This window comes from Poecilia reticulata, chromosome 16 (assembly GCF_904066995.2).
Source record: "Poecilia reticulata chromosome 16, P_reticulata-male-v2, whole genome shotgun sequence".
In the NCBI taxonomy this organism is placed as follows: Eukaryota; Metazoa; Chordata; class Actinopteri; order Cyprinodontiformes; family Poeciliidae; genus Poecilia; species Poecilia reticulata.
This window is the reverse complement of record NC_088845.1, coordinates 7405745-7543396: the sequence shown is the minus strand read 5'-3', so window position 1 is coordinate 7543396 and position 137652 is coordinate 7405745. Positions and strand designations below refer to the sequence as shown.

Sequence of the window (137652 nt, the reverse complement as noted above, 5' to 3'; positions counted from 1 at the left end):
TGCTTTTCTGTGTGTTTAGTTACAGAAATTTCAAAAATAATTCTTACTTCTTGTTAAATCCTTAGCTAGTTCTAATGTTGGAAATGTATCAATAATGCTTTTACCACTACTAAAACTACAGGCAGACTACTTTTTTAAAACAGTGCAGACAAACGACATCATCGTTCACAACTTCTTCAGTTTGCCTGGTGGAAATTCTACAGGAAGAATCCAAGAGAATGGGAGAAAGCCCAGATTGAGCACCAAAGGGAGATGAGAATCAAGAGGAATTGATAGTTTACCGTCCGTTGTTAGAACTTCCCCATCATAGTCATTTTTGATGCCTTGAAATTGGCCTCCGTCTCTTTAAAAACCTCCCACTCTTTCCGACACTTTGCCTTCTGCACATCATCAAAACAATGCTCTACATGTTGTCAAGTGATGCCATTTGCAGTCTCTCTTAGGACTGAGCAAAACATTCTTGAGCAAAAGCAAATTCTTCTTTAAAAACAGAAATAGTACTTCAGTGTAGAGAGAGGACAGAAAGCTACCAGTTAGCGGTTAGCTAGTGGTGCTATTCGCAGGATGCTTCTTCTCTTGCCTGTCACTTTATCGGCCCTAAAAACAACTGAATCGAACACTTGGGGTTAGCAAATTTCACTGACACAAAGATAACAGGACTAACAAACTAAAGTCACTTCCCTTCACATCCACGGTTTCCAATATTCACTTAAACTTCCTCCACCAGCCAAAACAGCATAATGGAAGCTGGAAGTGCTTAGAAAGACAAAGTTCACTTTCACAAGAAATATCGTGGCATGAGACATCGTCACATCTGTAAGGGCATTTAAACAGTTTGTGTCGAACCGTTTTAGCTTCATGTTTTTAAGAACAACTTTATTAAGTTGTTCTTAAATTAGCTTCCAAATCTGAGGAAAATATTGAACGTGACAAGGTGTAAATCTTGATAATGTGGATTTTTTAATATAAAATGAAGCGCAATGTCTGTAATACGTGATGGTTTGTAGATGGAGAAGTTTCATTGTCATTTTCTTTTCATGATCACAGAGGAGTTGCACAGCACCAAACATTTACGTTTGGTTTTGCTCCATTTGTTGCATTTTGGACCTCATATGTTTGTATTCGTCTGAGTATTTAAGGTTGTGCATAAATGGGCCTTTACTGGCTAATATGTTGTTCAAAAGTCTAATTCTACTGACTGAAGTTGACCAGAAATGCAAGTTTATGCAACAACCTAATTATCTGAGAGCTTCAGAGAAAACTATTTGTGATTCGAATCATGATTCTAAAAATCAGAATCGAATCACCAGACAGATGAAAGATTAGCATCTCTAGTGGACACACAAAACACGGCCCTACTGAGTGTGTCCTACAGGCATCAGGGTATCTTTAGTTGTTTTTGTGTAAGGTGCTTTAAACACACACAAAACACAAACACACACTCCTGTTGGTACAACGTGTTTACACATCCATCATCTCGCGCAAACAGAAGAACTCCGTTTCCATCTCGTTAAACTTCAACTGCAGCCAAATCAGGAATGTTCGCAGATTGTCCCACAATTCCAGATGACAGACACACACTCTGCACATGCAGTGAAAATCACCCACTCTTTCAGCTGTGTGTGTGCGTGTGTGTGTTTAAAAGGTAGAAATATGCTGGTGTTTTGTGGACATGGGAAGCAGGCTGATGGGTGCATAAATAAGGCATGTTGGAACATCTGGTCTTTGTTGTGCGTTCAGCTTTTTAATGTCTTCAAAGAGCAACTCTGACGCATCGCTGACTACCGCTCCTTGCTCCTGCTTCATTTTAGCATGGAATAATAAACCATCTTTGGGGAATTGAGTCCCTAAGTCTCTCTCGCTCTCTTCATTTGGATATGCCGATGCGACCCTCCTCTTCCCCCACACTCCTCCTTTCTTCCCTCGCTTCCAACTCCTAGCACCCCATTTAAGACAACTTTCCTTTTTACTTAGTTGATTTTAAATTTTTTATACCTCAGGGAACACTGGTGTGTGTCACTGCAGTCACCGGCTGTGTTGCTACGAGCACAATTAAAATTCACGCACACTTTCCTCGTCCCCGTTCCCCCGGCATGCTCAGACGCTTCCTCTCCGGACGACGGCAGACATGGAAAGTTGAACATTTCTGATTATATGCAGAGTAGATTTAGTCTGGAAGGCCCTGCGCTCAACACGATTAGGCACCCAGAGCCATAAATTAAACACACGCAGGACTTCATAACTGAGTGATAATCCTGTTGACCATGAGAGCCGTGTTTAGCTTGTACTTTCATTACGAAGCACAAGTTTCGGGCCGTGTTCAACCAGGGCTGCTGCTGCTTGAAATCAACCAGCTACATGACACATTAGGAAATGTTTCCAGCGCGACACGGAAAAGCTCCAAAGACACAGCAACACGCTCTCACAGTGCGTCTCGCTGCTATTTTGAGAGAACTCATTCACTTTGCACAGGGTAATTGAAAGATGACGGCAGACTGTATTCCCTGAGAAAAAGATCATTCACATGTGGATTCAATGGGAGGAAGTGTCGAAGAACAAAGGGCATTTTCTGGGGCTTCAGCGCGCTGGTGTTGTGGCATCTGAATGCTGTGAAAATTGCCGTGCGTGTTGAGGTCAGGCCGGTTTTATTTAGTCTCATGAGTGACACATGACTCACTGGTGATATAGATTTACCGAGTTCAGCTGGAGAATTGAAATATCCGAGCAGCTGGGGACCAGCAGATTCATGACTCTTAATGTTCCCGACATGAAAATCTGCCAAAATAGTTTGAACTTTGGCTGAATTGTTGACTTTAATGAAATCTGAAAGGGTTAAAACTTCTTTTCTTAAAAGTGCTTAAAGTTATACTGAATGTTTTCTTTCTTAATTTGTCTTCTTTGGGTGTCTAACATTTAAATTGTATTGTAAATAAAAAGTTTTTCATCACGTGAATGCAAAAAAACCACTTCTAAAACACTTCGATACATATGTTTTTTTTATGAATTATTCATGTACTTATTTAGTTGTTTTATTTTAAGTCCTTTATGATTTAGTAACTGCACCACTGTAGCATCATTTGTGCATCAGTTTCACTGCAAAAACAAAATTATACCAAAGTATTTTGGTCTATTCTTTTAGTGCAAACATTTTTATACACTTGAATTAAGACAATACTAACTTACAAGTAACTTTTCTGCAAGATATGGGAACTTGGGTTAAATAATTCCTTAATATTGACAAAAAGTACTTTTTATGGCAGATTATTTCACTTATAGCATGAAAAAAATGTCATATTATAATCAATATCAAGGAGTTATTGCCAAAACCAAATTCCTATATCTACATTTAAGTTTGATTTATTTTAATTCAAATGCACTAAGATAGTTTCACTGAAACTAGGTCAAAAATACTTGGCAGGATTTTGTGTTTTTTCTCAAGGAAAAAGTTTAATTGATTTTAGCTTTTTTTGGAAGAATGGTCCAGAATGGTGAGCAATGGGAGAAGTTTGTGATCACAGTGAGCGCAGTTCTCATTACCAGCTGGCAAATTACTAAAATGGCCTTAAAATAAGGAACTATGATTAAACTCTTTCTACCATATTTTCTCTGAAAAAAAGGTAAATATTTGGCATATTCTGGGTGAAAATGTTAAGAGAATTACAAAAAAATAAAAAATCCATTTAACACCATGGGCTGAGAAGCCGCTCAGAAAGAAAGAAGCCATTATCCAAAAAAAGCTAAATTCACAACCAATAAACAGAAATACACAAGAGGCTATTACATGAAATATTTCTGCAACATGCCAAGATGTCAGCCTGGAGGTTAAAGATGCAACAGAAACGAAGCAACACTTTAATGCTTCATTTAGGGTTTGAAACCCACTTTCAAACCCTAAAGTGGGTTTGAAACTAAACCCACTTTAGTTTCAAAGTGGGTTCAGGAAAACAAAGTTGCCGTAAAAAAGCTGTGATTTTGGCACAATGGAAATTTAAAGATGGAGCTGAAAAGATTTGTGAAAGGTAAACAGGAAGCTTTAGAAATATAACTCAGTTTCACCGGTTCTGTCAGGAGGAACGGGCCGAAACACCAGCAAAAAGGATAACCTGAAACGTGTCAAACTAAAGGCCTGGGGGCCAAATCCGGCCCGCCACAACTTTTCATGTGGCCCTCTAGACTCCAGGGCCACATAAACAGAACTTCAAGGTAACTGATGTATGCTTAAATATCATTTTATCTGTGAAATCAAAGCACTTTATTACATTATTGTGAAAGGATATTACATTTAAGTAATCTTGGATTGCTGAGACAACCATTTATATTCTGTTATATATGATTAAGATGGCTTTATATCAAACAATCCCAATGACCGAGATATCAGTGACCATTTCACATGCAATTAATAATTAATCATATATTTAAATCCATATTCATTCATAAATAAATCCCAGAACCCATCTAGACAATCTTTCCTAATTTTTGAGTCTGTTTGCAGTGAAATAAACTGATCCTCTCCCATAAAGTTGAGTTTTTCTGCTCTAGCAGATGTTGATGCTCATTTCTTTGTTTAAACCAAAATGAAAGAAAAGAGGAATGACACCAGAAAATTCTACTTCTTCTCCCCAGAAATCAGCCATTAATTAACAATAAACAATTTCTCCACACCATCTAATTGGCACCACACTTGCCAAGGATAGAGTTAAAGAGACTGCTTAATTAATTAAACATGAAATAGCACCTTCGCCGAGTGTTTGAGAATACAGATGTAAAAGTGAAATTTTTCTTTCTCTGCGTACCAACACCTCAACCCCAACCTCTAAGAAAAAAAAAAATGCAGCACCAGATTTGATAAGATTTGTTCTCTTTATCACTTTAATTAGCACCTCCCTCCTGTCCCCTTTGCAAATGAGGGTTAGGTGAGGGGGTTCGGGATTTGATGACTTAAAATGCACACAGCTAACGAGTTATTCATACCCTGCACAGCTGTTAAGGCAATTTAACGGCTTCTTCTCCATTCTCTTGATGCTTACTTGTCAAGGAGGGAAAGGTGGCGAGAGGCCTCAACAACTGCTCCATTATCCTGCCAGAGATACTCTTGGATTCAAAAATGGTCACAAATTTTTATCATTCACCTGAAGCGGGAACGATTTACGGCTATTCAAAACTCAGACTCCCACCTTTCCTGGAACTTCGCTCCGTTTTTATGCAACTTTTTCCTAATTCTGAAGATGGAGGGGTTTTGTTGGGAAATCTTGCTGCTTTAAAGCCGTTTCTGTTCACAACTGGAGTATGAGCACATTTCCATGCATGAAGTACGCTTGCACTCCACCGTCGCCCATCTGTCACTCTGGATCAGAGGAAAGAAACGCACCTCCATTTCCATGCAGATAGGAACTGTTAGCATCGCAGTGATTGGAGGTTCACCAGGCACGTCTGCAAATGCTGACAGAGATGCAAATACTTTATGTAAATTCAATAAGTTAAAACAATTCAAATTGTCCACCTTTTTTTTTTTTTGAAAGATATACACCTCCAAATATATATATAATTAGTTAGAAACTTTTACTTCCAAAACTCTACTCTTGATCAATTTGTTGTTAAACTGGTTAATTTTAATAGTTGTCAAAAATTTATTGCAAGCCTTTAATCGAAAGTAATTCACAAGAGTTTCAGCTGGTTTAAGAGCCGAGTGCACAAAAACAAACCGGGAAAAGTTACTAAAATAATGTTCTTATTATTAGATAATTGAACTCATGTCTACTCCTGGAAACACAAAGCTTTGTTGGCGTAACCATCTGGCCAGTCACAAACTTTGGATGGCATTAGCTTTGTTTATATTCCACCAAGACTTGCTTTAAATCCACTGCAACAAGTTTTCACAACTGCTTGTTTTCATTAAAATAATTTGAAATACCCTTTACAATATTGACAAAGGAAAGCAGTTCATGATTTAGTTTTACTTCGTCGCTGGAGTACTGCGATTCTTTCTCTACTATTGTGATATTTAAAGAGGGAGAAAGATTACAAAGCTTTTCGCTGATTCATAATGCATAAATTTGCTAGGGTTGCTAGGTAACGGGCTGGGCTTCTCTGTGGTTGCTAGGTAACGAGCAGTGTCTGCTGATTTGTGACGTTACATTCCGGAGGTTTTTCAAATAGATAATTTTCCAGACACCAAAAAACATTAATTTATCGCCAAAAAATGTCCTTTTAAAATTTTTTTTAATTGCTTGTGCTGTTTTTAGAAGCAGTAGAAACCCAAATGTAATTACAAAAACAAGCAAAGCAGGTAGTTCATCAATCCCCTGTTTAAAAATGCTTTTCCATGTCGCCAGTCAATGTGCTATTGCTCTGATTAAAACGTCTCATCAGGCTGTGTTGCTAACGGGTTTTAACAAGCTGTTGTGCCGCTTCTTTTAAGAAAAACCTCGACCCAACTACAGAGTGGGTCCCAGTATGAACCAGGAAAACATTTTCCTGGTTCATACTGGGACCACTGCTGTTTATTTTCTACGTTTTGCTGCTGGGGTTCATGTTTAGAAAGCACAGCATAGCTTTTCATTGAGTTGCCCACGTCATTCAGGGCTATTAGCTAGTTAAGCTAAGCAGCAGCTCCGACACCTTTTATTGAACGACTCCAGTAAAGAATTAGGGTTTTATTTTGGACGGTTGTGTTAAGTTAGGTAAACAGATAAGCGCCGTTATTAAGTCAAGCTGATTCCAGCTTTGACTCATTGCTGAAACGAAGCCTGATTTCTTTAAGGTTCATCACCTCTCATCTCGACGATAGCAATTCTTTATTTTATGTCCTTCTAGATCATTTAAAAATAGTTCAAAAACATGACAGTAAACTTTATATTGGTTGTTATTGCTGATATTGGCTTTACTTAGACATGAAGGAACAATTACTAAACTCGTTTCTTTTTTTTTCAGCTGTTTATCTATTGACATGTTGTTAGCTCTTTAGTTTTGGGGAAAAAAACAAGAATACATTAAACATAATTCAGATTCATAAGTGGTGGCGAGCCACTTGGACCTGCAAACGGCCTAAAAATCTGTGACGCAACTCTCGCTGTCGAGTCTGTTTTGGTCAATGCATAAGTGGAAGCGCTGTGACAAGAGCCTCCTGGCGAGTGGTGTTGTTCATCGATGAGTTATTGTTTTTAAAATGAAAGAGGTATGGCAGGTTTGGGGAATAAAAAATGAGTTCAACTAGTACTTCATCCTGCAAGAGGCCACTTGAGCTAAAATCAGACAAAATGAACAAGAGGCTGCAGACTTGGTAAATAAACATGAGTCGATTGTTTGTGAAATTTGAGGAAAATCTACTAACTAGACTTCAAAAAATTCATCACATCTCCAAATTCTCACCTACAATAATGACAGGGAAACCCGGTTTTGCATCTTTAAACCTTCATCTGACTGAACGGACTGCAGTCTTTGACACAAACTTCGAGGAAGCTGAAGTGTTAAGTAGATCCATCTGTCCGTTTCCACACATTTCTGCTCGAGATGCTCAGATTGCAAACAGAGGTGGAAGGTCTGAGCTCTGTGGAGCCACAGCTCTGCTTGTTGTGTCTGCCTCTAAACTTCAAACAAAAGCTGCTGTGTCTGAAGCCGCAGAGCTGAAGAAAAGGGCTGCCAGAGGTGTCGGCCTCAGACGTAAATAAAAATCTAGAAATGCCGACGCCAACGGCTGAAACGAAAAGATGAAGCATGTTTACAAATGTGCCGTCATGGTCATTATTTCACTTATAACATGGGGGGAAAAGCTACGTCTTGTTAAAAGTGAAATAATCTGCCAGTGGATCTAGTACTTTTTATTTACGCAAAACAAACTCCTGTGTGTTTCTGAAAAGTTACTCGTAAGCAGAGGTGGGCAGGTAGAAAGAGTAGCACTACTTAAACATATTTCTACTCAAGTAAAAGTAAAAAGAAGTTGTCTAAAAGTTAATCAAGTAGGAGTAAAACATAACTACTGAATAAGTTATTCAGTAGTCTTTCTACCAAATACTTGATAGTAATTAAATTATCAATAATTTAATATTTCAAAAAGTCTTCATTAGATGGACCAAAATATAAAGTTAAATGGAAATTTTGGAGTTTTAAAGACAAAAATAACAAAATCGGGCAAATTATTTTCTCCAAATCAGTTTCTTTCAATAAAAAAAAAACTGATGAAACTTTAACAAAAACTGCAGGTGTGTGTCTGTTTGGTGAATTTTTGAGTGGGTAGAAAATCCAGAAGTTTTACTCAAGAAAGAATAGAGATACTTCATAATAACATTACTCAAGTGAAAGTAAAAAGCACAGTGTAGTAAAAATAACCCTAAAAATACAGTTTTATTTAAAAAAAAATTAAATATAATTTAGTGTCTTATTTTAAGTGTAAAAAAATATTCTAGATACTAGAGAGTCTGGGAAGTGCTCTGTTTCTGCAGAGCACTGCAGAGAAAACGCATACCAAAGTGACAAAGGAACATTCTTGTCTTGCTGTTGTAATAGATTTAATACAGCTAGATAACAGTGATGTTTTTTAATAAAAACAGACCAGGTAAGGAATGTGGTTGGGCTTAATTTTCCATAAATCAGAACACGGATCCAAACAGGTGTCATGCCGCTGAACTAATGCGATCAGCAGGACAGTTTCAACCTGCCGCATTGGTTCGTGTTTAATCTAGCCTCCAAAGACCTGGAAGGCAAACAGTGAGAGAGCAGAGCAGAAAGCAACTCCGTGATTAAAGTTATTAATTCCCAAAGCTTTAACCTTCCACTTCGTTGCATTCAGGAAACCAAGTGCTGTTGACTTATAATGTTCAGCAGCTCAATGTGACGGAAAGAGTCACAGATATAGGTGAGATTCGAGTTTATGTTGTGGCGTTGCCTCCGAGATTGCCATTAAAATAACTTTATTAGGCTTTCTGCTGCATTTCCTGTCTGATTTACTGCACAGTCCCAGGGGCTCGCCGGTAGGCGCAGAGGACTCGCCGTCACGAGGAGCCAGACCTGCCAATGTTCTGCCGCGGCAACCTGAGCATAACGTCCCTATTAATCTGTAGATAAACGTGGCAGAAAGACAGCAGAGACGCTGCCCAGTAAAACGGGCTGCAGACCTGTTAATGCAGCATGTGTTCATGTTGGTGTGTCCATGTTGACAGAGATAACAACCAGATGATTCCAGGAAAACAACCTGTTTAGGGACACTAATCCGGTGTGTTTGACTTGCTGTCAAATGTTCTGTAAGGTTACCAAAATCCCAGGATTACACAGAAGAAACAGTCAGGTTTTATTGCGTTGTCATCTGGAGTACTGTGCAAAAGTGATAAATGATCCTTTATTTCTTCTTACTTTCCTTCTCAGTTCCACTGAAATGCATACATCTTACACACCATTCATGAAGGTGCAAAATGTTGTATGTGTGCATATATTCATGTGTCCAAAAAGCCAATTCATTTTGAAAGAGGATAATAAGAACTACTGCGGTTACAAAAGGCCTCTGCAGCAATTTCTAATTATTCTACAGCAGCTGCATTTTCATTGACTTCATAATTGCACAAGTTGGAATTACAATACGGCTGCACAGTGGCGCAGTTGGTAGAGCCGTTGCCTTGCAGCAAGAAGGTTCTGGGTTCGATTCCCGCCCCGGTCTTTCTGCATGGAATTTACATGTTCTCCCTGTGCATGGGTGGGTTTTCTCCCGGTACTCCGGTTTCCTCCCACAGTCCAAAAACATGACTGTTAGGTTAAATGGCCTCTCCAAATTGCCCCTAGGTGTGAGTGTGTGTGTGTCCTGTCCGTCTCAGAGTTGCCTTGCGACAGACTGGCAACCTGTCCAGAGTGAATCCCACCTCTCGCCCGAAACGTTAGCTGGAGATAGACACCGGCAACCCTCCCGACCCCACTGAGGGACAAGGGTGTAAAGAAAATGGACGGATGGAATTACAATACAGCAATTTTGAAAGAAAAAAATAAAGTTTTTACACTACAAAGAGATGTGAGATGTTGGTCACAAGTCATGTGACCAACAACCAGATGTTACTACTGGAGGACAAATATGACAACAGGAAGTGGTGGGAGGAAAATATGACAACAGGAAGTGGTGGGAGGATGATGGCGTGGCATGTTTTTTAATGACTTATCATGTCAACAAACGTATTCATGTGATTTTAATTGCATTTTTTATTTAATGGAAACATCGCAATTGCAAAATGGTGGTTTTTCAACATTAGCAGAATATTGTGAAAGATCAGTCACGTGGAAAAAATGTAAAAGAGCTGATCGACAGGTTTTCCTTTATCTAAGCTTGTTGAATTTTATGATAGGACCACCAAATAAATTAAAGATTGATTGGTGAAAGGATCTTCGCTATAAAAACAATGATGGGTTTGCAAAAGTAAGCACTGTACCAATTTCACGCAAAAGTGGTGGCGAGTTAATAATTTGGGCTTGTTTGGGAAGCCGTACAAGCCCAAATTCCCATGTTCATCAGTATTCTAAGAATCAAAAACAGCCGTCAGTGAAAACTGACAATGATCCCAAACTACAAAACAAAAACACTGACAAAACATCAAAATGTTTCAATGGCCCAATCAAAGTCCGCACCTCCACCTGATTTAAATTCTGTGCAGGAATGAATGTTTGCAAACTTCAAAAGAACTGAAGCTGGAAACGTTTAAAAGAATCCCTCCACAATATTTTTGAGTGACTGATAAAGTCAGCCAAAAAAAAAAGACAAAAAGACTACTGCAAGTTATTGCTGCCAACAGTTCAACAAGCTGTTAAATCATGGGTTCCATTTAAGTGTTCACACTCAGCTTTTACATTTTAACTGCATGTTTATTTTAAAAATAATGATGGTGTGGAATCGGTTGTTCATTTTTTGCTGTTCAGTTTACACTGAGACAAGTGTAGAACCTGTAAAAAGCCGTTAGTTTTCTGTGAAACCCCAGTATTAAAAGTTTGTATTGGTTTCTTTTCATCATAACTGTAAATGCTGTTAATGTGATCCGTTATCTCCAAGCAAACTTTCTTCTTTCTACAGCCACAACAGCATATTAAAAAACTTTTTTGTTTGTTTGTTTGTAAAAAAATGGCTTGCTACAGTAATGCAACTCAACTTTGGAGTCAGATTTTATAAGCTAGAACTGCAAGAACTGTGAGGGTCAAACCTCTGCAAGCTGGACCAAGCAGGCTTAAATGAAACCTTCACAGGTGCTGTCAATTATGGCAATTAGGATGAGGTGCCATGCAGAGACCATGGCACCTCTACAGAATCTACAGTTGAGATTCTGTAGAGAGGGCTGATTGACTTACATGTTTACTTTCTTCCTGCTGCATAAGGAAATGCCCACAGCAGGTCTTGATGCTCAATTACAATTTTTTTGGTGAAATTTCTGATTATTTTGCCAATATATATATATATATATATATATATATATATATATATATATATATATATATATATATATATTTATATATATAAAAAAAAAAATTCCCTTCTCACCCTCCGCGGGTGGTCTGTTTCATCCTCTGAGCTCGGGTCCTCTACCAGAGGCCTGGGAGCTTGAGGGTTCTGCGCATTATCTTGGCTGTGCCTAGAACTGCACATTTCTGGACTGAGATGTCTGATGTTGTTCCTGGGATCTGTTTGAGCCACTGCTCCAGTTTGGGGGTGACTGCCCCGAGGGCCCCGATGACTACAGGCACCACTGTGGTCTTCACCTTCCAGGTCTTTTCCAGTTCCTCCCTGAGGCCCTGGTATTTCTCCAGTTTTTCATGCTCCTTTTTCCTGATGTTGTAGTCACTTGGTATTGCTACATCCACCACAACGGCTTTCCTCTGTTCTTTATCCACCACCACAATGTCCGGTTGGTTCGCCATTACCATCTTGTCTGTCTGGATCTGGAAGTCCCACAGGATCTTAGCTCGGTCATTCTCCACCACTTTTGGGGGTGTTCCCCACTTTGATCTTGGGGCTTCCAGTCCATATTCTGCACAGATGTTCCTGTACACTATGCCCGCCACTTGGTTATGTCGTTCCATGTATGCTTTCCCTGCCAGCATCTTGCACCCTGCTATTATGTGCTGGACTGTCTCAGGGGCCTCCTTGCACAACCTACACCTTGGGTCTTCTCTGGTGTGGTAGATCTGAGCCTCTATTGCTCTGGTGTTTAGGGCCTGTTCCTGGGCGGCCAGGATGAGAGCCTCTGTGCTGTCCTTGAGTGCAGCTTTCTCCAGCCATTGGTAGGTTTTCCTGACATCAGCCACTTCAGTTATTTGTCGGTGGTACATCCCATGTAGGGGCTTGTCCTCCCATGATGGTACTTCCAGCACCTTGTCTTCTGTTCCCCATTGCCTGAGACATTCGCTGAGCACATCGTCTGTTGAGGCTTTGTCCTTGATGTATTTATGGATCTTGGATGTTTCATCCTGGACAGTGGCTCTCACACTCACTAGTCCTCTGCCTCCTTCCTTACGGCTCGTGTACAGTCTCAGGGTGCTGGATTTGGGGTGGAATCCTCCATGCATGGTTAGTAGCTTCCTAGTCTTAACATCCGTGGCCTTCATCTCTTCCATTGGCCAGCTAATTATTCCGGCAGGGTATCTGATTACTGGTAAGGCATAGCTGTTTATTGCACGGATCTTGTTCTTGCCATTGAGCTGGCTTCTCAGGACTTGCCTTATTCGTTGGAGGTATTTGGCTGTGGCTCCTTTCCTTGTGACCTCATCGAGGTTGCCATTTGCTTGTGGTATTCCCAGGTACTTGTAGCTGTGCTCTATGTCTGCTATTGTTCCTTCTGGGAGTGAGACCCCTTCTGTGTGGGCGACCTTCCCTCTCTTTGTAACCATCCGACCACACTTCTCTAGTCCGAATGACATCCCAATGTCAGTGCTGTAGATCCTGGTGGTGTGGATCAGTGAGTCGATGTCTCGCTCGCTCTTGGCGTACAGCTTGATGTCATCCATGTAGAGGAGGTGACTATATATATATATATATATATATATATATATATATATATATATATTTTTTATTTTTATTTTTTGGTTGGTTGTTTTTACTACTAAATAAATGTGACCGCGATAAGACTTCTGTGTGAATGGTTTACGCATAGACATAATATAAGAATAGACGCCTCATGGACCGCTCTTGCCTATTGTCACCGACGAGATTTAGGGCGGCCATCTTGGAGCGGTCCACCACTCCACTCAGCATTATGTGTTTAGCAGCACAATGACGTATCAGCGCATTTAATCAATCATAACACGCTTTTTTGTTACTGGAAACCATATATGACACAAATAAATAATGATTAATACTGAATAATATATATTGGATACATGTTTATATATATATGTATGTATCTACATAGATATGTAGATACATACATACATATATGTAGATGTATGTATCTACATACATCTCTATAGATATATGTATATGTTTTTCAGCCGACGAGTTCTTGCTTCAGAGAGATTCAGCAGCTGAGATTGAGTCCAAAATCCGATGGATTTTGGATTCACTGCACCACGGATTCGGTCTCTCTTTAAACATATCTCCCTCTTCTTCCTCTCATCGTGTCTTTAGGAAACCTTCAAAACAAAAACGAAAGATTTGGGATGCATCTTACTTTTGACAGAGTGAAAGAATTACATATAAATAATAGTCTTTACCACCTGTGTAAACTTTGCTGGTGAATGTTATAACACATAATATAAGTTTTATAATATATGTTGCATCGTTTCATTTCTAATGTAGGCTTTTTTGTCAGATAATCTAAGTCAATGTTAGAGAATAATTTTATTTTTTAGATTTACGGAATCTCAGTTAGCCTTCATAGCGGGGCTGAACCCCGTATTACACCAAGCACTGTAGCTAACAATTAGCTGGCATCTCGCTGGTGGACATAAATACAGTAAAGTAATATTCTAATCACAAAACATACACAATAATATGTCCATCTTACTTGTGAAATGTTGTTTGTGGAGCCCTCACAACAATAGTCCATCGATCCGAACAACAATATTCCTCAGTGCTGAGGCATCTTCTGCTGTTTTGATTGAGCAAAGTAGGAGGGACGACCGCTCCAAGATGGCCGCCGTATTTCCTGCGCAGGAGCAGCCAATGCGGGGTCTACTCTTATATTATGTCTATGGGTTCACGTCCCCGAAGCCAACCACATGCACCGAAGTAGAACGTTGACGTCACACAGTAGCGCATTGTTTACGGAAGTAATAATGGATTGAGCTGTTTATGGGTCGATTTTAAAGTTTATTCATCAACGGGAGCCGACAGCATGTAACAAGATCATAACAAGACGAAGAAAGCTTAAAAAAAATAAAGAAAAAAATAAAGAAAGTTTGTGGAGCCTTTGTGGAGCATTGATTGCAATTTCTATTGCTATTTGGATTCGTAGTCATAAGTTCATAAACATAATTTACAACCATTGTTTACCTTGCCTGGCTTCTTCTGGTGCAGAATTATGATGCATATCGCACAACAATGACATAAAAGTCTGATCAAATGAGACATAACCGTTTAAAAACAATAACATATCTATCCATATTAAATAAATGTGACCGCAACGTTAACGTCCCCGAAGCCACCCGCATGCGCAGAAGAAGAGGAACGTCGACGTCACTAGGCAGCGGCTGTTTACGGAAGTAATAACGGATATAGCCATTTATGGATCGATTTTAAGTCTTTTCAGCAACGGTAGCAGTATCGTCACAAGATCATAGCAAAACGAAAGAAAGAAAGCTAAAAAAAATAATAATAAAAAAAGACTTCGTTCATGAGTTCATAATCATAATTTTCAACCATTTTTTGTCTAGCTTCTGGCGCAGAATCATGACGCATGTCGTGTCCCACACACATCAATGACATAAAAGTCGGATAAATTAGACCAGTTAAGACTAAAGAAAGTTTGAAAACAATTTGAATTAGTACCACATAATGGAAATGGTTGGAATTGGGAAGTTCAGAATGCCATGGAAAAGCCGACTTGGGTCGCAGAAATGCCTGAACACAGCCTTACCTCGTGTTTCTGTGAATTCTTTTAGTATTTTTTCTCTTTACCTTGTGCTGTTGATGAGCACTGTAGCGAGCCATCCCCCTGCTTTGCTTAACATCGTGACACTTCCAGAAGTCTTTGTTATGATGAAGCCAAAACTCCTGTTTCCCTTCAGTTCGTCTGTGAAGTGTTAATGCTCGCATTTGATTGACGTCTCCATGAGGACTCTGGGGGATTGTGTTCAGTGGAGCGAGCGCGCTTTGCTGCATTTAAGTACATCCACGCTGCAGATGTGCATCCTTGCAATGCAAAATCCTAATTATTGAACAAACTCACAATTTCTGGATGTTTTATTTTAATCAGTTTTTGTCCGTTTAATTTAAAGTTTTCTTTTAATTATTTGAAGTGTGTACTTTTGTAATAGTTAATGTTGAAAAACACACATGGAAAAGCAATGTTTTATAGACGATGTTTAAGAAGGCTTGAATAAATAATTTTTTTTATTACAGCCGCATAATTCTGCACTGAACATTTCTGAAAATGCCACTTTAACAATTGTAATTACTTCAGTAGTGCTTTGGCAACATAGAACTATTTTTCTAGAGATTGTACCACATTCTAAAGCAGTGCTGTCTTGTGCCAAGAGCCTATAAACATTTGAACCGATTGCGGTTAAAAAATTGGTGGATTTTTCTGTGAAAAATCGGCGGAAAATCTGCCAATTCGCAAATTATTTTGCAGAGCATTTCTAAGTTAAAAATATGAGACAAATCCACTTGACATGCTCCGGGTTGGCATTTGCAGATTATTGTTCAAAATGTTATTGTATTTCACAGACTTCATGATGCTGTGCACTTTGTTTTCCTGTGCATTTGGAAGAGAAATGGGCCCACAGCATCACCTTCACTTTAAAGGGTTTTTTGCCAGAAGGCTCAGTCTCATCTGACCAAATGACACAAATTAGAAAAATTTAGCAAACTCTTCATGTGTTTTTGACAGGATGTAGGTTAAATTTACTTAATGGCCAAACTTCGGTGTTTGACTCAATTGCTGCTTTTAACTTTTTACTATATTTCTGAATGTGCATATGGTGAAGGTCATGATGATCAACACTCTTCTGCTTTAGTTTAACGAAATGTTCTCTTGTCTTTCTGATTTTGAAGAACAGTTGAGAAACATTATGCCACAACATGTAGGAATCAGGAGGTCGTGCATTCTAATAAAAAGTTTGAAGACAATCTCATCAACTGAAAAAGTCAGATAAGAATACATTTGTTTTTAAGGAATCGTTCAGGCATTTTTTAAATACTTTGTTTTTCCCTCTGAACAAATGGACTCAAATTAAGGGTTATATTTTTACATAATTTTCAGCATAATATATGCTACTTTATTTAAAGATCAATTTAGATTTTGGTAATTTACGGTGCTAATAAGGAGTTTTGTGCACGACAAAGATGGAAAACCATGTTTTACTCATAAATTAACTCATGTTACATCCTTAAACCTGAAAATTAAAAAGTATATAAAGCTAATCTCCCAAATAATTTTCCTCACACTGCAAACATTATTTCATGTAGTGCGTCACCTATAAATACGTCTCCTCTCACCACCGTTCAAACTGTACCGTTATTATTTAACCAGTTAAAATTAAACTTTGCTCCGAGCTCCACCCAGCTCTCACCACACATGTGCGTCAGCTGGAAGCTTAATGTGGAAACTGTTTGCTGAGGATTTCTACAAATATCACAAGAAGATGCCTCTGTTTGCTTCTTTTTTACCAACTCAGAAAAGGTGGCCTGTTCCCCAGCATGATGTCTCTTTAGTTGAATTATTTAAAAGCATGTAAGCCTCCCATGACGTGCCTGAGGTAACAGCATTGATGACTCATCTGTCACCTTTATTGCCACGAATGTGATTTCTATTTTAACGTGCGGTGAAGTCTTTGAAGTGGAGAGCCAGAAATCAGCCTTACCTGTCGGAGAGTCGAACACAAACCAGAGCTTTCTGCTGCTGCTCGGGAGAGAGTATTTACTGAAGAATCAGATTTAACATCTACTTGAAGAAAGTTACACTGAGGCTGACGGCACATATTTATTTTTGACTTTATTTTGACCCTAATCTATGGTCTACTAAGAAGAAATATTCTTTGTGTTAATCTTGTGCCTGTACCTTAATATCACATTATAAAAGCTTGATCATGTTATTAAATATTAAAAAGAAAAGCAACCTCAGTTTAAGCAATTTAGTTTCTTAGGTATTTACAATTACTCCCATAACGTATAAGTTTACAATTATTTACTGACGATGTAATTTGAATTTAATGAGTTTTTAGTTTTAAATATGTTTTATTAACTTTTCGTATAAATATTTGACATTGTATTTAATATTTCTATTCAAATTTTAAACAGTGATTATTATATATTTTAAATATATTTAGATAATTTTAGCAACTTTTACATTTATTTTTGTAAGACTTAGACCATTTGGACTTTTAAATATTTTACACACAATTTGCTCTTAATGCTTTAGTTGCATTTTCTTCTATTTATCATAAAATAACCCTCAGAAAATCCAGATTTTGCAGCAAAAACAGAGACCAACGTTTCAACTAAAGACTTTACTAAAGTGGAGGAAAATATTTCAGGACAGATTTTTCAGTTTTTGGTTTTTAGACAGAAATTGTTAATTTTTTTTTTAAACTTCTTGTTGTTGTTTGCACTTGTAGGTGTTTTTAATATGCAGTACTGACCCAGTATTTACAGATGTTCTTCTCCACCGTGTCCATGTGCTTGCACAGGAAGAACAAGTACGTGAAAGTAATTAGACATGCTGGTTTGGCAACTGTATTAAATATAACTGTAAATGTACTGGACCTGTTCTGTAAAATGACTTTTGCTGTAAAAGAAACGCTATTTTCTAAAGGAGACAGTCTGGTCGTCATGAAAACGGTGATAATGACTTAATGCTGGTGTTGCTGATAGTTGTTGGCACCTCTGTCAGCGAGCGAGTGAAAAATCTGGAAAAATCAACGCTGCTTTCTTATTTCGATCTCGTTTTCACCTCTTAACGTGCTTTGTGTCCCCTCAGATCATCACCTCTGACAGCTCAGGCATTTTTTTTTTTTGTTTGCGTTTCTTCCTTCTCCCCGGAACACAAACCGCGTTACGTTTTGCAGGATAAGACAGAAAGTCGGCTGCTGGAGGACAGGCTGGCACGTTTCCCTGGGTGTGAACAGGTGAGGGGGGATTCCCTCTCAGTGAGGTCAGGACACCTGCGCCGCGTTAGATGTTAACTCCCAGGTGTTCACACCTCACGTTTTTATTTATTTCAGATTTCACAGGTGCTTCAGATACACTCAGCAGTTCGGAGGAGCCCAGGTACAGTCGCTCTGAGAGGAAGAGGCACAACAGAAAATTCAGTTCTTGTACGGTGAGCTCTTACACAAACTTCAAATATATTTACAATAATAAACAATCAATGATCCATACCATGTGATATTTACAGTTATTACAAACAGCAGGTGTTCCCAGCTGAGCGGGGCGTTTAAAAACAATTCACATTGTCTCGTGTTTTGATTCCGGAGAAGAAGACAAAATAAAAAACCCCTCCCTCTGGGGGCGAAAGAGTCTGGTCAAGTTAATGCCAAGAAATCTGTGTAACAATACAAACACTTTTAATCGTGTAATTAACAATCAATAACCACTTCTAGTTGGAACGTCTCTGCAGAGACGAACTGAGAAACACTTACAAAAACAGTCGGTTTGTAACAAAATAACCGGTGTTCTCGTTGAAATGAAGGCTTTTTAAAAAAAAGGAAACACTTTTTGTACAGGATCTTTACACAGCCGGAGCTTTCCCAAACGGATCGTTGACCATAGGAAGACGCGTCGCAGACATCGGACCTCACACAGATTGCATATGTTTTTTTCTTTTTAACTCTCTCTCTAAGCTCGCTTGCAGGTTAGTCGTTCCACCTAAGCTTATTTGCATGATAGTAAAAATTGCATACAACAATAATAGTGAAGCTTGTAGCATGATTAGCTTGACGGACAGCACTTTATAGGCAACCTTTAAAGCACGCTTCTCCGTTTAAGACGTTTAAGACACTTTTTGTTTTCACTGCCCGTTGAAGTTACACTTATAAATAGGAATACAAAGACTGGTGGAGATTATTATTTAAAAAAAAAAAAAAAAAGAAGAAAAGAGGAGGGGAAAGTGACAAAGTTTAAAATGAAAACTGTAATAATTACATCAGAAACACTGCATGAACCGCAAATAAATAACGTCAGACAACAGAACATTTTCATCCATTCACATTTCTAACCGTGTGGCATTTCACAAATTACAGTGACGAAGGTTTTGCAAAATAATCTAACATCGGCAGTGCCGTATAGTACAAGGCATTTGTTGGCATAGTTTCTTTAAGACTGTACTTTTTTTTTATTTTTACAGTTAGAATATAATGTCTATATATATTTATATTTATAATTCTTCCCTAACAGATAATAAGTACAGATTGAGCTCTTCTCAGAGATGCACCTGGGCTCTGGGTGATTGCAGTGATCCAGAATCACATTACGCTCTTTTGTAAAAGAATAACTTATCCGCCAGCAGGCTCCAGACTTGATACCTCATGATTAAGGCCTTGACAACCACTTGGTCCTTGATTTCATTTGCTTAAAAAAAACTACATACATAAACACCTATCGAACTCCTGGGAAACTTCTTTTTTTTGTTTCTTTCTTTTTTTGTTTCCTTTCGGAATATAATCAGTAGCTCAAAAAGAGAAGTCAGTGTAAAACGACGTACATCGAGTGCAGCCAGCAAATATCCACGCCAACATAATTACAATAACTTTTTTTTCTTTTTGTGCAGGTTATTAAAATGATGCTTCAGTCTTTACAGTGATTATTACAAGTTTTACAAAATCCAAAAAGTAGTTCTGGGTTTTTTTTCGGAGTCTGAAATGGGCTTTCCAGTGTTTGTGTGATCACATATTTCCACATAATCACGCCTCGCCGGTCCGGACGCCGTACAGACTGAGGTCACGGCTCCGCCTCATGCTCAGCGCGCTGCCGTCGGCACGGACGTCGGTCCTACTTGACCTCGTGCTCGGACTCGGACTGCACCTCGGCGCCGCGGCCCAGGTGCTCCTCCATCTTGATGGAGAAGATGGTGGCGGTGGTCTGCGTGCTCTCGTCCAGCTCCTTCAGCAGCTCCCCGCTCTCCCTGAAGTCCGTCAGCTCCTCCTCGAAGGCGGGGCTGCTGCGGCTGCTGCTGCTGCTGCTGGTGTTCGCCGCCGTGCTGCCGCAGTTGTTGTTGTTGTTGGCGGCGGCGGCGGTGTTGTGGTCCTTCGGCGCCTTGGCCGGGTGATTGACGTAAAAGCGTTGGTTCTGGAAGAACTTGATGATGGTGAGCTTGGGCAGGTCCAGCTGGGCGGAGAGCGTGTGGATGGCCTCTTCGTCGGGGTACAGGCCCACGTCCTGGATGAAGCTCTGCAGGATGCCCAGAGCCTCCAGGGAGATCTTTCCCCCGCCGCCACGGGACTTGATGCCGCGGCCGCCCTCGTCCTCCGTCTCGGCCGGGGAGGCGGTGGACGGCTGGCGAGGAGGCAGTCGGGGGCCGGCGTTGCACTGCTGCTGCTGCTGCAAGGGCTGCTGGGAGAGAAGAGGCTGGGAGGGGTGGAGGGACAGCGAGGGCTGGTGCTGGTGCTGCTGCTGAGACTGAGGCGGCTGAGCCTGCAGAGAGAAAAACCAGAGGAGGGCAGGAACTGAGTAACTTTTCTGAAAAAATATACTTTTAGGAGTAGTTTTACTCCTTGAGTAATTTTATTATGAAGTATTTCTACTTTAACTTGAGTAAAATTTCTGGAACAAAAACCAAACATGTTTTATCTAAAAATTCACCAAACACACTCCTGAAGGTTTTTGTTAATGTTTCATAAGTTTTTTATGGAAAGAAACTTTTCTTTTGCCTGATTTGTTAGTTTTTGTTACTTACATGAATTATTGTCATTTTTGTCCCTAAAATTTCAACATTTTCACTTAACTTTACATTTTGGTCCAACCGATTAATTCAATTTTAAGTATTGAATGATTGATAATTTGATCAGTTACTCTGTGCTTGAGTAGACTTTCCACTAAATACTTTTTTACTCCACTAGGCCTGTTGCAATAAATTAATTAATTACATGATAAATTAAAATAAACACAATAATTTCCATTTACACGATTTATCTTTTTCTCTCTTTTTCTACCAGAAACTGGATGACACCGCAGTGTTTAGTCTGGAGTTTTGGTCTCAAATAGCCCTTAAACTGAATGACAGTTTTGTTTACAGACTTCATAATTCATCTTATTTGTTGTTTCTGTCGTTTTATTTATTTTAGATATTTAAAATGTCTTCCAGTTCCAGAGTTTAATGTTCGTTACAATTTATAGATCACTGATCTTTGAGAATTTGTTCTTGCATTATTATGCCATTATTTCCATCATATTACAACAACAATATTATCGTTTATCGCAATAACTTCAGCTAAATCTGTTACCCTGACAGGCCTTATGTGTTCGCTGGTTGGCTGTTGGCTTTACTGGGAGCTGAAAAGCAGCAGCATCACCCTCAGGTACTTAAATAACTCAAGCAGCATAACACAGAGGAAACCAGTGTTTCAATTCTGTCCTCAGCAGCTCATCAGGCTCCAGTGGCAGCCAGCAATAATCATTCCTGCGCCCAGTTCACGTAGCGACGGTGCGGCTGACTCGCCGCTGTCGATGGCTTTCGCTCCGGCTTCGTTTTGGAGTCCCGTCGGTACAAACACATGACACATTACTCGCAAAATGTCTCATTGTGTGGCTGGAGAGGGAGCGAGTGGGCAACTCGTGGTCCCTGTTGACCCGGTGAAATGGCTGCTGTTGTGTTTTCATTTCTGACTCAGACGCTGTCGATAGGTGTTTCATAATCAAGTTTGCAAAACAGCACTTTGCGGGGACTCGGCTCGCCAGCTGCATAAATGCACCCAGAGATGTGATTTTACTGTACCAATATACCGAGCTCCGGTAACTCTTGTCGAGCAAATGGGAGTTAATTTGGCCGACGTGTTGCGTTAGTGAAAGACCGGCGGAAAATATTTAAACCCTGGTTTTTTTTTATGGACAGTAAGGAGCTGCACCATTAAGTCAGAAATAATCTAATTTTATCCATCTACAAGCATTTCTGTTTGCATGCAAAGTCTGCATAAAAACTCCCTCATTCCATATCTGCTGCTAAAAGAAATCCTATTACCTTATTTATATCCCGTAAATGAGAGCCTTTGTGAAACAACTGGCCGTGTATCTAAGGAACCAAAAAAACAAATCAAGCAGTCAGCTGTGGCGCGGACTTTTAATAGGAGTATTATTGTGCTTCATTAAGATGTTTCTACCGTTAACTGAGCCTTTGTGTTATTTGTTATTCATACGCCAGATGTCTCGTATAAAGCAGCTCTGTTAACTAAGTTCAGCCTAATGATATCTTTGAAAACAGCTTTCTGTGAAAAGTAGGAACTTTGAAGTGTTGCCGTGGTTCTAATTTACAAGTGTTCATTATGACTCTTAAACGTTGTTTATTTATTTTCCTGGAATATTAGCTGAAAATACATTAAATGAGAAAAAAAATGTGTTTTTCACTTGTTTTTGACTCAGACTTTCAGGATCTCATAAGCAGATTGTTGTCAAGAGAGTCTAGCTCTGCGTCTCACAAGAAGCGTTTACAAATTTATTCAGGCTGCAGAAATGATTCAGATCCAAAGGCAGTTTAATAACTGATTATTCTCTCCTATCAGATGACTCATTTAGCAACTAAATTGTCCAATAAAAGACGTAACTTCTATGAAACTAACCGTCTGGTTTAAATTGTAAGAAAATAAGCACAAGAAAGAAAAGTGTGAAACATCTATTTATAAGTGTTTGGTTTAATTTCAGCTATAGTCGTGTTAAAAAAAGTACAGAATGATAAAAAAACATGTGGTCTCTACAGGGTTTTAAATTATTTCCATCTAAACCGAAGTGCACAAAAAAACCACAGATGATTTAGCATTTTTATTGTTTGATAAAGATGAAGCGAAAACATAAAAAAGTAAGTACACCCCTACTGCCTTCTGGATTTATGAGGCAGCAGCAAAAAGATGCTCATCAGACACTGAACAGAATCAGCAGCTGCATATTGGAAACTGGAATTATTAAAATACATTTGCTTCATGGAAAAACACCAATTTAAATAAAACATATGCTTTCTTTAGGTGGTTTGTCGGCTGAAATTAGTTTTGCAAAATTCATGTATTTCGCAAAACTGCAACGGAGACACTTTTTTAACATAAATCACATGATCAGTAACTGGACGTTACTTCCAGCAGGAAAAGACAAAGAAGACGACAAAGTAGGAGGAGGATGATGATGTTTCTTCACATCTTATTGCGTGAACAAACTTTGTTTCAAAATTGTGTTTTTGGTTTTGACATTATCGGAATATAGACAAAGTTTTGCTCACATTTTTAATGGAAACGTAGCTCCTGCATGTTCCGCAAATCCGGAAAATTGTAAAAATATAGACTAATAACAACGAACCTGTTTAGTTTTTGAACCAAAATAAATGAAACACTAACCAACATTTTGATTTGTAAATGACGACGCTTGGAAAATGTAATGTTTCAATAGTTGATTTTTGTGTTTTTATGAAGTAAAGCACTTTGAACTGCCTTGTTGCTGAAATGTGCTACATAAATAAAGTTTAAATTACTGTGACTGCATGTATATAATCAAGACTTTTGTTGGTTTGCAGGGGAATATGGATGTATTTAACTCTAGAATATTTTGTTACACCTGGTAGTTCATGATCAACTCAATGTCTGCTGAATACTTTTGTTGGTGCAACATAAGCCTAAATTATTAACCCTCCCCCGCCGTGCTTGACAGTTCTGGTGGTTTTACTATAACGAAACATCTCTGCTTTGGTCTGTAATCAAATTAGTGCATTTTAGTTTTTTAAGGGAAAAGAGGCTTTTTGATGGCAACCTTTCTATGTTTGCTCAGACTCTTTCAACTGTCCTGATCTTAAACATTCAAAGGGGCTGTAATATGTACATAAAACCCTTAAATAGCATAATCAAGTCACCATGTTGCCTTTAGTTGTTAGAAAAATGCTGCATATATAAAAAATGACTTAAATGAACTTTAATACCTTGATATTGGGTCTCTGTCTCTTTAAGAAGCTTCTATTCTTTCTAACACTTCACATTTATTACGTCATCAAAACAATCCTCCATATTATTCTGTCAACAACTGAGCGTTGGACTGAGACTAAAAATTAGCTTATAACTCTTCCCAGATTGATGTTCAGGCTCACTAGTTGCTTCTTTAAAGTCATTGCTCATTTCTTTCCATCTTGGCGTTGTGTTGACATGAACCAGACTGCGTGGAAGTGAAAACTTCAGATTTTAAACACGGGGTCACTCCATGTTATATCCTACTACTGTGTGGAATCTGTTGTGTTTTCATCAATTTACGTTAAACTGGGACAATTTTTGAATCTAATAAAAAATATAAATTGTATTACATGACGTTGTAGGATATAAAAAGTGTATCTTTTGATAAGCAGACGCTACGAGCGTGGTTTTCCTCAGTTTGTTTGACTGAACGTCTTGCTCACCTGAAGCTGGTCGGTGGAAACGTGGATCAGGTGCGACGGCCGCTCGTTGTGGTGCTGCTGCCCGGCGCTGCTCTCCTGCTCGTAGATGGCGTCGCGTTCGGCCTGCGAGAGGCTCAGGAACCGACGGATCATGGACAAGTTCTCCCAGAGCGTTCGGTTCTCCGGAGACGGATCCTCTTTCCAGCGCAGCAGCTCACAGAGCCAACCCTTAAAGAAATGATTGAGGGGAAAGATCAGCAAGTTACAGACTCTCAAACACAGGAGAATCGAGCAAAGTAGAGATTTATCTTAAATAAGGTCTAGTTTATAGTGCAAATATATTAACACACTTGAATTAAGACAAAACTAACTAACAAGTAACTTTTCAGCACAATATAAGAGCTTGTTATACATCAATAACTCCTTCATATTGATGAAAACGTTCTAGTTCCACTGGCAGGTTATTTCACTCTAACATGGGAAAAATGTTTTGTTGTAAGTGAAAACTTGTGAAATGGCCACAAATGGCACAATTATACAACCATACACGTTGAAAAGCAAAAGTAGAGCCTTCTGCACAACAAACAAGAAAGCAACAAGTGGTTTCTGGATGGCAAGTCAACAACAAAACACTTGTCTTTTCTAGCAGCCATTGCACCGAGCATACAGCAGTAAAACCAGCTGAATTACTGACTTTAAAACTTTTATATCTTGCTGAAAAGTTACTTATAAGTTAGTTTTGTCTTATTTCAACTGTGCCAGGATATTTGCACTAAAAGTAGACCAAAAATACTTGGAAAGATTTTGTGTATTTGCAGTGCAGACCTGTTGTTATACAAGTTGAAAAACACAACATTTAAAATTAATTTATTAATAAAAACAAATCAGAAGAGGTATTTAACAGAAATGATTTCCAGCTCTAAAAGAAAAAACAGCACACACACAGACACACGCACACAAACTGAAGCTGCGGTGTGTCTGTCTGCTCCTCGTCTGCAGCTGAAGACGAGTGTGACTGGAGGTCAAGCGACACAGCAGGAAGGAACAATTTAATGTGACAAGAAGCACACACTCTCACACTGAGCTGCACCCTCAGGAGGAAACAAGCGACTCGTGTGTTTGAGACGCTCCAGCAGAGGGCCACGAAACACAGAGCTCAAAGACGGCGATCACAGAGAAAACCCATTTAACCGATCAAACAAAACACCATGGACTGGTTGATTTATGACTCGAGATGTTTCTTTAAAGCTTAAAGTAAATAAGAGGTTCAGTTATGCCATGAGTAAATGGTTCTGCATGTAAGAGAAAGAATTAAATGACTTTAAAGTGGAGAGTTATAAAAGCACCTAACGAAATAACCCCAAAAAACGAGTTAACTCTTAGATTAGAAGGAAAGAACATAATCCAGAAACAAACAAAACTCCTTTTTTTTATTGCAGACCAGCTTCTTTCTGCTAAAAAGTCGGGCGATTCATTTCAACCGAATAAGTCTAAACACATGGATTCAGTCGGAAAAGTTTGAACTAAAATAATTACTGAGATAACTAAAAGAAATTTGGTCAAAATTGTAATTACTTGTACATCAAAGTATCAGATGTGATGTAAAACAAACTCTCAACATAAGTTTCAGAAAAATGTTGAGCCAATGCTGAACAAAAACAAAAACGTGAGGCCTGTTCAGATATATAAAAAAAAGGAATATTGTCCAGCACCCTGCAAATAAATAAAATGAAAAGATATTTACCAGCAATAACACACACACACGCACGGGCGCACGCACGCACACGCACACACACGCACACGCACGCACACACACACACACACACCAAGCATACCGGCCCTATTTCAGCAGGAACCACAAAGAAACTCCGCATGCAGAAATGACTGAGATTTATCTTAATTGCCCAAAGCTGCAAAGAATCGGGTTGCCCTGACCCACTGCTGTCATGAATCTGAGCTGGAGAGTAGGTGTGAAGTAGGGACAGCATTAAAACTAACATTACAGCTGGAAGTAGCTGATGTTATGATGCTGGTTTCACTTCCACAAACGCGCGTCGTCACAGGATGTGCTGTGGCTGCTGGAGACTTTAAGGTGGTTTAAAGAAAAACTGGAGCTGGTGATCGTTTCAATCAACCTGACTGGGTTCACTCTGCGTTTTCTAGAAAACATGAAATAAACTGATTTAATTTTAAGGATACTTGTACAAAACAAAGAAAAGCAAAAGTTGATTTCTGCTACTACTCTGAGCTAAGTCATTGAGCTTATATATGGGGAAGAATAATTCTGAATCTGTGCCAATTTAACATTGAGACCAGAATTTAGCACAAAAATGAGGTTTTCCAACTGTTCATGTACATCATTTATTTAACTGCAATTGAAGAAATTAACTTACTGTTATCACTAAGAGTTAAATGTTTTAGTTAAACCAAATAAGAAACTTTTCAGGAAGATATAAGAGCTTGTTTTAACTCAATGATTCCCTAATTTTGATGAAAAAGTTCTAGTTCCGCTGGCAGATTAACATGGGAAATATGTCTTGTTAATTATATATTATAATTACACTTTTTGATAATTAAATGAATGGAAACATTTAGGTTTTAACTGTAAAATAAATTGATTTATCCTGTTTATATTGCATATACATATTTTTTACTCCTCTTGACGTTTTACTTCAATCAATGTTATTGTTGTTCTTTAAATATTGATTTGACCTTTATGAATGCAAATCCAGATCTATGTGCACCAAAACTCACTGCAACGAATAAAAACATTCATGTCTGAGCAAAGATGGAGTTGGCAACATCTGTAAACCTTTAAGCTCTGCTTCTATTTTCACATTCTGATGCATATAGAAGCATCTTTGAGAAACTTTACTCGGTTAAAAATTGGTTTGTGAATAAATGTGCAAAGTGAAATAAGTGAAGATTCATATTCGCAGCTGCAGAGACAGAAGGACTCTTCAGAGGCTCGGTGACGTGGTCGGACATGATGACCTCAACCAGAACAGCGTGAGTGTGTGAGTAAGAGCGAAACGGAAACACCGGACCTCTGCCCAAACTGCGGGAGAGGTGTAAAAGAACGAGGGAGGAAGACGGCGGAGGGCGGGAGGGCGGGCGGGCCTCCGGGTGTGTGAGAGCGTGTTTGTGGGCTTCTCTCTCGGCCCGGCGGTGTGTCCTGGCAGCGCGACAGAGCGGCGCTGTAATCTCCCGGCCAGTGCGCGGCAGCACCTTTCATTTCCGCGGGATTACACCGGGGCTGCTGGTCCGCGCACAAACACGGCGACACACACGGAGACACGCACGGAGGGCAGAGCCACGCCGCCACACTGCAAGCAGGAGATAACTCAGCAGTTTGGTCGTCCCCCGTTCCAACTCCTCCCATAAGCCACATCAAACCCAGGAGGGCTTCTGGAGGAAGGCGAGAGCAGGAGAGACATAAAGAGCAGAGGAGGATGGAGGAGAGAGAGAAAGGGAGAGATGGGTGGGGGGGGTGGGAGGAAGAGGAGGAAGAGGAGGGGAGCAGAGGGGGCCATAAAGCCTGCGTGCCCACCTTGTTCCTTTGCCACGTTTATTGTTGCGTTTTTAATTTGCATGCAGAGGGATTTGGATGGCGCTCTGGTTGGGCTGTCTGTGGTTTCAGCTGATTCGGTATTGAAGAACACACACACACACACACACACACACACACGCACACGCGCACACACACCACCGCACAGCATCTTGTCAAAGCCAGAGAAACAGTACCCAAGCCCAACGATGGAGTAATCCAACTCAAACACTCCCCAAACCAGCAGGATTAAACCCAAAGCAGCAGAGCCAATCAAACAAAGGCGCGACGTGAACTCCATTTCAATGCCAGGAAGTCCATTTGATTAAATAAACTACCGAGAGTTTATTAGTTCACAAGTATGAATGTTTTTTTTGTTTGTTTTCTTTTTGTATGTGTGTGTGTGTGTGCGTGTGTGTGTTTGGCTTTTTTCTCTCACTTCTCTGCCAGTTCTGGGGCGGGCGTTGAGCTTTTAAAGAAAAAAGAAATCATGTACCACGAAAAGAGAATTTACCAAACATTTCTGTTTTATGCTAAATGGATGCCAAGCAGCGGTTAACTCTGCTCCCAGCCAGCACGGAGGACAGTGGACAGTCAGCATTTTCCATGGCAGTTTCAAGAGCTTTGTTTGTGTTTGTCTAATTGCATTGCTTCCACAGGCCAGGCAGAGGCAGCGAGACGGGAAAAAGATGCACATGGAGAGCCTGAAGAGTTCGCACGTCCTCCGCTTGTCTGTAAACCAAACAAGCAAATGGAGGATTTCCTTTAAAATACACAATATAGTTAAATTAATAAGGAATCAACTAAAATACCGTTGTGCTCAATGTTTCCATGGACTCAGGTTTTTTTTTTTTTTTTTTTTTTTTTATCAAACTGTTGCTGAAGTTTGTTGAATTTTTTATTATTATTTTTGACAATTTCTGGTTGACGATGATGATCCATTGCATCTGGTAGTTTCACCTTTTTAAAGTCTAAAGAACTCCCTAAAAATCTGAAAAAATTTGTTTCCACAAGATGGAAAAGTCTTTTCGAGTCATTCTTAAAAAACTCTGCATCTAAAGATTATTTTGGTTATCAATTAATCTCTCCATTAATGGCCCATTCTGCCTTTATTGTACAATAAAAAATGCAAATAAACACAAATAATTCAATTCCTTTAAACAATAAGATGAACAATTTATTGAATTAATTTAGTGAACACTTGATCATGTGGAGCAAAAGATGCATCTGCATTGAAAAAACTCCTTCTGACATGTGAAAAGCTCAGCCTTTTCTGCTCGACTTAACATTAATGCAGTGTGGAACAATTTTGTTGATTATTTTTTGGATTAATAGATTAATAACAGGCCAGAAAAAGGGGCTTAATAAGAGACATTTTTACAGAATTAGAACCAGATGAAGCTAAAACTGGGCCACTTTAGGAGTTTTGGGTAGAACATCTTTAAAAATGGTTGTTTTTTTTATTTGTTAAATGCAAACAGTTTAAATTCTTTGTACGGTTTTCGCTTAATTACTGAAATCGTCGTTTCTTGAGTCACTATATTCCATGATTAATCTATTACTAAATCAATGTGTCATTTTAGCCTCAGCCAACACCTTTCCAAGGTCAGAAAAAAAAAACCACCCAATCTGCCTCCTTCATATGAAGGAAAACTGGTCAGGATGTTCAGGAACAAACCACGACTCAAGTCTGCATGAACTGGAAACCATCAAAGACAGTCCTGACCTGTTTGCATAAATTGGGTGGAATAAAAAAAAAAAAGAAAAGCTTCAAATTCTTCAACTTTACCTCAAATCAACAGCTAGACGGGTAAAACTTGGACACAAGCGGGGTAGGATGTTCCCAAAGACGTATTGAAATTGGATTTAAAGAGAAAAAGCAGCAGACCCACGCTGAGAATTATCCAAAGCCTCATTATCAAACTTAATGAAAATATGTGGATAATGCCTAAAGACCCAACAAATTCCAGGAAATCAACTAATTAAATTAACTCTACAAATTCTGGCGAAAAGAGATCCAGCCTAAATCATTCATCTCCATATCAGCGCCTTCCACAGCAGAAGAGCACCAAGATGTTCCTCATTCTTTGAGTTTATCATTTCTAATCAGCCCATCATAAAAACGTTTTTTGCTCATGGTACGTGTATGGAAACCACTTTAATATCTGTACATTTTAATAAACTTCAAAGCATCAACATGATTCTATGCTTAACATTCCTGCACTCTTGTGATATTACCGCCCTGTTGCAAATCTGTTTTCCCCCTTATTGTTTAATGTAATTTGCCGAGCCTCTCCACTGCAGCTGACAAGCACCGACTGCTCTTGATTGGATCACAGAACTTGCTGCCCCTGCCGCTAAAGTGTCGCAATATGTTCCAGAAAACAAAAATCTAGGGCTCTTCAATGCAGTGTACTCTGGGTTTTGTTGTAGATCATTAAGGGCTCTCTATAAATAAATAGAACAAGTAGTTCAGAACGGGCCCGGTTGTCGACTAACAGGGAAATTTATGCATCACTCAGATTTTCCCATGTTACAGTTTAATCATTCTGGTTAAAAGAACAGCACAGAGACAGGAACCAGAAGACTTAGGGAACTTGCAGTGACTGATAAGAAGAAATACTTCATGCATTCGCATGAGAAACAGAAGTAAGATGGTTACTTTTAGTAAGCAGGCTGAGAAGCCTCATGCCTCACATCAAACCGCGCTATAATAAACCACATACTTGTGTGGCTGAATTCAGAGAACAACGTCTGGGAGGAAACAAAAACCCAGAACTAAACTATTAGTGAGGTGAAGATGTCAAAGGTCTCTAACATCCAGTTTTTGTTTGATATGTATAAGGTTCATTTCATCCACAGTTTGACGCCGTTTGTATAAGACGTATTGTTCTGGGATCAGTTGGACGTGTTCATCTCCAGGAATGTGCTGCGTTATCAGATGTTTAGTGAATTACTCTGTAGGTGAGCGCAGCTACGCCACACCCAGCCGGGCATTCACACAGAGGAACGGGCGTGGCCGGCGAGCCTCCCATCAAACTCTGATTACCTCGTCTCTGGGGGCGCAGCTGCTGGCAGGTGGCTCCACTTCTTCTGAGCAAGTCATGTAATCAAGTCAAAATGTAGAAGTGGCCTGTATTTGAAACTATCTGATGAGAACGACAATGATTTGGTTGGACGAGAACTTGGCGTGTTACGCAAAGAGCAATGCATCGGGTTTAATGGGGGCTGCACTTTAGGTCTGGATAAAACGGCGACTAATCAAGAAATCACTTTGCCACAACATGACCAGTCATTGGAGCCATAGTACCTTAAAAATACACCTGGTCCTCTTGGACGGGTCCATGCCAGAGAAATGAAAGATGCAAACTCACAGTATGACTCCTACCAAACTCTGGTACTTAGTCCAAAGCGTCTTACTGACGTCCAAAGCGTCAGACATCCTTTGAGTGTCCAGGTCTTCAATTACCGTTTAGACTGTTGGTTGCTATGGTAACGACACGTAAACACCATCGAGAGCGTCATGACTGCGCCGACACCGCCTTGATATGTCTGTTGTAGGTGTGTCAGCTCCTTAGTAATTTACTTATTTATACTCAACACTGATCTATACTTAGACCAAATTACGTTCGTCAGGTCAGACTTCCTTCTGCTCAACACTTTCAAAGGGTAATTAAAAATATCAAAAGCACTTAAGTCCAGTCTAAATCTTCTTCTAGGAAAATTTGAGATCGTTACTTTATCTTACTTGAAAGATAAAGTAACGATATTTAAACCGATGTCATGCTCCAGTTCCTCAGGTTTTAAAAAGTAGGCCTGTGGTTGTTGACAGGTTTGTTCTGGTCTTAATCTTACAGGTGGTGGTGAGGTGGAAGAAAAATTTGGAGTTACTGTTTTATGACGAATTTCAGAGAGTATTTGTGTCAGTTTGGTGTCAAATCACTGATTATCCATTTGTAGACAACAAGAGCTACATTTTCTGTCAAAGTTTTGCTTCATTTTGTCGTAGTTTGGCCTTTCCAGTCTATTGCAATTCAATCATCAACTACTTTTAATAACTGGTAACCAACATTCTCTAACACAGTTTTCTTATTTAAAAAACACCATTTGGGTTTTCCTGACCAATTCCAGGTACAGGTTTATTGATTCTGTTTTGAGTAATTCTGCTTTTGTTTTGTTTTCTTAACCACTCCTACATATAAAAAGAGGAAAGTTCTGAATATTATTAGCTAGAATAAGATTTTAATTTAATAGAAAACTGAAGCACTAGAAAATTATCTACCTATTTGCATAAAGTATGTCTCTAAACAAGGTAAATGCTTTTTGTTGATGCATTTATGGACCACAAATTAAGGGAGTTAATAGTTTTGATGATTTTAATGAGTAGTGAGTACTTGAGCTACTGCACAGATCAGATTACATCAAGGTAAAATCTCTTTACTTTTTGAAAAACCGACTGATTTTAAATTATTCAAATGCTGACCAAAACTTAGAAGCTGCAACAAATGAAGATCCAATGAACTAGAGAGGAAAATCCTTTAGTCTGAGCAGAGATAGCAACCGTCGTGTTCGGGTGAAAACATTTTCCTAGGTGCACAATAGCTGAATTCATCTGCAAGATTTCCCCCAACGATGCAATGAAGTGCATCGTGTAAGTGAGTGCAGGAGTCACAAGCTGCCAATGAGAGCTCTGTCAGAAAAACCCACCCACCGAGCCATTCACCACAAAACCTCTGCTGCAAAAATCCCCAACATAAAAAAAAAAACTCTAAAAAAAGCAGGCTTTGCTGTCCAAAAACAGGGACGCTACAGAGAAGGACAGACAGAGTGGTCTGTCACACTGCCTGCACCAACACCTTCCCCCTAATCTCATTTGCTCCTTATCAGCCCCATCAAGCTGACCTCGGCCACCGCGAAAATAAATAAAATAAGCCAACAGATGTCCATCAATTTGCCATTGGAGGCTTATCCCCCTCCCCGTCGACGTATTGCTGCGCGACAACAACTGAGGCCTCATTTTTACCCACATGGAGACAGTAAAGGCTGAATTTGGAAGCAAAAAAAGGCCAAGATGATGCATCAGAAATTGAAACGGAGGGGAAAAAGAAGAGAAGTAATGATTGTGGCCATTGTTGTCACTGGCTGGTTGGAGGAGAGGATGGTTACCGGGGCAGCCAGACAAATCTCTCCTGTGTCTCAAGCTGGGGGTGAGTTAAAGTAGGGGGGGAAGACAATGCATTACTGTCTTTTTTCCTCCTCCTTGAACTTGGCAAAAGTCCAGCGCTGGCAGACAACACAGTGCAGATAAATGCAGTCGATAACACGGTGTGTTCAAACCTGTTTGTCCTCTCTGAGCGTGCCAAACCAGTAACTGCACATGCACATTCGACCTACAAAGCTGGGGTGTGCTGCGCTGTAAATGCATTACGCCACGGTGGACGCCCATCTGCTGACGACAGCAGACTACCGAGATATTCCTGATGCTCAGGCATATGTGAATCTAACGCAACAATAAGCAGTAACCGGGAGCTCGTCTCAAGACCGGAGCAAGGCTTTGTGTGCAAACAGAAAGCGATGATTTGAAACGTGTTTGGTTTTCTGTAGGGCAGGAAGGGAAAGGAAAACAGGAGTCCTGGTGTTTTTACTGTGCTGTGCAAGAAAAAGGAAAGTCACTTCAAGTACAGGTGAAGAATCAATGAACATTCAACAAAGCAAAAGAAGTCTCAAAGTGTTAAAAATAAAAATGGGTTTTAGGACGTTTTAAAATTGGCACTTCCAATGTGTAACGACAAATTGTTGCATCATTTCTACTGGTTCGTTCACATTAAGCAGATTTACACCTGAAATAGCTGTTAATTTAATGCAAAGATTTAGATTTTTCTAACATTTTAGTTGACAGCTGATTAACCAAAGCGTTCAAACAAAAATGAAGGTGATTGTGAAAATGTGGCAACATATTTTTATGTTGTTTTTTGGTTACCTTCAGGTCTGAATTGATTTACTGGAACAATATTTGGGGTTCAATGGTCAGTTTTATTTTTTCTCTGTGGATTTAAATATTTTGTTGAATAAATGTTTTTTTTCTTCTAGGTACTCTGGTTTCCTCCCATAATCTAACAGCATGAATCCGAGAATAAGGGGGATTTTAAACTGTGTGCTTGGCTGTCTCGTTTTGCTTTATTACTACAATATAGTCAGTAAAAAGACAAAAATAGGAATGAAAAATTATACAATAATAAATTCAATACCTATAAATTGGTTGCATAAAATACTCAAATAATAATCACAATAATGCTTGCAGCATTTACACATTTTAGTGAATGCAAACTTGAGTTTTTTAGTGTTTTTAAAAGCTGCAACTCATTTAAATAAACATTGTTTTTGCTGAACTGACAAACCAGTCAACAGGACTGGCCTCTCTTTTAACCTGCTGCTGAAGCTTCAACAGATGCCTCTGGTTGTGTTTTTTTATTTTCTGAAGAGGTTTTTGTGACTTTATCGCAGTTCTCTACACCGCGATGAAGTCTTTGCTAAAAGAGCTGCAACTTTACCTCAGAGGAAGAAATGCTGAATATGTTTCATTGTCATGGAGGCAAAGAAAAAAATGGCGAAATGGAGTACTTTGAAAAAAAAAAGCCATTTTCTAAAGCAGACTGAGTGATCAAAGAGTTTTATTATTCTCTGCATAATTTCTCATAACCACCATCTGATTGCAGCTCTGCTCAGCAAACTTGAGAACAAACTAATAAAGCTGACAAATGGTAACCTTGTTAAATGATGGCTAGGCCTTCTTTACAGCCACCCGAATCATTCCAAATTTTCCCCTTTAAAAATGTTTCCCATCATAAAATGACCTAAACATAACTCTGATGTCTGTTTTCAGTGCCGGCGTTCCAGATTGCGGCAGCCGGATTGTGCCACCATCCTTCTCTGTTCTTTCTGTGAGAGTCGGCCTGAATCCTTCATGCCAAACACTAAATCTCTGTTGGAGCTGCGACACGGAGAGGTCTTAGCCAGACAGTGAGCGTTTTCTGAAAGAGGTCGCGACCTCTGAGGATACAATAAGGCAACTTGTCAGCGTTAACAGATTGACGGCTAACGCGACGCGCATTGTGCGGAGGGGAGCGAGACGTGACCGCGCAGGAAACCGGGCCCCCTCTGTGTCAGAGCCAGCGCCCAGAAACAATGTGGACCGGCTCTGTGTGGCCGTTTACGTCATGGCTGCCGACTCAGTTGGGTGTTTGGGGAATTTTCGAGCAGGCAAATAGAGGCAGATGGAGCGAAGAAAGAATAACCAAAGGCAAATGACCATTCCATCTAAAACGGAGCGCATTAAACATCTGTGTGGTTTGCAAACAGATTTATTTATTTATTTCTTCCTCCACAGCTGCACTTCATGTTGTAACAATACCAAAACTTGGGAGTTCCCCAGAGTGTATTTGTGTTGCAGGACTAATATGAAACTAAACACTAGTAGCTAGAAGAAAAAAATATATCCTCTGGAGGGTGTTTTTTTTTTTTTTTTTCAAAGTTCAGATATGAGAAGGAACATTTTTAGTAAGTTTCACCTTTAATATCAGTCCGTTTAAAATCAGTTAAGGTTTTTCTGTCCCAACGCAGCACTCCAGATGGATCATGTACACAAAATGGCTGAAAAATGAGTCACCAATGGAGCTTTAGCACACGTGCCTCTTTGTTTCAGATACTAATATTGTTGAAATTGCACCATAATCCAGTTTAGCCTGGTGGTGGGCTGATATTTGGGTACGAGCACTGCCTGCGCCGCCAGTGTTTGAGTGTTCAAACACGGCTCTCCCACCGCAAATTTACCTCTTGTTTATCATCTTTTCTATTCAATACTGATGAGGCAGATGGAGGCTGAACGCGCACGCACCAGATAACAAACAAGGCGAGGATGAACAGCAGACAAACAGAAACCACAGCTCCCATCCCAAACACACACACACGCACACACACCCCCACACACACACAATCACGTAGAGCACCTACGTAGAGTCTGATTCCATCAATTATAAGAGCTTGATTGAGATTTAATTCAAAGCTGGGGTTTAATTGCTAATATCAAAGGATAATTAAGCTGATAAATCATGACTGATCTTATTGAATTAGAGATTGAAATAGCAGAGAACTTGCAAATTGTCTCTGTCAGTTGAATAAGTCATTTAATTGGTCTACAAGTTTGCCTCTGATACTAATCAAACTAAATATTCAGCCTAAAAAAAAAAGAGTTAAAATAAGTTTGTCAGTTCGATACAATTACTAACCATCATTAAAGTAATCTGCCTTGAGTTTAGAATATGCTTTTTTCACTCTGCTTCAATAATATTAAGATTTTGCAGAGTATTTCACACTCCATAAACCTGTTTACATTTTACAAACTACACACTTTAATGTTTTTATTAGGATTCTTATGCTACAAAATTATAAGTAGGAAAGAAAAACGTATGTTTTATAAATTACAAATATCCCTCACATGCTACCTTATTAGTAAATGTGTGTATTTTAATCTCAGTTCTGTGAATGAAAACCAAGGAACAGAGCAGAAACGCCTGCAGGATTAGTTTCTAAAACAACATGCTAAGCTCTGGACGTCTCACGGAAATCCAATTCATCCATAAACATAAAATACAAAGAGAAAAAAGCTCATGGTGACTCTGGAGGAGCTGCAGAGATCAACAGCTCAGGAGGGAGAATCTGTTCACTCCACAAATCAGGCTTTTATGGACAGAGAAGAAACATAATGTTGAAAGAAATGAATGCAAGATTCAATGAGTGGCAGAAAATGAACCCTGGTAATGCAATCTGCATGGTATAACATGGTGGTGGAAGCATCATGCTGTGCTCAGCAGAAGCAGGGGAAAGATTGAGAAAAAAATACTGGAAAAAATGTTTTACACCTAAAAAAAACCACAAAATATTAAGACTTATTTTTGACTAGTTTCTAGTGCAGATATCTTAGTACACCTGAAATCAGACGAAACTAACTAAAGTAACTTTTCAGCATATGTAGGAGATTGTTTTAAGTCAATAATTCCTTGATATTGATTAAAAAAAAATACTTCTTGCAATGGCAAAGTATTTCACTTAAATAATTTGTACTTCATCTGTACTTCATTTTATCACATCTCTAAATCTTAGTATCTTATATTATATTGCTGAAAAGTTGCTCTTGAGTTAGTTTTGCCTTATTTCAAGCGAACAGAGATATTTGAACTAGAAACTAGATTGGTAAGGTTTTGTGTTTTTGCAGTGTAGAGAGTATCCTAGTGAGGGTTGGATTATGACGTAAAATCCCGACACAATACAGGTAAAGAAGAGATGAGTGCAAGGCAGAAACAGTGATGTGGAGATCATGAAATACATCAGGAGGAAGAATAATGTGAGTGAAACCAAGTGCACATAAGCAGGATGAGGACTTGGATAGATCCTAATATCTCCCCATGCGATTTCACTGCACTCTATCACACACACACTTACACACACTCTCTCTCTCTCTCTCTCTCTCTCTCTCAGGCTGCATCTGCCGGAGCTGGTGGCTGTAGTTAAATTGAAATATTTCCCGGCGTGTGTCAGAAGCATGCAGAATGGTAATTATGACAGATCTGATTAGGCGGGCCGAGTCGGGCGGCTCCGGGCTGCAGGTGCGACCTTGTGCATTCCTGCGTGTGTAAATAAAATTAATTACAAGCGTAGGGGGCGCGCGGCGCGTGACATCGGCGCGCACAGGGGGGACTCCCACGGGGGGCACCCTAATGGAATATTTTCCCCGAGTCTAATAATACAGTTGGTATTGACTTGAGGTAATTAGGGGGATCATTAAAGCGCTTTTCCCGGCGTATTTGCCTGCCTGATCAGATTAGTGAGAATGGGCCTCAGAACAAGCCCTGTGTGGTCTGTCAGGAGAAAGAAGTGGAGACAGTGGGAGTGGGTTAGATAGCTCACATTTGCAGGGAAGACGAAACGAGGAAAACGCCACACCTGGCACAGGAGCGGGAGCAGATTCGGTCAGAGCCAGAGACGGCTCGAGGAATTAGTCCCGAACTAAAGCGGCCAAAAGCTGGAGAACGTTCATTAAAGACGTGAAAGGTGATGACGAAGCGTCCCGACAGATTCCCGGCTTAGGCTGGAGGGTAGGAGGTAAGCGAGGAACCGTGAGGGAGCTGTAGCGGTTGGGAGACAGATGGGGTGAGAGGTGGCATGTAAGGCGTAAGTGAGAGAGATGGAAAGAGAGACGCAAAGTGCTCTGAGCATGCTCAGTGCGGCCCGGTGCTAAACAGTCAGATAAAGGCTGCTGGGAATTCCTCTGTCCATTAAACAATAAGAGAAAGACTCATTTCAGGGGGGCGACTCACCGTTTGTGAGATAACTCATGAGCTAAATTAATTATTCAGACAGCTGGGTCTCCAGATCAAGAAATTTGTGTCCTTAATAACAGAGGCGATCTGGCCCTGCCTGTTTCCCATGGCAACCTAATAACCAAGCAGGCACAGGAGATAAATAAATAAATCAATTAATAAACAGTCACGGGCCTTTTCGACCCCCGGGGCTCCGGAGCGCCGGCTCTGATCTGCCTAATTTGAGAGACGTGCGATGTGCGGAGGAGCCACACAGGCGGGGAAGCTAAGCGCATCTTTACAGGCAACTTTAGAGTTTGTTTGGTGTCGTTTTACACCGAAAGCTTCAAACAAGGATAAAGTTTAAAGTAGGGCTGCACAAAATTTGAACAATATGCATCTGAGATATTATTGTTCAATTTGGCAATGAAGATATTTATTGTAATCAGTCCACATTTTTCTCAGCACAGTTTTTCTTTTCCATTTCCCCCTAAACGATTGCATCATGGTCAGGGAAAATCCTTGCAACTGGACAAATATAAGATACTAAGATTTAGAGATGTGATAAAATGAAGTACAAACACATCTTCTTAGGATGTTACGGATACGAACTCATGAAAAATTAGATTTTCCTCCAAAAACGAATGCAGAAGATGGCGGACGATGCGTATTATATCGGCACTAACATCGGTATCAGATATTTTTTAACATATCCGTATCGGTCTGGTAAATAAAACAACACTGATATGAACAACCACTATTTGTTTTCATCTTGTTGCCTGTTTCTGGACATGTTTAATTTTATTCAAAGCTGGTGAAACAGTCAAGAAATATATATAATATCGTCGACGTCCAATATTGACAATATTTGATATCAGATAGCCAATATTAATATCGGATCTGGATTTTGACCCAGATTTCATATCGGTGCATCTCTACTCCACATACATCAGAGAAGACTTGGGTTGCGAGATAAATCACAAACGTTTCCTCGCAACATCCTGGCGTGGAATATTTATTTTCTAAAGAACTGCTTGTGTTGCATTAGATAATTATATAAACACCATGCTACTCACTAGCCGGGGTCTGTAATCGCGAAAAAAACAAACACAAACAGACATTAACTGCAGACTTAAGCATTTCTTTATTTATTGCGAACATAGCGCATGTTTTTCGGATTTCGTGCAGCTATAAAACCGACGGTGGTAGCAAGGAAAACCCAGACAAACCTGCTTCACGCACACAACCTCTGCACGATTGAAACGTAATGGCATATTTCCTAGACCACTGATTGTACGGGATGCCAGCACTGCTAAAATTTTTGTTGTTGTGCAACAAAATCCCCTTGAATGCAGAGCACCGCATGATGTCTTCCCTTAAGTCATAAAGAAAGTGGCTTCACCTTCAAGAAAAACTGACAAGCTCTTCTCAAGCCCCAGGTCTGCATCCTAAAAGCAGCTCACTGACTTCATCATTTGCTTTTTCATTAATATTTGGATAAATTGCTATATTAAGCTGTAAATCACTGTGACGTGCCGTGAGTGTTTAGGGTTAAGGCTGATGAATTGTTTTAATTTCATTCATCTTCAATAAAGTTTTCAGCTGCCTCTTTAAATGAAATAAATGTAAATTCAGACTTTCTACTTCCCCGTACATTTTGATTTTGGAGTGATGATTGCATTTCAGTGCATTTTTCCGACTCCAGTCGTGATTTAAAGTGGCTTCTCAGTAACAGACTAACATCTGAGCAGCCACAGTCTAGAAACAGACACTGAGAAAGGTCAGCCATCTGCCTCGCTTGTTAAGCCGCCACTGGATGCAGCGGAGTGATGCATGCAATGTGTGCATGTGTGTGTCCATGCATGGGTTGTGCTGTGGTAAAAAAATAAATAAAAATAAGTAAAATTAGGAAAACCGTTTAGGGAAAACTTCCAAAACAATGACGACAACGCCGCAGACTCTTCCCGTAACTTCTGACAAGCTTCCACAGTTTTTCCGTCCAGTTCCCTTCCTCCTTTTATCAGTGTCACCACCTGCCCCCAACCCCCCCGCCACCCACCCACCTCCGCATCTCAAGACCAACATGGCACTCACTCACCCCCTCTGCCATCACCCAAACCCCCCTCCGTCGTCCACGACTCCAGGGACCGCCGTGCCAGGCGGGTGCAGGGTGACAGATGGCACACACCAACCTCCCTCCTCTCCTCGCGCTCTTCTCTCTCTCTCTTTTTCTCTCTCTCTCTCCTCTCCCACCCTCCGCCCCCCCACTGCATCAGCCCCCCTGCTCAGCCCACCTCCCTCCTCCGGTGGCGCAGCGGCGGACCAGATCAGTGCCATTCTGTCTCATTAGAGCCTGGCTAATTAGCGTAGCCTCTTCCAGGGGAGAGTGAGTGAGTGAGGGAGAGAAACGGAGAGAGGATGATGATGATGGGAAAAGGAGGGCGTTGGTGGCGCTGAAGACGATCTGCGCTCTTCTGGTCATTGAGTCGTCGGAGGGCTTTGAGCCCCGCGGTGCGCCGGGCTCCCAGGGTGCTTGTTTCGCGACAGCGGGGGCTCTGATTCCACCCACCGCATGATTCCTCTCAGGAAGTGTCGGGAATGTTTTGACACGAAAGTCAAGTCAAAGGAATGCCCCCCTTCCTGCCCCTCCAACCCCCCGAACCGCTCCACACCGCCCTGCAGCTAACCTCCCATCGCTTAGCTAAACATTAGCTGCCAGGCTAACCGGTCCCCTGTTAGCATACTGAAAAACTCTTTCACCTTTCCTGCATCAGGTAATAATTTGAATCGATGAAATGTATTTCAGACATTTCACCAAGAAAATAAACAAAAATAGTTCAGAAATCAAATCATAGCTAGCATCTTTACAGACTTATTATGCTTCCCTGAACAGGTTAAAATCCTTTAAATCCAAATAAGTCGCTGCTGGCCATGCCCCCCCCAACTCAACGTCACACTGGCATGTGAAAATGGCTGTAAACAGATGCTCAAATATATCTGTACATCTTTGAAAAGCACAAGTACAGCCTCCTGCACAACCAACAAGAATGCATGAAGTGGTTTCTGGATAGTAAGTCGACCACAAAACACTTGTCTGTTCCAACAGCCATTGCATAACGACTAAACTCGCTAGCACTTTGCTGGGGTTGCTAGGTAATGGTCAGAGCTTTGCTGGGGTTGCTAGGAAACAGGCTAGCTTTGCGGGGCTTCTAGGCGATGTTACATTCCGAAGGTTTTTGAAACGGCTCATTTTTCAGACACCAAAAACCATTAACTTATTACCAAAAAACGACTTTAAGCGCTTGGGTTGTTTTTAGAAGCAGGAGAAACCAAAATGGAAGTACAAATACATGGAAAACGTGAATTTTGCACAACAACGTCCTTTTTTAAATGAAATGTGTCTGTGCCATCACTGGATCATTGTCTCCGATTCGGACGACTCGTGGAGCTCAACGAAAATTGATTAATTCAGATTCTGATTTCCTGTCACTGCGGCGTCTCTCCTCGTTTTCCCAGATTGACTGGGTGCGAGTCGCAACCTTTAATCAGATAAAGTAACACGGCTCAGGTTAGATTCACAGCTCTATAGTTGCGTCTGAATATGTGGCAGTAAAAGAGTGATTGAAATGCAACACTGAATACGTGAGAGAGGAGGAAGAGGAGGAGGAGGAGGGGGCTGTTAGGGTCTGGCAGAGGCCTGCTGTGGTTACGAGCCCTAAGAGAGAACAGAATGGCTGTGTTCCAGATACCTCCCAAACACACTCATACAACACACACATTCAATCTGCCTGCACAGAAACCTATATCTGACGGCGGAGAAGCACACACACAGATCTATACACACACTCAGTGGAGCAGAGCGTGCACCAATCAGGTAAATGTTTACTACTCCTCCATCTTCAGAGCCACAGGATGAAAAAACGGACTGCGTTTCCTTCTGGTTTCTATCAAATACTTGTCTGTGAATAAATCAGGCGCTTCTTCTAAACATACCGCTGCTGGGAAACGCCCACCCAGCACACATGGGACTGACGCGCTGGTCAGCTGATTTTCTGTTCTGAAACACCCCCACCCTCCTAAAGCTGAGCCTGAACTGACAGGACGGTGCCAGCTTCGGCGATGAGGCCTCTCCGTCACCCTCCCCCAACGATTATTTCCCTGGACCCCATATGGGCACACTGCCAGTCGAGCCCATCCTCCATCTCCATCACCAACCCCGATGCTCGCTGCTAGCAGGAGCCTTTCATTCGGGTTATATTTTCCCTGCAAACATCTCTTGACCTCAGCGAAATGTAAATGAAGACAACTGGCTTCATACGAACCAAAAAAAAGCAATAAAGATGGCGTCGTTGATATCGCACATAATGGGGGGGGGAGAAACAAAATCCTCCAATCAGAAGGAGCGGTGATTTTACCACTAACACCTCTTTTCAAGTGAGCAAGGAGAGATGAGTTGGCAGCAGTGTGTAGCAGGGTTAAACAGACACAGAGTCGGTGCTAATTACTTACTTGTTTTGCCTTCCCTGATATGAGTTACTGAGAAAATCATGTTTTTTTGTGCATGAATGGAAGGTGGATTCTGTTCTACCTCTTTTGTATAACGAAACATTTTTATTTCAGACACCGTTAACTCTGCGGCACACTGTAAAAACACAAGCGAGCATTTTTTGATCTAGTTTCTAGTCCAAGTATCTTAGACTTGAAATAAAACAAAACTAACTTACAGGTATCTTTTCAGCACAGCTTGTTTCAAGTCAATAACTTTACAATGAATGAAAAAGTAGTAGTTCCACTGGCAAATTATTTCACTTATAACAAGACATTTTTTCTATCTTATAAATGAAATAATTAATATTTGTATCAATATTTAGTAATTATTTCCTTAAAAGAAGCTCCTATATCTTACAGAAATTTTACTAGTAAGTTAGTTTCATCTTATTTCAAGTGCACTAAGAAATTGTCTCTAGAAATTAGATAGAAAATCCTTAGTTAAATTTTATAATAATAATTTCACCAAGAACGGAAAATTTCAAAAAACCTCCAGCATAAACATTTTTCTCGAGTGTTTAAACATTAAATATCAGAATCGACAAGTCAGTCTCTTAAAAAATGAACAAAAATCTGAATCAGCCAGGAAAAGCTTGATACAAACGTCCTGTTAAGACCATTATTAATTATTATTATTATTATGTATATTTTGTTTGTTGTTGTGGTTTCCATGTTTTGCTTTTTCTCTTTCTGCAGGTTTAGAGGCAGACTTGTGTTCTCTCTACGATTCTTTCTTTCCTCTACTCTCATCTCATTTCCTTTAAAATGTTTTCCCAACCTTTCTCCCTTTCTCTTCACCTTTCTTTTTCATCTCTGTGTCCATTATATCTGAAATAAATCCAAAGAAATTCCTAATAAAGTTTTAAATACCTAAGAAGAGGAGCATCGTGGTGAAAGCAGTAATCCTCTGCTTGTGAAAGTAAATCTGTTGGGCCTCACTTTGACACTCAGACAATAATTCTTATTGCCACACAGGAAACGTTAAAAAAAAAAAGTTGATTTATGTGAAAATTAAAATAACATAATTCAAAATAAATTAATCAATTTTAAGTACAACATAAATATTTTCCTTGAGTGTTTTATTTAAAATTTAAAATCTGAATCGACGAGTCAGGACTTTAAAAAATTGGAAACCTGGATCAACAAGGAAAATCCTGATCAGTGCATCTCCAACATAACAAGATGTGACTTGAACTCGTCTATGGGGTGGATAAAAATGACCAAAAAATGTGGGACCTATTAGGAATGTGCAGTGGAAGCACTGCGTAAGCTTTGGGAGCAGGTTTGTGGTTGGAGCAGCGACTGGTCTGAAGGTTGCTGGGAGCTGTGGCGGCTGCTGAGGTAAGGGGGGAGACCAGCTGCCCGGGAAGCGCCCATTACGAGATGGAGCCAAAGATAAGTGCTCTCACAGGCCCCTTTTCAGAGGCATAATTAGCACACTTCTTATCTGCAGCTCAATTCACATTCACACCCGCCTGCCATGAATGGAACGTGAAAAAGAGGCAGAAATCGGAGGGAACGGCGGAGGCAGAGGGGCAAGACGGAGAGACGGGAGGGGAGGCGGGGAGGGCACGGTGGAAATCGGTTCCCAGACAAGCCGTCAATTTGGGGAGAAGGAGACAGGAGCGAGTTAATACTGCGACTGCCTTTTCTCTTTCTCCATCCTTCCAAGGAGTCTTTGAACTCTTTAACAAAAACAGTGGTTTGTGCATCAAACTGCAATTTGGTAAAACAAAGCTATCTGGGGCTATAATCATCCTAATCAGCAAGAAAAAAAACATAAAGCCTTTGCAGATATTCCGAGATTATTCCGCCCTTGGTGATCTATTTCCCCACCCGTCCTCCTCATCAGGCACAATTGTGGAAATCTCTCCAGCTCTGCCTGCGACACACACATTACCGCTAAGTCCTGGGTGCCGCAGCTTTAATTGCTTTTAATAAAGAGTTAAACTGCTGGTGTGTTTTCTCCTCGTCTGTTTCTCTGTTTCCAGCACACACAGGCTCGTATTGTTCGAGCTTTGTGAGAAGCTGACAGGGGCCCCTCATCATCATCTTACTGCGCCGAGCTAATATAAACAGGTTTGTTTGGTGTTGAAACAACGTCAACCGCTGAACTCCAAACCCACAATAAAGAAGACATGATGATGATGGTGATGATGATGATGATGATATCTCACCGCTGCCGTGCTCTGGAGTCAAACACGTTTCACCTAAAACTTCTAGCCAACTTCACGTGACACATTTCAATACCTGAGTGAGTTTTTATCATGGATGTTTTATAAAGAAATGTTTGCCAAGAGTTAAACTGCTACTTGTGCTGATACATAAAGATTATTTAGTTAGAAACACATCTGCTGTTTGCCAGGCTGCAAACTCGCTAACACACTTTAAGTGTAAAATAAAGTCAAATAATTATCTGTGTTTCCATTGATCATATAAAATTGTGCAAATTGGAATTTTGAAAATAAATTCACGTAAACACGCCCATTCTTTAGGGTTTTTCGGCTGTATCAAAATTTGTGTATTTTGCAAAACTGTAATGAAAACACTTTTTTCATGTGAGCAACAAATTAATGCTACTTCTGGTGAAAATGACAAAACAGATGGCAGGAAGTAGAAGGAGGATTACTTATCACATGAAAAAATTTATTCACGTTTCTTATTTAAAGGAAACACAAGAACTGAATAATTGTGGGTTTTTTTCAACATTAGTGGAGCATCGACAAAGTTCTGCACAAATCTGTAACGGAATGGCAGCTACTGGTTTTGCTGTAATTGCTCTGAACACGATTAACACCGAAAATAAAACGGCGAACACGTCAGTTCCCGTGTGTCTGGGTACCTGGCTCTTGGACGCAGCCACCTTGGCGAACAGGGCCTGGGACACTTTGGCCCGCTTCATCTCCTGCTGGATCTCGTCGTAGATGGTGGAGGTGATGTTCAAGATGCAGTTCTCGGTCTTGCCGTTCCACTCGCTCGGCAGAGGCGACGGTTTTACCTGAACAAGAAACGTAAAGCAAACCTGATGCAGACGTCTAAAAATTTTTAACTGGAAACTTTATTTTGTGGTGATAAATATAAATGTATGGACCTAAAAGCTCTATTTGTCTAGACTGATGGCACGTTAAACATGCTGACCATTAATATCTCACAAGTAACGCCTCTTGATCTTAGATGTGTTATAAACTAACACCAAGTCGTGCGTTGGTGATGTTGCTTATTTTCTAATATTACTTTGCATATGGCCCAAAAAGCTAATTTTTTATCAGATCTTCTTCTACTGCATGTTTACAGCAAAGCTTATACTTTACTTTTCATGGTTTTATCTTCATGCATTTCATTGTACCACTTGATGCACAAATATGATTATCTTTTCACTACTTCATGAATGTCAAAATCATTTTCATGTTTCAAGATCATGAATTTCCTCAAAGGCTGTAAGCAGAATGCATCAATAGAAGTAACTAATAACTAAAATATTCTAACTTTTTTCAATTAGTACTTCTAATTATTAACAGTAAGGTAAATTGGTCCTATACACTTTGATAAAATAATACATAAACACAGTGTTATCATAAAGTTCATTAAGTCTGGAGGGCCATAGAAATGATTATGGAGGGCTGGATTTGGCCTGCGAGCCTCGGGTTTGACCCGTGCACTACTTGGTGTTAATCTATCACATAAAATCCCAATAAAATATATAAAAGTTTATGTTTGTAGCGTAAAAAAAATGCAAAGAAAAAAAACTTTAAGGGACGGGAAACTGTATTCGATTTGATTTGACATGTGTAGAGCAGTGCATGAAGTCCATCAGATGTAGAGTGAAGGATGCACTGCAAAAATAAAAACTTACCAAATATCTTTAGTCCAGATTCTAATGCAAATATCACTTGAATAAAAGAAAACTAACTTACAGGTAACTTTTCAGCAAGAATTAGGAGCTTGGTTTAAGTCACTAATTCCTCGACCTTGATGAAAAACTACTTTTCCTGTTGGACAATAATTTCACTTATAACACGGGATAAATGTCTTGCTATATTATAAAATATTCTGTCAGTAGAAATAGGACTTTTATATAAAGACAAAGGACTTAAAGCCAGCTCAAATATCTTGTTGAAAAGTTACTTGTATGTTAGTTTGGTTTTATTTCAAATTTGTTGAGATATTTGCAATCTTGGTAAGATTTTGTGTTTTTGCAATTTGGAGTGTGATATGGTGTCGTATTGTGAGTTTACATGAGGCTCTGCTGATATTTTGGAACTATTAACACTGTGACAACTGAGAGTGACCCCCATCAAACTCTGACATATCCATATATTTGCTGGTGTTTCTAAATACTTTTGCTCAGTAACTGTTGTGTGCGCGCATGTGTGTGTGTGTGTGTGTGTGTGTGTGTGTGTGTGTGTGTGTGTGTGTGTGTGTGCTTTGACCGTGGGTGTAATTGTGTGTTCACATTTTGCAGTGTTGCAGTTGTCGGGGTGAGTGGGTGACGCTGTATGCTCACAGGTGAAATTCCCACTGGGATCCGGGGATTCCAGTCCTCCGGCCTCACGCTGTTGCAGTCTTCCCTCCGAGGCTGGAAATGTAGAGAGCAAAAAGAAAAAAGACACGGCCATGTTTGTTCAGGCTCACATGTGAAATAATAAAAAGAAATCGGTCTGCAGCAACACACACACACGCACACACACACACACACACACACATATTGGAGTGTAGATTACACCCACACTGAGAGCTGGATTGTTGCTTTGCTTAAAACCACTCTGATGTGTTGTATGAAATGTTAGTATTCTTATGTGGAGCTGGTGATTAAAAAGCAAATGCAAGTCAAGTGAAATCAAATCATTTTTAATCAGCGGCTTGTTGCATCTTGACAAAAATCCTTTGACAAGGTAACAAGCATCCTAATAAAAGCATTACCCAAGAATCATTAGCATATGAATCATTCCATACGAGGCTTTTGAAAGGAGACATGCACAGGGCTGGGTATGAGTGCAAGTGAATGGCATTCAAATAAATTATAATAACACCAACAGCGAACAACTCCTACCAAATAAGAGGCTGGGATCAAAAACATATATATTCAAGTATTTGTCTAGCTGCCTAATACGAGCCTGATGTGTTAACAACAATCCCAGAATCCTGAAATTTGTGGTGGAGATGGAATGTCTGGGCATCCCTGCCTCTTTTATCTTCTTTTACGACAGCTCGACGCGGAGCTCGTCAGTCTGAGCGGGACGATACTGTGTCAAACAAATTGTCGAGGCCTGGACGTGCAGCGACTGGCTGTGGGGGAGCCGAGCCGAGGCGTCAGCACACATGAGAGAAACATACCTCTGCATCTGTTTTTATGAGGCCAATAAAAAGCCTCCTCTGTCTCTGGCTCAATTGCCACCTTGGCTGATTTATGTGCGTGAATTCACACCGCATTGCTCCACCGGAGAGAGGCTGGCAGATGGCCAGGGTGCGCGGTGCGAGCGAGCGAGCGAACCTGCGTCTGCGGCCGTGCGCGAGAACTGCCTCGCGCAGGAGCGGTTCTGTATGATGAATGTCTGAGCGCTGAAGTCACGTGGGGGAAGTATACAACCCCTGGAGCGATCGGGCTGATGTGTCAACAGTATTCTGAGAGCTGTTTGAATAAGAATCACAAACCAGATGCTTTGAACTTTTTTTGTTTTTTTTTAATTCATTGTCCTGACTGTTAACACTGCAGATTTACAGCCAAGTTGCTGTTTTTGTGTTTTCGTCGAGTTTCTGGTTGGATGCGAATCGGTTTTCTTTAAACTCTGAACTTGTTTTGGTCTTTGTCTTTACTCTTACTGCAGATCTACCTCTGTTTTTACAAACCAGGGCTGGGAGATATAACTTAAAAATAATAATAAAATACCCTTCACACCAGATTAAATTACATTTTATTCTTTTTTTTCTCTCTCACTTTTCACTTTCTGAAAATATTTTCAAAAAGTGGCTTTTATCATGTCTGCTTTGAGCAGGACCTTTATCCATTGTTTAATTGCAATAAAAATAGTTGTAATATTAGCAGAATAAAAAAACTATATTACCCAAAAAACATCTTAAAATGACAAAAAAAAAAGTCCCTTTAATGAGGCACACCTCCAAATTGCCTAGCCTAGGCTGGGCTGTGTTGGTTGCTGGGAGACGGAAGAAATGCGATATGACCTAAAATCAGCATCATGATATGCAGAGCAGTTATAATTGGTATACTTTATATTCACGGTATGACTCCCCTGGATCGGTTTTTATAAATTATTTTTATCGCGAATTTAATGGACTTTAAAACTACAGCATCTAAAATAAATGAAGTAAATGTGTACTTTTAGTTGTTAAAAGTTATTTAACAAATAAGCACAACTGAACAAGTTTAGAAGCTTTTCTTGGAGGGAAGATCACGCCAACAGGAAATTTATAAGTTATGAATGATCAGACCTAAATGGTGCTTCGCCTGAGTTATTCACAGACTTTTTTTGTAGGATATGAGTTGATTTCCTCCTAATTAGCTGGACAGAATTAGTTCAAAGTTTCAAAGTGTCTTTGTCTCGACTGATGACTCTGCAGAGCTACTTCTGGTTTTTAGAAACTGGTTTCATGTGCGCAGAAAAGGCTTTGTTAGATTAGATACATAAGCAAACGATTTCCTGTATCAGATGTGAATAGTAGCAGTTTCAAATCTCAACCTTCGCTTCAGGTGCAATCATAAGAATACTTTACAGCAGACTTTTTTTGCATTTTCACTTCAATAAATTGTTGTGCAAAGATTCATTATTTGGCTCTGATGCACTGCTCTGAATTCAGACAGCTGCTCAGTGTATTAATGTGAACTGCTTGAGTGCTTTTGCTCTAAAGTCCTACTCTCTTTACTACCAAGCAGAGCACTTAAAAGGAGAGGGGGCTTGATTTTGGAGATGGAAGGGCCTTTGTCCTTCTTACTTTCCCCCCTTTCACCTGAATAAAAGCCAAATATTCTTCGCAGACAGGACAGAGGACGCCTTTGTCTGCCCCCGCCACCTCCCAGAAGCAGCTGACCGCGCATCAAATGCTCTTAAGTGGTAGAAAGTTGCCACATACGTCTCTCATAAAGGACACTGGCTCTAAGAGAGGGTACAGAGTTGTGCTGTGGTATGCAGGGATTTGGAGAGAGGCACCGACTAAACGATGTTTGATCTTTCACGGAGCTTGTCATCACTGAGGGAAACCAAATTTTTTTCTTAGCAAGCGCCGTCTAATGCACGATAAAAGGTCAAAATTAGCACAGGTTTTTTTTTACTTCCTCCATCATTTGTGCCTGATTTTCACCTGAGTGGTGAGGGCGGGGAAGATGCGGAGCTGATTTGCATGCAGAAAGAAGGTAAAGGAAAGTGAGTCATCTGAAGTTTCAGTCAAGTGTTCGATGTTAAGAAAACATCTCTGGGTGGAAACTGGATGCATACTTGCAAGAAAAACTGAGTGTGCTAATAAGCACAAAAGTAGTCAGTGTTTGTACAATAAAAATGTGCAGCCTAATGGATAACCACTTAATGCGCCAGTATTTATGGGAGAACGTTCATCGTACATGTCTGGATTTGGTTTATGATAATAAAGCAAACGGCCCCCCCACAACTCTGCATACCTTTCCTCATCACTGACTGCAAGAAGACGCCTACATTAAACAGTAATAATATATCAAAACAGACAGCTTAAAGGTTTAAATAATGCGATCTTGGGTGGAGCGTGGAGGAGGGGGACGGTGGCAGGAGCGGTAGACCATCTACTCTGAACCTGGACTAAAAGGTCTGCACAGTTTTACAGCCAGGTTGGCTCAATTTAAACCAACGCTGTCATTAACTATCAGTTAGATTTAAAAAGATAGGACAGATAGCAGATGCTTACATGCTTTTCATATCATTGTATTAAGTGTCTAACTAAACAAAACAAACCAGAAAAACATTCTATGAGTTGGAATAAATACAAAAATTCTCAGCTTAATATTACTACTATACTTGTTACTCCACGACTTTATCAATCACAGTAATTTTCTTATGTTCTGATATAAAATAACTCCTCCCTGACTTGGATTTGGCCAAAGAAGGTTTTACTGTTCATCCGTAGTTAACGTGCAGAGGCTTACTGCTGCAGCTTCCCTCCGGGCCAACATCTGGCCTTTGTTTTACATGCTGGCCTTTTTCTGGCAGCTTCCTCTGCTCACATCTCCACAGCTACAAACATTAGCTGACAAAGCCGCTGAAGCATTGATAGAAAAGGAATCCCAAAGATCTTTCATGTCAATTCTTTTCTTTTTTTTGACCACCTTTTAATGTGTAGATTAAAAAAATTCACTGTGAATTTATGGTTGGACATTATGGGCGGGCATTTATCATCTCGTTTATCGCGTATCATTTACTGTGATAAATTTCTGATCATGATTTATCGTTGTCACAATAAATAATGTTTTAGAAACACTTAAAACAAAATACTTAAAACTGCTCGTATTGTTCCCCACTGTTTGTTCAATTATTAAATGCAGATTCAATTACTTAACTAATTTAAGCTACTTGTGTCCTAAAGAAGCTCATTACAAATGGGTTTGTTTCTCAAGACGAGTATTTATGTTTGTGGGTCTATAATTGCCATAAAGTTACCTAAAAAGGAGAAGTAAATAGTTCTTATCATCACTTTTCTCGTTAACACAATAGTACCACAAAATATCGTGATACAATTTTAAACCAATCCTATTGGGCAGACATAAAATCAACTCTGGAAACAATTTTTTCTTCCAATAATCAATAAAATTCCCAACTTTACTGACTTTTCCAGACTCTGAAGGAATGCTATGTTTACGATTTCCTGTCCAAACACCACAGTCACCGGAAAATTTTCTGTATTTGGTAAAAAGTCAACTCTAGTAAATGAAGAAATCATCATCAGACGGATTAAAATATAAATTTAAGTGAAAATTTTGGTATTTTAAGGACGAAAATGAAAATAAATAATTTGAGTAGCAAAAAAATAACAAAATCAGGCAAAAGAAAATTTTTCCAAATCAGGTTCTTTCAATAAAAAAACGTATGAAACTTTAACAAAAACCGCGGGTGTGTGTGTCTGTCTGGAGGATTTAACTCGAGTAGAGATACTTCATAATAACATTCAACACAAGTAGAAGTAAAAAGTACAGGGTAGTAAAAGTATTTTTTTCAAAAAAGCTACTCAAATAAATGTAATTGAGTAAATGTAACTAGTTACTATCCAACTCTGGCTGTGATTTTTATTAGAAAAGAAAAGTGTGATGATTCGAGAAGCACTGAGTGACAGTGGGGAAGCCAGCAGGACAGAGTCCGGTACCTGAACGGGCCGGCTGGTCGGCGTGCTGATGAGGGGGGTGGAGCCCATGACGGACGCGGCCGTGAGGCTCCGCTCCCTCTCCTCCTGATAGATGCGGTCGCGCTCGGCCTCCGGAAGCTGCAGGAAGTTCTGCATGGCGCGCAGGTTGACCAGCAGCGACTGGGACGCCGTCTTGGGGTCTTCTTCCTTACGCAGGATCTCAGACAGCAAGCCCTGAAAAAAAATTTAAAATAACAAAAACCCCCACGGTTAAAAATGTATGTTTTTTATTCTTAAGAGAAACAGCAAAGTAGCTTTTTTCTGCAGACACCAGTTTTTATTCATATCAAAGAAAACCTCGATTACTTTTCAGCTTCGTCTGTCCATTTACGCACCTCAAAAACACTTCACTGGAACTCGTGTGCATAATACGTGTAATTTTGCACGTTTTTTTTTTTCAGGTTGCCTTTGATAAGAGCTCAGCTATTCGCCTTGTTCAGCGGGCAATCAGTGTATCCTCTGTTTACTTTTCAATAGTGCTCAATTCCATCATTATGAGACAGCGATGACTCCATTATCGGTGATGTGTGATTGGGCCTTTTCATCAGCTCCTGGCCACACACTGTGCAAACCGACGCTGTGCTTCTCTCACCATCAATAGGTGTGATTTGGTAATAAAACAAGGTGATGGGGAAACATACTTGTGTTTTTTTTTTTTGAGCATTTAAGTCCTCTTGGATTAACCAGAGATGTCTAACAGCTAAATAAAAAAAAAAAATCAGACGAGACACGCCTCATGTTTTCAATATTTTAGTGCGAATGCATTGATCCAGACTAGCCAATCGGTTTCCTTTCTGTTACAAAACCCCCTCTAGTCTGATGCAACACAACCTACAACCTCCTCCTTTTTCTCTGCGTTTTTTTTTTTTTTTGGAAAACCACAAACCTAATAAATTATCCTCCACAGGCGCACTATCTGGCTAATTCCTCATATCAGACACAGATAAGACTGAGAGGAAGCTTCCTGAACTGCACAAAAACACCACTGTCTTACTCTCCCATGTGACTTTTTAAAGTGAGCGCTGTAAGTTCAGCTTGATCGTTATCAGTCGACTTAATGCTCCCCGTTATATGCAACACCTTCAAAGCAAAGACAAATTGAAGGAATAGTTTGGATGATGTATTATCAACAGCAGATTATTGCCAGGAGGAGAAACTGAGCACAAGTCAAGGCAAGACGGATGATAATTTTCTAAAGTTGCCATTAAATTAAGTCACTAATGTCAGGAGACTGAAGTTGTTGAACTGTGTTTATGAAGTTGAAATCATTTGGTGGTTCTGCTTCTGTGTTTTAGAGGTTTTACTCCAGATAACAATTTATCGATTACTAAAATATTTCAATAACTGATCAAACACGATTAATCGGATTAATCATTTCAGCCCTAATGAAAACAAAAGGAAAACTGTAAAAGTTGAACCTAAATTCCTCACAAAAGTAACCAACAGGACGCATAGAAAACAGACCGACTCGCGTGATAATCTAGTAAATTCTGGGTTTTGTCCTCACCTGGGTTCTGTTGAAGGCCACCCGGGCAAAGACGGCCTGCGAGATGCCGGCCCGCTTCAGCTCGTCCCTCACCCACTGGTAGATCTCAGAGGAAACCTCCGTGTTGGAGCCCACCTGAGGCTCCATGGGCTTGGTGTGGGAGTTGCGGTTCACAGGTGGGTGGTTGAGGTACTGCTGCGACAACGACTGCTGCGCCAGCAGCCGGTTCACCGCGTACTGCTGGTTGAGGATCTGCGCCATCACGAGCTGCTGGTTCACCAGCTGGGGGCTGATGGGCGTGGACACCAACCCCGGATGGTGCAGGCCAGGGAGCTGCGGCTGCCGGCCGCCCGTTTGGCCGCCGTGCGGGGGAGCGTGCGGCAGCGGTGGCACCGGTGAAGATGGCGTCTGCTCTGCGGTGCTGCCAGGGATGGGCTGCTGCTGGGAGAAACCCAGGTGGTTGTGGTTGTGGTTGGAGCCGGGAGGGGAGAGATCCGATAGGCTGTCCATCTCCGCTGGAGAAAGAAGGGAAATAGAAAACACAAGCCAAACTCATCATTACGGCTGCAATTAAGGACTTTTTAGTAATCGATTATTCTGATGATTAATCAATTATTCTGACGACTGATTGATTAATTGGATTAAAAACCCAAAACGCCATTCCTGACATGTAAATATGAACAATGTTCTTATTTATATAAAGCGTAGTGATTAATCATGATTAATCACAGCGCCAGTGTGATTAATTTGATTAAATCTCTTGATCAATTGACAGCACTACATATCTAGCATAACTTTTTAATGTTTTCATCAATATTAAGAAATTACTGACTTAAAAGCAGCTGAAAAGTTTGTCAGTTTTATCTTATTCTGTGTAGGGTTGCAAATAACCATTATATCAGTATATGATTATTCTATCAATTATGATTATTCTATCAAACCGGCACATTCTGTTGATTTAACCATTAAGTCTTTTTATAAAATATTAGAAATACATTGAAAGATGAAAATGAACAATTTAATTCCTTTTTCAAGTAAGAAAATGAACATTTTCTTGCCTAAAATGCAGCAACATTTAATTCTTTTGGTGCAAAAGAGCTAAAATAATATTTCTAACGTCAACATGTAGAAGCTCAGCCCCTTCTGCTCGACTCATCAATGCAGTGTAGATCTATTCTTTAGATTAACTAATTAATAACTGGATAGGGAGATTTTTTCAGGAGATATTTTATCTTCACAGAATTTGAACCAGGCTACCTGAGGAGTTTTGTTTAGAACATTTTTACAAAAGCTTTTTTTTAATATAATTGCAAAATGTGTAGATTTTTGCTTTGAACTAGATGTTCTTTCAGCAAAAGGCCTTTTTTTACAGTGCATATCCCATTTAACAATTAATCGATTACTAAATTAGTTGACGATTATTTCAACAATCAATTCAAAACGATTCATATAATTATTTTGTGTTTATTTGTAAGCATGACAGGGGAAAAAAAGCTTAAACAAACTAGTTTTATGTTTTTTTTTTTTTTAAGAGAATCAGCAGGTCAAACTTTTAAAAGAAGCAAAAATCTGTATCAGTCTGTAAAATCCGGATTATTACATCTCTAACCATAACCACAGATTCTAATCCGGGGAAACAAACCAGACCTGGTCTGCGCCGGATCAAATTATTGCCTGGGATCAAAGCTTGGCTGATTGTTAACATTCTTGGTTTTGCTCTTTATGGGGAGGCAATACAATCAGGAGCTTTGAAAAGGAAATTATTAAAACTAAAATACCAACAAAAAGATACTGTAAGTCTGTGTTTTTTGTTTTTTTTTCCCCTTCAGAGGGCTCTTCATCGACGAGTGGATGTGCCACAGCTGGTTATCCGGCTTAAAAAGAAGAAGATGTAACTGCTGATAAAAGAGCCTCATTGTGTTTGACCTGTGTGTCTCATGCCTTCAGAATTAAGTTCAGAATGTGTTTGGCCTCGTGGAAAAAAAAAAAAAAAAGAGAGAGAGATTGCACACAGACAGTGGTGCATGTGTGTGTCTGGCTGGGATTTATGTTGGTGTGTAAATGCATGCTTAATTCTAAAATAAGGAACACACGCTGGCCAATGTGACAATTTTAGGGATGGATGGTGTAAATATAAATGTGAAAAACAGAGACAGAATAAACATCAGTGCATGTAGAAACCACCTCGTTTTAATGTTCTTCACCTTCCAGAGTTTAAGTGAACCGAAATTAAATGTTTTTGTTGTCATTTGAAGGCATTTTCGGAGATTTCTGTGGTGTCTCTTCTTTCGGGAATCTTTAAGTCCATAATGGCTGCTGGGGAATATTTTAAGACTTGTTTAAATGATGTGCTAAGAGGATGAAAACAATGATTTAACATTCAAAGTGCTACCCACAGAGAAGTGAATAAGCAGCTGGAATAGTTTTTAGGTTGCAGAGGATTTTTTTTTTTCCATCTTCTGTGCCGAACGAGTGAGGGGGAAGCATTCAAGGATTCATCCGCGCGGCGATGCTAACTACTCGGAAGTGGGCTGCGGCCTCCACATCATATGGGATTAATGTTAAAGATTTGGGTTCCCCCCCCCCTTTTGATAGAGCAAAATGTTTCAGCAGATGGAAGATTATCTGCATGGGCGTTTTCCAAAAAAATATTGATAATCGTGTCTATGAGGTGCTTGCTCTATAACTGTCAGGATGCAGGAAACCACCGTCCAAGACAGGTCTATTGAGCCTTTTTTTAACAAATGGTGTTGAGTGGAGGGGTGGCGAGGATAAAACAAGAACAAAACAACAAAAAAAGGTTGGTAATAATCACATCTTTTCTCATAATCCCTGGCATTCCTTGGCTCTGATGGTATGACATGCCTATTCACTCCTATATGAATGTGTGTGTGTGCATATGCTTGCACATGCAGACTGCTGGGGGGCATGCTCACAACACACAAACAGAGGCACATGGAGGTATTTCCATGCAAATTGAAAAGAGAAGGGGTGACAGAAGAGCATGGCAGGCCCTGGGAGGAAAAAAAAAAAACGGCTGCCGCAGAAGCGGGAGTCCTCATGTGGAATCCTGCCACAAAAGAGCCCCGGATTAAACGCACAATGGGAATGGGATGTGAGCTGAGGGAGAGAGCATGTGTGTGTGTGTGTGTGTGTGTGTGTGTTTGACAGAGTGAATGAAAAAGGGATTGACCCAACTCTCACTTTTACGTTGGCTTTCCTAGGGATCGGGAACTTTACTCAATAACCAGGAACTTTAACCGAAGCACAGATAAATAACTTCAATTCTCAGTTTAGCTGCGTTTTTCCAGCAGATTTCTCTCCACATGTTGCCATAGATCAACCCAATTAGATGGACTCTGCCACAAGACTGTGGTGGACTACTGACATATATGTGCTGGGGTTTTATCTGACATTTGGTTAACATGACATGTGGGTGCTAGAGTTTGTGTCTGACTGCACATCTTGAGATGTTAACACTGCAAATGTGCACCAATGTGGTTGGTTTTCTTATCGCAGCGTAAAGTTCCTGGCTGAAGGACTTTATACGCGACCGTTTTTATGAGTTGTCACGATTACGCAGAGTTTAGATCATTATTTGAGTGGAAAGGTGACTACATGTTCAGGGTTTCTCCTAAAAATCATGCAACTTGTGCGTTTATTATGAGAAGATTTGAGTTTTCTTCTTTCCTGCTTCAAAGGTTTGTGCTTTCTAACAATAAATTCAAATAGAAACAAAAACCCTCCATTAATAAGTGGAACAGCTGATTCTTTTAGGCTTTTTTTTTCCCTGTGGCAAATCTGCATGAGATCGACGCTTTAGCAAACAAAATCTTGAGTCCTGATTATTCCCAAAAGTAAAATTTTTCTTGCCTGAAAATCCAACATAGCTGCCAAATTAATAAGAAATGTATAGAATATAAATTTGATTCTTCAGCACATCTGGCTCCAGGGTAAATAAACCCATTAACGGAACAACCACCATTTTTAATTCTTCATCTGACCAATCAGAGGGAATTTGCTCTTAAAGTGACATAATCCAAATCATTCTCTGACGACAATGTGATTCAAGCAACACAGATTGTTTGTAAACTTGCTGTGTGTAATGTGTTTGGCTGATATTACTTTGCAGTCATAAATTGTGAGAATGGGTAAATTAAATGCCTAATTTTTCATTGTTCTGCCATGAGTCTCAACATATTTCAAACGATTTTTAACTGATTGACCAACAAAAGTGAAAGCATAGAGGTGAAGTGGAAAGGAAGTGCGGAGTGACTGAAAGCTTTTATCTTTTCTTTTCAAAGAGTTTCAGTCAGACCTTTTTCACAACTTAACTAAACTTTAAACTTCTTGTATTTTATCTCTGTTGCGTTTCTAAAACAAGCAGCACACTGTACTTTTCAGTTTCCTTGAAAAAAAATTAAAACGATTCCTTTTTCTTTCACATCACAAATTACCTGTTGTTTTTACAAATAATCCCAGAGGTGTGAATACTTTTACGTGTTAACAATAATATTAGTTGAGCCTCCAGATCAAATTCCCTAAAATATCACTGTCCCTCTGAAATCTACTCAAAATAAAATCAAGCATTTGAAATAGTACATTATGAGATTTCTTTTCTAAGTTAAGGTAGAATGTTTGACAAGTTTCAGCTTTCATGGAGGAAAAGAGCTCTTAAAGTGACTCATGTTTCATTTCTGCATGACTTTAAATTAGCATGAATTGCTTTTTAGAACCAGAAATAAGATTTTAATTAAAATTCTAGTTAGGAGAGTCAGAAGGTAACTATTTTAGTTTATGCATTTAGGAATAAAATGTTGCTTCTCAAATACTGAGTGGGTGACTGTTTCTTCTATTAAAGTTTGAAATGGAGATTTACAGTTAACCTTGGGAAAACAGGAGCTAAACTTGCAGGTATTGTGGTTGGGTTACAGTAAAGCTGCAGGTTATTAATGTGTGTGTTTTAAGCGTGTGTGTGTGCCCATGCTGTAACCTACCTAGCGTATTGGCACGCGGGCTCTCACGGAGGACACACGTCCCCAGGTAGCCCTCCAGCTGGGAGGGTTGGCGCATGCCTGCACGGGCGAATACACACAGAGACACACACACGCACACGCACACACACACCACGCCGTGCAGGCGTGAGGAGAGAAACACAGGGGTTAAGGCTTTCTACAGATTGTCTCTCCCACTTCCAGCTACGCAGGAATAAAAAGCATCAGCATCACTACAAAAAGGCCAGACTGGCAGCTGCAGCAGCTCCCCGTCTGAGGAACATAAAACCGGATAGAAAACAAGTGTGACAGAAAACGTGTGGGAGTGAAGCAAGAGAAAACACAAGAACAGCGGCTCTGAAGTAAATAATGTACCCGGTGTACGTTGTCACTTTAAAAGGATCAGATAAAATATGATCGCAGCACACCGTTTGCATGCAGGATGTGAAAACATTTTTGATAAAGAATCTCGTCTGTCATCGCTGTGAGGAATAGCATCCTGGCAAAAAAAAAAAAAGATTCAGCTCAACAGATTACTAAAACTAATATCTCACCATTGCCTGCTGCCCTACAGGTTCCTCAGCACAGAGCTGCTCCGCTTAATAAAACTACAGAAACGTATATCTGATAACTATCTCCAGCTTTGGTGGAACTGGCATTATATGACCCCCATTTCCTGGCAGGTCAAAGGGTATTTTTTTTAGATTATATAAAGTAATGCATTGGTAGAGAGGTAGATAAGAAATCTAATTTAATTCCAGATGAGGTAGTGGACAGTTAAAGCCATTGCTGCCTTTTATTCACAGAGTTACACAAAGCATAAAAAGAAAATGTTCAGAAATGTTTGTTGGTTGTGGTAATAATAGCTCATTTTGAGATGCAGTAACTGAGAGAAAGAAAGCACACCCTGCCCACCTTCCGTATTTTCTGCACAATAAATTGATAAAGAGTAAAAGTTACAATCAAAAAATGTGACACAAAGAGGGAAAAAACATTTATGTGCATTAGACACATTTAAGTGACATTTAGTCACATTTATTTAGACATTTTCAGCTAGCTTTCCTTGTGCTGCAGACGCTAATGTTTAATCCTTGGTTCATATCGATATTAATTAATATTTAATGCATCAGTCCAAAAATAAAAACATGTATAAGTCGCAGAACAAGACAAACTATGAAAATAAGTGTGACTTTTAGTGTGGAAAATATGGTAATTAAAAATGAAACTGACATCAAGTTTACAAAACACAAGCAAAAGTTTCCAAAATGCTGTTATTAATTACACAAAATACGAGGAGCAAAATGGAAAAGCTGATTGTGGAAAAAACTGAACAGACCCAATTAAGAGAAAATCCAACAACCGCCAAAACTCCATTCTTTGCATTTTGTGAAGAAATAAGTCGCCCTCTGTGTCTTCTTCAGAGGTTTTCACGTTGTTTCCCTCAGTAGTTCTTGGTGCAGCGTCCCCACAGGCGAGGGGGTGAACAGGTTTTTGAATTAGCTTAAATCATTTCACACAATCGAATCAGCTGAAAATTTAAGAAATGTTGCAACTTTGGTCCTCAGTTGAACCGAGTCTACCGGACTCTCAGGTGTGAAAACAGAATCCGAAGCACTTTATAAATGCAGACGTGTTGTTGTTTTCACAAACTGTCCTGACATGAACATTAACATCCACCAAGCTATCTGAGGCCTGGAGAGTCTGGGATGAAGCTGTTGGTATCATTTTAACATTTTTCAGAAGGTGAGGTTGAGTTTTTCTGGGAAAAAACTTTTCCATGAAGATTAGCAAACGACTTAAACGTTTTGCATTAATGGATGTAGAATCATGGACTTTAAATTGTTCATGAAGAGTTTCATAAGCCTTCCAGGATTGATGAGAAGCTCCTCTAAAGCTACTGCTGAGTCTTCCTAACGTGGCGTTGAGGTAACACACATCCAGACCAGCAAACAGTAAACACTCCTGCTTTTATAGAGGTCACAACCCAAAAGGGTCCACTAAGATTTTCCACAAACATATTTTCCATTCCTACCTTAATAATGCCAACAACAAAGGTTATATTTACATGTTTTTTTGACCAGATCATTTCTAATGTCCTAATAAACAACACCATGGAGCTGAGAAACGGTGTACTTTCTTATTCCAATGGTTGTAAGTCCTTTTGACCTTGAAATATTAGATAACAAGATAAAAATGTATCTGTGTAGCGTTCAACAGCAGGAAGACAAAGAGCCGTTTGGATAGGGGACATATTGTGATGATGACTGGTGCGAGTGTGTGTTAAAAAGTGTGTGTGCGTGTGTGTCTGTATGCAGAGACAAAAGTGTGAGCGCCATACTTTGCGCCCCTCCGTTTTGCTTACCCATCATATCTTTTGTCTTCTTGAAATGTTTATACCAGCGCCCAAATTCCTGACACTTTGCCGCCGACACATTTGCATAGTAAGTGCTGTTCACAATGGAGGAAATCATACTCTGAAAGAGAGAGATTGATTGAGAGAGAGCGGGAGAGACTTTTAGATTCTCACTGTGGAAAATACAGACATAATATTAGAGCTGGTGGAACATGCAGCAACACTGTCGCTTGTCAAAGCAAATAAAATACAGGGGAGGATAAAAGTGTAAGACATGCAGATGTGTACGATTCTTTCCTTCCAAACGCACAAGAAATTACATGAAACAAGGTTTAATCTGTTATTTTTATTTATTTTTTTATCAAATGCCACAGAGTTTGTCTTTTGCAGTGTGGGTATTATTAATCAAGAACAAGAATATTTACCTTCAAAAGGAACATAGCAATGTATTAAGCACCAACAGCTGTGGAGGTGTTTCATGTGAGCGAATACGAATCTTTTTATTTTTATTTGCGCAATCTGTTGGAGACAAAAAACTTCAAGCGGGTCGGGGTCCGCAGCGAGCATGTCGCTCTGTGACGCCGACTCTCCCTATACAGTTGACTCTCTGCTCTCTCAACATTTACCTCCAACCTGAGACAAACAAAAGCCCCATTTATTAAATCCCCATGCAGTTTCATTAAAACGAGCGTTTTAACACCTCGCCAGCCTCCGGGTGAATGCAGAAAGAAAAAATGTTTTTGATTGTTATAAATATTCAAAAGAACCAAACCATCTGTTTTCAAATTATAGGTATGCCATCTTTATCGTTTTCTATAATATATGCGCTCGGAGGTTTTGTGCGGGGGACCTTCTGGCAGAACGAGCACAAACCAACTGTTTCAGCATAATTCTGCTTTTCTGGCTTCAGCTTCTCCGCGCAGAACGGGGAGGAAAAAGCCAACAGCTGTGCCATCAAAAAGGTCAGAGCAACTCTGAACTCCTGACCTTTTGTATTAAAGGGATACTTCAGATTTATTTCATGTAAGGTTCTGTTAAGAGGTTTTGACTGGTAGATCTCTGCAGAAGTAGTTAGAGCAAAGTGAAGACAAATCATGTTAAAAGACCTGCAGATATAATTTTATAAATGATCTGAACACGTAATAAGGACTTTTTTATATACAGGTGGCAAAACAAACTGGATTTTCCTGCTACGAATGTAAATAAAGCTCAATATGCTTAATTTGCCAGACACATTTCACATGGGAAAGGCCCACAGCAGCACAGATCCACCACTGTACCTAACAGTGTGGATGAGGTTGAGGTTTCGTTTCAAGTCAGACTCAGCTGGACTGTTTGTTACTTTGGGTTAAAATACAAAGTCTGACCAAAACACATGGTTCAGCTGAGGTTTTCTGCTGCATTCTAGCTCAAACTTCTGACAGACTGTGGTTCATGCCTTCAAAACAACAAATTGCTTATAGTGTGTGAATAAGAAGCAACTGAGATAAGAACCAGTTCTTGTAACCCCTTTTCTGCACCAGCAGGTTCTCCATTCTTTCCCCTTTTGCAGGCTTTTTGGAAGGTTGATGTTAATCGCAGCGCAACGCCAAATTTGGTGTAAATCACCATGAACGTCTACATAAATCACCAGAACTGTTTAAAGGTACAAACCTTATTTTGCAGTTTATGTTTACAAGACTGGAGTTTTTGATGAGACAGAAATCAGCTTTCATTTTGGCCTGTCTACTGCAGGTAAAATATTAATCAGCCAACATCCCAGCAGAACCAGACTTTAAAAAGGTCTGAAATGTCCCATTAAGTTACAGATAAGACAACAATGGTTTCTTAAATAAAACCGTCGTTGACCTTTACTTCAAATTAGTACAGTCTGCCAAAAGTCTTTAATAACACGCCTTAGTTTTATCTTGCTGATGGTTAATCTAGTTTGGCAGGAAATTGTTGTTGAACTATGTAAGACAACCTTGTAAGATGGTATCAAAATGCAGTGTGAAGCTTAAACTCGTCTAAAAGAAAACACTGGACAGCAGAAAAACAGCCAGTTGTTCTCTCCATCGTCTCCTTCACTGTAAAGACACTAAAGCTTCTTTGCAGTCTCCCAAAATGTTTTTCTGTTACATTTTTCACATTCCAGAGACATTCTCTGCAACTTCCCACAAAGTATCACAAGGATCTAACCGTGAATACTGAGAACTGCATCACTTCATTTCCTTTGAATTCAATTCAGTTTATCTACAAGGAACCAATAAACCACAAATGTTAAACCAGAAATGTATATTTAAACCAATCTAAAACAGATTCCAGTCTGATCTTACTTATAATGCAATGCAATTAAAGTGCCACTACTGTTAATACGATCTGACCGCAGAGTTTTATGCTGCATTCCAGTTTTACTTGGAACTGGGAAATTCTGACTTCCTGGTCGGAAAAATCGATCAGAAACCCATTCGAAGTTGGATTTCCCTTTGGAAAACTGAAAAACTCCAAGTAGTTGGAGTTTTGGTAGTTGGTAGAGGCAATTTTTGATGTGGGCAGTTGCCCAGGATGATATCAGTAAACGGGACACCCAAGAACCAGAAAATAAAATACCGTATTTTCCGCACTATAAGGTGCACCTAAAAACCTTCAATTTAAGCCAACGGATTATAAGCCAACAGTGCACCTTATAATCCGGTGCGCCTTATATATGGACCAATATTGAGCCACAACAGGTCTCGCAACTACGGTAAGCAGCCGCCAACTTCATTTTCACCCGTAGAAGAAGCGGTGCATGCTGGGATAGTTGTCAGAACGCTGGTTTGTTAATAAAGTTTGACTGACCTATCTACCTACCGACCGTCTAGAATCAGGTCGTCTGCAGGTCATGTAGCACCACGTTCTCCACCAACATGCTGTGCGCGAACGGAGAAGGGTGACCATCGTCCGGCCACGCCCCGGCCCAGTTGCGGAAGGCTCTTCTCCCCGACCGAGGAGGGGAGCGGGGAAGAGAGACAGAGACTGTGGCGGCAGTGTGTCGTTTGGTCTGTGTTACCCAGAAAGCAGTTGGGCACAATATTGCAACACCAACACCGTGAGTGAAACAATGACTGGGGCAGCCTACTATATAAAGTACTGGGGGACCACTTCTTTATTATTGCACATACACATTTGTAGAGAATGGAACAAATTGCGTCTATTCTATGCGCCGTATAATGTGGTGCGCCTTATATATGAAAAAAAGTTTTAAAATAGGCCATTTATTGAAGGTGCGCCTAATAATCCGGTGCGCCTTATGGTGCGGAAAATACGATAAGTCTTTTTTGCTGAACTTCTTAGATTGTTAGAAAACCACTTTTCTGTTCAAACTGTAACATGTCAGATCTAAAACTTATTCCAATGATCAAATTAAAGTGGATAAGACTGTTATCTGTTGCAGTTAGGATATTGATTGCTCATGGTGTTTTAATAGAACCCCACTTGAAAGTTAATTCATTTTATAAAGCTGGAACGACACAACAAAAACTTCAGAAAGACACCGGCGGAAAGAACAATGAGAGTAGTCAGTAGAAGATCTTGATTGTGGTAGAAAACATTTAAATGTTGAGAAAATGGTTCACAACACTGTGAAAATAAAACATAACTAATCTATACTGTGTGGAGCAGATGGTGAGCACACTTTCAGAAGCTGATTTTATCTTAATATTTCTGGGAAAAATGAAGACAGCTGAGCAGAGTCACATTGGCGACTGCAGCTGGGTGTGAATCTGTGCCAAGCATGTTGTGGTGCATCATCCCGCCATGATGAAAAACAAGAGGGGGGAGACGGGGGGCAGAGAGGTCTGCAGTCGGACTTCAACAGTATAACAAAGCGGTCCTTTATAGATTTATTGAAAAGGCTTCATTCAATAAAAAAACCCTGATGGAGTTCAGGTTGGGGTTAGGAAGTCAGAATTAGCTTTTTAATGGGTCATACATTTATGTATGAAGCACTTCCTTCTTTAGAGTTTACGCAATATTGTTATTAGCAAAGAATAAATAGTAGTTCAACCTTTTGTGGTCGATTCCTTGGGAAGTGGCGAAGCCGGCCTGGTTTCCTGCCGTGTGTTTTAGCTCGGGGGGGGGGGGTAGAGATGGGAATATTCTGGATGATAAATGGCGTACCTGGCAGTGAACCATGCAATCCAGTTTAACCTGGTTCCAGCAGCCCAAATATCCACCTGAAAAGGCTAAATTTAAAGTGAATACAGTTCTCCTTTTAGTTCAGGGGGGCTGGGATAATGAACTCCTCTCCTCTAGCCTGCCATGTTTTATTTACAGTATATCTGGGCTAAGGCGGCTCCAGGCAACAAACAAGAGGCCTGCAGATCTCCCTCTCTCTCTTTCTCTCGCTCCCTCTTCCTCCGCCATCTTTGACACAGATGTTCTAATAAACGCTCCTCATTAATCAGCCCTCTCCCTCAATACATCACTCTACCTCTCACAGGGGGCCCAGCCTGTATGTGTGAGGAGAAACAACACACACACACACCTATTCTGCGTCCCCCCACTGCTCTGTCACACACACATGCAGACGCACTAAGTGAAATCAAGCAGATAACCAGCGCCTCTGCTTCCACTGAGGAGCCAGCGGGAGGGCTGAGCTTCTGTGTGTCAACAGGTAGTAACTCTGCCTCTGTGCCTGCATGTGTGTTCATGTGTTGTGTGTGTGTGTGTATGTGGACCCTTTAAATGATAGCCATCTGCAGCACAGAGCCCTTATCGGCAAGACCAGGAAGTGGCACTGGGCTACTATCGGTCCCCAACATCTACTCCACTCCCCGACATAGGAGACAGGAAGAGAGAGAGAAGTGTGTGTCTGCGTGTGTGTGTAAGTGGATCGCAGTGCAGCAACCAGGTACTGTGCACACATGCACACACACACACACACACACACACACAGATTGCGCCGGTTGCCTGAATCAATTGGGAAAAAGCGAATCCTATTTGCGACACTGCGCCTCGCCGCTCGCCAACATCTAACAGAGCTCAATTATGGCACATATTCATCTCAACTGGGATGACCCCCACCCTCCACCGCCGCCGCCACACAGAGACGCCACGCACTGGCAGCCAGGTTGCGCCTGTGGCAGCCGAGGTGGTGAAGGCCTCGCAAAGATGGCATTTTGATGACTTTGCTGCTACACGACGCAGCAGCTGGTGCATCAGGGGCAGCTCAGCGAGAGAGTGGAAGGGGGGAAATTCTCGTTTGTTGCCATAGTTTCTGCAAACCAAACGAGGGTATGGGGTTTCTAAGCTTGGTAGCATCTATACCTGAAACGATTAGTCGGATTAATCATTTTTGAAATAATTGTCAACCAATTTAGTAATCGATTAATCGCTAACTGGAGACTCAAAAACATGACATTTGCTGAAAAACAACATACTGAGAGCAGTAATTAAGCCATAAACGGTACATATATATTCTGCATTTAAGATCAGAAACGGATCATCAATAGTTCTTAAAGACCAGATTCATGTAGATCAGTTTGTCATTAATTATGAGTACGGCTGAAACGATTAATCGTTTTCAATCAAATATTGAAATAATCGTCAACTAATTTAGTAATCGATTCATTATTAATTGGAGTAAACAAGGTCAAAAAACAACACACTCAGAGCAGTAATTAAGCCAAAACTGCAGAAAAATATCGACATTTGTATGCAAGATTAAAAAGCGGTATAATTTTATCATCACCTGATTCAAATTCTGTTAAAAAATATCTTATTAAGCACCTTTTACGACCCAATTATTAATCAGTTAATCCAAAAAATAATCAATAGATTAGTCCTATAATGTTTTGATGTAAAGTCAAGCAGAAAGGGCTGAGCTTTTCACGTTTTATTATTAAATAAAAAAATCTATAGAGTGCCAATTATTTTTATCCGATTAATTGATTAATCGTCAGAATAGTCAGTAACTAAAATAATTAGCTGCAGTCCTAGCAGCTGATTGTTCGATGAGAAGTTTAATTTTGCGGATGCTTCTTCGAGTCATTACCCGTTAATGTTTAAGAGCCGCTGTGGGTCACAGCCAATTGCTTGAGGAGTGAGAACAGCGTTCAAACACACAAAGAGTGAAATTAAAGATTTGACGTCGCAGAACACAAAAGAAGAATTTCACGCAATAACAACAATAATAAAGCGTTTTCTTCTCCTCCGTCTCCTCTGAGAGCTGTTCAGAGGTGGGCTTGCTTGCTCACTCACTCGCAGCCATCCTGTCATCTGTTAACCTCGCCTTTTGCTTTGGGATTACACAGCAGAATATCAGGGAAACACTAATCCTAAAAAAGGTGCCAGTCTCCCGTTCCCTCCCACTACGCCCCTTTCTCCTCCCACAGCCCTCGCTGGCTTTGGTTGAAACCTTGCAGGGTAGGGGCCTGGGAGCCGGGGAGAGTGTTTATCAGGGAGCAAACGGCTGGGTGGGGGTAGCCGGACACATGCGGCCCCCACAGAGTAACAGATGTCAAACGCCGTCATAGCAGCCGTCTCTTAGATACAATTGGATCATCAGGACATGTTCTAACAAACCCAAGCCAGAAATTTCAAATTGATAGAGTGGTTTGCAGAATAAAATTCCGGAAAGTATTGTTGCCTCAATAAAATCAACCAACTCCCATCAAACGCCACCGAATTAGCAATCAGAATCCAATTGTATTATAAATACAGCCAATCGAAGGCCTAAGGGGTTTCTTGGACACCATCAGTCGATGTCTTTTGAGGTGGTTTTTGACTCTGCGGTGGCATCAGCCATCTTCAGTGGTCTGGAACGTTGGCACTGCAGCTTATCTGCAGCTGAGATGAAGCAGTTAGATAAGCTCAACGTTAAACGGAGGGTATAATGCATCTTCCATTTTATTGCACAACTGAGCAACTTGTTGTTATAAAAACACTGTATGTATCAAAAACAACTTAATAGATATTTTACTTTGCATGTAGCCCAATCTGATGCCTTGAAATTGGCCTGTGTCTCTTTAAGAAGCTCCTACCTTTTCTCACACTCCCCCTTCAGCACATAGTCACACCAATGCGTCTCCTTTATGCTGTTCTTGGCAGCATTGGAGTGAGAAGCACTTCCTATAATGAGCTCAGCAGACGCGCAGTTCCACCAGGTGTTTGCCAATTGCTGCTGCTGCCACTAGTCTGGAGGAGCAGAGGGGGAGAGGAGCAGGGTAGAGGTGCTCCAAGGTGGAGCTTTGGGAAAATAGGTGGGACTTCTCACACATGCATGAATTTCATAGGGAATGGCATCATAACAGGATATAAAGCTCCAAAAAGTCGATATTGCATCATAACACCACCTATGTTGTAGGACGCCCATCAACCCAGTGCAGGTGGACGATGTCTCCCACCCCATGCATGAAGCTGCTGCTGAACAGAAACTCTTACAGTGACAGATTGCTGAATCCTCGATGCACAAAGGTGCATAACAGAAGATCCTTAAACATCACTGCTCCCAAAAAACTGAATAAGTGTTTCGATCCTTGCTGGTATTTGCAGTTTTCTGTTTGTTGTAAATAATTTGTTGTTTTTGTGCACAAACATGCATGAATGTTTTGCTTAATTGTACATTTCTTTTAATCTGAACATGCTTCCATCTGCCTGTTACTTGAATTTACCTTATTCTTTTCTATTCTATTCTATTCTAACAGCATGATGAAGACTGACGGACACAGGGTGCGTTATTAAATGATAATCTAAACTTTGAACATCTCCCATGGCTTTGCTCAGCACATCATCTGAAAATGGTAAGAGGTTAACCTCCAACCTTCCCAAAACTTTCCTGTCTAAGTGAAAAACAGGATAAGGAAGGTAATTAATAAAAGAAGAGGTTAAGAAACCAATGGCAAGAAACTGGAGAGCCACAAATCTGAATCTGTCGACAGGATAACTATTTGTCAAACCCGCAGAGGAAAGACGTCCTGTTTGAAGTTTGTGAAAAGGCGTGAGCCAGAGGAACAGCAAACAAGAGGAAAGTAGAGGAAATTTTTAATTATTGGCTTCCTTACAAAATGCTAAGTTTGGTAAAGTTGGCCTCTACATTAGTATAAACACATATTTCCACACTAAAGCTCAGTATCATGTGGTAAAGATGCCTTCTTTCAGTTGGGAAAGGTCAAATTTGAAGGAAAATTAGAGCAAAAGAGGAGGCAATGCAGGCTCACCTTCCAATGGACGGTTTGGGCAGAGCTATGTTTGAGTTAAAAAGAGGCCAGTCAAAATCCAGACCTACATGTAATTGACAATGACTGTGTCAAGATTTGTAAATTGCTGTTTACAGATGCTCAAGGTATCTGGCGAATAAGAACGGATGTAAATTTAAGCTTCGAGACGGACAGAGCTGGCAGAGAAATGGAGGAAAAGACCTGCAGCTCAAGAGAGTCCAGAAATAAATCATGTTCCTTCACTAGGATGCTCTTCTATCACATTAAAATCCCAATAAAACTCCTAGAATTGTGTTGCTGTAGCAAAATGTAGGAACCTCCACAGGGTAAGCTTGTGTAAGCTCATTGCTGTTGTGTATATATATCTGAGATAGCTTCGGTTTTACATAACAGAGCATTTAGGGTTGATTTATAGCATTTAAACTGGTAAGTGGGAGCAAAAGACATTGGCTTGAAAGGGAAAAAACAAAAAACAAAAGCAATCTGATAATTTAATCTGAAACTTGTGTGTGTGTCAGTCTTGCGAATTTGTGTCTGAGACAGACTGAATGTGCTTTGTGTGTTAAATCCTCGGAGCTAGTGTGCGCTCTCCTCTGAGCCGTCTTCACATATGGACCGTAAACAGGGTGATTACCAGACCGGGCTGGGCTCCGCCTGAACGCCACCCAGGGACTCTTTACATCATCATGCCCAGCTAAACACACACACACACACCCACGCACACACACACATGCACCGAAAGCAGCTTCTTGCGCATACGCACGGCACAAACCCGGGTCTCCAGGTGACCATCCGGTGGACTGGGAGGAGAGCTGGCTGCTCGCTAAAAACCTCAAAGAGCGCAGATACAGTCTGAATATTTCACCAACAAATCCAGGAAAACACACACAAGCCCTGCTGAACAGTAGCTAACACACAAACACAACACACACACACGCACACCCCCCCACACACACACTTCGAGATATGCAGCCTTTTCTTTCCATTCACTGCCTCCATGATATACCGACTGCATTGCCTTTTAATACAATATCAGTGCAAGCGCGCTCTATTGAACCTCTCGGCACGCAGCGTGACACCTAACATGTGAATGTGTAATTCTCCAGCCCAGTGCAGTGATACGAAATGAACTAAAAAGACAAAATAAAAATAAAAAAGAGAGCAAAAAAAAAACCCAATCCGGATCGTTCTGGGATTGGTCCAGTGTTTATCTAACAATAACCATATGTTCAATAACACCTCTGGTTTTTTGGCTGCCGCTGCACGCACGTCTCTTGGTGTGTGTGTGTGTGTGTGTTTTGTAGGCGGCAAAAAAAGGGAAAAAAAATATTCAGACGACAATGGCCATTGATTTGGATTTTCTATGCCAATTCTCTTTCCCAGTGGATCAAACTCAGGGCATTTGATAAGTGAAAGATAAGAGACGGAGGTGATGGAGATAGGGGTGTTTGTTTTGTTGTGTGGTATGGTAGCGGAAGGAGGGGAGGTGGGTGAGGTTGAGATATTTTTCTGCTTTCTTTTGCTCTTTTTTTGGGGGGTGGGGGGAATTTTGAATAAGCGGATTGGGCTTCAGCACCTGTGATAAAGGGCATTCTTTAGCCAGAGAGCTCTGATTCATGTCTTTGAGTAACTCCTTGAGGGCGTTTCTTACTGTAGAGTGGCTCCATTGCTCGGGCGGCAGGTCCTCCAGCTTAGGACAACTGTTAGGAAACAAAAAAACACACAGGAGACGGAGGGGAGAGGAGGGATGGAGAAGGACAAGGGGTAGAGAGAGAGGATCATGAAAAAAAGCACACAAAAAAACCACTGAAAAATATGAATTTATCTGCAGATTTACCCCTTTAGGAGCTCAAGTCAGTTTAAAAAAGCTGAATTTACTTGGCTTGCACTTTAAATCACTTAAATTTGCTGAGCGATTGTCTAAAAAATTATTGCGATAAACGATAATATTGTTTCAAGACCTTCTGACACTGATCTCATGGAAATGACTAATAATGCATGCGATTTCCTGCCATAGATATACACTTTATTTTCAATAGAACACATAACGCTGGAATTGATAAATTAAATAAACAAAACAACCAAAAATAAAATGGATTCTCAGTCTCCATTAACAAAAAACCCACATAGAGAAGACACTACACGATTTTTTTGCCCCCATCTTCCCTTATGACAATCTTAGATCGTTGGCCGATCTAAGATTGTCGCTGGTGATTTCGTAACCGATCATCCTGTAGTGTGTGGTGGGTTACGGTAGATTGTCGTGGCCGCTCTGATCTAAATCGGGGTTTTTCCCCGACTGGGAGCTTAACGCAGCCTGTTAAATGTGGCAGGTAGCCAATCAGAAAGCGCAGATTCTCCTCCGTGCTTTCTAAGGGGAAATTATGGAGGGGAATCCCAAACAGCTGACACGGCGCAACCTGAAGTCCAGTGGACATTGAAGATGATATGTGGAAACAACATCAATATTTATTCATCATTTCGTGCAAAGAATATAGAAATGACAAGGGGAGGAGTTGGAGCCAAATTGCTACCGCAGTTGATGAACCCGGTAGGTTTTCAGCTATTCTTCATTAACGTGACATAAATAGGTTATAATGATTTTCATTCAGTCAGGACTTTACGCTGGCACTAGCCACGTTCATCACAGGAAGATTCAAGTAAAACATTGATTAATGCCCGATTTTAAAATTAGTTAACTGGACGTGTAGCCATTATTTTGTGCCCATTGTTGGACATTGCACGGCACGATCGAACCCGATCGAACAATTATACCTAGGATTTCTGTCAACTAATGTGTCTTTCAGGTTTTGAAAAAGGGGCCGACAACTCGTGTAGTGTGTGCTGGACATTACAGTAAGGAAATGAGGAAGGGACGGTCAGTAGAGAGGACCAGAGCCGAGCATTTTTTCATTCAGTGTCATCAACAGAAAGAAAAAAAAAGGCAGAAAGAGACGATAACGACGATAATTAAAATGAGGTTGATAGGTTTAATTTATCGTGCGATTAATTGATTTATCGTTTATCGCGACAGGCCTATCATCAGCAAAAGAGTCTGAAAAACAATGATAAAACCTAAACTATGATTTCATAAAAATGGTAAAACATGTTTTTTAAATCATTGTGACCCATTTAGTTTTTGAACAGACTTTGTAAGAGGAAGCAGTTTGCTTTTTAAGATCAAAGTTTTTACAGATTTTTCCATTTAAAAAAATACAAACGAAACAAAAACTAAATTTTTTTGTTGTATTATGGTTTTTATATTTAAATAATTGCAGTAGGATTAATTTATAGAGAGTGTATTCTTTTCAGCAGCAAAATACGGGACTATTAGGGCTTCAACAGAAATGTGAATACAGTGACAAAACCTCTGAGATATTAAACGTATCAAGTAATTGATTCTGGATTATAAACCAGGTCAAATCTGGATGACATGAAAGAAAAGAAACATAATTTACAATACGCTGTCAAACAATTATTACAAACCTGCTCAATTATTTCCGTCATACAACGGACTGTTTGAAATGCAAGACTTGATCAATTATTATGAACCTGAAAGATGCTGCTAGCTGTTCTGATATCAACTGATATGTAAAAATGTGAGTTTTCATTAATAAAGTAAAGCGACTAAATATGAATGATGCAGGGCTGACATGTCATATTGCTGAATTTGGTTGGAAAGAATTTTAGGCGTTTAATTGTTTCTGCCACAAACAAAAGGTGAAAATCTGAGGATAGTTTATAAATGTCAACATTTTTGTCACAAAAATGGAAAAGAACTCGGCTCATTACCAGAACTGGATGATTGATCAGCTGTTCCAAAATGTTAAAATCCAATATTATTCAGATGAGTAAATACATCTTAAAGCACAGAATAACAACCCTCTTCAGTGTGGACGCTGTTACTGACTGAAGAAGAGTCTGAATTAACTACTTCGGTACTAGTGAAATGCTTAAAAATGAAATCTGGTGTAACAAAGAAATGCAAATGGCTTCATTGAGTCTACGAAAGAGCAGAAAAGAGTGAGACTTAAAACAGGTAACAGGAAGGTTTAACGCATTTTTCTTCTCAGCTTTTAGTTGTAATTTATCATGAAATGTACTGGATTTGGAAACGTTTGCAGCTTTTTCTCAGAATTAGGAATATTCTCTAGGGAATACAGACAAACAGCTGTTCTGGTAACGCAGCCTCACTAAGGCTAAACACAGTTTAAAATGTCAAACCAATAATAATTTAGACTCGGTTTTGAAATAGTAATACACTATGTTAAGCACTATGTTAAAGCATACACACAGTGTGAAATCCCCTCTGCTCCTAATATGAATGAATAATGGTGCTCGGGGCAGGAAGACGAGAAAAACACACATTTAATTCTTATAACTGGATAACGAGAAATCGGAATTGATATCTGTAGTACAAATTCTAGGACTGAAAAATCGTCCACAAAATTCAGATCCGGCCACAAACATTTGATCATTTCCCCAGAAAGCAAATATGTGAAATCTGTTTCAGTTAGTCCAAACCCGTTTGAAGTCCATGTGCTGCTGAACTGAAGACACATCAGAAAGGCAGAGCAGAGAGGAAACCAGAGAGAGCCGAACACACGGGCCTCTGCTCGTTTCTCCTGCTGCAAGCGTCCCTCCAAGACAGACAGATTTCATTTGGCGCATCAAGCAGATGCATCTGGAGATTGCTCTGTCTCGTTCTCTCTCTTTCTCTCTGCCTTCCTCCTCTCTCTTTCATATTCTCCCTCTTTCTCTCTCTCCTGATTGTTCTGATTAGTTAATTACTTTATACAACACATCTGCTGGATTGATGCATGAATTATACATCAGCTGCATGTGGCGACTATTATTCTGTGTTACTCGTACCTTCCTGGCTTGTTGTATTCGCCGAGACAATTTAAGGTCTAACTGGGTAGATTTCTGCAGTCAGAACGCAATATTACTGAAAATATTCAGCACAACAATACGGTTACAGGAGCAACAGTCTGACGTTGAATTTAGTTGGGAGAGTCATCAGCTGCAGACATTCATCTCTACCTGGAAAAACACTCCTGGGTTTTGAAAATGAGAAACATATTTAGATGGAGGGTGTGGGCAGCCGAACTGGGCTCCAGTGGTTTCACCAAGTCTGGATGTGCAAGACATATGTTTGATGCTTTGCTGTACACTAAAATTAGCACACACACAAAAAAAAAAAAAGATCTGATAACTCCACAAAAATAGGAGAGAATGTTTGGAGAAAACTCAGTCCTTTAGTTTGTTGGAAATGTTCTGGAGAATGGAAAAGACAAGGATGCGTGCAGCGGTCGACGCCAACATCTGCTAGTGAGAAAACACACAGCCTTGCACGTGCACGCACTCCATCAAGCCGACAATGGATTTTCCAGAACACCTTAAACTGCTCCAGCAGCTAGAGAGCCTCTGGGGAGATGGAAGCGAACAAGAGGAGGGAAAGAGCGAGCAAAGCGGGAGGAGGGAGCAGGGAAAGACAGCAATCCGCGCATTCAGAGGCTGGCAGGCCGGAAATAAACACAACCTTCTGTATTCTGGCTGGTGGACGTGCTCGCATCAGTCAGTGCATGTGTGAGTGCTCGGCTGGAGAAGGTGGGAGGAGGTGGGGGAGACAGAAGGGGAAGAGGCAGAGCAGGAACAGCTCTCCAGAGAGTTGCAGAACACTAGGTTAGCGTGCAGCTGGCACGAGCCTCCACATCATTGCCAGCTGACTGTTTGCGCGCGCACGCCTTTGTGTCCATGAGCACATGCGAGCCCGTTTGGGTCCAAAAATATAAACGTGTGTGTGCTTGCTGTGTAATAATACAACAAAGGCTCTCACACCTACAGAGGAGAATTTAGCATCCAATGTGATGAGAAGACAGTTAACAGCGTTCAAGCTAAGGCTTGAGCTGGTTGGTTTTTCTTCCCTGCAGCATCGCTTAGGATTCGGGTTTTATGTTCTGGTGCTAACCGACCACTCAAGTTAGCAGTGGAATACAACCTCAGACATGTAAAACTTTATTTTGTTCAACCAATATTTGAAAAAGTTTGTAGAATAACCAAAGGGTGCAAAAAACTTCAGTAATTGTCTTCTGGATGTTTGCATCTGTGCTTTACATTACTGTTTATGAAATTTGCAACATCTTCCTGTGACCGTATTTTAGGGTGCATTCACACCAGCTCTGTTAATCCACTTTAATCAAAGTTTAGTTCATTTGGCAAGAAAGTCCAGTTGGTTTGGGGAAGTGTGAACACGTAACAGAACTCTGATGCAGACCAAAGAGGTGATCTATAATCCCCCTAATAACCGAGGTCTAGGTTCTATTGAAGTGAACTCTGACGTGGTTAGAATGCATAATGTGAATGCAAATGGATCGGGAATCACTCCAAAAGCAGGAAGTGAACTATAATGCACAGCATTCTGGGTGAATCCAATCTAAACAAATCCAAGAGCCTAACGCTAGTGGAGGAAATGGCTCATGAACTTTTGCCAAAGATAAACATAAATCCCTATACCTGCTAAAATCTGACGCCACTCCATTTTTGTTTATATTTTGTGAAAAAGGAAGTTGTGCTCAGTGTCTTCTTCAGACGTTCTATGTGGTTCCCTTCAGGAGTTCTTGGTGCAGCGCCACCAGAGGCGAGGAGGGGAACAGGTTTTTCAAAAGTTTTGGATCGTTTGACAGAGTGCACCGTGAAAGTAAACCTTAACAACTGAAAATACAAAAAAAATGCTGTAATTTTGGTCCCAAATCGAACCACCAGATAGTCTGTTGGACTATCTGGTGTGAAAACATCCTCAATTTATTCATTTCATTGGTTCTGGCAAACCACAGAATTTCAGTCATGATGTCTAAACTTTGACTGGGCCAATACAACTGGGTCAATGTGCTGTTGATGTCCCAGTTTGGACCGTCTGACCGGCAGATGGCTTCACATTTGACTCCAGAATAATTTGGTACACCAAGGAGTTCATGGTCAACTTAAAGAGCGCAAAGTGGCCAGATATCCATTTTTAGGCTTCACAGTTTTCCAGATGAGTTTTGTTTAGTTTTCTCCAGAAATTGTGCCATGCAATTTCCAATTTCTTTTTTCTTTTTTTCCACTCTCCCCCAACGTTTTCCTTTTTTTAATTTTTACAAAATGACCCAGTAAAACTTGAGGAATTGTTTCTGTGAGGTTGTTGCTGTTATTTTTCTTTCTTGGCACTGTTTAACACATGCTGCATGTAAACTGCCAAAACTCCTGATTACTGATAAACAATGCATTTGATTAGCAGAATCTGGACGTCACTATTATGGAAGCAGCATGAATTAACTTATTCTATGAATATTTTCTTATTTTTTATAAATACTTCCTCATACTTTTATAGGTGTGTGAACATTTAAGCATTTGTGAATGTGAATGGATGATTGACAGGGAGTTAAAAGTGTATTGCCCATCTGGGGTTGAAATTTCAACCTTAAAAGTACAGAACAGATGATTTTATGCATAAAACTTTAAAATCAAATTAATGTTTGTGGTCTGGATTCAAAAGAAATATTTAACATCTTGGGATTTTTGTAGCCATTTCTGGTTCAAAAAAGAAACAAAAAACAAAAGAACGTTTGGATTAATCTGCTGGCATCTCCTTTTATTTGCGGCGCTTGATTCAATACTTGCAGCTTTATCATTATATTACATTTTATCTTCCTTCAGCCATTTACAAAACAAAATGCTAATCAGTTAGCAGCACTTACCAGTTAAATTTAGATCAGCCAGTGGCGCTAAATCCACTCGATTGCTTTTAAATAAACTGTGAACAGAGTCTTGGATTATGCTTTCGCTCTCTGTGTTTCCGACTCTTAACAGATAAAGTGACTAACTATACAACAAGTGTGTGTTTTTGGCACCCAGTAGGTGTGGAGGTTTTCCTCTGATATCTGTGCCTGTTTCCTGGGAGAGGTCAGGCGGCTGTTCCTGTGACTAATAATGCTATTCTGGGTATGAAAGCAGCAGATTGGCACCTGCCAAGGAGAAAATGCTACGTGCTCATTGTGTTAACGCTGCAATCAGGGATTAATGCGACTCTACAGTAAACCCTCACATGATATTAATGTATTCTGCAGGTGTTGGCGAGGATGTGTGAAGATAATAATAATAAGAGGTGCCAGGCTCTTACCTGTGCAGCTGGATCTTAAGCGTGACCACGTGGTAGACGTCCTGCAGCATGTCGGCCACTGTGGCGTCCGGCGCGTCTGTCACGTACGACAGCGGGACGGGGTTCCACTTCCCCACCTGAATCATACCTGAGTGGATCACAGACACGCGACGTGGGTGAACAACAGATGTGGACAAGACAGCAAGCGCATCTAAGCATCTGAGCTAATTTAAAAAACAGTAACACGTGTGAAAAGTGCGAATAGCACCATGTGTAGGCACCCAAGAAGCATCTTGGTGCCATAATCACTCTCCGCTCCTCTTTATTTATTAGTGAAATCACAACAAGCATGTGCGAATTTCTCTTGACGCCGTCTTCAAACCTGCAGCAGCCCACACAGCAGGACGCGAAGAGGAGGAAGGCTCGCGGGAGAGCTGGATAAGGATGTGTGTGTGTGTGTATGTGTGTGTGCGTGTGTGTGTGTGAGATGGACAGGTTATAATAAAAGAGCATGCAAAGAGGCACCTTGAAACAGCCAGCCTAGGTCTGCATGTGCTCCAGTGCAATTAGTGGACCCTTTCCTCCACCTGCCTTCACCACCTACACTCGCTGTTTGTGTGTATAAATATACGCACTGGAAGTGTGTGCAGAGCATGCATGTGAAAACAGGCAGTGCGCCTGACCCACTGGAGACGTTAGCATCTCCTGTCTGGGATCAGTGTCAGGATGAAGCTGCACTGCAAAGACACAAAATCTTCCCAAGTACTTTTGTCTAGTTTCTAGTGCAAATACATTAATACACTTGAAATAGGACAAAACTAACTTACAAGTAACTTAGGAGCTTGTTTTTAGTCATTGATTCCTAAATATTGATGAAAAAGTATTAGTTCCACTGGTGGATTATTTTACTTATGTCTAGTATTTTCATCAATATTAAAATAAACTTGATTAAAAGTCACTTGTAAGTTAGTTTTGTCTTATTACAAGTAGGGCTGCTCCTAACAATTACATTAGTAATTGATTGTTCTATTGATTATTTGACGATTAATAGATTAGTCAGATAAAAATGGCACATTTTGCAAATTTTTTATTTAACCACTTAAGCTTTTTTTTTTTACACGATATTTGAAAAACATTAAAAGCATTTTTTCAATAAGAGAACAAATATCTTATTACCTAAAATGCAGTAAAATAGCATTAATTTGATTATTTGCAGAAAAGGATGCATCTGCAGCAAAAAACTATATTTCTAATATCAACATGTGAACAGCTCAGCCCTTTCTGCTTGACTTTACATTAATACAGATAATCTGTTTATATTTCGGATTAATAAATGGACAGCAAAAGGTGCTTAATAGATTTTTACAGAATTTGAAGCAGGTGAAACTAAAACTGACACTTCAGTTCTGGTAGAACACATTTACAGACAAAGACGATTTTTAATTTTAAATGCAAAATATGTGTATTTGTCCAGTTTTGTTTTAATTGCTGCCCTCAATAGGTTGTTCTTTCAACAAATGGCCATTTTTAATGATTAATAAACTACTAAATTAGTTGACGATTATTTCATTAATCGATTAATCACGATTAACCGTTTGCACTAGAAGCCAGATTTTGTGAGATTTTGCATTTTTTTTCCAGTGTACTGTAGCTTCAGACCTGCTATAGCAATGTTATCATGGTTACACGGTGTGTGAGCGTACAGCAGGAGCGTGTCAGGGTGACGGAGCGACCTCGGCGGCTACCTTTGGCCTGAGCTGCGGAGCTGTGGGAGTAGCCCAGCGACAGCAGGGCCATCTCGATGAGCTGGTTGAAGAGCATGTCCTTGCGCACCAGGACGAACTCGGCGTGTTCCTCCTTGCTGTCGAAGTCCATGGGGTTCTCGTAGTGCTCCACCACGCAGAACACGGGCAGCATGTTGCCTGACGACACACAAGCACAGGCGGGAAAGTGAGTGGGTTCCACGCTTCTCCACATGCAAACGCTGACCTTCAGCGTTCCGTCGGCAGGCTGAGATTCAGTGCCGATGATTAAGTTACAGTAAGTGTCGAGGGACTCGGCGGGAATGACTCGGCTGCCGCAGAACAGAAATGAACGTAAAGATGAAGGCATCGCTCATGTTTGAGGGAACAGCTTCTAATCAGAGGCACACACTTTTACCCTTTATTTCCTCCTGGTGGCATAGACATTGTTAACCTTTACAAGTACATGAGATGTAAATGTAAATCTGCAACTGTATCAAGTAGCTGCTCATAGCTGTGTTTGGAAGTCATCATCATCTGTACATCTGCAGCCTCTCCTGTTTTTTTAAGGTCTCCCATCTGGGGTGGGGTGTTGTTTTTGTGCGTTTTTGTGGTTTTCACAAACAGTTGCTCTCAAAAGTGTACACACCCCTATAAAATAGCAGGGATTGTGTTTTAAAAAGGTCTGACCAAGACAAATCTCTCAGTTTTTCCACACATTAAGGTGTATGCTACATAATTTAACCAAAAATACTTATTTTAGTTAGAAAGAATGAAAAAAAAACATCCTTAAACTAATACTGAATCTGATTATGCTTTAGTTAAAGCTATATATTACTCATATGTTGCAAAGGTATCAGTCAGGAGAAGGTTACAGAGAAATTCCACAGCTTTATAGGGACACTATGGCGCAGAGAAGGCTGATATCAACAATTATGGAACAAGACAGAAGTGACAAAAGGGAAATGTTTCTTCAAAATAAAGAAAAAAATGACAAAAACTCCAAACATTTCAGTTCATAACAACAATGACTGCACCTTAAGAAAATTTAAGATTAGTTTTTCAACTGAAATTCTCAGAAAAATGTAAACTTTTATAAAATGTGTTCTCATGCTCCATTCTCTTTGATGGCTTTCTTCTTCTATTCCATATCAAACCAAAAATAAATCTGAAAATAACTTTACGACGAGGCATATTATTTAGAGAAGTCATACTGGTTGTCAAAGGAAGCACAAAATGACTTATGGACAGCAATGAATTCATCCACAGAAAGTTTAGAAACGGATGAAACTCAACAGAAAAGAAGGAATTTTGTTGAAGCATTTAGAAACAAAAAACAGTTTTGTCAAGAGATCTACTGGAGAATCAGCAGTTCTAAACCTTTTATTTTATTTTATTTTGGATTAAATGCAACATTCTTTTCAAGAGAGGAAAAACAGAAATCATCTTTTAAACAGAATTAGCTGATTAGCAGTTTAGCTAGGTCAAAAAAATCTGAGCTGTTTCTGAGGGAACATGAATCAAAAGTTAGCTATTATCTGTAACATTGAAATATGTGAAAAATAAATGGTAGAAGCACAAAATGTGAAAAAATTTAATAAGAAATTTTGAAGATATGTTGCAACTTTTGCTCTTGAAATTGGCAGAAACTCTAATATCAGTGTTTCTCTATTTTGTTTATTAATGGCCACAGTTTACATATTTCACCAAAGAACTACAGCAAATTTTAAACAGATGAATTCATATACATTATTGTCCGTAAAAATGAAATCAGAATCAGCAGGTTGGACCTCAAAGTAAACCAGAAACCTGGATTAGCCGTTAAAGCCCAATCGGTGCGTCGCTACATAAAACATCCATTAAAAATCCTCCTTTCCTCTCTCTCCATTTGGGCACAATATCCTCCTTATTCACTGTCAAGGTACTGTGATTACATTTGCCTTTCTACTCTTTTGCTTGCCAACCCAAAATCATCTTCCCATGATGCAGCGCTTCAAATCCCGAGCCACCTCTGCGCCCCGAGGTTCACTCTTCTGTGTCAACAGTGGCTCTGCTGTTTTAAGCAATGAGCAATTCTTGTCCAAAGACTGAATTTTCAAATGTGCAAATATCACCTGATTTGGCGTTTCTGTTAAAATAACATCCCTGTAAATTGAAGAGTTGGAAAAGGGTAAATTTGGCCTTTTAAAATTGAAGAAGAGGAGGAAAAAGCAGAACATGTCGAAGCATTCTCGAAGCAGAGCGTGTTTACGAGCCGCTCCGTTGCTTCACTCGGCTGTCGTGCGGAAACATTTCTGTATGTTTATTGTCACTGCAGACAAAAATGATTCACTTTCTAATATTTTCCAATCCCAGGCATTCCAGAAGATGTGCACAGCTCTGGCAAAACAATCAATAAGCCGACAAAATGCAACGGAATGTGCTGAAAGAGCTGCTTTTCTCCTCCCCTGATTTTAATAGATAAAGATCTAACAATAAAGACTGCTGTGTAGGTTCATTTGGGGGATCAATACTGGCTTTGTTTCCAGGGATCCCAGAGAGGGCTGCGGTAAATATTGTTTCGGGCTCGGACACAATGCCCACTGTGGGCTCTCTGCGAAGCCTCGGAGAATCATCCGCCTCCACCGGCCGCTTCACCCAACCAAAAAAAAAGAAAAAGAGGAAGAACTGATGAGTGGGAAGAGGCGGAGGAGCGGAGAGGAGGCTCGGAGGAGCAAACGCGGTGGGAGGCCACAAGGAGCGGCGATGATGAAGGTGACAAATTAAACTCTCTCCAAGCCGGAGCGCAAACACGTACATAAAAAGCAGCGAATGAGAGCAAACGGCCCATACGAGGACGCACGCACGGCCGCTTTCCAAGACTTCCTGCTTCCCCGTTGGCCAGGGAAAAACTGAAGCAGCCAAACAAACAAACAGTTTGGGAGCCAAGAGCAATCACGGCCGAGACACTGCAAGTTTTTTGAATAAAAAAAGAAAAAACGATGGAAATTACCACTCTGCTCTGCAAAAGTATCCCTAAAATTCTGCCATAAACATATTGCAGTCAGGGTTTTGCAACAAGCGAAGAAATACCAATGGAGATGGATGATTATGCATGTTTTCTCTTTTTTGTTTCACAAATAAAAATGTGAAAAGTCCTCCTTAACTCTTTTACCCTCAAATAAAGCGCAATAAACAATTGAAAATAGCAGACAGTCATTTAACCTCAGTAAAAATCTGTTAGAAAACGCAACAAAACACATCATCCCCACTAAGAAACATAGTAGTGGCACCATCATGCTGTGGAGATGCTTTTCTTCAAGATGGTAAGAGATGATGGAAAGATGGATGGCTCTAAAAACAGAGCAACCAAAAAACATGAGACTTACCCTAAACATACCAGCTCCAACAGAATGACTGGGATTAAATTAATCTATCAGAATATTCCAGTAAAATCCAGACCCAAATCTGAAGATTTGAAATATGACGCTCACAGACACAACTCATCCATCCACGCCGTCCTTGAGCTGTTCTATAAAGATTGAGCCAAAATTTCAGTCTGCAGGGCTGCAAAGCTGGCGGAGAGATGCCCCACAAGCTTTACACGCTTAAGATCCACTGTTTCCATTATTATTATCATTATGATTTTTAAAAATCACAAATTATTTCACTTCCTTGCTACTTTGTGTTGGTGTATTGCATAAGAATATATTCAAATCTTTGTGTGTTAATTTGACAAAATGTGAAAAACATTCTCTCTACTTTTCAATGCTGGATAGCTTTTTCTATTATTTTCTTTTTAAAACATGACACCAGTTATTAAAACATTAAAAACCATATTTTAGAATCTCAATTTTCAAACTGAAACTTCTCAGTAAATAAATTTGAGAGTCACAGTTGTAGAGCTGCGCAGGAATATTTCTCACACGGCTCCTCTATTAGCTTTTGTTTGAGCAAATAGTTGCTGTGTGATAAATGAATGAGTGAGTGTGGAGACTAAACAGAAGAGGGTTTTGTTTTCTTTTTTCTACAATAAAGTTTAGGACGAGCGAGTGGGAGAGCATGTCCACTCAAGTGAGTATTTAATGGTTGAGTTAATCAGTGTTTAAATTACTTTGCTTCATTAATATGAATTTTAATTTTAATAATTCCTAAAAAAAAATCTAATTTTGACTGTATCTCTCTCTAAGTCTAGGCATTTATCGTGATAAATCTCTTATCAAGGTAAGACTTTGATTTATTGTTGTCGCAATAAATTTCAATTAATGATGTTTAAAACTCCCTAAAACTTTTATTTTTAGTGTTTTTCACCACTTGTTTCTTCAAAAAAGCTGTAAAAATGTCAGTTTGATTGCACTGCTTTCCAGCAGTGGGCATTTATCGTATCGTTTATCATTTATCATGATAACTTTCGTATCCCGATAAGATTTTTATTTATCATTGTCATGATAAATTCAAATTAATGATGTTTAAAAATCCCTAAAACAGTCCCTATTGTCAGGATTGTAAATTTTACTATTTTAAACACTGTTTGTTCAATAAAGGTGTGTCAATAGATATCAACAAATGTGAAAATAGGAATAAATGCAGTTAGCGTTTGTGCTACAAATCACATTTCTTTATGTGATTGTTGTCCAAAAGAAGCCTATTGCATATGGTTTGTTTTTCAAGAGAAATATCTGTGCTTGTTGGAGCATATTTACAAAAAGAAAAACGTAATAAATTGTTCTTATTATCATTATCAAAATAATACAACAAAGTATTGTGATAAAACTTTGCATTGATATCACCCCTATTTCTTTCATTCACATATTTTTTATAATTTGGTTCTTCTAAAGAAATATTTAACGATGTCCTGGGCAGGACAGTCTCGACAACAAATAAACTGTCCCAGAAATTATTATGATAAATGATAATATTGTCATTTTGAGACCATTTTCAACCAATATAATAATAATGATATAATAATGCAGGCAGATCGTCTCAAATATTACAAAAAAAACTTTCATTTCTAAACATTTTACACTGTATCTGGAAAACATTTAGATATTTAAAATAAATAAACAAAACAACAATAATTAAAATGGATTATGAAGTCTCTGTAACCAAAATTAAGTTTAAAACAAGTATTAATCATTCAGCTTTGACAGGGAAAACAGGCTAAAGTGGCAGGTAATGTACAAATAACTACTTTGTATTGGGTGTCAAATGTTTGCAATATTTTTCAAAATGTCAACTTTTCCACAATATTAACAATTATTATTCATCTCATTTCAATTCATCATGGGATTGATTGTTGCATTGCTTATTGTGACAGGCTCAGTCACAATAAGCTGTTTACTGATTTTAAAAAACATCTGAGGAAAAGTTGAATAAAAAGTTGACCATTTGCATTCTCTCCTACCTCTCTTGTGGCAGGCTTTCAGCAGGTGGCCAGCGGGTTTGTACGGGACCCCGGCGAGCTTGGCCCCGGCGCTGCCCAGCCTGGCCCGGCCCAGGGGGCTGCCGTTCTGCTCCAGCCGGGGCAGCTTGGCCGGCGGGGCCTTGGCTTCGGCCAGGCCGCCTACCACTAGCTCCGAGTTCTCCTTGCCCAGACACGACTCGCTGAGATGGTCCATCATCCTCAGCACCTCAGCTCACTATCACCTGGGGAGGGATAAACAGAAAGGGGGGAAAAAAAAGACATCAGCGGCTAATTTTTTTTGGATCATTTATGAAGATAATCTAATAAAGCTGCTGGAATGTTCATATTTTTTAATGATGTAACATTTACGGCTGTCCCGCCGGATACTCTTGAGGAAAAAAAAGGGTAACGAAGGTAGAATTTGCTGTGCAAACACCCGACATTGTTCTTGGTTGCATGCAGTGAAAACACCCAAGGTTCTGCAGAGCGTTGCAGGAAACTAACTCAATTCGGTGTGTGAGTCACTGCTTCGTGTGGCTTCATGCTGCAGCTTGGAGGGCAAAGGGAGGCGAGAGGCCGCGGCATCGCTCTGGTGCGACAGACATGTCGGCTGCTCAACAGGTGTGAACTTTATTTATAGGTTTTACAATGAAAGTGTTAATTTTAAAAACACAACAGTAACGTTTACGAGCCAGGGATGGCGGGGGGGTGGGGGGGGGGAACAAAAAAAAAGGTGGCTCGAGGAAAGTTCAGAACAGGCAACTGCTGACTCTTAATCAGTCATCAAAATTTTGAATGTGGAGACGCTGCATCACCCACAGGTGCTTCAAGAGCTCGGCTACAACTCAGCAGAATCGTGGTGAAAATTCAATCTGCCGTTTGTTGAGGTGGAAACGTAATGGTGCATTCAGGTTAACGGGAGCTGATGGACGTGAGCTGGAATGCTCAAAGAGTGAAAAGGGCAAAATCATCCACCCCCATGCAAAAAAGATCATGAACTCCCCCATTCATAGCATGCAATGAGGCAAACTAATTTGAGGAGGAAGGGGAGGAGGGCAGAGAGGAATCCAAACCCGGATGCCGTCCAGATCCAGGTCAGGATTTTTAAATGACCTTAAAACACAAAACAGGAGCAAAAGTTCAAATCACATTCTAAGAGTGGACTTATGCAGAAATGGAGTGAAGTGCAATGAAAACCCGCATGCAGAGTTGCAAAGAAAAAAAACAACAAAAAACAAAATAGTGCAATAATTCAATCCTGACTTATGCATCTCAGGTTTTCAAGGAGTTGGTTGAAACTAAACACTGCCTCTTTTACACATGGCAAGTGACTAATAAGCTTTATAACAGGTTAAAACATTTTAAAATCCACCGTGTGATTCACTTTTCTGGTCTACAGGCAGCAGCAGCATTTTTGGAGAAGCAGCGAATGCCTCATTGACTTTTATTGACACCTGTACAGACAGGAAAATAAAAGGCACACAGCTGCTGAGTTTTTTCTCTCTTTTTTTTTGGCAATGTTTGGACACAAATCTGTTTTATTCTGTTGGTTTTTTAAAAACATAAATAAAGAGATAATTCACCTGTATTAGTCTATCAGTGGCATGCCCTATGCTCGGTCATACTGAGATAACACACCAACCTGAATCTGAGAACTTCAGCACTGGAGAGCATAAAACACCGCCTGGAAAACGCGTCTCCTTCAAGTTTAGCCAGGGTAGAAAAATATTTCTTTTTTTAAAACAAGAAAAAAAAATAATAATAAAAACAACAACAACTACTCCCGGGTCCTCTCTCCTCAGTCGGACTCGCTCTCCGTGTGCATGACAGCGGGGAGGTTGTGCTAAAAAAGAATCAGTGTTGAACCAGACGCTTTCTCCGGCTCTTCTTGGCAGCGCAGCGGACAAACAACAACAACAACCCGGCGTCTGTGTGCCACTGCGAGGGACGACGAGGTCGAGATGGACCGCGATAGGCGAACATTGGTGAGCGGTTATGTCTCTCTGTGTGAGTGCCGGAGCCCCTGAACGTTAGCTAATTCCGTCCAGCTGGAGGAAACAAACGGCAGAAAAAACGGAAAGCGGTAAAACCGGCGACATTTAGCTTCATAAAGTGGAGCGGGTTTAGCCGCCTCCAACCGCCGCTGCAACGGTTACAAGTCAAGAGGCGACTTCGGCTCTAGTTCCGCTCCGCGACATCCAACACCGCCGCCGAGCAGTCCGGATAGCAGCCGATAATAAACCCTCGATGTGGACGGATACGAGAGCAGCCCCGGCGGTAGTGATAGTAGGAGGCGTCCTGTCTGTTGGATGGGGTATTGGCGTCCGGACGGAGCTCCTCTTCTGTTTCTCTTTCTTTCTTTCTTTCTGTCTCTGCCCCTCTCACTCCGTCTCTCCCTCTCTGTCCCCATTAAATTATTAGTTGTATTGACTCATCACTCCCCCCCTCACTGCTCTGCTCTCCTCGCTGCTGGTGCTGCCTGCGCTTTCCCCCCTCTTTCTCCTCCTCATTTCCAACAGCGTGGCGGAGGAGGGGTAAATTTATTTCTATATCGTTATTAGGTGGGGGTGAGAAACATTATAAAGCATGAAGCAGAGCCAGGGTGAGGTATTAGCGAACTACGCGACCCGCTTAGTGACCCTCAGAGGCCAGAGGGGGGCACCCAAGAGCACTTTAATTCTTCCAAAAGCATATTTTATTACTTATTTGTTGACACTGTCACTCTGTTGTGACCATATGGTATGAGACTGTGAAAAAATTTAGCTCCTCTGCCTTCATTGCTATCTATAAACAACCAATCAGAGCCAGGAGGAGGGTCTTGGTGCTGTCAATCACTCTCGATGTAGCGCTGCAGCCTCAGGCTAATTAGCATGGCCAGCAATGACTGTGGTTTGCTTGTAACTGTAAGTTGTTTCTCCGTCGTTAGCACATTGAGCAGCGAGTACATGAGATTGATTGACAGCACTAAGACCCCCCTCCTGGCTCTGATTGGTCGTTATTGAAGCATTTCTTCATCCAGCAATAGTAGCTCAAGGAGAGGATGGTGGAGGTCGATCTTTTCACAGATTATCTGTCTCATATTTTTGTTGTCAAAACATGGTGATCGTTAACAAATACGGAAGAAACATATTTCTAAAAGTTACATATTGAAGCTTTAAAGGGATAGCTCACATTTTTTAAAGTGGGCTTTTCTCAAAAGGTTTTACAGGCGTGAGGCAGGGCCGGCCCAGGCCTTTTTGGGGGCCTAAGCAGATTTTCATTTAGGGCCCCACAAACCAACATGCTTTATCACTGCTAAGCTATTCAATGTGTATAGCATACCTTCTGTCATGAGCATCATTAATATTTACCCTACATCATACCAGTGTTATTATGGCTGTTGATTGTAACCTTACATGAGTACCAAACTAAAATAAACATTTGGATTTTGAAATGGAGAGTGGTGTTTAACTGTGTCAAACAGTAACTTCACCTGACATAAACTAAATTTACAGTAAACAAGTTAATCTAAGTCATTCATAAGTCTGTTACAACAGCAAGATTGTGAAACTAAAAAAAATTAAAAATTAAAAATTAAAGTTCGCTGCCAGAGAAGTAAGCTAGCAATATTTAAAAACAAACAAAAAAAAAAGTAGAATGACAGACGTTATTCTTGAGAAACTCCTTCCTTTGGAAACACCTACTTTGTCTGCAGACATGCTTCTTTAGGTTTGAGTTAAATCAATTTAACAAGTGAAACTTCATTATCATATCGTAACTCTTTTTTTGTTCGACTATTACAGCGTACAGGTCATGAAAACTCAAAATTCAGTTTTAAAAATTATAATTTTGAATCTGTCGGGCTAATCAGCTAATTAGCCCGTGTGCTAACAGAAATACTTCTGGGAGTGTATTTTATTTGTTCTGGTGTTTCACTGTGATAATAAAAATAATATATGATTTAAAGAAAATAACAAAAAATAGAAATAAGTGTTTTGTCGCATTTCAGTAGACTGTTATGATTATTTTCTAAAAAATAAATCAACTAAACACATTTGCCTGTGTACAGTAATGAAACATTAGGAAAGATGGAGTAATAAATTTGTGTTTCTTATGAAAACATGGGATATAGTCTTGTACAATAAAGCATTTAGTTAATCAAATAAAAGATGTGACTATTATAAAAATAAACGTCTTTGTTTTGTTCATGATCAGTCCACCAGGGGGCGTATTGAACAGTTCCATAAATCATTTCGCCTGAATTATAATCTTCAAACTAAATTCATCAACTATTATTCAGTAAGAGAATTATAATATTCTCGTATCCTGTTGTTCTCTTATAGTGTTTTAAATAATGTAGATAAATATGGTATACTTTGTTTATTAAAATTTTAAGAATAATCCAGAAATATTTCTTATAGCGCTTTCTGGACAGATTATGCGCTCAATATTTGTTTGCCGCCATTTTTGCATGAATTCATCGATGCAGCGTGGCGCGGAAGCGATTAGCACGTAGCAATGCTAAGGTCTTAAAGAATCCCGCCCAGGTTGATTTAACGGCGGCCTTCACCTCTTCTGCATTGTTAAATCTGCAATCTCTCATTTTTCTCTTTATGGTACTCCATAGTTTCTCTGTGAGGTTTATGAGGTCAGTGAGCTGGCCAGTTAATGCGACGCTCATTAAAGCAGCTACTGGTACTTTTGGCAGTCCTGCTGGAAAATAAAATCAGCATCTCCATAAAGCCAGTGGAGGGAAAGTATGAAGTGCAGAAAAATGATGCCAGAGACTCCTCTGAACTGAGGATACGATGAAAACACAGTGGAGCAACACCAGTGGGTGACACTGCTCCACAAATCCCCACTGAAACTGGAAAATTTCACACTGGATCTCAAGCAACTTGGGTCCGATGCCTCGCCACTCTTTCTCCAGACTCTGGGAACTCAAACTGAAATGCAGAGTTTTACTTTCGGTTCAGTTCAGTCCTTTTTTCCTAAATACGTCAGAGTGGTATGACACATGAAGCATTGAAGCTGCACTCCACAATTTGTGAATCTCAATCAAATTCTTTATTGGGCAGTGTTTCATAATCCCCTACCACAGTTTTTCCTTCCACTAAGCTTTCCACCAATATGCTTGAATGACTTTTGGTGGCTTACCATCATGCCAGATAATGGTTTTTGTGTAAGCCACAATGTAACAGAGTTCCGTTTTTATTGGCACTATGCAATATTTAATTTCTGAATTTAGGGTTGCCGTTAGCTCTAAGCTACAATCTTTAAAATGAACCAAAATAAACACCTAAAATCACACTGTATGAGTTTACATAATTTACTTGATGAATTCAAGCTGACATAAATGAACGTTTTGTCCTGATATTCTAATTTACACACCTTTATGTCTTAAAGTAATTTTCTTACAAGGTTTCTTACATCAATTTACATGAGTTAGGAGGCAGCGTGACTGGAATAATCTTCCTATTTGAAACAAATACTCAGAATGTAAGAGTACTGGATTTGTAGTCTGATATGAAAGTAAAGCAGAGAAAATGTTTTTACTAAAATTTAATTTATACATTTTTAAACTGCCTTACTTTTCTTTTGCGATGTTTTTCTGATTGGTGATTATTTGTTCCGTTCTCAGTTAATGTTTCACACCAGAAGAATATTGGCGGCGCACCGCCTCCAACCTCCATTTCCTGTCTACATAGTTACTGGTTTCACACACTTGACACAGTTTAATGGTTCTTGAAATAGTTTTCAAATAAGCTAACGCGTTTTTGAGACTAAAAGTTGCTTTTCACACAGTAAACATAACTTTTGGTTTTAGCCACTTTCCAGATTAGCACTTTATTCTTTACTTATACTAAATAATTACGTGTAGGAAGTTATACACTGCAGATAACATATTAACTGCTTTTATGAGAACCCCACTGAAAAATACTGAACTATATCTGGATTTTCTAATTTAATAAGAATAAGCCTGACTTTTAATCAGCTTGTAATTTTGAGATTGTAATCGTAAACAGTTTTAAAATGTTAAAAAAAATATTTTAAAGCAGGTAGGAATTTGAGATTTTCCTGGCATGATAACCTAAAATTACTAAGGTTTTATATTTGCTCAGGTAGTGAAACTGAAATGTAATCTATAATCTAATTGATTTTATTCAAAATAAGCAACATTTATCCATACTGTTGCTAAAATAGTAAAACATTGATAAATGCATCTTTAAGAACGTTATCATTCACATTTTTACACAGTACTATGCAAAATAGAACAAACACCCACTAACATTAGTAGACAATTTTAAGTTTTTAATGTGGAAACTTAAAGTTTCTAACAAACTAATATTCCCTGTTTAATTAGTCAGGCTGTCTGCTGAGGTAGCCAGGCCAGTGCCTATCTGGAATGTTGCTACTAAAAGGAGTAATGTGTGTTTATATTTTCTGACTGGATAATTTGTTTTTCCTGTAAGCGTGGGAAAAAACAAACTGTCTTTTTCTAAATTGCTGAGATGCAGCGTTTAGCTAGTAGAGCCGGCAATATGACAAAAACATTTGCAACATTTTTACAGTATAATTTATGTCTAAGTTTTCTTTTTTCTTTTCAGAAAAGGAATCTGACAGTGATCATTGTATGAACAACTTCAATGCAAATACATGTACGTTGCACCAAAAGGCTAGTTTTCATAATAAAAAACTATTAATTTAATGTGATTTATAGACTGTATTACGATCTTCTTTGCTTTGGAAGATTGTCAACTCTTTCAAAAGCAACACAATCAGATATTGACTCCTAGTGGTAAATATTAAATAAAAGATTGTCTTATTTGTAAAATACCAAGTTAAAACCAGTTTTTTTCTACAAGATTTAGCTGTGATTAAACCAGTTTTGCACAAGTGACTATAAATAACATAAATATGTGAGCATAGATGCTCTGACGTTTCACAACATGTGAATCATCGCTGCAGGAATTTATGTTATTATACTTATAAAACAACATACTGATCACAATTACATTACACATTCTCCACAATTATTATCTGACCTTTCTGTGATGTTAGTGCCAGAGGAATAAAATCAAGATAACGCTGAAAACATAGACCGCCTTCTTTCAAATGCCACTCTGCTACGGTTAGCTAGCCTGCATTGCTAATGCTACTGCATGAACAGAAATTGGACGGACAATTTTAGTCGCTTTAATTTTGTTCCCTCTTTTCACAATAGTTAAATATTATTAAATATTTAATTATATTTTACAAAGATCTTCACTTATGAATAAATACAGTGTTGTTTAACTGCTTATTTTTGCTTTAATTTTGTAAAATTTCAGTTGCATTAAGCTGCCTTAGCAATCAACCATCACAAGGTGAATTCTTACACAAATTATGCAATAAACACTCTCCATAGTTTTGCAATTATGTTTCCATAACGGTACTAATCTAATAGTTTATAAAAAATCTCAATAAGTAATTTATTTGTTACTTGTAGTTTAAGAGTTCAAGTTAAAGCTGGAGTTCACTGCTAGCTTACCAATTAACTATAAAACAATTAGTATGGAAAGAATGCATGACATAAAAGTTGGTGACTTCGTGTTTTTATGATGTAAAGCACTTTGAAAGGCCTTGTTGCTAAAATGTGCCATACAAATAAAATTTCATTGATTTGATTGAAAAGAACAATTCAATTACGTGTGGTGGCACTGTGGTGGCCAATTCAGTGGGTCCCTGGCCCCCCATATAACCTTTGTCCGCCCCTGGAAGAGAGTGAATGTGTATGTGAGAGAAAGAGACCAACAAACAGCCATTTGTTTGGACATATTTCTCAAAAAAGTTGAGTTAGAAAGAAAACACATTTCACTCACATAAACAACTATAAAACCCTAAACACGCGCACACACTCACACACACGCACGCACGCACACACACACACTGTCGGTGTGATTTCAGCTTTTTAATCAGCTTGATTAGAGTAAGGCGGTCCTGCATTTATTAGTGGGCAGCAGCACAGATGCTCTCACACACACACACACACACACACACACAGACTCCAAATACCTCAATCTATTAAGACTGTGTGTTATTTTCATGCTTGTTTCATTCAAACATTTTTCTATTTTTATTTTACCTGCATTTATTGTGCAAAGGTGGCCCAGAAATAGATTTCCATGAGCCAAACATTGAGGAAAATGAGCCACCTTAAAGCTACGATACATATTTTATATTTTGCATATATCCAAGTTTATGTTTACACGTTATTGCATTAAGTTAAACTTTCTTTCATGCAAACATAACACCTTATAAACTTTAACCTGCGCTCTCCATTATGTCAAAGTAGATTATCCCAAAATATAAGGCAGGATAATCTCTGTTGACGTTGTCAACAAAAGTCTGAACTGTCAAACATTCAGAAGGACAAAACGTTCAGAGAGCAGCTGGTCGTTGATGTTGTTACTTGTGCAATTATTTCAGAAGCCTCAAAAAAAGTTAATCTGTTGAAACAGACAACAGAAGCACTGATATACTGTTTGTATGTAATTAAAAGGTGGGTTTATAATAACAGTTTACTGTGGGATTATTAATGCTGAAGATGTGCATGCTCAGGTGAGAAAAAGCATCTAAAATGTTGTTTGTTATGTGTTCTTATGATGTCACGCAAATCTGTAACCCATGTAAGACGAGTGCGCTTTCCTCCCTTAATTGCTGCAACAAATGAGAGGTGAGAAGCCGCGTCTGTCCAGGTCGCGCAAGAACAAAAACAGGAAACCAACAGAACACAGGAAGCCTGCGCACCTATCACAGCGTCAGAACCAGAGGCTCTGAGGCGACCTCGCAGGTCAGGCGGGTACGAGTCGCTTCGTACATGTCAATAAATCTTTGCAGGGCACAAAACGAGACCTGGGGGCGGGGGGCGTATAAATCAACTCAGAACGAGGAGGAAGCACTTGAGTCAGCAAAGAAAGGAACGCGACGTGATGACTGTAAAGAAAGGCGGTCAGTTCTGGAGTTGAGATGCAATTAAACTTAATTTGAAAGAGAAACAGGTACAGCAACAAGATGCAGATAAAGTAATACTGAGCTATATCATCAGCCACATGAGAAACCAAATCATTGTTCCGCCCACCTCTACTGCGGGGTCAAAAGTTTGTTCACCTGCAAATACGTTTGTAAAAGGCAGAAGAAGGCCGACACTTTTAAACGGAAAAACTACAATGTGAAACTCACCTTTCGGACCCGTGATGGAACAATGGCGTGGTTGACACCTGGTTCAGTGTGAAGTTTTGCGGGGGCGTCTGAATTTAAAACGGAGACCTACGACTGTGGCTTTCTTTGAAAGGAAATGGAAGGAAGACTTTTTTTAGACCCCCCTCCCGACCAAAATGTCTACAGTGACGAACCGAGGTCGCCACACAGATTCACCTATCAATTCTTATCTCGACCATGCTCAGGGTTTCAGAAAACTGCCAACACTGTAAGCTAAGCACAGCTGTGGTGTGCAGTGTGGTTACACGGCTGTGCTGTGTGCCGTCGCAGACCAGAATCAACTCGTTTTCAGCACCAGGTGAGACATTTCGATCAGAAAAAGGAGCGATTTCAAACCTAAAATCCAAACAAGGCTGAAGTTCTTTCAGGATAAAACATCTACATGCAGCTCTGAAAAAATACAGAACAACAGCAAATGTTTACTTTCTCTGATTTTTGCATTTTGAGGCATTTAAGTAACAAAAACAGGCAACAATTCTTCCAAATTTTACATAAAAGTGTTGACATTTTTTGCAGATTGTGACAGACGGACAATAGACTGAAATAAGTGGTGGGCGGTGTGGACTTAAAGTTTTATCACAATATTTTCTGGTGACAATAAGAACTATTCATTACTTCTTTTTTAGGCCTGACAACATCTCTGCATTCAAAACCCAACAAATGCAAATTCTGCTCGAGAAAAATTGTACTTCGTTTCTTCAGGCCACGAATCACATGAAGAAGTCTGATTTGTGTCACAAAGTTGCTCACAATTATTGATATCTAATAAATAAATAAATAGTGGAGAAAATAGTAAAAACCAACAACCCAGATACCTTTGGGGGTTCTTGAATATTAGCTGGAATGTACTGTAACAATGATAACTTAAAATTCTCATCATGACAAGAAATTTATCACGATAAATGACAAACGATACGATGAATTCCCACTCCCCCCTCAAACAGAAAGTAAACACTACACTAATTACTTAAATTTGATTTCATGCAGCTTTATTTATTTATTTTTTTTGCATATCTGCTCCAGTTCATCACGCCCTCTGCATCTCCCGTTTTGCGGTACCTCGACTTTCACAGCACTGCTGCAAGAAACATCACGCATGTTCACATGTTTTCCCACGTTTGACGTCTTCTGCAGGTTTTTCTCCCCCCCTCTTACGCCCCCTTTCCTCCCGGCCACTCTCGGTAACCGAGCGACGGTGAAAAGCAAGCCATTGTCGACAAATGCTCTTTTTCTCTCTGGCATGACGCAAACCGCCGCAGTCATTTTCCACAGCGATTGTCGGGCGCCATCAGAGAGAGAGCGCCGATAACCCCTGCCAGGCCTTGGCACCAGCCAACAGGTGCCGCCACTGCCAGGCGAGGCTTTGGCACCGAGCGCGGCTCGCGGAAACCCTCTGACATCCAGAAGGGCACAGATTTGCACTGAATGCACCACTGAATCAACACTGCTGATTATCAATTAACATATAGCGGTTTTTGTATCTCGCAGAAAAGAGGAGCAAAAAAAAAAGGGCTTTGAAGCAGAGAAAGCTGGTTTTAAAACATACTAGTCTTGTGCTGTCATAATCACGTTCTGAATGCAGATTTAGCTCTGTTGAGGCCTCTGGACTGCGCAGGCAGGATCTTTTTTTTCTCTTTTTTTCATGCCTGATGGCCACATTTGTAAAGACGTCATGAGAAATGACAGAATATCTGCACCACCTGCAGAGTGTGCATTATCAAAGGTAACGCTTATCTGTGTATCACATTTGGCCTGCTGAGTAAAAGCCTCACGTTTACGTCTCATTAAGCCCATTTCTTTAAAGAAGACACCAACAATCAGCACACAAAGGAGGGAGAACATGACTAAGAAAACACATCACAGTTGGCTCGGCGTCGAGGAGCGTCTTTATTTAGCGAGTCACGCGAAGCCGTGCCGCGCCGCCGCTCGCAGCACGTAGGTGTCTGTGATGTCTTCATGCTCGCCACTTGTGATGCCTCTAATGGGCATTAATACGATTATTTGCCTCCTAATACAAATTAGTCTGAGCGGCAAACACAAACAGCATGGGGGCTAAGCTCCGCCACCGGTTTCGACTCTGTAGCGTCTCCCACAATAACGCAAACATAATGGTGTTATTTATTAGAGGCTGCGGAGGATTTTAATAAATCCGTCGAGGAATGTGTCAAAAAGACGCCTCTGTGAGTGGGGGCGCAGACGAGCCTCAGACAGACACTGAAAGTGGAAATAAAGTCAAATAAAACTGAACAAATTGAGGAGGGGGGTTTCTCTTTTTGAGGAAATTTGATCTAGAAAAGTAAAAAGAAATCCCATAAAATTCAGAATTATGGGATCCAATTTGTTCTTATTGAAATACTGGCACTGCAAAATCACACTTTGCCTACTTTCTACTGCAAATACATTGTATACTTGAAGTAAGACAAAACTGACTTAAAAGTAACTTTCAGTCAGATATACGAGTTTGTTTTAAGCAAACAGTTCCTTTAAATTCATGAAAAAGTACAAGTTCCACTGGCAGATTATTTCACTTACAACCCGGGAAAAATACTGTGAAATAATCTTCCTGTTAAACCATCAGTATTAAGGAATTATTGACTTAAAATAGCTTCAATATCTTGCAGAAAAGCTACTTTTGTGATTGTTTTGCCTTATTTCAAGTTTACTGAAATATTCACACTTGAAACTAGACCAAGAATACTTGGTAAGATTTTGTGTTTTTGCAGTGCGTCTTCTCAGAGAGTTCTATAAAACTCCCCAAAAATTATAAAACACACTTCCTTAAAAAGACTTTACATGTTGTGGATGCAGATAAGCAACTAGAACCATCTGAAAAGACGGTGATTTTGATCATTTATGTCCATGTTGTGGTGCTGGAGGAGGCAGAAAACAGGAACAAGGGGGGCATGATGAACCGAGAGTCAGCTCCTGAGTCTTTAATTGTTTTATAATCACATGAAGAAGACAGAAATAGCAGCGAAGCAAGTGGTCTCCTCCTCGGGTCAGCTGACATCAAGGCCTGACGCCGCTCGGCCTCCGCCTGCCGCGCTGCGCCGACAAACACCAGAACCGTTAGCGCTGGAAGACGAAAAGACAACAACAACGTTCTCACACCGCAAACACTCTGCTTCTCAACAGTCACCCCCCTTTAAAGTGCGCGGCGTGCACTGTACACGCTGCAACTCCCACGCATGTACACGAACATCCGCTCGGCTCCGGCGTGCAGGCTGCGCCGCGCCTCGCCTCTCCGAACGCCTCAAAACTCCTCTGAAATCAACCTGTGTCCGAACCGGCCCGCTCTCAGCTCTCGCTTTATTAGATTACAGAACCAATTAGCCGCCAGACAATCAACAGGCATCAGAGGCGGAGCAGTTTCTTTAACAGAAAATGACTTTTCTGCCACTGCAGACCGGACGGGTCGGCCTTTCACATGACCGAATAATCAAACTCTAATTTCTGCCTCGTGGATCGCAACAAATAAACAATTAATACAGCCAGACGGGCGGTGAAGGGAGGGGAGTGTCTGTGTGCGTGAGACGGAGGATGAGGAGCTGGCTTTGTGAGCGAGGGGTGAGGAAGGTCAGCATGTCCTACTGGGGGTTTTTAAACAGAGGAATCCCAAGGGAAAGAGTTGCAGGTGAGCCAGGAAGTGACGCCTGACAGAAACGAAGGCAAACTGCTCCTAATAAGAGTCTCTTTCTGAAAGATGCGCCTCTTTATCTGTGTTTTTTTCTGTGCAGATTTAATCCCTCGTCACAGGATAAATCATCCATCCCCTGACGAACAAAACAGTTGTTAAGGAAAAGTGTGTGTGTCAGGCGGAGAGAATACAGTGTGTTGAAATTGTTTCATTGGGGTACGTGGGTGGGTATTAACAACCTGATCTTAGCGGGATGCGCTTTCCTCCAAATCGCTCCTTTTTTTTCCTCCCCCAAACAAAGGATTCTGGAAAAACCTACACAGATTGGATAAAGACAAGCCGCACAACAAAAGACAATGTGGTTAAAAAAAAAAAAAGGAAGAAGGGAAAATATATACGGTGGGACGTGTAATGTGATTTGAATCGTGAAAAACTTGCATGCACGCATCCTTTAATTGCAGGAAATAAGAAGCAGGGAGAAAAGAAGGCGAGCAGGAGGAATGTCACTTTGGAGGAGCGTGACGAAACCGAGATGACGGACTCGGAGCGCGACTCGCCGAGCCCATTCTGAGGACGCCGAGACAATGTGAGGCTTTTATCAGCAAGCCAAGGAATCTGGATCAACAGTATGCAAAACATACACCAAAATAAATGCAACCAAGCATGTTGCAACAGCAGAGCCTCGCTCGTTTTTTTATGCTTCCTATGAAAAAAAATAAAGTTTCACATAATGACACAATGAGCTGCAGCTCCTGATGCAGTCAGGGTGGCATGTCTGTATCTGACAGCAGAGCTGCTGCTGGTGTCAGGGGGGGGGGGTGTTGGTATCTTTCATTATTTTCAGCCCAGGAATGCAGCAATCACTATTAACTCGCCAAGCGCCAAGCTTTTTTTTTTTCTTTCCCTTCTCCACAAACTAGCTGCAACATGCCGTAGATGAGGTTTGTGTGAAGAAAATCATTGTTATCTTTCTCCTCTATTAGCAGTCTGACAGAGTTGTTTTACACTGAGGAGCGTGCACACACCGAATCCCCAAAGAGCCACACATTTAACACGAAGAAAAAAAAAAAAAAGAAGCGAGACAGGCCTCTTATTTACTGGCGACAGTCTAATAAATACACTTGCTGGCGGCTAAAACAGGTATTTACTCCACTCCCTACCGCAGGTATAATTTCACTGTTTGCTGAGCTGTTATTTTGCCACAGCGATAATTATCGAGGTGGCAGAGAAGGACGATTAATGGTTTTAGACGAGATATCAGCCTCAGCTCTAAAATCTCTGCAAACACCAGAGAGATGAAGGGGAACATGGAAGAATTTCAGGAGAAGTCTCAACTCAGAGAGGGAGACGGAGGCGGAAATTTAACATTTTTTGTTGAAGCTTTTTCTTCTTGTTTTTGTTTTTAGCTTGATTGAGATGCAGCAGCCATTTGAAGTGGAATCAGAATCAGCTTTTAAAATACTGAACAGTCGGTTTTTAGAAAAGGAACAAATCACAGCCAGCAGCATGTATGTTGATGCAGGTTTTTAGTTAAAGAAAAATCAAATAAAGCTTAAAAACATATGATTTGATGCATAAATCTAGATTATGTATTAAATTCATTACTTCTAATAAACAGCACACAGCTCTTTTTTTCCCTCTTTAACGTGTCAAAATCCTTAGAGGAGAAAAAAACCCTGATCCACATGTCAAATACATATTTTAAAAAATCTAATTTTCCTTTTTTATATCCATTAATTGCATTTAAAAATGTATGTTTTCTGTCTGTAAGCGCATCCACTGACGGCATGCACTTTAAGTTTGACTAAAACCACGTGAAAATCTTGAGTATAAAACAAGTTTTAATGATTTAATTTAGAAATTTCTTCATTTTTACTGATGGATTCTAAACTCTGACGTCTATCACTAAACCTGCAGCACATTTTCTGACTCTTATGTTATAAAACTCAGAAACAAAATAGGACTTAAAAGAAAATTGGAAATTTTAAGTCTACTTTTTCAGAACTGCAACACATCAAGCATAAAAAGAAATAAATACACTGCTGGTTCTTTTTTTTTTTTTTTAAATAAAAGGACTACACTTTTAATGAGTTTTCCTCATTCAAAACCAGAACAGCAAATAAAAACAGGAATCAGTTTTGGCCTGGAAAACCCAGACGTGTGCATCTCTACTTCGAGGTGTGAGTTTGGGAACAAATAAAACAAAATAAAATAGAAAACAGAACCAAATGCTGGGCTTTTTAAATTTTTGTTTTGTCTTGTGTTCACTAATTAGTCCCTCGTGTTCACGGGGACAGACTTCACCGTCTCCTCTGGAGCTCAGCAACCATCAGATGATCCCCAAAGAACACGGTCCGAACCGATCCCAAACGCTGGCTGGGATCACGGCTGCACAAACGCCTCGGCGCACATCACGAGCCGACTTCCTGCTCGTACACTACTACGCTACAGTAAATGCAACGTGCTCTGGTTTCGATTAGTCGTAATGAAAACAAAACCAAGACGGTGAAGAACAAAGGTTGTACCTGCAAGTTAAAAGAAAGAAAGAAAGAAAGGTGGAAACCCCGCAATTGTTTTCCCGAGATCAGCCCGCTGACTGTAAATCACAGAGCGGTTATTGTAAGAAGAGAAACGGGATTTCATCACACGGTTAATAAGCTGTGGCAGATGTTTTACTCTCCGCCGCCGCCGCGTCGTTGTGACCTGGCAGTCATGTTCAGCCATCCTCATGTTCTGATTCTTATCATTCCTGCCAAGCAAGTTTACAGATTTCGCCAAGCATGTTGACGTGTCCGCCTGGGGACACGTCTATCTGCGTGTGTGCGCGTGTGTGTGTGTGCACGTGTGCGTGTGTGTGTGTGAGGAAGAGATGCAGGTTTGTGCCACTTTCCCGACCACAAACTGATAAAAAGTGGTTGAAGAGGAGCTCTCTCTCTCAAAGCCGAGGAGTAATACTGAGAAGTTGTTCTTCTCGAGGCTTTTCGCCTTTGTCAGAAGACTATGTTACAAGAAGTGACACATGGCAAGCCTGAGACAGGAAAAGGGCTGTTTGTGTTGGTGTGTGAATTGCTGCTCTCAACGGTACTGACCAGATAAGCCGCAGCACCTTGAGCTGCCAGAGATCTGCAAAGATAAAAGGAGAAAAATCACCGGTTCTTCGCCATGATCCGTTTTCTCACATGCAAAAGAAAGTGCCACGTTTTATCTCACCGGTGCACGTTCGCTCGCACGATTATTCATGAAAATCCCCGACTAATAACCCAATCTGACACATCTGCTCGGGTCTCTGAGTCATTGGGTCAAACCTGCATTTCTGCTGACGTCTATTTATGAGCGATCTTGATTAAGCCAGTGGCCGAGCCGCTGCCTGTGTGAAATGTCAGCTTTTTTTTTTCTTTTCTTTTCTTTTCTCTAAAGGAGCAGAGAGTGAAACCTTTAAAAGGCTGCAGACCACAGAGCAGCGGTGCCCACGCACAACAGAAGACGGCAACACACACTCCTATCTGCCTGTCAAAAAAAAACACACACACACACACACACAACCTGCACAGTGTTCTGGTTGTTAATTCATCCGCACAGCCACAGTGAGATGCAGCATCTCTGCATCTCACTGGACTCGCTGACACCAAGTCAGACTGAAAAACTTTTACTGCCGTGACATTAAATTAAAAAAAAGTTTGACTCAAGCAGCGAAGAGAAAGAGTGAGCAGAGGAGAAACGATGAGGCGAGTCCAGGACGCATAAAACTTAAGTTGTAAATACAAACATTTACTGTCTTTCCACATAAACGCTGTTATTAGTTTTCTCTTTGCACATGAATGTCAGTATGCTTAAACACTAAAATATCAAAATATCCTTCACTTGTTTGATCTTTTACCCCCCCCAAAAAAACTCCACATTAGTTTTACAACTGACCTGATTCAATAAAATCTCTTGAAAATGTAAACATCAGAATCCGTCCTCTCTTTTCTACAAACAGCAGCATCACTTCTTCATCTTAAAACTCAAAATTTGACTCATTTTTTTTTTTGCAGAACAGACGATTCAGATCAAACAGCGTCTGAAAGATTTCACGGTTTTTCAGTGGGAAGGAAATCAAAATATGAAGAAAAATTATTTTAGGATCGTTTGTAAAGCGAGGCGGAAACATGAGGTGACAGGTGTGCAACATTCACCTGACTTTAGTCAACTTTTACCAAGTTTTCTAGCTTCTACAACTTTCTGAAACAGAAATGCATTCATTCCTGTTATATAGTTTTTATTTTATTCTTTACATTCTATATAATTCCATGAATGTGCAGTTATGTCATTTCAAAACATCCACCTGCCTAAATAAGTGAATTTCAGCGAATATATTTTAGATTTGGAAAGAAAATATGCGCAAAAGTTGATCATCCTCATTTAAAGGAGACGCACCTTATTTGTTTTTGTTTTGTTTTTCTGATGATGAGACTTTAAATGACCCCGATCAGCTGAGGGCGGCCATGTGCGGCTGTGTGGCTCCATACCTTTAAAGTCAGCAGCCGCTCGACCTCCTGTTTTCCATCAAAAGTTGAACAGCCTCCCCGTTTCAGCGCTCCACCGCGGCGAGAGATCCAAAAATAGGCGACTGCTCTGTGGGAGGAAAAGCTGCTCTGAAAAGTCAAAAGTCCGACGGATGAGGAGGAGAAAGAGGCGGAGGAGGAGGAAGAAGAGGTGGAGGAGGAGGGGGGTGGTCTTGTGGAGACCGCACAGGCGGGGAGAGGTTGAAGTTGAAGGAGCGCACACGGAGCGCAGATAACGCGAACAACCGTGCGCTGCGGGCAGCGTGGGTGAAGTGGAGGAGAGGAGAGGAGAGAAGAGTGGCGGCATGTGAGGAAGGAGGGCTGCTTTGAGATGAAGGGGTGGCAGGTAAACGGAGCGCCCCTCCCCGTTCGCATGATGCTCAAATCGATGATTTGCCAGCTGCGGCGCGGCTCGTCTCATTGCCCCACTTTGGTATCCGGGGACGCGCTGAGGGGAGAGAGAGCGGCGCACTCACTCACTCACTCACTCACTCACTCAGTCTCACTCATTCACGTTCATTCTCACATTTACACACCACATGTCTGCATGTCAAGGAGAGGAGGAAGGTTGAATCAACAACAACAACAACAAAAAGAGAATAAAAATAAATCCTGATAAGCAGCGGATATTACGCGCAGCTTTTGCGCACACCTGAGCGGAACCTTCAGCCATCTCCGGTGCAGGAAAGAGCGCAAAAGTGCGTGCAAATAACTTTTTTAGTTATAAGTAATAATAATATTAATAATTTTTTTTAAAAAAGCACAAATGTTTGCGGTTGCCTGTTTTTATCTCATTAATTTCGCCAGTTTGAACAAAGCTTTTAGTGGGGAAAATATCCCGATTAATATTCTGTTTATTCTGCAGGAAACATTTCAGATGCGTTGTTTCTAAATTCATCAGCTGTTGCCTTTTTTCCCTCAAACCTGCGGGGCCGAGCAGCAAAAACTAAAACATCTCAAAGATTATTAGTCATGGCGCGGGATTACCGGGTTTTTAATGTATATATTTGTATATTTATTTGTATTTATTTTTTTTAAAGAACTGTTTTTAACAGAAAGGTTCAGAGAAGTGGTGAGATAAATATGGTTTTTTATTATTATTATTTGAACAGATTTATAGAACTATAAATGGACCGATTTCGGAAAGTGAAAGAAATTCACAGAATTGAGCTCCTGTAATTAGTGGGGAAATTCTGAACTTTCGGAGTTGTAAATTAAATTGTCTCCATCGGAAACATTTTAACTTCATTAAGATTAATCTAATTTTTCTTTTCCTAATTTTTCTTTTTATTTCTTTTCCACAATAATCCTCCTTATATAAGACTTTTCTTTTTTGTTTGGGTAAAATCTTGAATGGATTTCTTCTGCGTTGTCTGGGCTTCTGTTACACATTATTTTTGTTTTATTTTTTATTTTCTTAATTTGTGCCACGCTTTGGAACTTTTGCGCGCATTCCCGTGCGTGTCTGTGTGTGTGTGTGCGTGGATGCTTTTTTTTTTGCGTGGAAATGATTGACAGTTTGCATCTGTGCACAGGCCAACTGCTCCGCAGTAGCAGGTGTGCAGGAGCCCACAGGTAACGCAGCTGTTTACCTCCAATATGAGCGCGTTTTTTTTTTTTTTAGCACAAACAACACACTGATCCGTTTCTGCATTTACACTTCATTTACACTTGGTGTTAAATATAGAATTAGTGAAGCGGAGAGGGTTTTGGTTTGGACAATGTTTAGATTTATTTTTCTTTTCTTTCTTATTTTTTATTTTATTCTTATGCTGAGATTATTTATCAGAGGAGACGCAGAGACTCTGGAGTCCTTATCGTAACTGATGTGTACAAATAGTTCTCAGAAAAGTTCATTTGTTGTGGTTTTGGGACTCCACAAAAGTTTCACTATGAAGTATGTGAGATCTGCATTAAAAGAGACGAAAACAAGAAAAAAAAGAGAGAGCCTTATCTCCCTCACACACACTGAATCTCTGTGAATGATTCACACCAGCTTCTCTCTCCTGGGAGAGTCGAAATGGGAATTGAAAAGTTCCAGTAAAGAGATTCAGATTTGCTTTCTGCGTAATTATAAATTCATGCTAAGTTGGGGATGTTTTCATCGCGGATGACAACAGCTGGTGATTTTCAATGCAGCCTCTGATTAATGCAACAATTCAATGTGGGTGTGAGACCGAATGTCACCGCCAGGGGGCCCAGTGAGCCTCATTTCAGCAGAGTGAAAAGCGGAGGGCAGCTAATGGCGACCCCTCCTCTCTATCCTGTCTCTTTAAGACTCTTTTGAGGCTCCAGTTTTGCCTTCAGGTTTACTGCGCCAACACTTTTCATTTAAACCCAACAAACCCTGACCTTTGCCCTCCAAACACAACCGGCTTTATTAGACGTGCGAGAGCTTTCCCAATTCAGATTGTTAATGCACATCTATGTCTCCGAAGCATAAAGAAGGCTCGATAAAGCACTAAAACAAACATGTATGAAGTGTAAACAAATCAAAGCAGACCTTGAGCTGAGACTTTTAATCATCTGCACTTTTTTTTTTTTTTTTGTTCCCACTGTGAAAACAATAAATAGCACTTGGAAAATTGCAAGGGTTATGCACCCCAGAATTAATCTTTCCAACCCATAACTAAATAGAAAGACGCGGCTCTCTCTCCATCAAGTGGGTATATTTTAATTACAGGCTATTGACTACAGAAAGTAATTTGTCTCAGAAAGATGCCCAAGAGCTACAAGACAGACGTCTCGTCTAAATGTGGAATGCTCCGTCGCTGTTTAGTTGATCTGGTTTTGTGGTTTGCCTCTGCAACTTTCTTCTGCAGCTCTTTTGTAATTATTCTGCCTTTAAAGCTCAGCGAGGATTCCTGGGAATACCGGGACTTGTCTGCAGGGTTTAGTCTGGATCAGCACCAGATTTTCACCTCTCGCCTTCCTCGGATCACCTGCCTTTTTCTTCTTCCAGAACTTGTTGAAATTTTGGGTTTTGTCAATTACAGGAACATCTCTGCAAATTGGAATATCATAGAGAAATATGTTTAATTTGAAAAGTACAATTCAAAAAGTGGAAATCAGAGGTCGTTACAGATTCATTACACGTTCATCTGCAGCTAACAAAAGCCCAACATTTCATTTCTTTGAATTTTCAGATGGGAAAAGACGAATAAAAAATGTTCTTTAAACGCAGAAATTCACACTCAATGAAGAATAATTTCATAAACTGTAACTTTACACTAGATTTTAATTTATAACTCAACAAAATCCAGTATTTTTGAACCAAACTGAAGAAACTTCTCTGCCTCGTCACGCTTCCTTCAGATTTTGAGACTTTAATTTCCAAATTAAACGCAAAATTTACTTTTTTCTGAAAACTTTGGACCGATGAGCAACAGTCCAACCCACATAGTCTCAAGTAGAGCTGGGTGTTTATCGCATCGTTTATCATTTTCATGATAAATTCCTATTATTATTATTATTATTATTATTGACATAATAAATTCCATTTAATGATATTTTAAAAACACAAAACTGTCCGTATCTCGAGTGTTTTTTTATTGACAGAATCAATAAATGTTAAAAATATTATTAAATATACAGCTTGGTGATACAAATCATACTTCTTTATGCGACTGGTGTCCAAATACGAATGTTTCTCTGCAGCAGTATTTGTGTTTGTGGGTCATTAATTGCCATACGATGCAGTCAGAGCCATTCAGTTTTATGCAAAAGAAGAAATAAATAGTTTTTATTGTCACTTTTATTGTTAATTTTAAAGCTGATGTTTCTGGTTCAGAACTGGATAAACAGATTTGGAAAAATGTAGCTGAAAATATCTGACAGCAGCGCAGATCAAGAATCACAAACTGTATTTTTAATACCAAAATTAGATTCAATTTCAATTCCTTCAACTTTTACAAAACAAATATAAATAAAAACTGATAGAATAAACTCTTTTGTTTTTTATTTAAGGTTCGGCAAATTTAGTTTCCTGTTAAAGTTACTTTCCACTGTCGCCACATGCTTGCTCAGCAGAATTCATTATAAAGAAAGTTAACAACTTGCACTGAAAAATTAGATTCCAACTTAAAAAAATATTCAGTTCATTTGTTACGTGTAATCGAATTAAGTTTGTTCAACTTAACTTAGTTACGACTTAATAAACGTAATATATTTATATGGGTAAACTTAATTTGATTTTAAGTTCAAGGATCAACTGTTTTATTTTTTCAGTGTAGATCAAACACTTTGTAAATACAAATTGACATTAAAACCTTAGTTTTGCTGTATTATTGTGTTAAATCTAGGAATTAAAGGGAAAGTATGCAATTTAATTTGAATCTGTCTCACAGGTGTCAAACTTGAGGCCCGAGGGCCAAATCTGGTCCACCATAACTGGTTATGTGGCCGTCTACACCGTAGAGACAAAGACAAATAAAACCAGAGAAATCAAAACAATAATGATGGCAGATTGTTTTTCCTGTTGGTTACTTTCCACTGTCGCCACATGCCTGCTCAGCATGAGGGATTTTAGCAAAGTTAACGACTTTTTCTAACAAATTGGCATTAAAAGCTGAGTTTGGCAGTATAATTTCATTATAAGTAGAAATGAAAGGGAAAGTATATGATTTCATTTGAATCTGTCTTTATCACAGATGTGAAACTGAAGGTCCGCGGGCCAAATCTGGCCCGCCACGACTATCCAAGCTCCACGTGAATTCATTTGCGTTGAGATGACATTTTGTCTTGAACCGGTCCTGGATAAGTAAAGTGAACCGAACCCGAATTAAAACGTTTGAGTTTTCAAAGTTACCTTTTAGTGAATCAGCTGTTGCGTTTGTCCCAGCAGGTCTGCACTGAGGCACCTCTGCAGGCTTCACACCCTGCATGCAATGCCACTGCTGTCACCACACGCAGCCAAGCACTGTGATTTGCTGCCACCGCTTTATTAAAGCACCAAGACCTGCCTGTGCACATCCTCACAAAGCTTCATATAATGTCGAGCCACCGGGAAGACGCTGCCAATATGCTGCTCAGACCTTCATGTTCTGGCTGATTATCTAAACCTTAGTAGAGTCTTAATCCTGTTTTGATTTATCATCAGACTACATAATGAGAAAAGGTATCAGCTATTATAATAAACCACAACTTACACAACCTGAATATGCTCACAGGCTGCGTCTTCTAAGTGTGAATTCGGCTCATTTTACAACATTTTATACGTCCTGAACATATTAGATGACTTTAATCTGCCTGTCAGGGGAGCAACTAGACAGCAGGTGTAAAAACTTCTGCGAAAGGTTCATTAAGCTTAATGAACCTAAATGTGGGTATGTGTGTGTTAATATCACCACACTGCAAAACCGCAAAGTCTTACCGAGTATTTTTTTAGTTTATTTCTAGTGCAATAATCTTATAACACTTGAAATAAGACAAAAATAACTTACAAGTAACTTTTCAGCAAGAAATATGAGTCAATAACTCCTTAATAAGATGAAAAATTACACGTCCCACTGGCAAATAATTTCATTTATAATCAGGAAAAGAAAAATACTTGTTTTAAATAATCTTCCAGTGAAGCTAGTACTTTTTAATCAATCTTAAGAAATTATTTACTTACAACACATTAATTTTGAGTTTTTGTTTTGTGTTTTACACTGCAAAAGCACAAAACGTTACCAAGTACTTTGATCTATTTTCAGTCCAAATATCTCAGTACTTGACATAAAACTAAACTAGACTACAAGTAACTTTTCAGCGCAATATAAGAGCTTGTTTTCAGTCAATCATTCCTTAATACTGATGAGAAATTACTAGTTCCACTGGCAAATTATTTCATTTATAATAAGAATTTTTCCATGTTACAAATTAAATAATCTGCTGGGGGAACTGGATGTGGATGTGGATTAATTTGGAGTTAATGGTAATTTATTTGAAATGTCTATTTTTCAGGGTGAAACGATTACACACTACAAAAGACTTCAATGCATTTGAAAAACAAAAACTTTCAGAAAATATTATGAGCCATAACCAAACTTTGGGAAAAACTGAAAATATCTGACCACTGTTCTCTGAAGAATCAGTAAAAGTTCATCTAACTGAATAATTTCCTGAAACAGATCTGATCATTAAGCACGCTCCAGAAATCGGTTGGACTCCATATTTGTTTTTTCCAGTCATTAAACTTTTCTCCAGGAGGTTTTTGGCTCGTGCACAACTGCAAGTTTCAGTCAAGCTTGAAGGTTTGGGAGCAGTTCACCGTCTCTGTCCATGTTGATGAAAAACTGGGTTCACTCTGGATTAGGGCTGAAACGATTAATCGTGATCAATCGTTTGCAGAAATAACCATCAGCTAATTTAAAATCCCATCTGTGTTGCTCAGACCATCATGAAAAGATCAGATACAGGTCGAATGAAGGCCAAAAAAAAATTTTTTAAATCTGATTTGGGTCCCTTCAGGCTGCAGTGTGAACGCAGTTTTGTGCTTTTGCATCCGTTTCTGTCCGGAGAAAAGTTAAATCCGCTCCACTGACGTCCTTCCCTTCAGGAAGTCACCTGTAGCTTGTCAACATGGCCGTACGTTCGGGTTCGTCCTGCAGCGCGCGCAACGGGAGACTCTGTGTTTGACATGCATCTCAACACAGCGCCGCCGTCGCAGCAAGACGCTCCGACTCCTGGAGAGTCTATTAGCTGTGCTTAATTAAACAAACGTGATTAGACTGATCCAAACTCACACAACTGAGTCCTCAGTACGGAGAAGCAGGGAGGAACTGCAGTCACGCGTGGCTCGGCTTCATTAATAGCCCTTGTTGCGCGTAACACCACTGCGAGCTGCAGAGTTGACGCCGCGGTAACGCAGACGTTTCAAGTCCACTTCTGAAATTTGCCAATCACAGTTTAGCGCCGACTGCTGAGAAGAGACAGAACTCGGAGAGTCGGGATAACTAATAACAGATTGATTGCTGGTAATTTGGTGCAAACATGTGGGTGGGATTTAGCAACGGCTGTCTGCTGCAGCCAGGTGGAAGGCAACAGGGAAATTTTCACTCACTTGTAAAACATGAATCACTGACAGACACGAAGAGATGAGAGAGAAACCAAAGCGTCTGCATGTGCTGATATTTCAGGGGGATTTTAACTCTGAGTCATTTCAATTCACCATCAAGTGTAAATTATTTCTGTCAGGAAATATTATTCAACTTATAGCAGCAGTTCTATAAGTTGGGAGAGAGAGACGCAGACTTTGAAAACTCAAAGTTTGAACTTTCCCTGCCCTCTGCGTCTCCTGAGTTAGATTGTGCGCTCATTACTCAGTCACACACGACCCAGACATCCAGAGCGGTTCAGTCTGTCCGCGTCTCGCTGATGGGTTCTGACGAGCGGCCTCAAGTAATACGTTATAAGCTCAATGAAGATTCAGACTAACAGGGTCGCCATTATTATCCCGACTTTGGTAACTTTGATTCACTCAAACCAAAGAAAACAGCCTGGCCTGATTTTGCTTAAAGAGACAGTAGTACTTATTTTTCCAGGCACATAAACAATCAAGTCACTGTTTTGTCTCCAGTTGTTATAAATATGCAGAATGCACCAAACATGACTTAAAAGAAACTTGTTTTCGCAGTTTGACACCTTCAAATTGGGTCTCTGTCTCTTTAAGAAGCTCCAGCTCTTTCCGACGCTCCGCCTTCAGTACGTCATCACAACACTTCTCCGCTAAGTCGTTTATGTTTTGCTAAATAGTAGTTTGTATGATGGATGTTCAGTTCCATTGCTGCTGCCACTAGTCTGAAGGAGCTGCGTGGAAAAGGCATTGCTTGGAGATTCAAGGATTTCTCAAACATGCATGAAAGAATCAAAGCAACACTCCAGGTATGTTTTTCATGAGGGAATAACATCATAACACTCAAAAAAAGTCATTTTTACACAACATAACCTCTTTCAAAACTAGATTTTTTGTGCATTAATTAAAGTTAGCGTGTTAATGTGACATGAAAAACGATCAATAAAAATTTTTATGATTTTAAAAAGTGATCTTCCTTGACCAGGTTAGGAAAGATTTATGAACTAAGCAAAACATGTTTATTAGATTTTTTGTTTTTACACAAAATTATTCTTGGATGATGAGATTTTAGTTTGGTCAGTTCTGATAACTTTGAACTTCTTTCAGAATGATCTGTTTTAGGTCCTCTTGTCACTTTAAATTAAAAAACCTGCTACTGGCCACGCCGCCAACTCAACGTTTACACTTGCACGTGAAAATGGCTGCAAACAGATCCATAATGATACAACCATACATCTTTGAAAAGCAGCAGTGGAGCCTCCTGCACAACCAACAAGAATGCAAAAAGTGGGAACTGGATGGTGAGTCTATAACAAAACACTTTTCTTTTCCAGCAGCCATTGTATAGTGCATACAGTGGTAAAACCAGCTGACTAAAGGTGCTGGAGCTCCACTCGGGTTGCTAAGTAATGGGCTGACGTTGCTAGGTAACAGAGCAGTGCCCGTCGAATGTGACTCAACAATCGGGATGTTTTTGAAACAACTCATTTTCCAGACACCAAAACACATTAACTTGTTGCCAAAAATAAAGTCTGGGTGTTTTTTTTTTTTAGAAGCAGCTGAGAGCCACATGGAAGTACAGAAACATGCAAATTGTGAATTTTGCATAGTACGTCCCCTTTAAAGGTTCTGGTTCCCCTAAAAGAGAGGCTAAACTCATCGTCATAGTGACACCACTGCTTATACGCTTTGATGCGGTTCCAGTTGCAGCGGCTCGTTAGAAATGCAGTCCTTCACGTTCTTTAACAGTTTGGTTAAACTCCACCACCAAGCCATCGTTCATTCTGGTTGCAAAACCCCCTGCTGGGAGTCTGTGACGTAAATGGTATCAAGTTTTAATGGACCGGGTTTCTACCACAGAACAAAATCACACATATTAGGTCAACTGGGGATTTCAGATTAACTCCGGGTTAATCTGAAAGTCCAATAAATGAGTGACGAATGAGCAGAAGTTAAAGGTCAGCTGGGAGATTCTGAATTGATCAAATCAAACTGTTTTCCATCCAACAAATGCTAAGGTACTGATATTTTAGCTCTGTGTGAAAAGCTATTAGCTGCCCCTACACCTTACATTTCTTTATGACGGGGGAAATAAATCATTAACACGGCAAAAAAACTTGAATATTGAATATTGCATTTTTGGTTAAAAAAAACAAAAAAAAACACTTATTTGAAAGTTGTTGCTGCTCTGCTGCTGAAAATGTCATTTCCCAGTAAAGTAGATCAGAAAGCGATGCAGGAAGGAGACAAAAGTGGTGTTTACAATAGTCTTTGTGCAAAAACCACGTCATGGAATCTCATAATTATATAGAGCAGGTAGGCATGATGTAGCTATGGCAACATACGTGTTGATGTTAAACGGAGATATAAATATGAGTGTGTCTGTCTGCGTGTGCTTGCAGGAGTGTGAGGCCTCAACCACTCTGCAAACACAGCTGAAGTTTAAGCATTAATGCAGACAATTAATTAACCTTTTGTCCTTGTTATTCAAACGCGTTGATCTGCACGGTGACAAATCTCTTATGGTTATTTACAAGTACTTGTTTAAATCATGAACAAATTCATCGTTAGGCAGAATGAATAAACAATTATGAAGACAACTCAGCTTCAGCTGCATAACAATATTTATAAAGAAAGTGACTGGTTTCAGAAAATGTTTAATGTACTTCTATGGCTTTTTTTCTTCTGATTTTATATGCATCTACTGGGTTATTGTCAAAGTCAACCTTCTTTGATTTACTCTGAACCCAGAGGCAGGTTTTGTCTGTACATGCTCATTAATCCAAATTTGGCGAACATTTCTGAGCTACAACATCAACAACATTAGTCACAACATCACAACTAAGAACCAAACTCATCGTGATACAGTACAAACAAGAAGAAGAAGAAGAAGAAGAAAACATGGATCCTCTACCTTGATTGAATGGTTCGGGCCGAATGTCGCAGCTTCGTGCTTCTTACCTACAGCCAACACGTTCTCCGCGTCCAGAATTATCTAAACAGCTGCAGAATTTGTTTTAAGGAAACTCTTTAATCGTTGAGAAGTTCCTGTATGTAGCTGCATCTGTGGTGCAGGAGTGGGAAGCCCGTTTTAACACATTGTTATGAAACTGTTCAATTTCAGTTTCATCAGGCAGAAAGATAGAAACCCGATGACACCGAGTTTCACTGAATGTTATCGGAAAATATGACACAAATCCTAAAAGTAAGCGCAGCACCAGTTTTTACTGTAGGGAGGTAAACTTTGAGCACTCAACACACGTTTCTGCATCCCTGGTAAAGGGTTTTAGTTTGAGTAAATTCACTCAGATTGGAAAATTAAGTAGAAATAATATGTTTGTTTTAATATATAAAACCACCAGTTCAACAGTTACTGCACATCTAAAATGTTACGATTTGAGTAGGACTAATCTTACTACAGGGTATAAAGGTAGCATGGCACACAGTCCAGCTTGCAAAATAGGAAAGTAGAACTGAAGTTTATCTTCTTGCCAGATGGTTCAGATGCTTCAGTCTGAAAAAGTTTATTGCATAATCCAAACGTCGAGTCCACTGAGACTTCTACTTATTGAGCCCTTTGCAATGGTTGAACAGAATGGCAATTTGACTTTCTCTCCTCTCTAACCAGGTTGCCGTTTCTTCTCTGATCTTACATCAAACGGGCATTTTCGTCCACACACCTGCTACACAATGTCTATTTTCTCCTTTTGGACCATTTTTGAAAACCTGAGAGATCCCAGTAGAGCAGCGGTTTCTTAAATATTCAGAAACTGTTGAAATGTTTGTTCAATGGTACAACAACCATTAAAAATCCCCCGTTTTTTACTCATTGAAACGCATCGTGATGCATGGTTTGAATATCAGCAAATCTCACTACGTCTGGCAGCCTATGTGCACTGGATAGCCGCCATTTGAGCGGCTTATTTCCTATTTGTTTTAACAAGCAACTGAAAACCTGTAAATTAACTGGTTTCCACATGTTTAACCAAACACGACACATAACATTTTTTTTTTGTCTCTAAACAGGTTACTGACATATAAAGACACTAGATAATTGTGACAAATTGCACCACTCATAATAATTTTTTTTTATTTTAGGTAACATGACCGCTACCCCACTATCAGGTGTAAATTTGCACACCCATTATTCCAGTTTCTAGCTTCACTAGCTGCGTTTCCATTACAGACGTGCACAAATTTTGGTCTATATTCCGCTAACGTTGAAAAAAACAGAATTTTGCAATTGCTGTGTTTCCATTAAATAAGAAATGAAATTAAAATGACGTGAATAAACTTGTCCACACAATAGGCAATTAAAATCAGACGTAAACAGCTACATGAGATTGTAATTCAGCAGACATCAGAGGAGACGTCGCCGTGTTTGTTCAGGCGTTACGTAGTCGCTCGTAACCAAGTGGCGCAGCTACGTATGCAGCGTTTTGATTAAACTGTAGTCTGAAGAGATTCAACACTTTTGACTGATGCACAACTTTTAATGAACTATGCAACGTAGTGAGAGCTATGGTGGAGCCAGATGCACTTTGTAAAAAAAAAAAAAACTAAACTATTATCCTCAACTACTTCCTGGCTGTAGCGACAGCTGGCTGTTGGTCATATGACTCGTGTGATGTGGAAAAAGTTTTTATATGGCCGAAAAACAACCTCCTCCTAGCGCAGAAACGTTTTAGCAAGTTTTTCCAAAATTGACATGTTTCCATTAAGGAAATTTATTTTTGTAATTTCAATTTGCGCAATTTTACAGTTAATGGAAAAGCACCAATTGAAGACACTTTTATTTGTAATATATTTGAAATTAGTTATTCATTTTAGTTTACTTTTGGCATTAAAGTGCAACAAATTGTTGGCTTGACCGTTTTAAAACAAGCAGATTTGTCAAATTACACACGAGGAAAATATTAAAAAGTTTCTCCGGAATCCTAAAACTTTTTTCTTTCATAAAAATTTGGGGTAAAAGAAAAAAAAAATTACTAAAGCAGTGGGGGATAATTTTTTCTGACTGCACATGGAAACGATATACTCCATTTTTAAGTGAATGTGGAAGTGTCACCGGATCATCCATCAATCCACAGACGTCTCCATACGCCGCAATGCTTCACTTCACTTCTAACAATCACTCACACAGTAAACCTCTAATCCAGCTCGCTCTCTCCAGTTGACTTTGACAGCAGCTTAGCCACCCCGCCATCCAGCGTAACGCAGCGGGAGCACAGAAACCCTCAGGGGTGAGATATCCTACGCCACCCCCTCCGCCTCCATGGTTGCCCCCGGTGACAGTGACAGAAGTCTGTAATTGCCACCTCGTCAGACGGCTTCATTAAGCTTTGTCTGCGCAGCTGAATGGCAGCGGATGGGGAAGAGAGGAGCTCGAGCCGAGGAGAGGGGAGAGCCCACAATGCAATTACTGCGTGGCTGTGACAGGTGGGGCGTCCAATCCTCGGCATCAATGGGGCCCTGATGCATGTTGGGGAGCCACTGCATCATTTTTCACCCCCCTCTGTCATTAGTTGGTAATGATTGGATTATTTTGCAGATGAATCGCTGTATATGTCTTGCTCACAAACATTTCCTGGCCATATTAATCATAACCATCAAAGGCTGGGGAGTCAGAGCGAATTAAAAAAACAACATGTCTGCATTAAAAATTACTGCAATCCTTCATCAGGGTGCTTTTACCCCATTGATTAGAGGACGTGTCATCTTTAATGAATGTCTTTGACATGGTGACATAAAAAAAAAAATACTGATCATGTTTAATATGCTAATAACACAGTAGGTGTAGAAGTATTAATATAACAAAAAGGCTAAAAGCGTTTTTTTTAAGCTCTGTATTGTTTTAACATTTATTAATACTGACTGCTCTATCTAGTACACCGATCTACCAAAGAAGAATGTTTCAGTGTTGTCATGTCTTCAAGCACAGTACATTGAGAAGTATTAATAAGCACTGAACATTTACATAGTTTGTCACAAAAAACCACAAATTTGAAAGGATTTCATTTGAATTTTACATGATAAACCAGCACAAAATGGACCTTTTGATGGAGTAAATGGAAAAAAAAAATCACTAGTGTTTGTATTTAGCCCCTAAATAAAGTCAAGTGAAACTACCTGCAGTCACTTTATAAATGACCCAAGAGTAGATAAACTGAACTAGTTGTGCCTGTACAGGAAACATAATCACAGGTTGCACTGGACAGTTTTCATTGTGTCATTTTTACTGACAGGCCCAAAAAACAGAAAAATCCAGTCACAAACAATTTTAACATGTCAATTTTTAAAGTGATAATAATTAACAAGATTTCCCCCAAAGCCTGGGGTTACGGGCAGTGGGGCAGTTTTGCAGAGAAGATTCACCTGCACTGGCATTTATGAGAACGACTGTCATTCAACATCGTTGACCATGACATATCGAAACGACTGGAAAACTGGGTCAGACTGTGGTCCAGTACTTGACTGGTTTGAGTCTTACCTGAACCACAAAGACTTCTTCGCGTCAATGTGTAACTTCACATCGATGGGTTGTAATGAAGAAGATCACATGTGGGGGTTTCCCAAGGCTCTGTTTTCGTCCCTCTCTTATTTAATATTTACATCCTCCTGCTAGCTCAGATTGTAATCAGTAACAACAGAAGCCGCCATAATTATGTAGGAGATACACACCAGGTGACAACAAACCTATTCAGCCCCAGTGGAAAGTAATCAATGTGTGGAGATGTGGCATAACTTCCTCCAGTTGAATAAAAACAAAACTAATGTAGTTATTTTCTGACCTAAAGAGAAACGATCAAGTGCCAGCTCACAGATTCAGTTATTAGAGCTAGAAATGAGCGATCAGGTCAGAAATCTGAGTGTTCTGATGGTCTGAGACCTGAACCTTCAGAGACACATAAAGACAATTACAAAGTCAGCCTTCTACGTATCACCTGGAAAACATTTATAGGATTAAAGGACATTAAAAAACTCATCCACGTGTTTATCTTTAGTCACATAGATTACAGCTGATCCAGTTCTAGAGTCCTTTCACTGGATCCCTGTGTCTCAGAGAATACACTTCAAAATGCTTTGTTAGTTTAGAAATCACTGAACAGTTTAGCACCAAAATACATAAAGTCTACTTTGCATCGCCAAAATCAGAACCAGACATGGAGAAGCATATTCAGTTTTAATCCCCCTTCTAATCTGGAACAAACATCCAGAAAACTAAAATACTGCAACACTTTGTTGCCTTTTACTGTTTTAACATCATTTAGTTAAACTTTTTTTCCTTTATTATGTCACTGCAATGTGCCGTTTCATCATCTTGTTGATTAAATACTTTATACCAGTAAACCTACATAGCCTGTTCTGTATCAAAACATTTGTCTTGATAAGATAAGCTTACATTATACATCAATGGTAAAGATATCCTCTTTGGTTTTAATTAAAGTTGAGTTATTATCTATACTCTGACATCGTGGTAAAGCATGAAAACAGCAGCTGGATTTACTCCCATTCAACCCACCTCCAGAAAAGCACATTCCTTTCATCCATCGAAATTTCACATGACTGGGATTGCCCTTGGTGGAAACATATCTTAGCCATCCACAGCTCTTGGAAGGCTCCCGTTGGGTGGTTCCACCCATGCCAAGCGCCTGGGTTGGCCGAGAGCCTCCAGGGAGGCCGGGGCCTGCGTCTCCGTGGCCCAGTAAGCCTAGAGGCCTCTAAGCCCAGGGAAATGTAGCGAATCAGAGAAACGATGCCCCACCTCCCCTTAGCCTTAGGACAGTCAAAGCTAAAAGAAGGCTAATGGTGGCCAACTGTGCAGCGAGTGGGTCTGGGGTGTGGAGGAACCGTGTCTGTAGGTTTCATCTGCATTGGCGTCGATAAGGATGTGTACAGTTCGTCCTTTGCCTATCACTACCCTGCACAGGGTGGGAGCTGAGTGTGATGCGTTTAAATGTGTGTGTGTGTAGCTGTGGCACAATGATGAGGGACTGGCAGGCCATCTCCAGAATGCCAGCAGTGACTGATGCCACACCAGACATTCCTTTCAGAGGCAGTGGCAGCGTGGTCAGCTCCCTGCCAGCTTTCACGGACCCCCAGGACTCCAAGCCTCCCCCCAATATCCTCAAAGCAAAGACCATGGCCGAGATGGCATGACTTTCCAGCAAATTAAAGACAAACAAACCGAGGAAAAGATGTGCCCGTTTTCAACTTTTTGTTTTCCTTTTGTTTATCATGTCGTCGGGGCCGGATTTAGGAAGATGTGAGCCTCTGGGCTAGACCCAGTTTTGGTGCTCTACTCACATGTTTCTTCTAAGCATACAAATGAAATGGGTTGATAGTTAAGAGAGCATCAACTTCAAAGTATGTCTACATAAAAACAGTATTTAAGTAACAACTTTGTATTAGTCTTCTGTCTGTCATTTTTGTAAATATCCTCATTCCTGCAAAAAATATCCTAAATGTGAATGTAAGTATTCCTTGTGTGGACTAAAGTCACAAGTTGGACTTGAATTGGAATAGAACCTGTTTAATTGGTGAAAACTTTTGATTTTACCCTAAATCTAAAGCTGAAAACATTTATTACTTAAAAAGTGTGCACCATTAATTTATTTCACTCACTATGTCTTAACAAACATAGAGAGTCTATCTGTCTTTCCACATTCTGTATATATTTGCACATCAGATTAACCCATTTCTTTTAAGCTAAAGACAAACACTCTCCAAGAGTAATTTCTTTTGGGTACATAAACTACATAGTACTCAGAAAAACGAAGTGCAACAGGCAACACATGCAGGAAGAGAATGGCAGATGGAGATGGAACAACTTCCAACCTTACTTTGACTGATTGGTAAATTTTGTTTTGCTACAATGAGATAGATGATCAAAGATAGACTCTAGTCGACGGTAGTCTGTCTTTGCTTGAGACTTGAGGTTATAAACATTGACTTGGTCCCACTTCTAGCATGTGGGGATGTAGCTGTCATTACAATACACCAAGCTGCTGCTGTTGTGCCCAGTGTGGTTGGAAAGTAGAGTTTGGTTGACGGCAACATCGTAGTTTGAAAAAAGAAACCTGAACTGGTTCACCACTTCACCAATCTATCCAATAATCCAGTCATTCTTTGACCCTCACATCCATAATTTAGTCTGTCCACTGATGCATCTGTCTGTCCTTTGATCAGCTCATCTATGAATCCATCCATCCAACCACCCACCAGTTCATCCAAACATCCACCAGTTTATCCATCCAACCATACACCAGTTTATCCATCCACCAGTTTATCCATCCAACCACCCACCAGTTTACACCAGTTTATCCATCCAAACATCCACCAGTTTATCCATCCAAACATCCACCAGTTTATCCATCCAACCATCCACCAGTTTATCCATCCACCAGTTTATCCATCCAACCATACACCAGTTTATCCAACCATCCACTAGTTTATCCATCCAACCATCCACCAGTTTATCCATCCACCAGTTTATCCATCCAACCATCCACCAGTTTATCCATCCAACCATCCACCAGTTTATCCATCCAAACATCCACCAGTTTATCCATCCAACCATACACCAGTTTATCCATCCACCAGTTTATCCATCCAACCATACACCAGTTTATCCATCCACCAGTTTATCCATCCAACCATACACCAGTTTATCCAACCATCCACTAGTTTATCCATCCAACCATCCACCAGTTTATCCATCCAACCATACACCAGTTTATCCAACCATCCACTAGTTTATCCATCCAACCATACACCAGTTTATCCATCCACCAGTTTATCCATCCAACCATACACCAGTTTATCCAACCATCCACTAGTTTATCCATCCAACCATACACCAGTTTATCCATCCAAACATCCACCAGTTTATCCATCCAACCATGGATGGATAAACTGGTGGATGGTTGGATGGATAAACTGGTGCATGGAATAAAGAGTCCATGCACTCTATTCATTCTTCTCTCCATCCCTTAAGCAATCGATCCTCCCAACTGATCCATCCATTCATGCGTCACTCTGCATTCATTAGTTCATCCATCCTTCCATCAGTCAATACGTCCATCTGCTCATCCTCCAATCAATAGAGTTTTTTTTAAATTAAAGTGGAAATGGGAGTCTGAAAAAGTCATATTTAAAAACAAATAAATATATATAGGAACTGTGCTATTGGGGTCATCATTTAAAGAGTGATATTTGCTATATAAATGCAAAAAATATATATTATTTTTACTGCACAACTAATTTTAGATCACTCCAGTGTGGAAAATGGGTCTTTTAAATTTTTTTTCTCCCCCCAGAAACTAAAAAGATCCCAACTAAAACCCACAGAGCAGAAGCCATTCAAAGCCACCTTGCTCTCTTTCTGTCAGACAAGCCTCTCCATCTCGTCTCAGAAATTACTGCAGAGGTTAGAGGGGTATTCAATAGCCGTAGCCCCTCATGCTCCTCCAGGGCTTAAGTGATGACACAGAATGATTATAGCACCGTTAAATACCCGGTTTAATGAGCCAATTAGCCCTATTGACACCCATAGCCGTCTCGGAGGTGGGAAAAGTATCAGGTACATGCTCCTTAATCAGAACCAATAACACCATTTAGCCTTCAAACACTAATCCTGACTCGCAGGCTCTCTCTGGAATCCACTGTGATTTGTCTGTACTCACGCTGAGAAACTTCACGCCTGATTCATTTTCAGTTCCACTCCTCCTGCACAGTTGTAAGTTCACTGTGGTTTTGCTACCATTATGACTGATGAGTTTTGGTATGATTTTTAATGCTCGCTCAGGATGTTTTATTATTCAATATATATATTTTTAAGCAGTTACTGCAGAGCTCAAAGCGTGCCTAACACATGATTAACCTCTTTTTTTTAACTATTAGAAATTAAGAAAGATGTGCAAGCAGACAGTGGAAAACCCTTCTTCTTTCCTCTTTGAGGATTTCCGTTTGATGGTCTACAAAAAACGAAACTGAGAAAGTGTTACAAAGTGCTTCAGGTAAATTTGGGGCATTTCATTAAAATACTTGCCACAACAAAGACAGTGAGACTCGTAGCCTTAGCCCTGGGCACTTGTTGAGTCATAATAGAGTGAATGTTTTGCTATTATTCAAGTTACTGTAAATTTTATCCATCCTCAGCCTCACCAAACCGTGAGAATATCTCAGGATGCGCAAATGAAACCGTTTTCTTCTCTCAGTGTCGCAATGTTGCCCAAAAGGAAAGGAAAAAAAAGTGTGAAATGAAAATCCGTTTGACCAGAGACTAAAAGACAAAAATCCTGCACCGCCTTCCAGGTACTCAGATGTTACATACACAGATTTAAATGTCATATTCGAGGAAACTGCTTCGACATTGAGCACATACAGGATGCAAAACTGTAGTTTGATATGGAATAAAGAGCAGTTTCTACTGCGTCTTCTTGTGGTTAAGCTGAAGTGTGAATAGAGCTGAAAGTGTGCCGTGTCTGTTGTTTTTTTTTTTGTTGTTTTTTTTTCATTTCTGAGTAACAAACATCAAGGTCAGCAACTCAAACATAAGCAATGTACCAACATACTCACAAATATACAGTCCACAGCTGAAACTGGTGCACTTCCTTTGCTACATGTGGTGCATACTTGCACTACAACACCAAGTCCACAACTGGTACCGCAACATTTGTCGCACAAACCTACAAGCTCTTCACACCTTCATGGGCATCTGCCAGGTTCACAACACAAACAACCTTTGAATCATCCCACTCGTTTCTCTCTTACAGTCATACTTTTATGGTCCACCGTGCCTCAATGCGTGCTGGCATCAGTACTTTAGGATATCATCTAAAAATGTATTTCAGCAACTCAATTTACAATGCAGGACCTCGAAAGACACACTAGAAAGCTATGTGCTGTTGGGGCTCCTTTCGTATTAATTACTACCTCAATGCAACATGAAGGCTTTCATTCAATTTAATATTATTTATATTTAAGTTGACATTATTTAGATTACAGGCACACACTGATGTGGTCAAGTTTTCTTTCCAATAATTATGATTTTCCATTAACAGCTAATGAAAATCTGACATTTAAGGTTGGAATATCGCATCAGATTAATAAAGTAAAAACATGTTTAATAAAGAAATGTGGGCCATAAGCAGGTTTACACTGCAGAATGAAATCTTACAAAGTATTTTGTTGTAGTTTCTAGTGCAAATATATCAGTACACTTGAAATAAGACAAAACTAACTTACAAGTTTTCAGCAAGATATAGAAGCTTTAAGTAAATAATTCCTTAACTTTGATGAAAAAGTCTGAGTTCCACTGGCAGATTATGTCACTTATAAAATGAGAAAAATGTTTTAAGTGAAATAATCTGCCATTGAACTCATACTTTTTCATTGATATTAAGAAATTATTTACTTAAGACAAGCTTCTGTATTGAAAAGTAACTAATGAGTTAGTTCTGCATTATTTCAATTGTACTGAGATATTTGCACTAGAAACTAGACCAAAATTACTTTGTCTGATTTGGTGTTTTTACAGTGCAAAACCTGCTTTAAGGTTATTTTCAAAAGGCACTTTGAATCCGACTCAGCAGAACTCATATTTAATGTGGCTGTACATTGAGAAAAATATTTCCTATATGGATAATTTGATCTTTTTTTTTGTTATGCAAAACATAATCAGAAATGTCTCACTGAGATTAAAAATGTCTTTGTCAAGAGGGACTCGGTTACAACACACCAACAACTACAAATCAATACTACAGATATTAAAACACAATTAAAATACATTGTAGATAATAAGTTAAGAAAAATAAAGATAAAACACAGACATAAAATAAAAATAAGACTTAATATTAGTGGAAAAAATACATTTACAAACCAATTAAGAGTGAAAGAGAGAATTTAAGAGACGATCAGAAAAAAATGCTATGATGAAATATTTTCAGAGGCTAAAATTAATTTTGCAGACATTCTGGAGAAATCTGTGTCCTCTTCAGGCTACAGTAAGCCCTGTTCTTTGCACACTTTTTTGTGTTTTTCCTTCCACTCAACTTTCTATTTGCATTCTTGTATACAGAACTCTAAACCAGCTTTTTTAGCAAACAGTTTCTGTCTGTTTCCATCCTTGTAAAATTTGATTGTGGTTGTGTAGCCCATGCAGTTCTCCTATTGTAACATATTTTACTTTAATGATTCATAGTTATGCTCCAAGTTTTACTTCAGAAACTAAAACGCTCCTTTATTTTCTAATTAAAGATTCCCGCACAAATATTTTCAATATGGGAAAATGTTGCTTTAAGTTCAATAATCTCCCAGTGGAAGTATCACTTTTCATTAGGGATGCACCAATATTAAAATTTGGACCGATATCAAAATCCAATGTTAATATTACCGATATTTACTGATATTATATATATTTCACCACCATTCCGATACCTTTGGAGAGAAAAAAAACGGAAACAGATGGAAACAAGATAAAACTAAATATTGGCCTGGTTTTATTTATTGGACCAATACCAATATGTTAAAAAATTACAAATATCAGCTGATACCAATGTTAGCATCTCTACTTTTCATCTATATTAAGGAATTATCAAAATTTTATCATGCAATTAATTAATTGCTTTTTGTGACCGGCTTAGTTATGATTGAATGTAATCAGATTTTAGTTAAATCTGCTTGATTTCATGTAAAGAAAACTTGCAGATGATCTGAATAGTGAACGGATTAACAGGTTAACTTTTATCTTTTTGTTGCAAAAGATTTGAATCGAAATTCAAACTAAACATCTGTGCTTTTTTACAATATTTTGAAATTCTCAAGCAGCCAAAACTCCAGTACATAACCGGATCCTTACAACTACAGGGAGGGGAAAAAATCACTTTCTAGAAATCGTGTTGTTAGCGTCTCCTTGGTCTTGATCTGTTTTTGGGTAAATCTGGACTCCAGATGGCGAAGCAGGGAAACATAAGACTGACGTCCCTGAAGAAGCGATCCAGAGCCGCGCAGTCGTGGTGAATCTCTTATCTAGTGCTGTCCCTGTGGACCAGCAAACGTGTCTACCGCGCCACGTCTGTCTGCTTTCCCAAGTGGCCACAGGGGAGGCCCAATTAGCTGTTCCCATGGAGAGGCACTGAGGCCCTAATAAGAGACGGAAGGAGAAGGAGAATCAATTAAACCTGCGCTGACCCCTGGAAACAACACGGAGGGATTTGTCTTTGAATAACCTTAAAAATGAGACAGCAAGATAAAGGTGGGAATCTCTGCCTGCCGTTTTTTATTTCACAGCAGTGGCCTGAACCCGGCATGAATATGTGAAACTAGGACTGAAATGGGTCAAAAAGAGACCTTTTAATACTTTTTTAAATCTAAAAGAGCCATGCTTATTTTTGTTTTATGTTTCTAATAAAACAAAAATCCTAATATAACACTTATTTAAGTGTTATAATTATGCATTTATGAATTAATATGCTTTGTTTCTAATATTATGTTAAGTGTGTGTGATCGTTTTGTAATAAATGTTTTGTGTTATGATGTGGACCCCAGGAGGAGCAGCCATTATTTCATCAATGGCTACTAGGGATCCACATAACAAACTAACTTTTTTAATTGTGCAGAAAACTCTCTTGTACGAGTCCCTTGCAATGTGACGGCAGGAGTGGAAGATCCCGCCCCCAACTCCCTGTTGGAGGCCAAAAAGCTGCCTGCTAACAACGACTAGCGTTGGTTTTAGCTGTCAAGTTATCAATATAACGCTCTGAGTCTTTAATATATGCCTGATATATGAAAGAAAAAGGGAGGCAGTGCTTTGTTAACACTATGACAACTAGATAACAAGGTCAGGAAACTTTTAATTAAGAAAAAAAATAGCGAAGGAGATGGAAGTAGCTCAGTTGTGCTAGCTTGACTTTGACAGACTTGACATTTAGATGTGCTGTGGAATTTGGTGTGTTTTGATTCAGCTAAAAAATAAAAAAAGGGGACATACACAACAACTCTTGACACATCAGTAAAGCAGGTGTTTAAATTAGCTAATCAACCACACCTTGGTAGGTTAGCTAATAGCAACGGTAGCTAATCGACCACAGCTAAACATCAAGAATAAAGACATAAAACTAACGGACTGAATGTTCTGTTCTTTGTGTGGAAAATGTTTGAGTGTATTTTGGTGTTGAATCCTGAAACATAAAGTGGCGTTGTTGTCAGCTGCTACAGCAACAAGTCTGCATGTAGCGTAGCCGACACAGAGGGTGAGGAAAAAGTGGTTTTGAGTTGTTCGTCAACGGCTTTTCTGCGTTGTTTTATGGCGCACTGCACTGAATTAATAATACCTACAACTCCAGGTTTCATTTAGTTAACATAGCAGTTCCATATTAGCAGTGATCAATGTGTTTTTCCATCAGCACAGAGCATTCAGGGTGATTTCTATCTAGAAGAAACTGAAAACTTTATTAGCATTTACAGCAAGTTGTTTTCATTTCTTACGTTATGGCTAAAATATTTTTTTTAATCAGTTTTCCCTCTGCATAATTTTGATCTCTAAATTATCCTCCAAACTTTGTGAAAGAATGCAAATTGTGAGACTAAAAATAATTGTGGTGTCTGTGTATAAATGAGTTGATTTAGATGTTGACTCACCCGATGATCTAATTTGACTTCACATTGACTGTACATGAGGAACTGACTATTCATAGCAACACGACTCTCATTTCACCTTTTGGTTGTCAGCAGTTTTTGTCTTTTCAAGTCCCAACATTTTGGACAGTTACCACTTTTTGATAAGTCAGGATTCAAAGTAATTTCTCTATTAATTTAGGCTACTGTAAGAAAATATGTCATCTGCAATATTTTTATGGAAATCAGCCACTAAAACACTGAAGCCTGACTTCAGTGTTTTAGGTTTGACTATTAAAGAATATGTTGCTTTAATAAAGTCATAAAAACTTATGCTTTCTCTGTCTCTATATCCTTTTCTATTCTTGCCTTGAATAAATCTAAATATTGAATATTAAAATGCTTTATTTACGAAATCATGAGGTTACCAGGGTCACAGATTGGATTATTTCCACTTTTTTTAAGAGATATAGCTACTTACCTCATATCTATTTTCTTCTTTTTCTTTGCAAACTGTTAATTTAGTAATTATAAGTTCATTTAATTTTACACTAATGATGTCAATTGATTAAATTTTTTTTATCAAATTAATCATACCAGCGCTGTGATTAATCACAATTAATCACTAAGCCTAACTTTATAAGCTTGAAATATAAATTTGCATGCAGTGGTGATTCTTGAAGGATTATGAGGTGTTATTTTTGTAACAGAAAGCAGGTAATGTATTCTCCCTGTACTAAACAGCAATTAGGGGAAACTTACTCCATTACACATGCATAGAATCAAACTTGTTTAGGACCCACCTGACAGATTAAATATACCGTATTTTCCACACTATAAGGCGCACCTGCAATGAATGACCTATTTTAAAACTTTTTTCATATATAAGGCACACCAGATTATAAGGATAGAATAGACGCTTCAGTTTGGGTTGCCAATTTGTTCCATACTCTATTATTACACATCCACATTTGTAAAGAATTGATCCCCGAGTGCTTTATATAGTAGGCTGCCCCAGTTGTTGTTTCACTCACGGTGTTGTGAAATTGTGCCCAACTGCTTTCTGGGTAACACAGACCAACCAACACGCTGCTGCCGCAGTCTCTGTCTCTCTCCCAGCATGCACCGCGCACTTCTTCTTCTACGGGGGAAAATAAAGTCGGCGGCTGCTTACCGTAGTTGCTAGACCTGTTGTGGTTTAATATTGGTCCATATATAAGGCACACCGGATTATAAGGCGCACTGTCGGCTTTTGAGGAAATTGAAGGTTTTTAGGTGCACCTTATATTGCGGAAAATACGGTATTTTATTTTCTGGTTCTTGGGTGTCCCTCCCGTTTACTGATACCATCCTGGCCAACTGCCCGCATCAAAAATCGCCTCTGTGTGGACGATTTCATGAAATGTTTTAGAAAATGTTTTATTGTCTCAAACCAAACATGCCTGAGGAGTCTTGAGGTTTTTATATTTAGGAATCTTTAAAGGAAGTAACGTTGATTTAGAAAATTTCTCTCTCCATTCATTTCCTATGTCACTTGTGCGCCGACAAACCGACGTTATTTGTGAATGCAACACTTTGAGCTCGTACAAGTAGATGTAAAAAACGCCGGCTAGCAACACAACAAAAGACAGCTGAAAAATTTACTTTACAGATGTTAGGTCAAAATACATAGTTCAATTAATCTGCAATTAGTAATATTAACATGTTAAAAGTTTGAGATTAATCGCATTGACAACACTATTTTAAACATATTTTATCACTTCAATCAAATAAATACATGCTGAACTGGACCCATTACTTGGTCTAAAACCCAGTCGACTGAGGCAAATTGAAACGAGTAAAAATGAAAAGTAAATATGCCGTAAATTGTAAGCATTGTTGCTAATTTGTGTTACCAGTTAACGGTGTGTAGCAAAACCATGGAGAGACCTCAGGAGGCAGAACATGATAATGAAAAGTTTGATTATGCAAGTTGCACTCTGTTTTCAACAGAAATTAAATTCTGCATACAGTTCTCCTAATTTGACTTTAATTAAACAATACTCTATCAATGGTACCTTCAATGACCAAATGTTCCCCCGTAGCCCAGCGAAGGTTCCCAGCCGTCAAGCCTGATATGAAGTTGGTCTCAGGGGAGCTCAAGCAGAGTCTGACGTGCAGAAATGACAGCTGATGCCTTCAAAAAGTTAATTAACTTTTCAATTAGGGTGAGTCTGACGTTGCTCTTGTGTGTCTGCTTTGAAACAACACCGGTGTTGGAGAGAAAAACACACTTGTGGAGAAAGTGTAGCACTTCAGAGGCTTCAAACACTTGAGTTAAGGTTTGTAACATGGGCCTGTGCAAGCGAAGCACTGCGAGTTGTTTCACATTTTGTATTATTAATTTTTTTAAGATCAGATTTTTCTCTGCCGAAATCTGAAAATGGATCTAAAATGATGTTGTAATTATGGGAGACAATAATTTGGGAAACTCCTGCCTCTTTAGACAGAAAAACAGCAGGCAAATGCGACCCAAACCCGGTTTTATTTTTCACCTGAACTGTCCCATCCCCCCAAAAAATCCGATCTGTGCCATTTCCATAATAATACGAATACTATCCGATTGTTTTGAGTCTCAACGATCTAATTTTATCTGACTTTTACGTCATTAATGCTAGATATTCATCATTTTTGTACCAGAAGAAGACATACAAGGTAAATCAGAACGAAAACAATGACTTAAAATTATTATAAACTTATGAAAGAAATCTGTCACCGAAGCGCATCACACTCTGACTACACATTCAAACAAACTTACCTACAAGTTGCAGTCAATGCTCCACAAAAAGGCACTTCTACTAGTTTTCTTTCTTCTTTTTCTTTTCTCCTTCTTTTTTAAGCTTTCGTAGTTATGTTAAGATCTTGTGACGATACTGTCGGCTCCCGTTGCTGAACAAACTTTAAAATCGATCCATGAACGGCTCCCTCCATTATTACTTCCGTAAACAGTGCGCTGCTGCGTGACGTCAACGTTCGTTTCTTCTGCGCATGCGGGTCGCTGAATGTTCACACCAAAGTGTTATCGTGGTCGATTGGCTTTAGTTAGTAGTATGATATGGAGAGCCACGTGGAAAAAGAAAAAAACATTTTTCATCTAAGAATCGAAATGTTGCTGTATTTACTTATTCCACAAAAAAAAAAAAAAAAAAAAAAAACCCAGCATAAATATGCAACAGCTACCAACTGTGCAGCTAACTATAGATAGATAAAAAAATATCAGTTCACAAATAATCATAACTTCCTATGTTTGGTGAAAGGATGTCTTGATGCATTCCGTGATGTATAGCGAAGCCTTCTGAGATTTGTTTGCATGGTTTGCAGATTTTAAATATCAATAGACAAATTCACTAAGTACATATGAGAATCAAAGTATGAAATACATCAACATACGTCTGTTGTCACCCAAAAAATAAATTTCAAAAGAAGCATTTTAGTCATCTTGTTTCATGTGTGTCATCCATGTGAAAAGCAGGAACTTTTCTGGAAGAGCCTTTTCACTGTATAAATTGCTGCAAACAGATGCGCACATCTTTGAAAAGCAGAAGTAGAACTTCCTGCACAACCAACAAGAATGCAGCAAGTGGCTTCTGGATGATAAGTCAACATGAAAACACTTTGTGCTTTCCAGCAGCCATTGTTCAGAACGTAAATTAGCCGACCAAACGTGCTGGAGCTCCACTTGGGTTGCTAGGTGACAGGGTGGAATTCTGGGGTTACTAGGTAACGTGCTGAGCTTCACTGGGGTTGCTAGGTGAGGTGCAGCAATGCCTGCTGATTTTTGACGTTGCATTCCAGGCGTTTTTGAAAGATTTCATTTTGCAGGCACCAAATTAAAAAAACATTAACTTATTGCCAAAAACAATTTGGCTGGTGTTTCTAAGCTTTTAGGCCATTTTTAGAAGCAGTAGAGACCCAAATGGAAGAATAAGAATGTACAAAAAGTGAATTTTGCATAACAGGTCAAACTTCAAAAAGGTGGTACAAGTTGCTCATGTTCTTCCAAATAAATGTTTCACTTTTTGTTGTCTTTCGAAATTAATTTAGAAAAACAAGTTAACCTAACAGTCGTGTTTTTAGCTGAACTCTGTATAAAAGGAAACCAGAGTACCCAGAGAGAACTGATGCAAACTTTGTTTTTCTGAGAACTTTACAGAAAAACAATCCCAGAAAATCTCATGCTCATTTCCTTGCAGCCGTAATTTTATTCAATGCTACACTTTTCATTAATGCGTTTTCCCTCCATTTTCAGGCTAATATCAGGGCGCGCGACAGAAGTGCTCATGTGCACTGATGTGAGGACAATGTGTCGTCGCGGAGCCACTCATTAGCCCGAGTCTGCCTTACACCTGGGGTTCATCCAGATCACAGGTCAGGGGGCTCGGGATTTGTGCGATAATTATCGACAAGCAGATGTTATAAAATCATTTATGATAATGCAATCATAATAAATGGGCTTTGTGCAGCCGGCCAGATGAGTGGAGGAGAAGGAGGAGGAAGTTTACACGAGAGAGAGAGAGAGAGAAATTTTACACCAAGCTGCTTTGAGTGCATAAAAAAATAAAAACGTATGGATGAAGAGCAGCTGCTTGCAGCATAAGCACAGATAAAAATATCTTCATATCAGTGAGGATAAAGCTGCTTTAATTTGCTTTGTTTTCTGTAAGTTAATCAAAATCACTGCACATTCAGCACAGATATTTGGATCTAAATTAGGAAGTGAGCGTGATGTTTTCTCAGCAGCGTTTTCCCAGAGTCCCACATTAGTTGTGCATTTTTAGGTATTACCATGTGTTGCTGCTTTTGATCACAATGCTGCCATTTAAATATAAAAATAACCTTCATCTCCGATGCAATGAGGCTCCTCACAAATAAAATATTAGGAACTAAAAGAGGAGGATGGGGGGAGTTAGGTGTCTTTACATATATTGTCATTTGCTATAAGACACCCTATCTGTCTCTCGAAATGTGTCAGGAATTACCACCAATTCCAAAAACATGCATTAGCCCCCACCTTAGGTGCAATACTTCCTTTTACAGCGGGCAAATATCGCAGCGAAACACGGCTGTGCGCGGCAGCTAACCTGGCAGCTGGCGGAGAATAACCCTGCGCAGGAAGAAAGCAACCATGTTATCATGCACACACATGTGGTCTGGGTAAAGATTAAGCCGTATTCATCCCTGGCTGCTTCGCTCTCTCCTGCCTCAGTCCATCACAAGATATGGCAGCCGTTCAGCCAGGAAGCCAGGAGAGGTGCCACGGATTTCACGGCGTTCCCAAATCAGGCCGTCTGGAGACTCGGGCGAGGTGCTCTGCATTCGCGCTTTGGCTTTCCCACAGATCACACAGCTCTGGGTTTGGGATTTTTTGCTGCTAGAAGCTCCCCTTCACCCACTCCAACACACACGCACACACACACGCACACACACACACACACACACACACACACATTTAGCCTGAATACAATCCCCTGTTGTGTGTAAGGAATTGGGAATCATCTGCTGATTCATCCTTTCCGAGGACTATTGTCTAAAAGCATGTTAATATTTTCAGGGAGTTTTTGTTGTGCTTTTTTTTTTTTCTCAGGGAAGTGGATTTACGTGAATGGAAAACCAGAATGTAAGAATGAAAATGATTATTTAGCATGGAAAAGTGAGGGATCACAGCATGTCCCTGCTGAGGTGTACATTATGACTGAAAAGGAGGTGGGGAGCGCTGTTGGCCTTGACTTGGGAGGGAGGCTTACACCCCGAGAGCTACTTAGAGGCCTCTCGATGCTAAGCTGCTAATAATTCCTGCGGTTTCCTTAAAAAACACGGAACAAAAAGGGGAAACAAAGTGATGAATGCGACAGGGGAGGCCGTCATATTTCTTGCAAATGGGAGGGAAAAGAGGCGGAAGAAAGGTCAAGAGCAGTGACAAAGAGAATAAATAATTAAGCACAATTAGCATTTGTTAAATATAAAAAGCTGCAGCTCATAATTATTTCACTGGGGAAAAAAAGTGTGTTTTTGTCTTGTTTCTAGTGCAAATATCTCAAAATAAGACAGAACGAACTTACATTGGAGCAATAATTTCTTCAAATTCATTAAAAAGTTTTAGTTCCACTGGCCGATTATTTCGCTTATATCAGGACATTTTTCCCATGTTATATTTGAAATAAGTGGAACAAGTACTTTTTTATTAATTCTAAGGGATAAATTACTTAACACATTCATTTTGAACTGTTAATTATGTATTCAACATATTACATATAGTTACACTTAGAAATACAAAATATACTTATACCAAGTATAAATTTGTCTAGTTTCTATTGCAAATGTTGCCTGAGTTTCGTAAATAATTTCTCAGTATTGATGAAAAAGTATTCTGTCAGATTAATTCACTTATAAAATTGGGAAAATGTCTTGCTATAAGTGAAACAATCTAGTACTTTTTCATCAGTATTAAGAAATTATTTACTTAAAACAAGCTCCAATATCTTCCTCAAAAGTTACTCGTAATTAATTTTGTCTTATTTCAAGCATAATAAGACTTTTGCACTAAAACCTAGACAAACATATAGTTTGTAAGATTTTGTATTTTTGCAATATAATTAAATTTAAGTTGTTGAATGCATCATTAAAAAATTAATATCTTTTGAGTAATTAATTCCTTAAAATTGATTACAAAGTATTAATTTTATAAGTGAAATAAAGTGCCAATGTAACTAATACTTTTCCGTCAATATTTAGGAGTAATTGATTTAAAACAAGCTCCTTTATCTTACTGAAATGTTACTTGTAAGTTAGTTTTGTCTTATTTCAAGTGTTACAAGACAAAAAAACTTGTAAAATTGCTTTTTTTTTTTTTTTTGCAATATTGCATCAATCTTCTGATTATTATCTGACTCTGCAGCTGCAGAGAGTTAGAAAAAAATTAAACTGTGATCATTTCTGACAGATATAAATCCATCCAAGCTCTCCGAGAAGCGAAATATTCCACTTTCAGAAGAATAAAAGCTGCAACTTCACTAAAATGAAAGCAGGAATTAATTTAATCTTCTTATTTAATGTGTGATAAAAGACAGGAAACAAAAAGTACTGCGCTTCCCCAAAGTGACAACAGTGGTGTAAATGTGGCTGAAAATTTGATCATTTGCACCAGCTGCTGCGTGGTAAAAATCACCTTCTCCTCGCTGTTGGTGTTTGTCAGAAAAACTGCAGACTGGTTTGCACTTTGCACGCGAACCGCAGGTTGTTGGAGCAGAAGAAATAACATTTATTGGGATGGTTAAGTCTCATTGTGCGCTCCAAAACTTTTTAATGGAGGTGAATAAAGACAAAAGGCAATCTGCGTCGCCTTCAGGGAGCTCAGAAGTGAAGCCAGGTAATGACAACGGCGTATCCAGGCAGAAACAATTAGCTTACCCATCTGAATATTCAAGGTGATGCCCGCGCCATTTGTGTTGGGCTTCCTACATCCTCGCTTCAGCAAACACAGACGAAGGAGGGGGCGCAAATCCAAAGTGCCTTCCCTATGTCAGTGTTTTTTTCTCCTTCTCAAAAAGCCACTGGTGCAGTGTATTAGTCATAATTTATGTTTATCATCTCTTGTACCCTGACTGACTTCAACAAACCGTTTAACGCTCAGAGTGTACGTGCATATGGCTGCTTTAATAGTTATTCTGCATGGAGGAGCACTTTAAAGACTCTAAATCACTTCTTTGTACAAACACTAATGAATTATGTCACCACAAGTGCAACTCAAAAGTGCAGGCAAACCGCCGGTAATCATTGGGAGTCTCTGGGATTTTAATTATCAGGAGTGGGCTCCTTCAAAGTGTAACTAAGAGGCTTCAGAGGGAGGGCAGCAGTAGCGGCGGCGGCGAAAAGAATCAGCTCTTCTTGTGGAAATAAAGGACTCCGGACCTGCTTTAAATGGTCATAAACCTCAACACCACTTACCTATGAGTCACTATGTGTCTAAAAATAAATAGATACACAGCTAATTATAAAAATATGTGTTTATATATTACACATCTAAATATTTTGGGGGATATTTTATTTGAAGGGCTGTGAAAAAGACTGGTATGATGTTGTCATAAACATTAAGGAGTTTTTATGAATGTTTGTCATGAAGTGTCATTTGGAAAATAATGACATTTTTAATGCAAAGTTACATTGAAAGTGTCCACTTTGCATTAAAAGTACGCTGATTTAATTTTGTACGCTGGAAAATGTGTGCAACAAATAACTTGATTGAACATTGAAAACAAGGAAAGGGTGCACAAACTTTGGATTTTGCTTTACACACGATCAAGATTAAGTGTTCAAACTCTAACATATAAATACAGTAGAGTTCATGATTTTCACCTCTAGCACATTTTTTTGTAGTCAAACAGAAACTTTCAGTGTATTGCCGGCTGTATTTTTGTTCTCAGAAAAGTTCTTGATTCCCATTTAAATTCATTTGTTTCCTGAAACTGACCCATTTTAAACATACTTTGTCTCAATCTGCAGAACTGCAGTAAATGTTAGCTGAAGTTTTTAGTCCTGATGAACATTTTGAGTCGCTGCATTGTGAAAAACAGCCAGTTACCACCAGGTTTCATATATCTAGCTTTCTTTGACTTGTGTACACACTCATCTTGTCAGATAACTTAATCATTGTCTTTTGCATGCATCCATTATCTTCCACGCTAATGCTGATTTGCATTCACACCAGCCCTGTTTAGTCTGCTTAAATCGAATTCTAGTTGCCTAGAAAGTCTGATTTGTTTTTGTGGAGGTGTGAACCAAAAAAGTAAACTCTGGTCCACCTACAAACCTCGGTCTCAGGTCCATTTAGGTGAACTCTGGTGCGGTTTGAATGTGAACGGCAAAAGCAGGAAGTAGACTAAAGCGCAGGGCATTCTGGGTAAAACCAAAGCAAACATGAGAGTCTAATGCTAACAGGAAAAATGGCTCGTGGTCTTTCACCGAAGACAAAAGAGAAATCCTACAACTGCTAAAATCTGACGCCGCTCCACTTTTGTTTACATTTTGTGAAGAAGGAAGTTGCGCTCATGTCTTCTTCTGAGGGTTTTCAGTCATTTCCATCAGTAGTTCCTGGTGCAGCGCCACCACAGGCGAGGAGGGGAACAGGTTTTTCAAAGTGTTTGGTTTATTTGACAGTGCGGTGTGAAAGCGAGCAACAGCAGCTGAAAATTTAACAAATGTTGCAATTTTCAAATCCCAAACCTAGCTCCTCCACTGTGGCAGGACCTCGACTGTTGTCCTTTCTGACTATAAAACTTCGGTTTGTTCTCATGAACAGTTATAAATTTTAGTCAGGTTTGATGAAGTTGGGTTTGTTTTGCGACAGCACTTTCTCTTGTTCCTGGTGACGTAAAACTGGTTTCACTGTGGACAGAGATACTGGTGATCTCCAAAAGTTAAAAGCTTCTGGTTTGTTTTTTTAATCTGCAGGTGTCAGACGGTTAACTCTTGAACACAGTCTGGCTTAACAACTGAACATTGATCTCAAATATACATATAGGTTTTATATGCGAAACAATCTGCTAGTGGAATTGGTACTTTTATTTTTAATCCAAATTAAGAAATTATTGACTTAAAATAAGCTTGTATATCTTGCTGAAAAGTTACTTGCAAGTTAGTTTTGTCTTATTTCAAGTGGATTAAGATATTTGGACTATGAACTAAACAAAAAATACTTGGTAAGATTTTTAGTTTTTGCATAAGAGCTTAAAATTGCACTCATTCATGCTGGTGAGTGTAAACTTCTTAACATCTTCGTATTCTGTGCATTTTTGTTTATAAATTGTGAGAAGTTTCTGGTTTTAAGGTGAGAAACATTGAGGTTTCCGCAGATGTTTTGCTGGGAGCAGGTTTTTTTTAACCACGTTAATGCTGATTTTAAACGCCTTCTCTTCGTTGTTTGAAACGGTAACTTGTCTGTCAAAAGCAGCTTAATGCTTTCGATCCTGGCATCGTTTTAGATGCCAAAATTTTGGGAATATTTACTGACATTTTATGGAGTTTCTGCTTAAAGCCAGAGGGGGGATCTTAAAGCCCCTCTCAAGAGTATTTATGTCTGAATATCCAAGAAGGGCCATTTTCAAATGTCCTAAAATCAGATTTATTTCTGTGACACAAAAAAAACTCATTTTCAAATCATTAAAATGTCAAAACGCTCCATTTTTCCTTTTAGACACACGTTAGAAAATAGCTGAAATATTTCTAGTGAGGAATGTGCAAGGTGGCCATCTTACAGAAGGTGTAGAGGTGGGATAAATTTAATTACGGCTTCAAATATTCATTTGGCAAATGTATCAAGGTTGGAAACACGGGCCCAGAAATGCCAAGCCAGCCTGGCAGGCGCTTACAATAGTGGATGGCAAATGACGGTAATCCATGAAAAGAGACCAGACATTTATAGAATTTATAGCGAAGGACTCGCCATTCCACACCTCTGATGTTTGAGGGAATTGGCAAGATAAATGTGGGGAAAATATATAAAATAACCCAAAGCTGTTTTCTTTCCTTCACTTTGGTGGCTAAATGTCCAAATTCATTTGGGTTTAGAGACATGTGTGAACAAAATTCAAACAAATCTCTTTTTTTAGGGAATCAAATGTGGGTTATTTGGATTAACGAGGTGCATGAAGAGCGTTTTTTTTTTTTCTCCGTTTCTGCTCGTCTTTTGTTCTCAGGCCTCAGACGGTCGGTCACTCAACGCGCCGACAGACGCAGGAAGACGCGCGTTCGTCTCTGCTCTGTGATCTAACGCGCCCGCCGTCTCGTCTCCAGCTGTGCAACGTGTTGTAGCGGCGTTGCCAGCGAGGCACCGAGCACAGGTGAAGGCACACCAGGGCACTTCCTCTTCCTGTGACAGCGAGCGAAGGCGGCCTACTTTGTCTGCGTTATCTCGCTTTTGCCCCGTGTAGGTTTGATTTAATCAGCAGGTTGGGGGAAGAGAAGGATGGGAGGGGGGCGAGCTTGCCTCACCTTCCCAAAGAACGGAGCCGAAGGAGAAGACGGGGGCGGAGAGAGGAACCCACATTCACATGAACCCCAGCAGCAGCAGCAGCAGTAGCTCAGGTTGCCCTTTGACCTCCAGCTTTACCGATCCACCGGGCAAACACCGGGGATCAGTTTTGCTGGAGCTGCACAGAAAATAAACGAGTGCACAACAGTTTAAACTATCATGGAAACTTGTTGGTGACCTACATTAGCGAAGCCACAAGCCATCTTCAGTTCACTTATTCACCACATGCAATGAAGTATAATCAAATTAAAGACGCAGAGAGTTTGCAAATGCAAGATTAGCGTAGAGAGGTCAAACAAAAATGAACTGATAAGTGGTTCCAGAGTTTGCTTCTTTGTCGCCCTGTGCAAAGACTCAGAGCAGCACCTCGCATCTTTAAGTTCACACACTGAAAAAAAAAAAGTCCTCTTGTGGCCAAACAGGATCAAACGAGGAAGTCGGGTGATTTTCAGAGTAATAACATCACTCGCTGACATGTTTCGAACCAACAGCTCGGGGTTCCTGTAAATGTTTCCGGCTTTCTTGTAAAACCAAAAGCTAATAGGATGGCGCCGATGAGCCTAATCTGCTTTGATTAGTCAGCGCTGATGGCCTGAGCGTCTGCAAGCCCGCTACTCTGCATCAGCTCTGCACCAGTCAGGATGTGCCTTAACGTACGATACCACAAAAGGTTGCCGAGCGCCGCCTCAAAACCAGCATAAAATACAAAGTCAGCATATTTTTTCACCCATTGTTGCTTCGTCAAACAATAAAATTACAGCTATCACACTTCAGAGGCTCTCCCGTCTAGATATGACAGCTTATGGCTTCAAATCGATTAAATCTGGTCACATTTCTCTACTGAGGTTTTATGCAAAACACCAAAAAAAGAAAGAAAGAAAAAACGGGGATATCCCAAAAGGTATATCGGCCAATAAATAGAAAGAAAACATTTTACTGGGTAAGAAAGTAAAAAAAAAAAAAAAAACAGTTTCAACCCAAAAGGTGGAAATCCCAAAATCTCTTTGATGATTAAAAATGTCTGAATAGCGATTCTTTAATTTTCGTTAAACTATAAAGCTAAGTTTTGATTCCTATAGTTTGAGCGTGCCGTCGTTCAGCATATATTTTATTTACCAGAGCTGTCAACGTTTGAGAAGTAAAAGAGAAACATGTCGAGCACCAGGGGAAAAAAAGCTGAATAACCTTTTATTAAATCTTTTATTTTAGGTAAAATTTTTAACCAACTAACCAAAAATTTTAAATATACTAAAATCTGTACAAAACAACCTAAAGAACTGCAGTCATTTCCTCTTGGATTTTAACTTTCCTTCTTAAACAGTTGATAAAACCAGTTCAACTTTTACTTTCATACAGTTTAAAAAAAACTTAGCATCTTAAAATTAATTATTGTTCAACTTAAAGAAATCAGGTTGCAGAGTTTTGGATAAAATATTGTAGAAATACCAGAAACTTTGTAGTCTTTATAGTTTGATAGGTTAAAGTATAGTGAAGTACCGATCATACAGTAAAGAACCACTAGAGTAAACTCAGTTTTTAAAATTTAATATTTTCTAAACTGAACAAAGTTGGCATTGTCACACAAACTACTAAAATATTTTCTTGCTGAGTTATCACAAGGTTTTTCTATTACAGGATTCTCCTTTAAAATATGATTAAAAATGATATTCTCTTAACAAAAAGTCATCTAATTGTAGTGTATGAGTTTTACTGTGACTTT

At 39.7% G+C, this 137652-nt stretch overlaps 1 protein-coding gene and 1 long non-coding RNA gene across 7 annotated transcripts; one reads left to right on the top strand and one right to left on the bottom strand.

Moving 5' to 3' along the window:
• Nucleotides 1–18289: 18289 nt before the first annotated feature.
• satb1b (SATB homeobox 1b) lies at nt 18290–102845 on the bottom strand. Of its 6 annotated transcripts, XM_008431192.3 has the most exons (14): nt 102157–102845; nt 100738–100771; nt 84772–85013; nt 79392–79568; nt 77668–77794; nt 71083–71206; nt 61336–61447; nt 58977–59054; nt 54001–54494; nt 52455–52667; nt 47572–47694; nt 45961–46116; nt 24690–24896; nt 18290–20746 (listed from the first exon to the last, which is right to left on the bottom strand). In XM_008431192.3, the coding sequence occupies exons 3-14, from the start codon at nt 84986–84988 to the stop codon at nt 20105–20107; spliced, it is 2670 nt and encodes an 889-aa protein (XP_008429414.1). In that variant the 5' UTR covers nt 84989–85013; nt 100738–100771; nt 102157–102845; the 3' UTR covers nt 18290–20104. The 6 variants fall into 6 exon arrangements, with proteins under 6 accessions (XP_008429414.1, XP_008429417.1, XP_008429412.1 ...); XM_008431195.3 differs by lacking the exon at nt 100738–100771 and having other exon boundaries at nt 71158–71206; XM_008431190.3 differs by lacking the exon at nt 100738–100771 and having other exon boundaries at nt 102157–102844.
• LOC103477859 (uncharacterized) lies at nt 86666–98325 on the top strand. Its single transcript, XR_535709.2, has 2 exons — nt 86666–86756; nt 98110–98325. It is a non-coding gene; the product is annotated as an uncharacterized LOC103477859 (long non-coding RNA).
• Nucleotides 102846–137652: the final 34807 nt, after the last annotated feature.

Bases quoted from the DNA above. Each gene is read 5' to 3' on its own strand.
- satb1b (XM_008431192.3), bottom strand. From the start codon at position 84,988: ATGATGGACCATCTCAGCGAGTCGTGTCTGGGCAAGGAGAACTCGGAG. The intron at 52,668-54,000 runs GTGAGGACAAAA...ATTTTTTTTCAG, and splicing joins TGGCCTTCAACAGAACCCAG to GGCTTGCTGTCTGAGATCCT. The intron at 46,117-47,571 runs GTGAACACACAA...TTTCTTGTTCAG, and splicing joins CAACTGCAACACTGCAAAAT to GTAAAACCGTCGCCTCTGCC.